The sequence below is a fragment of the Bombina bombina genome, chromosome 6 (genome assembly GCF_027579735.1).
Source record: "Bombina bombina isolate aBomBom1 chromosome 6, aBomBom1.pri, whole genome shotgun sequence".
Taxonomy (NCBI): Eukaryota; Metazoa; Chordata; class Amphibia; order Anura; family Bombinatoridae; genus Bombina; species Bombina bombina.
The window spans coordinates 354,683,269-354,827,447 of NC_069504.1; the positions used below are offsets into that span (position 1 = coordinate 354,683,269).

General features: G+C 41.1%; 1 protein-coding gene across 1 annotated transcript; it reads left to right on the plus strand.

Annotated features, from left to right (window-relative positions):
• Nucleotides 1-6,127: 6,127 nt before the first annotated feature.
• On the plus strand, nt 6,128-115,993 carry CDC23 (cell division cycle 23). The gene is made up of 16 exons (XM_053717023.1): nt 6,128-6,273; nt 8,609-8,681; nt 9,935-10,072; nt 24,987-25,029; nt 25,458-25,563; nt 25,647-25,779; nt 29,051-29,228; nt 29,320-29,417; nt 42,642-42,723; nt 42,848-43,001; nt 43,253-43,372; nt 43,445-43,520; nt 44,628-44,689; nt 87,302-87,380; nt 87,460-87,579; nt 115,529-115,993. Exons 1-16 carry the CDS (start codon nt 6,167-6,169, stop codon nt 115,703-115,705), a joined length of 1,746 nt encoding a protein of 581 aa, XP_053572998.1. The 5' UTR covers nt 6,128-6,166; the 3' UTR covers nt 115,706-115,993.
• The last annotated feature ends 28,186 nt before the right edge of the window (nt 115,994-144,179 follow it).

The window sequence follows — 144,179 nt, forward strand, 5'->3', positions numbered from 1 at the left end:
CTCGGCCGCCTATGGGCAATCCTGTCTCGTCCTCAAGTGGGCAACTCAAGTCTTGGTCTTAGAGTGGGCATTCCTGTCTTCGGCCCTTAAGTGGGCACTCCAGGCTCGGCATCACAGTGGGCAACTCCTGTCTCGGCCTCCAGTGAGCATTCCTGTCTTCAACCTAAGCTGGCACTCCTGTTCTTGGCCCTATTGTGGGCATTACCTCAGACTCCAGTTCTGGTGTGGGCGTTCCTGCCCGCCTATCCTGTTTCAAGTCTCCAGTTCCAGTACAATAAACTTGCTTGCTTGTCTATTACTAAACCATGCCTAAAAGGGGTAATTCCATAACAAAGCACATACTGCTGGCCGCATTAAGTATTCAAGGCAGTCCTATGCCTCCTACTACCTCAAATATGCTCCTTACCCCAAAGCCCACTCTGCAGAACATGACATATAGTGAAGACTTGAGGTAGAGATTGACGTTCTGTGGGAGTTAGCTGGGCGTTCCAGGAGAGTAACCTGCATTTTAATTGGGATATATCACCAATAGTGTAGGGCAGCCCTGCAGGTTAGGTATAGGGTTTCAGCCATATTTCTCTTGCCACCTTTTCAGTGGCGAGATTTTCTAGTGTGAGGCAAGAAGTGTAGGTTTAGTCAGTTAGGTTAGGTGTGTATTATTTAAAGTGTTCTAACTGTTTTTTGTTTCAGTGAGCGCAATGTCTGTGCTGTGTAGGAAGACTTCAAATACACCCCAGAACACCTCCACTCCCCCCGGCGCGCCTGATAGTACAGATGAGTGTCGATATCAGCAGTTTGGCAGAAGCCACAATCCTTATCATTTCCTATGGGAGAAACATCACTACTCAACAGCACTTTGCAGGTCAGCCACCTTTTATTGAATTTGAATATCAGGGCTTTAGTGAATACGTATATATATATATATATACTAGTCAGGGGGGCAATATGTGAACTAGATGAAGTCTCAAGCTCTGTAAGAGTGTACACATATATTTAATATAATATATGGCTAATAGGTGCTTCAAAATGTTAGAGTTACAGACATCCCAACATGTGAAAACTAATTTCAGGGAGGTGGCTTTACCCGCTACTGCAAAGCCCCCGCCCCCCCCCCTCCCAGTTATATATTGGACAACTTGAAACCCTAAATAAGTTAGAGACTTATCATTAAAGTAGCTTCCCACTAAAGTCATATTTAAAAAAGTAGCTTTATTGCACAACCACATACAACAAACCTATTTTCCAGTGATCGTACGCTTGTTGAATGCTTAAATATTTTAGAATACGAAGTTTAATCACGTGCAGTAAATAAGGTAGTATTTGTGTTTTTATTTTATTAGAATCAGTGGGGCTTTTTGGTTACTGATGCTTTGAGGGTTCTATAATGTCCCAGCAACTAAAGGCATTCCTTAAAGAAACACTTTTCCAGATTTGGGCCACATGGATCATGGTACTTGGAATTTCAGGGAGATTGCATTCTATTTGCTGGCATCAGGGAGCCGCTATTAAAATCAGGGAGACTCCCTGAACTTCAGGGAGAGTTGGGATGTCTGGAGTTATAACAGAACATGGATCAGACCATGTTTTCTAATATGATGTTGCGGTGCCTTACAGACAAAAGTTTAGTACAGTACTTATCAGTTTTTTATGCTTATTTTCATATTCATCATTTATATCTTGAAGAGCAATTATGTGACTTTCTCTAGTAATTTTATGACTTTAATATATTCCATCATCCACTTTTTTTGCTCCATGCAATATCCTAACCGGCTTTTTGCGCGCATAGGGTTTAGCGTGCACGAAAACTTTTACTTTCAACTTGTAATACGAGTGTTATCCGATGCGCGCAAAAAGCTTACTTCTTACGGAGTTAGGGCGGAGCAGCAGCGTTAAATACCGCTCCACTTGCAATCTGGCCCTTAGGCCTAGAGTTGGGCGGTAGCCGTCAAAACCAGCGTTAGAGGCTCCTAACGCTGGTTTTTACCGCCCTCTGGTATTTGGAGTCAGTCAGGAAAGGGTCTAACGCTCACTTTTCAGCCGCGACTTTTCCATACCGCAGATACCCTTACGTCAATTGCGTATCTTATCTTTTCAATGGGATCTTTCTAACTCCGGTATTTAGAGTTGTGGCTGAAGTGAGCGTTAGAAATCTAACGACAAAACTCCAGCCGCAGAAAAAAGTCAGTAGTTAAGAGCTTTCTGGGCTAACGCCGGTTTATAAAGCTCTTAACTACTGTGCTCTAAAGTACACTAACACCTATAAACTACCTATGTACCCCTAAACCTTGGTCCCCCCACATCGCCGCCACTCGATTAAATTTCTTTAACCCCTAATCTGCTGACCGCCACCTACGTTATACTTATGTACCCCTAATCTGCTGCCCCTAACACCGCCGACCCCTATATTATATTTATTAACCCCTAACCTGCCCCCCACAACGTCGCCACCAGCTACCTACAATAATTAACCCCTAATCTGCCGCTCCGTAAACCGCCGCTACCTACATTATCCCTATGTACCCCTAATCTGCTGCCCCTAACACCGCCGACCCCTATATTATATTTATTAACCTCTAATCTGCCCCCTCAACGTCGCCTCCACCTGCCTACACTTATTAACCCCTAATCTGCCGAGCGGACCGCACCGCTACTATAATAAAGTTATTAACCCCTAATCCGCCTCACCCCCGCCTCAATAACCCTATAATAAATAGTATTAACCCCTAATCTGCCCTCCCTAACATCGCCGACACCTACCTTCAATTATTAACCCCTAATCTGCCAACCTAATCTCGCCGCTACTGTAATAAATGTATTAACCCCTAAAGCTAAGTCTAACCCTAACACTAACACCCCCCTAAATTAAATATAATTTAAATCTAACGAAATAAATTAACTCTTATTAAATAAATTATTCCTATTTAAAGCTAAATACTTACCTGTAAAATAAATCCTAATATAGCTACAATATAAATTATAATTATATTATAGCTATTTTAGGATTTATATTTATTTTACAGGTAACTTTGTATTTATTTTAACCAGGTACAATAGCTATTAAATAGTTAAGAACTATTTAATAGCTAAAATAGTTAAAATAATTACAAAATTACCTGTAAAATAAATCCTAACCTAAGTTACAATTAAACCTAACACTACACTATCAATAAATAAATTAAATAAAATACCTACAATTATCTACAATTAAACCTAACACTACACTATCAATAAATTAATTAAATACAATATCTACAAATAAATACAATGAAATAAACTAACTAAAGTACAAAAAATAAAAAAGAACTAAGTTACAAAAAATAATAAAACATTTACAAACATTAGAAAAATATTACAACAATTTTAAACTAATTACACCTACTCTAAGTCCCCTAATAAAATAACAAAGACCCCCAAAATAAAAAAAATGCCCTACCCTATTCTAAATTACAAAAGTTCAAAGCTCTTTTACCTTACCAGCCCTGAACAGGGCCCTTTGCGGGGCATGCCCCAAAGAATTCAGCTCTTTTGCCTGTAAAAAAACACATACAATACCCCCCCCCAACATTACAACCCACCACCCACATACCCCTAATCTAACCCAAACCCCCCTTAAATAAACCTAACACTAAGCCCCTGAAGATCTTCCTACCTTATCTTCACCTCACCGGGTATCACCGATCGGTCCTGGCTCCAAAATCTTCATCCAACCCAAGCGGGGGCTGGCGATCCATAATCCTGCGGCTGAAGAGGTCCAGAAGAGGCTCCAAAGTCTTCATCCTATCCGGGAAGAAGAGGCGATCCAGACCGGCAACCATCTTGATCCAAGCGTCATCTTCTATCTTCATCCGATGAGGAACGACTCCATCGTGAAGACCTCCAGCGCGGACCAATCTTCTTCCGACGACGTCCAACTGAAGAATGACGGTTCCTTTAAGGGACGTCATCCAAGATGGCGTCCCTCGAATTCCGATTGGCTTATAGGATTCTATCAGCCAATCGGAATTAAGGTAGGAAAATTCTGATTGGCTGATGGAATCAGCCAATCAGAATCAAGTTCAATCCGATTGGCTGATCCGATCAGCCAATCAGATTGAGCTCGCATTCTATTGGCTGTTCCGATCAGCCAATAGAATGCGAGCTCAATCTGATTGGCTGATCGGATCAGCCAATCGGATTGAACTTGATTCTGATTGGCTGATTCCATCAGCCAATCAGAATATTCCTACCTTAATTCCGATTGGCTGATAGAATCCTATCAGCCAATCGGAATTCGAGGGACGCCATCTTGGATGACGTCCCTTAAAGGAACCTTCATTCGTCGGGAAGTCGTCGGTGAAGATGGATGTTCCGCGTCGGCGGGATGAACATGGATCCGGAAGAAAGAAGATTGAAGATGCCGTTGATAGAAGACTTCAGCCGGATCATGGACCTCTTCAGCTCCCGCTTGGATAAAGACTTAGGTTAGGATTTATTTTACAGGTAAATTTGTAATTATTTTAACTATTTTAGCTATTAAATAGTAATAGCTATTGTACCTGGTTAAAATAAATACAAAGTTACCTGTAAAATAAATATAAATCCTAAAATAGCTATAATATAATTATAATTTATATTGTAGCTATATTAGGATTTATTTTACAGGTAAGTATTTAGCTTTAAATAGGAATAATTCATTTAATAAGAGTTAATTTATTTCGTTAGATTTAAATTATATTTAATTTAGGAGGGGGTGTTAGTGTTAGGGTTAGACTTAGCTTTAGGGGTTAATAAATTTATTAGAATAGTGGTGAGCTCCAGTCGGCAGATTAGGGGTTAATGTTTGAAGTTAGGTGTTAGGGAGGGCAGATTAGGGGTTAATACTATTTATTATAGGGTTAGTGAGGCGGATTAGGGGTTAATAACTTTATTATAATAGCGGTGCGGTCCGCTCGGCAGATTAGGGGTTAATAAGTGTAGGCAGGTGGAGGCGACGTTGTGGGGGGCAGATTAGGGGTTAATAAATATAATATAGGGGTCGGCGGTGTTAGGGGCAGCAGATTAGGGGTACATAGGGATAATGTAAGTAGCGGCGGTTTACGGAGCGGCAGATTAGGGGTTAATAATAATATGCAGGGGCGGCAGAATAGGGGTTAATAAGTGTAAGGTTAGGGGTGTTTAGACTCTGGGTACATGTTAGAGTGTTAGGTGCAGACGTAGGAAGTGTTTCCCCATAGCAAACAATGGGGCTGCGTTAGGAGCTGAACGCGGCTTTTTTGCAGGTGCTGGCCGCGTCCGTAAGCACCGCTGGTATCGAGAGTTGAAGTTGCGTTAAATATGCTCTACGCTCCTTTTTTGGAGCCTAACGCAGCCATTCTGTGAACTCTCAATACCAGCGGTATTTAAAAGGTGCGACCAGAAAAAAGCATGCGTAGCTAACGCACCCCTTTGGCCGCAGAACTCTAAATCTAGGCGTTAGTGAGGTATTTTTAAAATTTTAATTTATTCTCTAAAAGTGATAAAGTGATAGCTCTGCTAAAAAAAAAGTATAATTTGTGTTTGCACTAGTCAATTGAGTGTAAATGACGAAAACCTACTTTACTGCAGAAGTATAAAATGGCTCTGCACTCAGAGGGTTAAAAAGAAAGCTGAAAGCCCTAAGGAAAAAAAAATAGCACAAGTCACCAGGATTGTGGACCGAATGCGAACATTTTAAAGAAATGGTAAATGTATGGTGTAACGTAATTTATTTATTTTTATGTGTGCGTGCGCACGCACGTGATAAATACGTTTATTAGATGCATTATCTCAGAATAAGTCGTCTGGGCCGTTACCCTTACACATAGACTATTATTATCATACGCGTTTTAATACAGACATTTAGCTGATATTGAATCAATATATTTCAATTCGTTTGAAACATTCGAATACATTTTGTAAAGTAAACAATATGCAGCAGCTGGACATAATCCAAAAAGGCATGAGTTTTATACCCCAAAAACAGCGGTGGTTTCTACCGCCTAAATCCGTAAATATATAAGCCAATCACGATCCTCCTACCATGAGTCTGACAGGGAGCTGTAATGTTGTGAACAACAGCTTTATAGCAAGTGAGTCATCGGCGAGTCATCAGTAAACTGTTTTCTGATTGGTTACTGTTACTGAGTGGGCTGTATGGTTTCTGAGGAAGATGGCGGTTGTTGGTGGACAGTTCTCTGATTTACGTGAGATTAAAAAGCAGTTGCTGAGTGTAAGCTGGCTGTGTAGGGAACGCGGGTTGATGCACAGTGTTAAATGGTGAGAGGACCTGGCAAATATATATATATATATGTGTCACATCCTGCGGTAGATCTTTGTGCATGATACATATGTTCCTTTTTGCAGAATACTGAAAAATGTAAAAAAATACAGGGACACCCGCAAAACATGAGCTATACAGTAATAGCACATTTATGTGTCATCCTGATTGTAACGCATAGAAGAGCAGGGCTGTGTAGCAAATCCATGGTTAAAGACCATTATGCAAATCTTTATACCTACATACTCAAACAAAACTTAAAGTTCAAAGAAACATTCATGTAACTGTAAGAAATATTAAATAAAAGTGCGGAAAGAAAATGCTGTGATGTTTGGTTGGTAATTGTGGCACAAGTACCGAAGGTGGCACTTACACCTCTAGGCTACCACTGTGCTTTGTAGTTTTATTGGCTGCATTTGTAGTGCTAAATATTTTTGTCATTAATATATTCTATAAATCGTTAATTAAAAGTTAAATGGATTGGATAGAGCAAGACATTTTATACAACTGTCCATTTTACTTTTATAATCACATTTTGCTCAGTTCTCGTGGTATTTGTTAAAAGGATAAACTAGTCAAAATTAAACGTTCGTGATTCAGATAGAGCATGCAATTTTAAGCAACTTTCTAAGTTACTCCCAATTATTAAATTTTCTTCGTTCTCTTGGTATCTTTATTTGAAAAAGCAAGGATGTAAGCTTAGGAGCCAGGTCATTTTTGGTTCAGTACCTAGGTATCACTCGCTTATTGGTGGCTACATTTAGCCACCAATCAGCAAGCGCTACCTAGGGTGCTGAACCAAAAATGGGCTGACTCCTAAGCTTACATTCCTGCATTTCACATAAAGCTAGAGAGAGAACGAAGAAGAAAAACGATAATAGGAGTAAATTAGAAAGTTGCTTAAGATTGCATGCTCTATCTGAATATTGAAAGAAAAAAAATGGGTTTCATATCCCTTTAAATAGTAGTCTAAGGAGAGTTTGTGAATTTGTCTTTAACCATCTGGCACCAGTGCTTGCAACAATGTTTATAGCAATGTTATGCATATTTGCAAACACTGCTGCCATAGAGTGCTAAAGACATTCCTAAAATTCTATCAACCTACCTAGGTTTAGTCTTCAACAAGGGATACCAAGAGAAAAAAGCAAATTTAATAGTAAAAGTTAATTTGAAAGTTGCTTAAAATTGCTTGCTCTGTCTGAATCATGAAAGCTTAGTGTTGACTGTAATGATTTTGATTTATAGAACACTTACTCTGGTGAGCTGAGGAAAATTTGAGGTAAAACATCTTTCTTCTTTACACAGAGATGCTCCGGTGATATTTTCTTGTCAGCTTTTTACAGTTATTCTGCATCACTTTCAAGTGATTTAGCATATGAGTATTATGTCCCTTTAAGTTACCACAAGCATTGATAAAATACTTTTAAATCAGGGCTCAACAAACACAGGTACCAGGGAGCCACTGGTGCCTTAAAATTAAAGGGACATTCCAGCCATAATTGGAATTCACATGGATGTAATTCAGTTTTGAATATAAGCATTTTTGTAATATACATGTATTAGCAAAAATGCTTCTAATAAAAGTTATAGCCATTTCAAAAGTGTATTTAAGTATGCACCGTGCACCAGCATTTTAAACACAGCACTTGCTGAGAGAGCCTAAGATGCTGGTACCATCTGGTAATGACTCAGTTTATTAATTGCTGACTGACATAATACAACTCCCACTGGTACTCTGAGCAGCAGCAGTATTTAAAATGCTTGTGCACTGAGAATATCTAGTTATGCCTCACGTGCAGACAAAAATGTTAACACTAAAACAGTGATAACTTTTACTAGTAGCACATGTATATTGCAAATATTTTTATTTTCAAAGATGTAATTCATCTATGTGTATTTAATTTTTGACTGTAATGTCCCTTTAAGCCCTGGCATCCTGGTTTAGAGTCTCAAAGACATCCATGCGTTCCCTTCGCTGTCTGCCACCAGCTGCACCTAAACTTTAGTTTGATGAGGCTTCATCCTTTCTACAACTCACAGATGAGAAATACAAATACATCTTCATGTATTGGTTTGCTAAATAATGTGTGTCTTTATAATATTTACACACGCACACTTCTTGTTTTATATTATGATGTTGTCATAGGGATGGCCAAACGTTTCTGGCTCCTAAATTTATGTTGAGCTCTGCTTTAAATGGGAAGTTGTTGAACTGCACATACAGATTGTATTAGGTCAAAAAGCATTGTGGTGTCCAAACAATTAGAGAATTTAGAGCTGCTATATGAAAAATATACATGTGTTACATGGAGCATGTGATTTATTTTTGTTCAGGGCATCAGAACTTGCTTTCTCTTTGGAGTCTATCCCTTTAAATGAACTGCCTCCCACTCCAGAGCTTACTGAGGTATGTTAAGAGCAAGTGGAGTAATGCAAGTTGTTGTAATTCTTTTATTTTTCTTTGGGGGGGGGGGGGGCAGGGTACTGTTTTACATTTTACTATTAAATATATAGCTTTGTTTCATTGGTTGGTTTATTATGCTAATTAAATGGATGCTGAACCCAATTTTTTTTTCTTCCAGGATTCAGATAGAGCATGCAATTTTTTTTCTTTGTTCTCTTGCTATCTTTATTTGAAAAATAAGGCATCTAAGCTAAGGAGCCAGCAATTTTTTGGTTCATACCATGGACAGCACTTGTTTATTGGTGCTGTCCAGTCAGCAAGGACAACCCAGGTTGTTCACCAAAAATGAGCCGGCATCTAAACTTACATTCTTGCTTTTCAAATAAACATACCAAGAGAATGAAGAAAATTTCCTGTTGTGTAATGCTTCAGGCATGTGCACGCTACTTACCTAGGTATCTCTTCAACAAAGAATAACATGAGTGAAAAAAATTGATAATAGAAGTAAATTGGAAACCTTTTAAAAATTGTATCCTCTATCTGAATCATGAACTACATTTTTGGGGTTTAATGTCCCTTTAAGTGCCTTTTTACAACACGAATGAAGTCCCTGTGTGCTAAAATTTAAAATGTTACTAGACTTAAAGGGACATGAAAACCAATGTTTGTTCTTTAATTATTTAGATAGGACATATACTTTTAAAACAACTTTCCAAGTTACTTCTATTATAGATTTTGATTCATTCTCTTGATATCCTTTATTGAAAAAGCAGCAATGCACAACTGGGAGCTAGCTAAGCACAAATGTAAACCAATGACAAGGCATATATGTGCAACCACCAATCAGCAGCTTGCTCCCAACTCTTGAGTCTACTTAAGTATCCTTTTCAACAAAGAATACCAAAAGAACAAAGCAAATTAGATAATAGAAGCAAGTTGGAAAGTTGCTTAAAATTGCATGATCTAAATCATGAAAGGAAAAAATTGTGTTGCATGTCTCTTTAAACTATAGTGCAACATGGAGAAATGGAGTTTCACTACTTTGTTTACAAGACAAGACTGCATTGCTGGCCTTTATTATAATTTTAAAAGTACTTCTCTTTGCTCTTGGGGTAACAACCAATTTAACATTTTTGGGGGTATTAGGTTGAATTTAAATGTATCTGGTATGTTGCAAAAAGATTGATAGTTCCCAGTGCAGATGTTTTTTATGTTGATTGAAAATCCTTCTTATATATATCTATATTTTGTCGCAGGAAGATGCACACGATCTGGATGCCTATACGCTCGCTAAATCTTACTTTGATTTGAAGGAGTATGATAGAGCTGCATACTTTTTGCGAGGTTGCAAAAGCCAGAAAGCCTACTTCCTCTATATGTACTCCAGGTATTTGGTAAGAACATAAAAAGATTTTAATATTTGTTTCACTATAGCAAAAGCATCCCTTTGACTTCTTTTTTAAATAACCCTTTAAGGGTCAGATTACAAGTGGAGCTCCACTTTGTAATACGAGTTAGGTGAGGCGCGCAGCAAATGTAAATATGAGTATGTATATGATTATGCACATCATATATACACAGCTAACAACTTTAGCCCCCAAAAACTGCTTAGTGCGTTTTTTTTGTTTTGTTTGGTTTTTAAATGCTCTTTTTTTTTTTTTTTTAATTTAAAAAAAAAAAAAAAGGAAAATTATCCAGAGGTGTGACCTCTGGTTAATTTTCAGAGCACTAATTGCTACCACAAGCTTGGGGTAGCAATATATACTGTGTATTGGGGGCACATAGTTTATCTAAATCCTGAAAAAAAATATACAAAATATATTCTGTAGAACTGACAGAATAATTTAGCAGGTACTTTATACAAATAACTGCTGAATCTGTTTATAGGGACACTGAACCCAAATTTTTTCTTTCGTGATTTAGATAGTGCATGCAACTTTCTAATTTACTACTATTATCAATTTTTCTTCATTCTCTTGCTATCTTTATTTGAAAAAGAAGGCATCTCTAAGCCAAGCAGCCAGCCGATTTTTTGTTCAGTACCCTGGACAGCACTTGTTTATTGGTGGGCGAATTTATCCACCAATCATCAAGAACAAACCAGGTTGTTCAACAAAAATGGGCCGGCATCTAAACTTAGATTCTTGCTTATCAAATAAAGATACCAAGAGAATGAAGACAATTTAATAATAGGAGTAAATTAGAAAGTTGCTTAAAATTGCATGGTCTATCTGAATCACAAAATAAAAAATTGGGTTCATTGTCCCTTAAAGCTTTATGGTCTTTCTGCAAATGTAAGTTTTAACTGTAGTACAAGAGAAGTGTAGAGATGTGATTGTAAACAGCATGAGCCCATGGGATTGCAAAACAAGCCGATAACTGACTAGCCAGCTTAACACATTTATTAAAAATATGGGAGCATAAACTTTGTGTGTGTATACACAATCCATAACATTTTCACATCTGTTGGCATTATGAAGCAGTGGGTGGGGGCAGTGTCATACTTAACAATATTACAGCATTTATAATTGTTACTTGAGCTATCCAAAGCACACATTAATTGCATAATGTAATATAAATGGACTTAATAATAATTAGTGCAAGAAATATTAAAATTATCTAATTTTAGCTTATTTTGGCTAAATGTTAGTTATTTTATTGTCTTGAAGTGATGGTAAATCTGAGCGTTTAAAAAAAACCTAGGATTTACCATCACTAAAAATGAAGGAGACTTTCAGTGATCACCTAGTAAAAAAAAAAAAGTGCTAAAGTCAGCACCTCCGGCTGCCCACGGCACAGCGCTCTTTACCAATTAGGTGATGTTTCCACCTCTAAACCAATAGCCGTGCTAGCATACAGAACACTGTCAAATGACTAGACCGGCTATTTGTTTAGAGGTGGAAACGTCACCTTGTTGAGAGAAGAGCTGTGGGCTAGGAGCCGCAGCATACAGAGGGTGAGTTTAGCACTCTTTTTTTTCTTTTTCTTTATTTTCTAAGTGATCATTGAAAGTCCACTTTATTTTTAGTGATGGTAAATCCTAAACACTTTGATTTACCATAATTTTAAATGTTAGGGGGGGGGGGGGGGGGTCAGTAAAATAAGGTTGGTGGTGTGCCCATTTAATAGGTTCTGGGGAGAAAACTGCACATTGTGTTTTAAATGGGAGGGTTTCATGGATAATTAAATTGACATGATTCCCTTATACAGCATTATTTTAACTCCTACTTTTCACTGTGCAAATTACATCACTCTGTCTGGCATCCAAAAGGGTTAAAGTAATGTGGGAAAAGCTACATAGACAGTGAAAAGGATTTTTATAGGCAGGGTAATATGGGGCGCTATAGCTGACTTGCACAGCACACTGATGAGGCTCTACACAGCAACCGTTTGTTATTACACAGTTCCTGCAGCACAAAAGCAGAGTGCTTTTGGCAGTAGTAAATCTCGGCAGATATGGGGGAAGAGCAGGGTCTAGCTGGGGGTTGTGTTGTCTTTCCAACCGTCCTGCTTTTAGAGCCATTACTGGGAGTAATAGAATGTGCATGCTGCAGGGGAGGTCAGATGGAGTGCACACTGCTCTCACCGAGCACCAGAGCACTTGTAATGTTGCAAGTTTTTGTAACCTTTTCCCTCCTAGCAGCAGTAATACAGGGAACAGTGAAACTACTTCCACACAACTGGTGTACACTGTGCTGCAAACACCATATATGACAAGGCTCTCCCAGAAGTATACATAGCCCTGCACCTCTCACATTGTAAGTAACAGTCAAAGCACTTTTTGGTGTGCCAGGGCTAGTTTTAGAAGTGTCACTAGTACCTGGAATAATTAAGCACGGACTTACAATTTTAAGTAGTAACAATCCACTACCTCGGACAGCTGCTCCAGCTTAAAGCTCTCAACCCATTCATCCTCCTCTTACTATTGATTACTTTGTGACCTGTTCAAATCTCATTCCCAGCTCAATACTTCTCCCAGCAAGTGATATAAGCCATCCACACCCCCTTTTGCTTTCCCTGCAGCATAGCACCAGCCACAAGCCTGTCACAGCCAGACAGCAGACTATAGGGCAAATGAACCACACTGTATCTGATAGATATAGAATAGTAACTGCAGAGACGCAACCCAATCTAGAGCTACAAGAGGGGAAAGTGAAGAATCTATAGTTCTAGTCAGCAACATTAGTGCGCCAAGGGATTTGATTTGGAAGTCAGCCAGGCTTTTTAGGATTTAGCCAAACATAGCCCAAAGGCAGAACTTTTCCGCACTATCTGATATATATATATATATATATATATATATATATATAAAATTTTATTTTTTTTAATGATTTTTATTGAGGTAATAAAAAGTAACAACAAAACAGGAAATATGTCCAGACATATGTCTAGGTTAATAACAGTCATAATACAATTCTCATACTATTAATAGAGCTAAGACATGGAAATACAATTGCTGTTATTGTAAACACAGTATCTAAACCGCCACAATGTCATGAAGAAGTATATGCAGATTTTTATTATACAGAATATGCTGTACAAAGAAAAATAGGGCAACTCTTAAGGTGGGCAGTGACACTGTGTCCAAAATTAGCAGTGAATGCCTGGGACATACGAAAATTAAACCTCATTTTTTTTTTTTTTTTTTTAAATTTCTTTTTATTGAGAGCCAAGTTGTGGAGACATCAAATAACATTTCCAGATAATACTATGAGAATTACATTCACAAATACAATAAAGATTTAACCTATACAGAGGTAACATTGTGTATAACATAGCAGTAGTCCATGAAAGCAATATATGACAAATGTCAGTACACAAGAGGCACTTTACATCTTTCCAATGCCGCTTACAGTCTTGCTGTCCCCACATACTCCGCTCTTCCATTTTACCTTTTAACAGTATCCCCAACTAATCCCCTACCCACCCCCCCAACTGTCTAATAAATTAAAACCACCGGTACAGAGATCCCTAGTCTGGGGGTCAAGCAGATTGAGGTGTATTGTCATTTAAGGATGTCTCTCTTAATGTAACAGCAGTTTGAATTTCTAAACCTATGTCTCTTGCCCCACTGAACAGTCGCCTATCACTACATAAAGTGAGAGTGAAGGAAAATGTTTGTATGGATATAACCCAAGCAATTAAAACAGTAAACAGTATGTTAAAGGTCAACATGCACATGCCTTTCGAATTGAAGGTGAGGGTGTTGCGGCCCAAATTAAGCGTGTATAATGGTGTGAGTAGCAATTGTGATAGAAAAGGCAAAACCCCCCGCTATAACACAGCGCAAAAAAAACTTTCAGTAAGGATATGATAAAATGTGTTTCTACATCTGATATAGCGAACAAGTAAAACAAAGATCTATTGTGAACTATTTACCATGGTCTATGTGAGCATTAAGGAGTAAACCTGTGACAGCCGTTCAACAGTATCTACGTGGAGGATTCTAAAAGAACTATTCCAAAAACTTGGGCGGCTGCATGTGGTCCTGACATTCATAGCCTAAGGAGACCATGAGCTAATCAATAAGGTATAGGTAGGAACAGCATTATTACATGCAGGCATATCTTATTTGTATATATGTTTGTTTTTTTTGTTTGTTTTTTGTCTGGATGAGCAACATAGCAACATGAATGCATAACCCATACTGTAGGTGGCATTATCTCTTGTTTGCACAACAAAATTCAAGTTCACAACAAGTCGTAAGCTTCCTCTCCAGCAGACAAACACATTGTTAATATGGGGCTAGGAACAATAAAGATAGGTTCCATTATTGCTAAGCCTACCTAGTAAACTTACCCCAGACTAGGGTTGATGGGAGTTAACATGATTTAGTTAGAGATTAAAGCAGTAACAACAATGACAGTTAATATGCTCAGTTCCAAGTGAATATATGGCTACGATGAGAAACTAGTGGTTCATCGGTGTATTCCCTTAAACTGATAAATAAACAAACTAAAACAATATAACCAGAACATTAACAAAAACAGAACAATAGTAAACATAAAGAGAGATGTGAACTCTCAGGAGACAGCCTCGCAATCACTCGCTACCGGCTGCTCTGCCTATACTAGCACAACGAAAACTGGTATGTGGGAGCAGGGTCAGACACCTTTAAGAAACGTTGCTTAAAATTTTATAACAGAAGTATGTCCAGTTGTATTCATGAAAATAAACCTGTATGTCCCAATACCGTGCAACCAGCGTCACCTCCAGAAGTTCATATATTAACCAACTCCGGTAGGACAGCAGGGATACAGCAGCTTCTCCTCAATAATTATCTGCCCGGTCTCACGGTAGAAATGTTCATAAAAAGAGGTCAGGGTGTTGACTAAAGGAATCTGTATGTAAGCAAGGCTGTTTGTTCTCGGAGTACCGGCTTGTTGGGTGGGCTTTTGTCTAGATCCGGATATGGGACGCTCATGTCTGTCACTGTATGCAGCGTTAGATCCGCCTGGAGTATTGAAGGACTCACAGAATGAGGTAAGCTGATAATATGGGAGTCTCATGTGCGGAGAAGGTGAGGCCGTGTCCGTTTCTTGTTGGTCACCATCTCCATGCCAGAGACGCCGTTCTCCATGTAGAGTCGCAGCCCCACAGCGTAAGCTTTCAGTTGCTTGCTTACCAGAGGCCATATATAGTCCCATTTGTTCAAAGGACCCCGCGGCAACTTCCACTTCTAGCTTGTCCTGCTCCAGGTTCACAAGTGTCTGTAACTCAGCTGGATTAGCAGCTTCGCAAAGTCGAACATCTGGGAGAAGGTGGCGGTCAGCCAACAAAGATGGCGGCTTAAGAGCCTGCGTCTCAGTCAATAGGCTCAGCATGGTTGCTTCCAGTTTAATGAAAGTTGGAAGAAGAAGGGCTTTTAGAGTGGTGAGTACGTCCTGTACCTGTCTATCTGCAGTTGATATAGCGATAGTCATTGGAACCGTATCAAAGAGTCTGTGCATAGTTGCAATCCCTTATGGATTTTTTCTTTTAAACTGACTTCCAGGGGAGAAGCGTTTGAGAGGCTTCTATCTGCTGAGGGTTCCCGGACAGCTTGCCTGTCAAGGGAGATGCAGATGGCTTAGAGAAAAAGGCAAATTTTCAGGTATTGAATCAGGGTTTCTGCAGAGCTAAAAGTTCTTGCTGCCTTCTTCTAGGTCCGCCCACCGGAAGTCTAAACCTCATTTTTTAACTTTTTGTTTTGGGAGGGAAAAAGGAGTTCAGCGGGCAAGAGCCGCTCGGAGATAAGAAGGGGGAGGGGAGGGGGCGGAGCTATTTAGGGTAGCTGTCTAGTTAAGCTTTGTGTCCCCAAGCTTTTGAATGTTATTCTAAATCAGCAAGAAAACTAATATGCTTGCTATGTAAGTAGGAAGGCATATATCATGCTAGAGTTAACTAGGCCCAGAGTACAATCTAGGTTTGCAAAACAATCCTTAATAAATAGAGGAAGACAACACAGTAAGAGCACATAGGCTTAAGCCTCATATAACATAACTGTTGCTTATAGCTAGGCTTATTCACATTAGAAATGTTACTGGACAACATAGGAAGTGCAGTATCTATTGATAAGTGGTCAAAACTCAACGGACACTGCAAACTAACATAAGAGAGCACACAACCAGGGCCAACATGGGTAGGAATATTTTGTGTATAACATGTGCTTTCTTCCGGTTCCAAAAACAATACAGGTAACTTACACCCAGTAGTTAGCATCCATAAAACTAAGCTATTAAATATGTTATGTTCTCCAGGCATTGGTAATGTATAAAATATCCTAACCATTAAAGTCATACACGTCCCCTCTCTGTGTAGATGGCAAAGTTAAATAATTATATATCTCGAGTTACATAACAAAGCACAATCCAATTCAAAACGAGATAACAAGCTATAAAGGTCTATGTAGCATTACAGATACACATTTGTAATAACCTCATGATTATGATATGTTAAGGGCATAGAATATGTATTTGTCTGTGTGCAATATATCTGTGCATAAACAAAAAGAATCAAAGAGTATGTCCTATTATTGGGAAGTACTGTAGGAGCTATAAGATATATTGGGAAACAATAGAATATGGGCATAAATTACATGAATTGGATGTATATCATGGAGATATCTTAACTTATTTTGCGGAATCCATGAGTAGTTTTGAGCTCATAGTGATATATGGGATAAAAAGTGAGCTTAGTAACTCTCTGTAGGGGGTTGTAACTAGCTAGCCTAAATAAAATGAACGTGTAAAACCTAGCAAAGTGGGTGTATAATGAGTATAAATAGACGAAGCGTACAGAAGGTTTATATATAAGGACCCCAATCACCAGTTCAGAGCATAAGAAGTATCCTGCTCCTTATTAGGGAAACCTATATATATTAATGTGGGAGATATTTAATGTGCTTATGGTAGAACACAGGAGGGTCAGCTTTTCCTATTCTCAGTAGGGGGTGCGGTATAACAACATATTAACAAATAGGAGGTGTGAGATCAGTTGTAGGTGAAATTTCACTGAGAAGTAGAAAATTAGTAAATGCTAGCAAAACTGTTAAATTGGGCTACTCTGTATGTGAAAAAATACTAAGCTATCTAGCTCATGTGGAGATTGTGGGGGATAATAGCATCCTTAAGTTATCCAGCTAACTGAAGGCCCCAAGGAAAAAAAGACAATTTCACAATATTTAGGGAATGCGGGCTATCTACAGAGGGTTAACTATGAGCTTGGACGTTGCTAGTGGGTACTTGCAGGTTTAAATTATAGATAGAGAGTCAAGCATGGAACAAGGTATAACTATGCCCGCTAAAAGGAGAACCTTGTCCCAATTCACAGCACAAATCTAGACATCCACCATTACAATAACTGTATCATATATATATGTGAGGCTTACTAGGGAAACATAAATAATGATGGGCTAATCCTCTTTAACATGTGCACTAAAGAGTCCAACATACCATGCAAACTGTTCTACAAACTTTTCTCTGGAAAGTGATATAACAGTGCACATGGGAGTGTGTATGTACTGTAGAAGTTAACCAATATCAGAAAATTAAAACTGAACCTTCCGTATTCACCACACTGCAGCAATATAAAACTTTAGCTCTAATGAAGAACAATAAAAAAAAAAAACGTGTAACTCTAGTATTAATAGCTTGCAAACTGACGCCATTATGTGAATATGTGAAGTCCTTAGCACATAACTGAAATAATAGGACTATTTTGACTTATTTACTCTCATAAAAGTATTAGTCCAGAGTTCTAATAGTAGTCAAGCCAGAGTCACCATTGGAAGGAACTAGTGCACGTAAAGGGTGGGATTCCAAGGCAAACTAACCGGCATTAATATATCAAGAAAACAAGCCATGTGAGTAAGCTTAAGTGAAATGCCCTCTGTCTCTCCGTAAACATGCTTTCGCTTGAGTCTTTGCAGTTCAGTCTGCCTAAGTCAAAAACTTACAATCCCGTTACTCTAACTGCCACGGCATCTAAATCATCCAAGGCTCTTGCGATATTGACTACGACGTCCGGGACCTCTGCCAAATGTGCTATCAGAACCTTTAGCTAGCATCCATTCCCTTCTGGAGAGTTGAACAATGCTGAGAGTGCGCACAGAGAACCTGCAACACCTTTTATCATCGAGACATTGCCTCTAGGATCCCAAGCATGTGGAAAATATGCTCTCTTCAAATAACTGCAAGAGAAAGGATTCCAACGGTCGTTCTGAGCAAAAGATTGTGAGGCTCCAAATATTATATTGCAGGTTGGGGAGAGGTCCTTGACAGGGCTCTTATTAATGAGAGAGGTAGCCGTATGTAGAGGGAGATATAGTGAGGGTCCTGGGTGGTTATTGGGACTCATTAAATTATGCGTAAGCTCCGTTGGAGATAAAGTCCCCAAAGCTGGAACTGCTGCGTTTAGACCTTCCACCAGGTGACCAGCCGCAAAGTACCAGGTTGGGGAAATGTATGTTGGCTTTTGCGCTTGCAATGAAATCTCCCCCTCACGTTTTCCAGAAGCGGCCTGCGTTGTTCCAAGTTTTCTTGTTCCCCTACTCTACTGTCAAGGGGTAGATTTTCACTTGTCTGCGTGGTGCAATCTCTACCCGAGTTGCGACAGAGGACGGAAACATCTGCAAAGATGTTGTCCATCTTAGTCTCCAGGTTTGCGAGTAGACGTTTGATGGTGGTGTGAAACTCCTCCATAATTGAGCCTATGCAGTTTCGTGTCAGTAAATCTCAATTAGCTCAACACGGAGGACTTAGATGGGTGTCGTAATTACCAATGTAGGCCACAGCTTAGCTTCACATGGGTCTAGAGAATGACATAAGCAAACCTGGTGTCGTTTGATGCAGAATGAGCTGGAGAATGTGGATCTGATAGTTAAAATGTGGAATGATATATTTGCTCTTGTATAATCAGCTTATTATTATAAAGCTGAGAGCTCCATATTTTTGCGTCTGGTCCTGGTTGCCTCCTAGCCACGCCCCCCTGCAATATATTTTTAGTGAAAAAATTCTTGGAGGTCATTTAGATATAAAATTCAATTGTAAATTAGACAGTTACACTAAAGCACCAGTTCAATTGCATTGCAAATTAGCTGCAGACAAAAAAAGACATATTAAAATGTTTCTTGAATATATTTGTTTCATTTTTCTCTTGGTCTATGACATCACAAGGTAGAAATATAGTCACAGCTTTGCAGACCGGGAAAGGCTAGGTGGCAGGGTTGAAAAATCCCTGAGAGCCAATCAACAATTAGTGCGCTGCCACTTTGCAGCAATGCTCCATATTTAACTGTTCCCTTCAAACAGCATTTTACGCTGGATGCACTGTGTTAAGGACAACTTGCACAGTGCAGCTAGAGCAAAGCTCTGTTTGAAGAGAACAGTCTAATGTGGAGTAGTGCTGCAAAGTGTAAGCGCTAACAGTTCCTGCATGTGTCCTATTCTTTCTGCAGACATGCTGCATTTTCTGCGATGACATTTCAGATCACAGCATGTTCTACCTTAGGGCATATGAGTAAATCATCCATGTACTATAATAATAAAAATGTTAAATTGTATATCATGTTTTTGAACCTGTCCCTTTTTCCTAACCCCCAGTTTACGAGCTTTGCTGGCAGGTTCTTAACTGGTGAATCTAGATCTGATATCTAGATACATTTTAATTTCAGTATTGAGCACTCTCTTTATTTTTGATGTGAGACTTCTTTCTGTGAACAGATATACAGCATAGATATCACCTTCATTGAGTATATGTTCACTAGGTGCTTATGCACTGTTACATATGAGTGACAGAAATGTGGTGTGCACAAGGATTTTTGCTGTGTGCAAGGACACTGTTGGGCAGCAAGTTTATCTGGAGAAAATAGGAAAAGAAACTGCTGTGTGACTGCTCTAGCTTAGATCCAATAACATTTAGAAACATATGGCTAGATTTAGAGTTTTGTCGGTAACGACCCGAAAATCTAACGTCGGCTTTTTTCTGGCCGCACCATAAAAATAACTCTGGTATTGAGAGTCCACATAAAGGCTGCTTTAGGCTCCAAAAAAGGAGCGTAGAGCATATTTAACGCAGCTTTAACTCTCGATACCAGAGTTGCTTACGCAAGCAGCCAGCCTTAAAAACGTGCTCGTGCACAATTCCCCCATAGAAAACAATGGGGCTGTTTGAGCTGAAAAAAAACCTAACACCTGCAAAAAAGCCGCGTTCAGCTCCTAACGCAGCCCCATTGTTTGCTATGCGGAAACACTTCCTACGTCTGCACCTAACATGTACCCCGAGTCTAAACACCCCTAACCTTACACTTATTAACCCCTAATCTGCCGCCCCCGCTATCGCTGACCCCTGCATATTATTATTAACCCCTAATCTGCCGCTCCGTAAACCGCCGCTACTTACATTATCCCTATGTACCCCTAATCTGCTGCCCTAACATCGCCGACCCCTATATTATATTTATTAACCCCTAATCTGCCCCCCACAACGTCGCCTCCACCTGCCTACACTTATTAACCCCTAATCTGCCGAGCGCTACTATAATAAAGTTATTAACCCCTAATCCGCCTCACTAACCCTATAATAAATAGTATTAACCCCTAATCTGCCCTCCCTAACATCGCCGACACCTAACTTCAATTATTAATCCCTAATCTGCCGACTGGAGCTCACCACTATTCTAATAAATGTATTAACCCCTAAAGCTAAGTCTAACCCTAACACTAACACCCCCCTAAATTAAATATAATTTACATCTAACGAAATTAATTATCTCTTATTAAATAAATTATTCCTATTTAAAGCTAAATACTTACCTGTAAAATAAATCCTAATATAGCTACAATATAAATTATAATTATATTGTAGCTATTTTAGGATTAATATTTATTTTACAGGCAACTTTGTAATTATTTTAACCATGTACAATAGCTATTAAATAGTTAAGAACGATTTAATAGTTACCTAGTTAAAATAATTACAAAATTACCTGTAAAATAAATCCTAACCTAAGTTACAATTAAACCTAACACTATACTATCATTAAATTAATTAAATAAAATACCTACAATTAAACCTAACACTACACTATCAATAAATAAATTAAATACAATTCCTACAAATAACTACAATGAAATAAACTAACTAAAGTACAAAAAATAAAAAAGAACTAAGTTACAAAAAATAAAAAAATATTTACAAACATAAGAAAAATATTACAACAATTAACTAATTACACCTACTCTAAGCCCCCTAATAAAATAACAAAGACCCCCAAAATAAAAAATGCCCTACCCTATTCTAAATGACTAAAGTTCAAAGCTCTTTTACCTTACCAGCCCTGAACAGGGCCCTTTGCGGGGCATGCCCCAAGAAGTTCAGCTCTTTTGCCTGTAAAAAAAAACATACAATACCCCCCCCCCCCAACATTACAACCCACCACCCACATACCCCTAATCTAACCCAAACCCCCCTTAAATAAACTTAACACTAAGCCCCTGAAGATCATCCTACCTTGTCTTCACCTCACCAGGTATCACCGATCCGTCCTGGCTCCAAAATCTTCATCCAACCCAAGCGGGGGCTGGCGATCCATCATCCGGTGGCTGAAGAGGTCCAGAAGAAGCTCCAAAGTCTTCATCCTATCCGGGAAGAAGAGGCGATCCGGACCGGCAACCATCTTGATCCAAGCGGCATCTTCTATCTTCATCCGATGACGACCGGCTCCATCCTGAAGACCTCCACCGCGGATCCATCTTCTTCCGGCGACGTCCAACTGAAGAATGACGTTTCCTTTAAGGGACGTCATCCAAGATGGCGTCCCTCGAATTCCGATTGGCTGATAGGATTCTATCAGCCAATCGGAATTAAGGTAGGAATATTCTGATTGGCTGATGGAATCAGCCAATCAGAATCAAGTTCAATCCGATTGGCTGATCCAATCAGCCAATCAGATTGAGCTCGCATTCTATTGGCTGATCGGAACAGCCAATAGAATGCAAGCTCAATCTGATTGGCTGATTGGATCAGCCAATCGGATTGAACTTGATTCTGATTGGCTGATTCCATCAGCCAATCAGAATATTCCTACCTTAATTCCGATTGGCTGATAGAATCCTATCAGCCAATCGGAATTCGAGGGACGCCATCTTGGATGACGTCATTTAAAGGAACCGTCATTCTTCAGTTGGACGTCCTCGGTGGAGGTCTTCAGGATGGAGCCGGTCGTCATCGGATGAAGATAGAAGATGCCGCTTGGATCAAGATGGTTGCCGGTCCGGATTGCCTCTTCTTCCCGGATAGGATGAAGACTTTGGAGCCTCTTCTGGACCTCTTCAGCCACCGGATGATGGATCGCCAGCCCCCGCTTGGGTTGGGTGAAGATTTTGGAGCCAGGACGGATCGGTGATACCTGGTGAGGTGAAGACAAGGTAGGATGATCTTCAGGGGCTTAGTGTTAGGTTTATTTAAGGGGGGTTTGGGTTAGATTAGGGGTATGTGGGTGGTGGGTTGTAATGTTGGGGGGGGGGTATTGTATGTTTTTTTTTACAGGCAAAAGAGCTGAACTTCTTGGGGCATGCCCCACAAAGGGCCCTGTTCAGGGCTGGTAAGGTAAAAGAGCTTTGAACTTTAGTAATTTAGAATAGGGTAGGGCATTTTTTATTTTGGGGGTCTTTGTTATTTTATTAGGGGGCTTAGAGTAGGTGTAATTAGTTTAAAATTGTTGTAATATTTTTCTTATGTTTGTAAATATTTTTTTATTTTTTGTAACTTAGTTCTTTTTTATTTTTTTGTACTTTAGTTAGTTTATTTCATTGTAGTTATTTGTAGGAATTGTATTTAATATATTTATTGATAGTGTAGTGTTAGGTTTAATTGTAACTTAGGTTAGGATTTATTTTACAGGTAATTTTGTAATTATTTTAACTAGGTAACTATTAAATAGTTCTTAACTATTTAATAGCTATTGTACATGGTTAAAATAATTACAAAGTTGCCTGTAAAATAAATATTAATCCTAAAATGGCTATAATATAATTATAATTTATATTGTAGCTATATTAGGATTTATTTTACAGGTAAGTATTTAGCTTTAAATAGGAATAATTTATTTAATAAGAGAGAATTTCGTTAGATGTTAATTATATTTAAGTTAGGGGGGTGTTAGGGTTAGACTTAGCTTTAGGGGTTAATACATTTATTAGAATAGCGGTGAGCTCCATTCGGCAGATTTGGGGTTAATAATTGAAGTTAGGTGTCGGCAATGTTAGGGAGGGCAGATTAGGGGTTAATACTATTTATTATAGGGTTAGTGAGGCGGATTAGGGGTTAATAACTTTATTATAGTAGTGGTGCGGTCCGCTCGGCAGATAAGGGGTTAATAAGTGTAGGCAGGTGGAGGCGACGTTGAGGGGGGCAGATTAGGGGTTAATAAATATAATATAGGGGTCGGCGGTGTTAGGGGCAGCAGATTAGGGGTACATAAGGATAACGTAGTTGGCGGTCGGCAGATTAGGGGTTAAAAAAATTAATCGAGTTGCAGCGATGTGGGGGGACCTCGGTTTAGGGGTACATAGGTAGTTTATGGGTGTTAGTGTACTTTAGAGTACAGTAGTTAAGAGCTTTATAAACCGGCGTTAGCCCAGAAAGCTCTTAACTACTGACTTTTTTCCTGCGGCTGGAGTTTTGTCGTTAGATTTCTAACGCTCACTTCAGACACGACTCTAAATACCGGAGTTAGAAAAATCCCATTGAAAAGATAGGATACTCAATTTATGTAAGGGGATCTGCGGTATGGAAAAGTCGCGGCTGAAAAGTGAGCGTTAGACCCTTTTTTGAGTGACTCCAAATACCGGAGGTAGCCTAAAACCAGCGTTAGGAGCCTCTAACGCTGGTTTTCACGGCTAACGCCAAACTCTAAATCTAGGCCATAGAATTTGACGGTAGATAAGAACCAAAAAGGCCAATCAATTCTACCCATATTACACGTTACTTTTTCCTTAGGATAGCCTTATGCATGTCCCAGGCATTTTTAAATTCCTTTAGTCTTTGTGTTTACCACCTCAAATAGAAGTTTATTCCATGAATCCACCACCCTTTCTGTAAAAAAATGCTTCCTTAAATTTCTCCTGAATCTGCTACCCTCTAACTTTAGATTGTGACCCCTTGTTTTGGCATTCATTTTTTTGTGAAAAATGCTTTCAGCTTCTATTTTATTAAATCCCTTCATATATTTGAAGGTTTCTATCATGTCACCTCTTTCCCTTCTATCCTCTAAACTATACATATTTAGATCATAGAGTCTTTCTTTGTGCATTTTTATATTTTAGACCATGTACCATTTTAGTAGCCCTCCTTTGGACAGCTTCTAGTTTATTTATATATTTCTGGAAATATGGTCTCCAGAACTGTACACAGTATTCCAGATTTAGTCTAACTAATCTGTAAAGTGGCATAAGAACATTGCTATTTCTGATACTAATACCTCTTCCAATGCAACCAAGTATTCGACTGGCCTTACATTTACATAAGCTGTATGGTATATAAGTTTTGTGTAACTAAGGAGTTAAATTATTGCTGTGTGCTTCATGATATATATCATGTGGCACATGAAACATTCTGGCTCCTATGATTTTGGGCAGTCTCCTAGATTTTGAATAAATATGTCACGCCCTGAGAGTTTTGCTTTAGAACTGTCAGAATATTCTATTTCCATAGTTTTTATTTTTTTAAATGACTGCTGATAAAGCATGTAAACTCCTTTCTACCCATGTCACTATTACAATTTTTACAATTATTCTAACTGCATTATGTGTGTTTTTTTTTTTATAGTCTGGTGAAAAGAAGAAAGATGACGAGACTGTTGATAGTTTGGGTAAGTCGTTCTGAATTCTTACAGGGACATTTAACACTGAGATGGTGATATAAAATGATAAAGTGTGTGTGTGTGTGTGTGTATATATATATATAATATAAACTTTTTGCTGTATTGACACAAAAACTTTACACTTATTTTGTCAACAATTAAACAACTGATTAAACTTTAAAAAATCCATCTACATGTTCTCAGATTATTTTTTATTTTTTTAATGCTTTGTTCCATCTAGCATTTATTTAGTGTTTAATGTCCCTTTAAGAGTGTTTGCAATATTTGCAGTAACAATTGTTCAATGAGCACTAACTAAAAATAATCACAGAAGTAGATGGTATAGAATGATACATTTGAGGGCACAATTTACTGAATATATGTATGTATAAATATTTTTTCATTTGTATGTACTGTAGTTTGGTCTTCCTTTTCAGGTCCACTAGAAAAAGGACAGGTGAAGAATGAGGCTCTGAGGGAGCTACGTGTAGAGCTGAGTAAGAAGCATAAAGCCAGGGAGTTGGATGGTTTTGGCCTCTACCTGTGAGTCAAAATGAATGCATCATACTTCTAACATACAATGGTTGTTCTTTTTGTGGTCTTAGCAGGTGATTTGTTTTGTTCAGGTATGGAGTGGTTTTGAGGAAGCTGGATTTAGTAAAAGAAGCCCTGGATGTGTTTGTTGAAGCAGCAAATGTTTTGCCCTTGCACTGGGGGACCTGGCTGGAGCTGTGTAATTTAATTACAGACAAAGAGATGGTAAATTTCTTACACTTTGAGCAATAGTTCTAGTAAAATGATTTGTTTAGTTCTGTTATTTGTGATTTCTTCCTGTGCCTGCTATGCTTTAGAGCTACTCGGGGTAGAGCTGCACTTGTGTGACAGTCTGTGATTAAAATGACAATGATAGTAAAAAAGGGAGGCATAGTAGAACTCTCTTGCATATCTTTGCTATAGTGAAAACACTCATAACTGAAGTTTTCCATGGTAAAATGTGCAGATGCTATACAATGTTCTGTTGTGTATTTATTTTACATTTATATATTGAGTTGACCAAGCCTTGCATTTACACATATTTGGCTAGATTATGAGTGGAGTGGAAGCTTGCACTCCCGCTCGCACAATAACTCCACACAACTTTGGCTTTTTGCAAGCGTATTACAAGTTGAAAGTAAAAAATTTTTGCTTGTGCGCATAAAGCAAACATTAGAATATCGCGACCACTTTAACGTCTTCCCCCATATACTTCAGTGGAGTAGGGGGAACTAACACCCAACAAGTCGTGCAAACATGGCCACGTTTTCTTAAGTTCGTTAGCCCGGCATGATGTGTATGTGTATATATATATATATATATATATATATATATATATTTCACATTCCAATTTTCTTCACATAGCAGAATATGTTCTATTTATTCATAAATACATTTTTCTATGATTTTATCTGGGGTTTTTTTTGGTAATATACACACACCCACTCACCGGCCACTTTATTAGGTACACCTGTTCAATTGCTTGGTAACACAAATTGCTAATCAGCCAATCATATGGCAGCAACTCCATGCATTTAGGCATCTAGACGTGGTGAAGACATCTTGCTGAAGTTCAATCCGAGCATCAGAATGGGGAAGAAATTTGATTTAAGTGATTTTGAACATGGCATGGTTTGTGCCAGACAGGCTGGCTTGAGTATTTTAAAAAAAAATTGGTGATATACTGTGATTTTCACGCACAACCATCTCTAGGGTTTACAGAGAATGGTCCGAAAAAGAGAAAATATTCAGTGAGCGGCAGTTCAAGATGATAGAAAGGCAACAGTAACTTAAATAACCACTCGTTACAACCAAGGTATGCAGAATACCATCTCTGAATGTACAACACGTCGAACCTTGAAGCAGATGGGCTACCGCAGCAGAAGACCACACTGGGTGCCACTCCTGTCAGCTAAGAACAGGAAACTGAAGCTTCAACTCACACAGGCTCACCAAAATTAGACAATAGAAGATTTGAAAAACGTTGCCTGGTCTGATTAGTCTCAATATTAGCTGTGAAATTTAGATAGTAGGGTCAGAATTTAGCGTAAACAACATGAAAGCATGGATCCATCCTGCATTGCATCAACGGTTCAGGCTGGTGGTGGTGTAATGTTGTGGGGGATATTTTCTTGGCACACTTTAAGCCCCTTAGTACCAATTGAGCATCGTTTAAACGCCACGGCCTACCTGAGTATTGTTACTGACCATGTCCATCCCTTTATGACTACAGTGTACCCATCTTCTGATGGCTATTTCCATGAGGATAATGCACCATGTCACAAAGCTCAAATAATCTCAAACTGGTTTCTTGAACATGACAATGAGTTCACTGTACTTTAATGGCCTCCACAGTCACCAGATCTCAATCCAATAGAGCACCTTTGGGATTTGGTGGAACGGGAGATTTGCATCATGGATGTGCAGCAACGGCGGATGCTATCATGTTAATATGGACCAAAATGTCTTAAGGAATGTTTCCAATATCTTGTTGCATCTGTGCCACAAATAATTAAGCCTGTTCTGAAGGCAAAAGGGGGTTCAATCCGGTACTAGCAAGGTGTACTTCATATATATATATATAATTAATGTGTGTATATATATATATATATATATGTGTGTGTGTGTATGTATTAGGGATGCACGATTAACCGCATATGCAGTTTTAAACCGCAATTAACTGCCGCAATTTTAAAAACCACGAGTGTGCGACTTTTAGCCCCGCCCAGAAGTGACATCACTCGCCCCATGTGAACAGGCTTAGCGGCTACTGAAGAGAAGATTCTAAACGCACACATGACGGGTCTCTCCCTCTGAGCAGTCAGCGTTCCTGGGATGGTCCCGGGCAGGAGGGACGGGACATAGACTGGGAAGGAGGTTTGTAGCATCAGAGTGGCCCATCGAAATTTAGCACCGACACAAAACTGGCTTTTTCATTACAGGCGGTACTGAGGGATCATGATACTTCCTGTTCTGTCACATCAGAGGGAATATATATATATCTGCACCCAGGTGGTAAATCACCATAGAACAGGCTAACAATGGTATTGAGCCAGTTGTTGATCCTGTGAGTGCACTTCTCTCTGTATGTATTTAGTCTCCCTTTGAGAAAAAGGAGCAACCAGATGTGGACTCCTTGCTCAGTGTGCTTAGAGGAATATGGCTACACCTCACTGACGAGGCCCAATGAGGGCCAAAACAATCGTCTGGGTTTGCTGTGTTCATTATTCAGAGAGGAATTGCCTGGTATTTCGGCGCTGGACTGACCGTAATAGGCGGGATCAGACTGATATACTACAGGAAAGTTCTACTCTGTGAAAAGCTGTGGTAAATCACCATAGAACAGGCTAACAATGGTATTGAGTCAGTTATTCATTCCTGTGAGTGCACTTCTTTCTGTGTGTGTGCGTGTGTATGTTTTTTTTTTTTATATATATATATATATATATATATATATATTCATATGTGTTTGTGTATATATGTCTCTAAATACATACATATTTAGACATGTATATGTATGTATCTCTATGTTAAAGCCCTTTGCTGCATTTTAGTTTCTGACACCTGAGACCTCATAATTAAAAAAAAAAAAAAAAAAAATCATTAGTGTTATGAGTGTAACTGTACTTTTTAAATGTATTTTTGATGTGTCGAGCGTACAGTTAACCAGAGCTCTGAGGAGGCGCTATCCTGACGCGTAAAAATCAATTGCGCTCAAGTGAATGCGTTTATATTCAACTTGTAATATGTGCGCAAAGAGCCGCAATAAACCTCTCCATTGTGTGAAATATACTGGCTGTATTACTGTATAAAGAGCAATGGAGTTAAGATATTTTTACTAGAATTACTGTGGTTAACAAGAACTTGTAAGCAAAACCTATAATAGATTTTCACTGACTAAGCTAGTTCTGTTTTTTATGCACAACACCATGATCCTTAAGAAATTTTGACAGCATCATAGATTTATAATCTATTGTGATTTTTTTTTCCCCCCCAGCTGAAATTCCTGTCCTTACCAGACTCCTGGATAAAGGAATTCTTTCTGGCTCACATTTACACTGAGCTGCAGTTGATTGAAGAGGCTCTGCAAAAGTACCAGAGTCTCATTGATGCTGGATTCTCCAAGAGCACTTACATTATATCTCAAATTGCTGTTGCGTATCATAACATCAGAGGTAGGGGCAGATATAAATCTGGGTAACGTTTACTTTTTTTGGTTGACTTCTTATAGACTGACACATATCTCTTTTTTTCTTTTTTTTAAAGATATTGACAAGGCTTTATCTATCTTCAATGAGTTGCGTAAACAAGATCCTTACAGGATTGAAAATATGGACACATTTTCTAACCTCTTATATGTCAGGGTGAGATTAGCTTTGAAATGTATTGATCTCACATATAACTAATACAATGAAATGCAATTGTTTAGTTCCATACATACAGTGGTCCCTCACATCTGTTTTTTAATGCAGCATATCAGAAATGAATCTGGGCACCATTATAAAAACTTGCACATATACTTAAAGGGACAGTCTACACCATAATTTGTATTGTTTTAAAAGATAGATAATCCCTTTATTACCCATTCCCCAGTTTTGCATAACCAACACAGTTATAATAATATACTTTTAACCTCTGTGATTATCTTGTATCTAAGCCTGCAAACTGCCCCTTTTTTCAGTTGTTTTGACAGACTTGCAGTCTAGCCAATCAGTGCCTGCTCCCAGATAACTTCATGTGCACAAGCACAGTGTTATCTATATGAAATACGTGAACTAACACCCTCTAGTGGTGAAAAACTGTTAAAATGCAATCTGAAAGAGGTGGGCTTCAAGGTCTAAGAAATTAGCATATGAACCTCCTAGGTTAAGCTAAGAATACCAAGAGAACAAAGCAAAATTGGTGATAAAAGTAAATTGGAAAATTGTTTAAAATTACATGCTCTATCTGAATCATGAACGTTTATTTTGGCCTAGACTGTCCCTTTAATGAAATTCACATATAATGTTATTACTTATGTGCATCTCTTTCTTTAGCACCACTGTCTCTTTATGGGTATATGGTTATTATTACTCAGAAAGCATGATAGAACAAGCAATCTATTTAATTCAAGGCAGTGGGATTTTTTTCATTCATACTATTAATGTGGCTAATTATAAAATATATTTGCAAACTTAAACATCATTGCAGCATAACGGGTTCACCTTCATTACTAATGATACTGAAGAGATATTCAAATAAAAAAAAATCCATGTTTCATCTAATAGGCCATTTTAAAATGTTCTTAAGTGTGTATATAATAAAAATACTGTTTTATATATGTTGTTGTTGGGTTTAGTTTTTTATGTGGGTTTCTGTATTAAATAAAATGTATTTCTTATTAGTTTCAAATTAAATTTAAACAGCATCACAGTCTGCAAAGCTGTGACTCCTGAATGTAAGATGTTCTTCTGAGCAATGCACCTTTTTTTATGACTACATTTTTACCTTATGATTATGTGATGTTTAGACCAAGAGCAAAGGAAACAGTTATTCGAGACATTTTAAAAACGTAACTTTTTTTTTTTTTTTTTCTCTGCAGCTAATTTGCAATCATATTTTCAACCGCTGCAATATATTGTACAACTTTAAAAATTGCTTTATAGTCCAGTTAATTAACACATTGCAGTTGAACTGGTGCTTTAGTGTAACTGCCTAATGTAAATTGAATTTCTCCAACATTGGTGTGTCCGGTCCACGGCGTCATCCTTACTTGTGGGATATTCTCTTCCCCAACAGGAAATGGCAAAGAGTCCCAGCAAAGCTGGCCATATAGTCCCTCCTAGGCTCCGCCCACCCCAGTCATTCTCTTTGCCGTTGCACAGGCAACATCTCCACGGAGATGGTTAAGAGTTTTTTGGTGTTTAAATGTAGTTTCTCCAACATAGGTGTGTCCGGTCCACGGCGTCATCCTTACTTGTGGGATATTCTCTTCCCCAACAGGAAATGGCAAAGAGCCCAGCAAAGCTGGTCACATGATCCCTCCTAGGCTCCGCCTACCCCAGTCATTCTCTTTGCCGTTGTACAGGCAACATCTCCACGGAGATGGCTTAGAGTTTTTTAGTGTTTAACTGTAGTTTTTATTATTCAATCAAGAGTTTGTTATTTTAAAATAGTGCTGGTATGTACTATTTACTCAGAAACAGAAAAGAGATGAAGATTTCTGTTTGTATGAGGAAAATGATTTTAGCACCGTAACTAAAATCCATGGCTGTTCCACACAGGACTGTTGAGAGCAATTAACTTCAGTTGGGGGAACAGTGTGCAGTCTCTTACTGCTTGAGGTATGACACATTCTAACAAGACGATGTAATGCTGGAAGCTGTCATTTTCCCTATGGGATCCGGTAAGCCATGTTTATTAAGATAGTAAATAAGGGCTTCACAAGGGCTTATTAAGACTGTAGACTTTTTCTGGGCTAAATCGATTCATTATTAACACATATTTAGCCTTGAGGAATCATTTAATCTGGGTATTTTGATAAGATTATATCGGCAGGCACTGTTTTAGACACCTTATTCTTTAGGGACTTTCCCTAATCATTGTCAGAGCCTCATTTTCGCGCCGGTATGGCGCACTTGTTTTTGAGAACAATGGCATGCAGCTGCATGTGTGTGGAGCTCTGATACATAGAAAAGTCTTTCTGAAGGCATCATTTGGTATCGTATTCCCCTTTGGGCTTGGTTGGGTCTCAGCAAAGCAGATTCCAGGGACTGTAAAGGGGTTAAATATAAAAACGGCTCCGGTTCCGTTATTTTAAGGGTTAAAGCTTCCAAATTTGGTGTGCAATACTTTTAAGGCTTTAAGACACTGTGGTGAAATTTTGGTGAATTTTGAACAATTCCTTCATACTTTTTCGCAATTGCAGTAATAAAGTGTGTTTAGTTTAAAATTTAAAGTGACAGTAACGGTTTTATTTTAAAACGTTTTTTGTGCTTTGTTATCAAGTTTATGCCTGTTTAACATGTCTGAACTACCAGATAGATTGTGTTCTGACTGTGGGGAAACCAAGGTTCCTTCTCATTTAACTATATGTATTTTATGTCATAAAAAATTTTAGTAAAAATGATGCCCAAGATGATTCCTCAAGTGAGGGGAGTAAGCATGGTACTGCATCATCCCCTCCTTCGTCTACACCAGTCTTGCCCATACAGGAGGCCCCTAGTACATCTAGTGCGCCAATACTCCTTACTATGCAACATTTAACGGCTGTAATGGATAATTCTATCAAAAACATTTTAGCCAATATGCCCACTTATCAGCGAAAGCGCGACTGCTCTGTTTTAGAAAATTCTGTAGAGCATGAGAACGCTGATGATATGGTTTCTGAAGGGCCCCTACACCAGTCTGAGGGGGCCAGGGAGGTTTTGTCTGAGGGAGAAATTTCAGATTCAGGAAACATTTCTCAACAAGCTGAACCTGATGTGATTACTTTTAAATTTAAGTTGGAACATCTCCGCGCTCTGCTTAAGGAGGTGTTATCCAATTTGGATGATTGTGATTATCTGGTCATTCCAGAACCACTATGTAAAATGGAAAAGTTCTTAGAGGCCCCGGGGCCCCCCGAAGCTTTTCCTATATCCAAGCGGGTGGCGTACATTGTTAGTAAAGAATGGGACAGGCCCGGTATACCTTTAGTACCTCCCCCCATATTTATAAAATTGTTTTCCTATAGTCGACCCCAGAAAGGACTGATGGCAGACAGTCCCCAAGGTCGAGGGGGCGGTTTCTACTCTACACAAGCGCGCCACTATACCCATAGAAGATAGTTGTGCTTTCCAAGATCCTATGGATAAAAAATTAGAAGGTCTGCTAAAGATGTTTGTTCAGCAAGGTTCCCTTCTACAACCAATTGCATGCATTGTCCCTGTCACTGCAGCCGCGTGTTTCTAGTTTGATGAGCTAGGAAAGGCGATTATTAGTAATTCTTCTTCTTATGAGGAGATTATGGACAGAATTCGTGCTCTTAAATTGGCTAATTCTTTCACCCTAGACGCCACCTTGCAATTGGCTAGGTTAGCGGCGAAAAAATTCTGGGTTTGCTATTGTGGCGCAGAGCGCTTTGGTTAAAATCTTGGGCAGCGGATGCGTCTTCCAAGAACAAATTGCTTGACATTCCTTTCAAGGGGAAAACACTCTTTGGCCCTGACTTGAAAGAGATTATCTCTGATATCACTGGGGGCAAGGGCCACGCCCTTCCTCAGGATAGGTCTTTTCAAGACCAAAAATAAACCTAAGTTTCGTCCCTTTCGCAGAAACGGATCAGCCCCAAGGGCTACGTCCTCTAAGCAGGAAGGTAATACTTCTCAAGCCAATCCAGCCTGGAGACCTATGCAAGGCTGGAACAAAGGAAAGCAGGCCAGGAAACCTGCCACTGCTACCAAGACAGCATGAAATGCGGGCCCCCGATCCGGGACCGGATCTGGTGGGGGGCAGACTCTCTCTCTTCGCTCAGGCTGGGGCAAGAGATGTTCTGGATCCTTGGGCGCTAGAAATAGTCTCCCAAGGTTATTCTCTGGAGTTCAAGGGGCTTCCTCCAAGGGGGAGGTTCCACAGGTCTCAGTTGTCTTCAGACCACATAAGAAGACAGGCATTCTTACATTGGGTAGAAGACCTGCTAAAAATGGGAGTGATTCATCCTGTTCCATTAGGAGAACAAGGGATGGGGTTCTACTCCAATCTGTTCATAGTTCCCAAAAAAGAGGGAACGTTCAGACCAATCTTAGATCTCAAGATCTTGAACAAGTTTCTCAAGGTTCCATCGTTCAAGATGGAAACCATTCGAACACTTCTTCCTTCCATCCAGGAAGGTCAATTCATGACCAAGGTGGATTTTAAGGATGCGTATCTACATATTCCTATCCACAAGGAACATCATCGGTTCCTAAGGTTTGCATTCCTGGACAAGCATTTCCAGTTTGTGGCGTTTTCTTTCGGATTAGCCACTGCTCCTAGGATTTTCTCATAGGTACTAGGGTCCCTTCTGGCGGTGCTAAGACCAAGGGGCATTGCTGTAGTACCTTACTTGGACGACATTCTGATTCGAGCGTCGTCCCTTCCTCAAGTAAAGGCTCACACGGACATTGTCCTGGCCTTTCTCAGATCTCACGGATGGAAAGTGAACGTGGAAAAGAGTTCTCTATCTCCGTCAACGAGGGTTCCCTTCTTGGGAACTATAATAGACTCCTTAGAAATGAGGATTTTTCTGACAGAAGCCAGAAAAACAAAACTTCTAGACTCTTGTCGGATACTTCATTCCGTTCCTCTTCCTTCCATAGCGCAGTGCATGGAAGTGATAGGTTTGATGGTAGCGGCAATGGACATAGTTCCTTTTGTGCGCATTCATCTAAGACCATTACAACTGTTCATGCTCAGTCAGTGGAATGGGGACTATTCAGACTTGTCTCCGAAGATACAAGTAAATCAGAGGACCAGAGACTCATTCCGTTGGTGGCTGTCCCTGGACAACCTGTCACAAGGGATGACCTTCCGCAGACCAGAGTGGGTCATTGTCACGACCGACGCCAGTCTGATGGGCTGGGGCGCGGTCTGGGGATCCCTGACAGCTCAGGGTCTTTGGTCTCGGGTAGAATCTCTTCTACCGATAAATATTCTGGAACTGAGAGCGATATTCAATGCTCTCAAAGCTTGGCCTCAGCTAGCGAGGGCCAAGTTCATACATCAACCATCAGGGGGGAACAAGGAGTTCCCTAGCGATGGAAGAAGTGACCAAAATCATTCTATGGGCGGAGTCTCACTCCTGCCACCTGTCTGCTATCCACATCCCAGGAGTGGAAAATTGGGAAGCGGATTTGCTGAGTCGTCAGACATTGCATCCGGGGGAGTGGGAACTCCATCCGGAAATCTTTGCCCAAGTCACTCAACCGTGGGGCATTCCAGACATGGATCTGATGGCCTCTCGTCAGAACTTCAGAGTTCCTTACTACGGGTACAGATCCAGGGATCCCAAGGCGGCTCTAGTGGATGCACTAGTAGCACCTTGGACCTTCAAACTAGCTTATGTGTTCCCGCCGTTTCCTCTCATCCCCAGGCTGGTAGCCAGGATCAATCAGGAGAGGGCGTCGGTGATTTTGATAGCTCCTGCGTGGCCACGCAGGACTTGGTATGCAGATCTGGTGAATATGTCATCGGCTCCACCATGGAAGCTACCTTTGAGACGAGACCTTCTTGTTCTAGGTCCGTTCGACCCACTCCAGCTGACTGCTTGGAGATTGAACGCTTGATCTTATCAAAGCGAGGGTTCTCAGATTCTGTTATTAATACTCTTGTTCAGGCCTGAAAGCCTGTAACCAGAAAAATTACCACATAATTTGGTATATCTGTTGGTGTGAATCTGCAGGATTCCCTTGGGACAAGGTTAAGATTCCTAAGAGTCTATCCTTCCTTCGAGAAGGATTGGAAAAAGGATTATCTGCAAGTTCCTTGATGGGACAGATTTCTGCCTTGTCTGTGTTACTTCACAAAAAGCTGGCAGCTGTGCCAGATGTTCTAGCCTTTGTTCAGGCTCTGGTTAGAATCAAGCCTGTTTACAAAATTTTGACTCCTCCTTGGAGTCTCAACCTAGTTCTTTCAGTTCTTCAGGGGGTTCCGTTTGAACCCTTACATTCCGTTGATATTAAGTTATTATCTTGGAAAGTTTTGTTTTTGGTTGCAATTTCTTCTGCTAGAAGAGTTTCAGAATTATCTGCTCTGCAGTGTTCTTCTCCTTATCTGGTGTTCCATGCAGATAAGGTGGTTTTGCGTACTAAACCTGGTTTTCTTCCAAAAGTTGTTTCTAACAAAAACATTAACCAGGAGATAGTTGTGCCTTCTTTGTGTCCTAATCCAGTTTCAAAGAAGGAACGTTTGTTGCACAACTTGGATGTAGTTCGTGCTCTCAAATTTTACTTAGCAGCTACTAAGGATTTCAGACAAACTTTGTCTTTGTTTGTTGTTTATTCTGGTAAACGGAGAGGTCAAAAAGCAACTTCTACCTCTCTCTCCTTCTGGATTAAAAGCATTATCCGATTGGCTTATGAGACTGCCGGACGGCAGCCTCCTGAAAGAATCACAGCTCACTCCACTAGGGCTGTGGCTTCCACATGGGCCTTCAAGAACAAGGCTTCTGTTGATCAGATATGTAAGGCAGCGACTTGGTCTTCACTGCACACTTTTTCTAAATTTTACAAATTTGATACTTTTGCTTCTTCTGAGGCTATTTTTGGGAGAAAGGTTTTGCAAGCCGTGGTGCCTTCCATTTAGGTGACCTGATTTGCTCCCTCCCTTCATCCGTGTCCTAAAGCTTTGGTATTGGTTCCCACAAGTAAGGATGACGCCGTGGACCGGACACACCTATGTTGGAGAAAACAGAATTTATGTTTACCTGATAAATTACTTTCTCCAACGGTGTGTCCGGTCCACGGCCCGCCCTGGTTTTTTTTAATCAGGTCTGATAATTTATTTTCTTTAACTACAGTCACCACGGTAACATATGGTTTCTCCTATGCAAATATTCCTCCTTAACGTCGGTCGAATGACTGGGGTAGGCGGAGCCTAGGAGGGATCATGTGACCAGCTTTGCTGGGCTCTTTGCCATTTCCTGTTGGGGAAGAGAATATCCCACAAGTAAGGATGACGCCGTGGACCGGACACACCGTTGGAGAAAGTAATTTATCAGGTAAACATAAATTCTGTTTTTTATTCTTCTATCAAGTGTTTGTTATTTTAAAATAGTGCTGGTATGTACTATTTACTCTGAAACAGAAAAGGATGAAGATTTCTGTTTGTGAGAGGAAGATGATTTTAGCAGACAGTAACTAAAATCGATTGCTGTTTCCACATAGGACTGTTGAGATGAAGTAACTTCAGTTGGGGGAAACAGTTAGCAGACTTTTCTGCTTAAGGTATGACTAGCCATATTTCTAACAAGACTGTGTAATGCTGGAAGGCTGTCATTTCCCCTCATGGGGACCGGTAAGCCATTTTCTTAGTTAAACAAACAGAATAAAGGGCTTAATATGGGCTAAAAAAACTGGTAGACATTTTTATGGGCTAAATCGATTGCTTTATTTGGGCATATTATTCAGATTTAGGCTAACAATTGGCATTTATAATCTTGGGGAACGTTTATAAAACGGCAGGCACTGTGTTAGACACCTTTTTCAGTCAGGGGGCCTTTCTAGTTATAGACTGAGCCTCATTTTCGCGCCATTACTGCGCAGTTGTTTTTTGAGAGCAGGGCATGCAGATGCATGTGTGAGGATCTAAAAATCACTGAAAAAGCTTCTAGAAGGCGTCATTTGGTATCGTATTCCCCTCTGGGCTTGGTTGGGTCTCAGCAAAGACTATAGCTGGGACTGTATAGGGGTTAAATTTAAAAACGGCTCTGGTTCCGTTATTTTAAGGGTTAAAGCTCTGAAATTTGGTGTGCAATACTTTTAATGCTTTAAGACACTGTGGTGAAATTTTGGTAATTTTTGAACGATTCCTTCATACTTTTTCACATATTCAGTAATAAAGTGTTTTCTGTTTGAAATTTAAAGAGACAGTAACGGCTTTATTTTAAAACGTTTTTTGTGCTTTGTTGACAAGTTTAAGCCTGTTTAACATGTCTGTACCTTCAGATAAGCTATGTTCTATATGTATGAAAGCCAATGTGTCTCCCCATTTAAATTTATGTGATAATTGTGCCATAGCGTCCAAACAAAGTAAGGACAGTACTGCCACAGATAATGATATTGCCCAAGATGATTCCTCAAATGAGGGGAGTAAACATGATACTACATCATCTCCTACTGTGTCTACACCAGTTTTGCCCATGCAGGAGGCCCCTAGTACATCTAGTGCGCCAATACTTATTACCATGCAACAATTAACGGCTGTAATGGATAACTCCATAGCAAATCTTTTATCCAAAATGCCTACTTATCAGAGAAAGCGCGATTGCTCTGTTTTAAACACTGAAGAGCAAGAGGGCGCTGATGATAATTGTTCTGTCATACTCTCACACCAATCTGAAGGGGCCATGAGGGAGGTTTTGTCTGATGGAGAAATCTCAGATTCAGGAAAAATTTCTCATCAAGCTGAACCTGATGTTGTGACATTTAAATTTAAATTAGAACATCTCCGCGCACTGCTTAAGGAGGTGTTATCTACTCTGGATGATTGTGACAACTTGGTCATTCCAGAGAAATTATGCAAGATGGACAAGTTCCTAGAGGTTCCGGTGCCCCCCGACGCTTTTCCTATACCCAAGCGGGTGGCGGACATAGTAAATAAGGAGTGGGAAAAGCCCGGCATACCTTTTGTCCCCCCCCCCCCCTATATTTAAGAAATTATTTCCTATGGTCGACCTCAGAAAGGACTTATGGCAGACGGTCCCCAAGGTCAAGGGGGCAGTTTCTACTGTAAACAAACGCACTACTATTCCTATCGAAGATAGTTGTGCTTTCAAAGATCCTATGGATAAAAAATTGGAAGGTTTGCTTAAAAAGATTTTTGTATAGCAAGGCTACCTTCTAAAACCAATTTCATGCATTGTTCCTGTCACTACGGCAGCGTGGTTCTGGTTCGAGGAACTAGAAAAGTCGCTCAGTAGAGAAACTCCATATGAGGAGGTTATGGACAGAGTTCACGCACTTAAATTGGCTAACTCTTTTATTTTAGATGCCGCTTTGCAATTAGCTAGATTAGCGGCGAAAAATTCAGGGTTTGCTATCGTGGCGCGCAGAGCGCTTTGGCTAAAGTCTTGGTCAGCGGATGTGTCATCCAAGACAAAATTGCTTAACATCCCTTTCAAAGGTAAAACTTTATTTGGACCAGATTTGAAAGAGATTATTTCAGACATCACTGGGGGAAAGGGCCACGCCCTTCCACAGGATAGGTCTTTTAAGGCTAAAAATAAGCCTAATTTTCGTCCCTTTCGCAGAAACGGACCGCCCTCTAATTCTGCATCCTCTAAGCAAGAGGGTAATGCCTCACAACCCAAACCAGCCTGGAAACCAATGCAAGGCTGGAACAAGGGTAAGCAGGCCAAGAAGCCTGCCACTGCTAACAAAACAGCATGAAGGAGTAGCCCCCGATCCGGGACCGGATCTAGTGGGGGGCAGACTCTCTCTCTCTTTGCTCAGGCTTGGGCAAGAGATGTTCAGGATCCTTGGGCGCTAGAAATAGTTTCTCAAGGTTATCTCCTGGAATTCAAGGAACTACCCCCAAGGGGAAGGTTCCACAGGTCTCACTTATCCTCAAACCAAATAAAGAGACAGGCATTCTTACATTGTGTAGAAGACCTGTTAAAGATGGGAGTGATACACCCAGTTCCAATAAAGGAACAAGGAATGGGATTTTATTCCAATCTGTTCGTAGTTCCCAAAAAAGAGGGAACGTTCAGACCAATTTTGGATTTGAAGATCCTAAACAAATTTCTCAGGGTACCATCGTTCAAAATGGAAACTATTCGAACGATTCTACCCACCATCCAGGAAAGTCAATTTATGACTACCGTGGATCTAAAGGATGCGTACCTACATATTCCTATCCACAAAGAACATCATCAGTTCCTAAGGTTCGTTTTTCTGGACAAGCATTACCAGTTTGTGGCCCTCCCATTCGGATTAGCCACTGCTCCAAGGATTTTCACAAAGGTGCTAGGGTCCCTTCTAGCGGTTCTAAGACCAAGGGGCATTGCAGTAGTACCTTACTTGGACGACATTCTAATACAAGCGTCGTCCCTGTCAAAAGCAAAGGCTCATACGGACATCGTTCTAGCCTTTCTCAGATCTCACGGATGGAAGGTGAACAAAGAAAAAAGTTCTCTGTCCCCGTCGACAAGAGTTCCCTTCTTGGGAACAATAATAGATTCCTTAGAAATGAGGATTTTTCTGACAGAGGTCAGAAAATCAAAACTTCTAAGCTCTTGTCAAGTGCTTCATTCTGTTCCTCGTCCTTCCATAGCGCAGTGCATGGAAGTAGTAGGATTAATGGTTGCAACAATGGACATAGTTCCTTTTGCACAAATTCATCTAAGACCATTACAACTGTGCATGCTCAAACAGTGGAATGGGGATTATACAGACTTGTCTCCAATGATTCAAGTAGATCAAAAGACCAGAGATTCACTCAGTTGGTGGCTGACCCTGGACCATCTGTCCCAGGGAATGAGCTTCCGCAGACCAGAGTGGGTCATTGTCACGACCGACGCCAGTCTAGTGGGCTGGGGCGCGGTCTGGGAATCCCTGAAAGCTCAGGGTCTATGGTCTCGGGAAGAGTCTCTTCTCCCGATAAACATTCTGGAACTGAGAGCGATATTCAATGCTCTCAGAGCTTGGCCTCAACTAGCAAAGGCCAAATTCATAAGGTTCCAATCAGACAACATGACGACCGTTGCATATATCAATCATCAGGGGGGAACAAGGAGTTCCCTGGCGATGAAAGAAGTGACCAAAATAATTCAATGGGCGGAGGATCACTCCTGCCACTTGTCTGCGATCCACATCCCAGGAGTGGAAAATTGGGAAGCGGATTTTCTGAGTCGTCAGACATTCCATCCGGGGGAGTGGGAACTCCATCCGGAAATCTTTGCCCAAATAACTCAATTATGGGGCATTCCAGACATGGATCTGATGGCGTCTCGTCAGAACTTCATGGTTCCTTGCTACGGGTCCAGATCCAGGGATCCCAAGGCGACTCTAGTAGATGCACTAGTAGCACCTTGGACCTTCAACCTAGCTTATGTATTCCCACCGTTTCCTCTCATTCCCAGGCTGGTAGCCAGGATCAATCAGGAGAGGGCCTCGGTGATCTTGATAGCTCCTGCGTGGCCACGCAGGACTTGGTATGCAGACCTGGTGAATATGTCATCGGCTCCACCATGGAAGCTACCTTTGAGACAGGACCTTCTTGTTCAGGGTCCATTCGAACATCCAAATCTGGTCTCCCTCCAACTGACGGCTTGGAGATTGAACGCTTGATTCTATCGAAGCGTGGGTTTTCAGATTCTGTTATAGATACTCTGGTTAAGGCCAGAAAACCTGTAACTAGAAAAATTTACCATAAAATATGGAAAAAATATATCTGTTGGTGTGAATCCAAAGGATTCCCATGGAATAAGATAAAAATTCCTAAGATTCTCTCCTTTCTACAAGAAGGTTTGGAGAAAGGATTATCTGCAAGTTCTCTAAAGGGACAGATCTCTGCTTTATCTGTCTTACTACACAAAAGACTGGCAGCTGTGCCAGATGTTCAAGCATTTGTTCAGGCTCTGGTTAGGATCAAGCCTGTTTACAGACCTTTGACTCCTCCCTGGAGTCTAAATCTAGTTCTTTCAGTTCTTCAAGGGGTTCCGTTTGAACCTTTACATTCCATAGATATTAAGTTACTATCTTGGAAAGTTTTGTTTTTAGTTGCAATTTCTTCTGCTAGAAGAGTTTCAGAGTTATCTGCTCTGCAGTGTTCTCCGCCCTATCTGGTGTTCCATGCAGATAAGGTGGTTTTGCGTACTAAGCCTGGTTTTCTTCCTAAAGTTGTTTCTAACAAAAATATTAACCAGGAGATAGTTGTACCTTCTTTGTGTCCGAATCCAGTTTCAAAGAAGGAACGTTTGTTACACAATTTGGACGTTGTCCGTGCTCTAAAGTTCTATTTAGAGGCTACTAAAGATTTCAGACAAACATCTTCCTTGTTTGTTGTTTGTTCTGGTAAAAGGAGAGGTCAAAAAGCGACTTCTACCTCTCTTTCCTTTTGGCTTAAAAGCATTATCCGATTGGCTTATGAGACTGCCGGACGGCAGCCTCCTGAAAGAATCACAGCTCACTCCACTAGGGCTGTGGCTTCCACATGGGCCTTCAAGAACGAGGCTTCTGTTGACCAGATATGTAAGGCAGCGACTTGGTCTTCACTGCACACTTTTGCCAAATTTTACAAATTTGATACTTTTGCTTCTTCGGAGGCTATTTTTGGGAGAAAGGTTTTGCAAGCTGTGGTGCCTTCCGTTTAGGTAACCTGATTTGCTCCCTCCCTTCATCCGTGTCCTAAAGCTTTGGTATTGGTTCCCACAAGTAAGGATGACGCCGTGGACCGGACACACCAATGTTGGAGAAAACAGAATTTATGCTTACCTGATAAATTACTTTCTCCAACGGTGTGTCCGGTCCACGGCCCGCCCTGGTTTTTTAATCAGGTCTGATGAATTATTTTCTCTAACTACAGTCACCACGGTACCATATGGTTTCTCCTATATATATTTCCTCCTGTCCGTCGGTCGAATGACTGGGGTGGGCGGAGCCTAGGAGGGACTATATGGCCAGCTTTGCTGGGACTCTTTGCCATTTCCTGTTGGGGAAGAGAATATCCCACAAGTAAGGATGACGCCGTGGACCGGACACACCGTTGGAGAAAGTAATTTATCAGGTAAGCATAAATTCTGTTTTCATTTCAAAATGACCTGCAGAAAATGTTTTAATTAAAAAAAAAAATTAATTGCAGAAAGTGAAAAAAGTTCTGCCTCTGGAGCAGAAGTCTGTAATGGGGTGTCCTTTTGTATTTATTCATAGGGTTTAAAGCCAGAGCTGAGTTATTTGGCACATAATCTATGTGATATTGACAAGTATCGTGTGGAAACTTGCTGTGTAATTGGTAAGTGTTAATGCTGACATTCACTTGAAACATTCATCTATACTACTAGTGATAAGGCAGCAGCAACTTGGATTGCCTATCTGAGTTTTTAATTTCTCTGTTTTTCTTTTTTTTCTTTAATTAGGGAATTATTATAGTCTCCGTTCTCAGCATGAAAAAGCTGCTTTATATTTCCAAAGAGCTTTAAAACTTAACCCACGTTATCTTGGTGCTTGGACTCTTATGGGGCATGAGTACATGGAAATGAAAAATACATCTGCTGCAATACAAGCTTATAGGTATGGAGTGCATCATTTTGTAAATGTATATCTTTTTCTAAATGATTTTCACATATAAATAAAGTCTATAATATGTCCTCTGTATGTATAACATCAGAATGTGTATGAATTAATCCCATTAACATTTGAATATATATATTAATTCAAAGGCAGCCTGATAATGAATTGTCTTTTTTTAATTAAATGAACTAATAAGGTTAATGGTGTTGTCTTTGTATTTGTTTTAAAAATACCTGTGGTTTTTTTGACAGACATGCTATTGAAGTAAACAAGAGGGATTATCGAGCTTGGTATGGATTAGGGCAAACATATGAGATCTTAAAGATGCCATTTTACTGTCTCTATTACTATAGACGTGCTCACCAACTCAGGTAATGTTATGTTTTTTTGCACTTTTGCCAGTAATGATGTGAGTTTCCTGAGTGACACTTCTCTTCTTGTAGACCAAATGATTCCCGAATGCTTGTTGCTTTGGGGGAGTGCTATGAGAAACTAAACCAGCTTGTGGAGGCTACAAAAGTATGTATTTTTTAATTACACTTTATTTTAGTTTATGCAAATGTTGTGTTGTTTCAAATATGAAAGTTAACATTATTTATTTAACTTGGTTACTACTGTTTTTTTAATGTCATTTAAAATATGCAGATTTATTTTTGTAAATAGATAGATATACAGTATGTAGAATAATCTAAAAATGTAAAGGGAAAGTCTACACCTTTAGTCATCTTAAAGTCTTACCTTGGATCAATGGTTTTCAAACCTGTCCTCAGGCCTCCCTAACAGGCCACATTTTGAGGAAATCTGAACTGGAGCACATGTGAAATAATCAGCTGATTAGTAAACATGGTTTATTTTACCTGCTCTCAACCAAGGTAATCCAGAAAACCTGGCCTGTTGGGGAGGTTTGAGGACAGGTTTGAAAACCAATACCTTAGATTAAGCTGAAACTAGCCTCCTGCACATGAAGCATGAACAGTAAACAGTTATTTTAAAATTAACAGTGTTTCTGGCCACTTTGAAATGGCTGCCAAGCTCATCCCACTGATGACATCATGATCTGGGATGCATCTAGGCACTCTGCTGAATAGCATTGACAGTCTGTTGAATCCAACTAGTGAGCCTTTTGTGATTGGATGCCATATGCAGCACAGATCATGGTGTCATCAGTGGCAGCCATTTCAAACTGGCCAGAAACACTATTCATTTTAAAATAACGTTGTTACTGTCCCTGCTGCATGATATAATAGGGTGCAGGACGCTATTTGCAGCTTAATCTAAGGTAAAATGTTAAGATGACTGACATCCTAGCTCTTGCAATTGCGATCTCACTGGCTTTGTAGTCAAACAATAAAATGTTAAAACAATTGAACAGTTTATTTCTCTTAAATCGCTAATACGATTCTTACTATTTGAAAGATAAACCTTGTAATTTTATAATACTACAAAGCTGCCATTGGTAGCAAAATGCTTATATGCAAACCATTGGCTGTAATGGGGGGGGGGGTTAATACTTGTAACACTTTAGTCATAAAAAACATGGATGAATTGTGAGAATTTCAAATCTAGGTTTAATATCTGAAGACTAAGAATTTGACTTTATTGAATTATATTTCACAATTTTTTTAGTGTTATTGGAGAGCATATGCTGTTGGTGATGTTGAGAAAATGGCTTTAGTTAAGCTGGCTAAGTGAGTATTTTCTATGCTTGAATTATTTTTATTGTGGGTGATTCTTATTTACCTATAATTATAAATGTCAAGTAGCCCATGGAAATACAATCTAAATCAAAGTGCACAGTTAATTATATGTTAGATGCAAGCATTGATAGATTAATATCAATCTAGAAGTCAGACTTTTCTGTATATACATAATACCTGTAGTAAAATTCTAGTAGCCATGGCTACCAGGCTTTTTCAAACTTTTTTTTATATATATAATCTCCTTTATGGGCTCTGTATTTAAATGACATGCACTAAAAGCTACTTTATTAGGTACGCCTGCTTGTTGTTGCAAATATATATAAAGCATCTTGAAACAGTCACTAACTTGTTATAGTTGACTAAATATTAGAAAGTAGAAGGTGTGATTTAAAGGGATATAAAGGTCTGTTTCATTGTTGTAATAAAAAAGCACTAAGCAGTGGGTTATACTTAATTGAAATCATTGCAATTTTACCTTCTATTTATTTTTTAAACTTCATTTGTGCAATTGTCAATTACTTTCTGTCACAGCCCTACAAAGAGGCTGGGATCTCAACAGGAAGGCTTATCTAGCTTGATGTCATAAATCTTCTAGAATATCTTGAGCTGACTTAGTGTTTAGAGAAAGCAAGAGAAACGGTTAGTCTCTTTCTTTAATACACGATGAGTCCACGGATCATCTTAATTACTAATGGTATATTTACCTCCTGGTCAGCAGAGCTGTTAAATAGCTCCTCCCTTCACTCCCACTCCAGTCATTCTCTTTGCCTATGTTAGTTATAGGAAGAGGTAAAGTGAGGTGTTGGATTAGATTATTCTATCAAGAGTTTATTATTTTTAAAGTAGTGCCAGAGTGTGCTGCTTTGTTCTAGGGTGTAGCCGTATTCCATATCAGTCTCTACAGTAGAGCTTTGGTGGCTTTAGAGCAATGGGAACTTGTGGGGCATAATTCTCACTGTGCCTCCCATAATTTACTTGCTGCCCTGATCCTTCAGTCTGAGGTAATCTTTAACTCAGCATTTTATTCTCCTCAGCTCCTTAGATGTGAGGGATAGGACCTCTCAAGCCTGAGAGCTGCCTTTGCTGCCAGTCAAAAGTCAAGGTAAGTGCTACCTTAAGTTTCTGGGGATAAGGACTCAGAATTCTTTTTTATGAAGCACATACAAGAACATAAGGGGCTCTTTAAGGCAAGTAGTTCTTTATGTGGGGACATTATACGTTTTTCCTGGGGGAAAGATAATGGGGCAGTGTAGGTATCAGGGCACTGGGGCAGGAGGAAGCTGATTTTTACAATAATAGGAATGTACATATAACTCCGGTGGTTCCACTTCACATACTGTATGGTCGGCTAGGTCACGCCCACGATTGACGGCCTTTCCGTTTTTTTTGCACCATTCCGTAGCGCTTCAGTTCAAAGACAGTGCGCTTAGAGGGCCGGTCTGTTCTAAAGTCGCATGAGAGAAATTCATGCGTGGCTAGTACAGACACAGTGTTTTGCCTGTTTCATTGTGTCCTCAGACATTGTCAAGTAGAGTTGCTCTGGAGAATCAAAAGGACAGTTTTTGGGCCCAACGATCTTCTGTCAGGTAGGAGCACTTCAGCAGAGGTTTTTTTTGTTTTGTTTAGACAAATTTATCGTTTTTAGCAGTACAAAGGGAAACCGTTTAACTGACAGTTTGCAGCAAAAGATAAAAAGTCCGGTTTAAATTTAAAGAGTCCGTACCGTTTTTTTATTATTATTTTGTCCATATAAATTTGATAATTTTTGTTTGTAATTTGGAAAATTATGTGAAGGCATGGAACAAGGAAGACTGCAAGATGTCACCTGTGCTTTATGCTTTGACACTAATGTGGAACCACCAATCCCTTTTTGTCCTTCATGTATTCAAAGGACTTTAAGTTATAGGGAAAAAAAAATTCAGAGCCAATTTCCTCCAAGACAACCATTGTCTAAGAGTCTAATGATGAGTGTCAATATATGCCGCAGCTTTCTCCCCAATCGTCCCAAAATTTACCGCCCGCACAAGCAGTGCCCTGCACTTCTGCTATAGCTCCCACTGGAGTTACTTTAAAAGACATTGCTTCTCTTATGTCTTCTACAATTTCTGATGCATTGTCTGCTTTCCCAATGTTGCAGGGCAAACTTAAGAGGAAAACCAGACATTCAGTAAATTGTGATTCAATTGTTGCAGTTTCGGAGGTACCCTCCCAAGGCCATGAAGAGGAGGGTACTGCTGTTTCACCTGAGGGTGAAATTTCAGATTCAGAAGGTTCATTGCCTCTGACGGACTCAGAGGTTGTAACTTTTAGGTTTAAGCTAGAACACCTCTGCCTGCTACTCAGGGAGGTTTTGGTTACTTTAGAAGATTGACTCCACGGTTGGGGTTGCCCCTGCGAAGTCTAGTAAATTAGACAGATATTTTGAAGTTCCTTCTTGTATTTCCGGTTCCAAAGCGAGCTTCAGAGATCGTTACTAAGGAGTGAGAGAGACCAGGCATTTCCTTTACTCCCTCCCCTATTTTTAAGAAGATTTTTCCGATAGTGGACTCTTTTAAGGAGGCTTGGCAAACAGTTCCTAAGGTAGAAGGAGCTATTTCCACTTTAGCCAAGAGAACCGCTATTCCCATAGAGGATAGTTGTGCTTTCAAAGACCCTATGGACAAGAAGTTAGAGGGTTTACTTAAAAAGATTTATGTTCACTAGGGTCTACTATTACAGCCTGCGTCGGGCATCGCTACAGTCACTAGTGCAGCAGCATATTGGTTTGATGCTTTGTCCAAGTCTCTTAGAACTGAGACTTCTTTGGAGGAGATCCAAGACAAGATAAACGCTCTGAAGCTAGCTAATGCTTTTATTACGGACGCTTCCCTTCAGATTATCAAACTGGCAGCTAAGAGTTCGAGTTTCTCTGTCCTAGCCCGCAGAGCCTTATGGTTAAAACCTTGGTCTGCAGACGTGTCATCCAAGTCTAAGCTTCTAGCGATTCCTTACAAGGGGAAGACTTTGTTTGGACCTGGCCTGACGGAAAATTATCTCTGATATTACGGGAGGTAAGGGTCATCTCCTTCCTCAGGATAAGGGAAACAGACAAAAGGGACGACAACAGAGTCATTTTCGTTCCTTTTGAAATTTCAAGGGAAATTCTTCCTCTTCCTCCTCTAAGCAGGAGCAATCTAAGCCTACATGGAGACACAACCAGTCTTGGAACAAAGGTAAACAATCCAAGAAGCCTGCTATTGAATCCAAAACAGCATGAAGGGCATGCCCCCGACCCGGGACCGGATCTGGTAGGGGGCAGACTTTCCTTCTTCAGGCTTGGGTTCGGGACGTTCAGGATCCCTGGGCAATAGAAATAGTGTCTCAGGGATACAAATTGGAGTTCAAGAGTTTTCCTCCCATAGGCAGGTTTCTTCTTTCAAGATTATCTGCAGACCAGACAAAAATAGAGGCGTTCTTACATTGTGTAAGAGACCTCCGCCCTGGGAGTGATTGTTCCCGTCCCAGTACAGGAACAGGGTCAGGGTTTTTATTCCAATCTGTTCGTGGTTCCCAAAAAGGAGGGAACCTTTTAGACCAATTTTAGATATAACAGGTCTAAACAAATTTCTCAGGGTTCCGTCCTTCAAGATGGATGGACTATTCGTTCCATCCTTCCCTTAATCCACGAGGGTCAATTCATGACAGCTGTGTATTTAAAGGACGTGTACCTACATGTCCCTATTCACAGGGATCATCGCAGGTTTCTAAGATTTGCCTTCCAGGACAAACACTTCCAGTTCGTGGCTCTTCCTTTCGGCTTGGCCACCGCACCCAGAATCTTCACAAAGGTTCTGGAGTCTCTGTTGGCGGTACTTCGTTCACGGGGCATTGGGGTGGCTCCTTATCTGGACAACATTCTAGTCCAGGCGCAATCTTTTCATCAAGCAAGATCTCACGGATGGAAGGTAAATTTGAGCAAGAGTTCCCTAGTTCCAGACACAAGAGTCGTTTTCTTGGGAACCATAATAGACTCCTTGTCCATGAAGATTTTTCTGACAGAAGTCAGGAGATCAAAGATTATAGATAGTTGTCTAGTCCTTCAGTCCACTCCTCGGTAGTCAGTGGCTCAGTGCATGGAGTTAATCGGGCTGATGGTGGCGGCGATGCACATCATTCCGTTTGCTCGTTTCCATCTCAGACCTCTGCAGTTAAACATGCTCAGGAAATGGAACGGAGATTATGCAGACTTGTCTCCTCGAATAACTCTGGAGCAGGAGATAAGGTGGTTGTCGTTGGATCATCTCTCCCAGGGGGACCTACTTTCGCAGACCATCTTGGGTGATTGTGACAACAGACACCTGCCTTCTGCCTTCTGGGGTGGGGAGCAGTCTGGGGCTCCCTAAAGGCTCAGGGAGTTTGGACTCACTTGGAGTCTGTTCTCCCCATAAACATTCTGGAACTGAGAGCGATCTATAATGCTCTTCTGGCCTGGCCTCATTTCGCCAAGGTCCAGTTTCAGGTTCCAGTCAGACAACATAACTTCAGTGGCTTACATCAATCATCAGGGAGGAACGATGAGTTCCTTAGCGATGGAGGTATCCAAGATAATTCAGTGGGCGGAGGCTCATTCTTGCTATCTGTCGGCGATCCATATCCCAGGGGTGGACAACTGGGAAGCGGACTTTCTGAGCAGGCAGACATTTCATCCGGGGGAGTGGGAACTCCATCCGGAAGTGTACTCTGACCTGATTCTCAAGTGGGGTCAGCCGGAGTTGGATCTCATGGCATCTCGTCAGAATGCCAAGCTCCCGAGATACGGGTCAAGGTCCAGGGACCTCCAGGCGGCACTGATAGATGCCCTGGCGGTTCCTTGGACCTTCCATTCTAGCATACATATTTCCTCCGTTTGCTCTTCTTCCTCGGGTAATTGCTCGAATCAAACAGGAGAGAGTTTCGGTGATTCTCATAGCACTGGCCTGGCCTCGGAGGATTTGGTATGCGGACCTGGTGGAGATGGCATCTCTGCCACCTTGGAGACTACCGTTGAGGAAGGACCTTCTGATTCAGGGGCCCTTCCTTCACCCAAATCTAGTTTCTCTGAAACTAACTGCTTGGAGATTGAACGCTTAATTTTATCCAAGCGGGGTTTTTCTGAAACGGTCATAGAGACCATGATTCAGCCTCGTAATCCTGTAACTAGGAGGATTTACCATAACATTTGGCGTAAATATCTCTATTAGTGTGAATCCAAGGGCTACTCATGGAGTAGAGTTAGGATTCCTAGAATTTTGTCTTTTCTCCAAGAGGGTTTGGAGAAAGGTTCATCGACGAGCTCCCTGAAGGGTCAAATCTCGGCCTTATCTATTTTGTTACACAAACGTCTGGCTGATGTTCCAGATGTACAATCACTTTGTCAGGCCTTGGTCAGGATCAGGCCTGTGTTCAAACCAGTTACTCCCCCATGGAGTCTTAATTTAGTTCTCACAGTTCTTCAAGGGGCTCTGTTTGAGCCTAGGCATTCTTTAGATATTAAGCTGTTATCTTGGAAAGTTTTATTTCTTGTTGCTATTTCTTTGGCTCGTAGAGTGTCAGAGCTCTCAGCATTGCAGTACGAATCTCCTTACTTTATTTTCAATTCAGATAAGGTAGTTTTACGTACTAAATTAGGATTTCTTCCTAAGGTTGTTTCTGATCGGAACATTAAAGTGAAGGTAAAGTCAAAGGCTCTATTACAAACAATTATAGATATGAAGGCAAATAAATATAAGTTTCATTCATCAATATTTTAAAAACATATATTACCTGAGATATCTAATTTTATTGACATGTAATCGGCTTTCCGAAAAACAACCCGTTCCCTTTTTTTTATTTTTTATAAATAACGATCACGTGCTTGAGACATCCAATTGATTCTCTGGCCGTTAGGCGGCCGTCAAATTTCGTCATCAACATAGTGGTCTGGATGCGCATGCGTAACCTTTTCTCCTCCTCAATTTCCAAGCGTGCGTATCCTCGTTTCGCGCATGCGCGGTATAAACTTTCGGTTGTAGTTATAGTAGGAGCTGCCGAGGAACTCGGACTGCAACAAATCGTAAACATTTGTCTCGCTCCGATTACCTACATCAACTTCTGTTATTTTGGTAAGTTAAAAACTATCGCATTATCTGCATGTCCAAAAAGCATGCGCAGTTACTCCATGCTCGATGTGCACAAGCTTACTAGACACGTATAGAGCGGGTGGGACCGCTCTATACGTCACAGTATCATAAACCAGGAAATTGAGGATGGGAGGAGATTCTGCAGGGAACGGCATGAAAAATAAAGATAAAAATATACCTAAATAAATACATTTTTTTTTTAAAAAAAACCTAGCGACTGTATTTGACTTAGTAAACGGAACATAAATACAATTGCTAGTTAAGAAAACTTTACCTTCACTTTAATCAGGAGATTGTTTGTTCCTTCTTTGTGTCCTAATCCTTCCTTCCTTCTCAGAAAGAACGACTTCTGCACAATTTAGACGTGGTCCGTGCTTTAAAGTTTTACTTACAGGCGACTAAGGACTTTCGTCAGTCTTCTTCTTTGTTTGTTATTTTCTCTGGAAAACGTAAGGGACAGAAAGCTACGGCTACTTCTCTTTCTTTTTGGCTGAAGTGTATCATACGTTTCGCATACGAGACTGCTGGACAGCAGCCTCCCGAGAGGGATTACGGCCCATTCCACGAGGGCGGTTGCTTCCTCATGGGCTTTCAAAAATGAAGCTTCTGTGGAACAGATTTGCAAGGCTGCAACTTGGTCCTCTCTTCACACTTTTTCGAAATTTTACAAATTTGACACACTTGCCTCGGCTGAGGCCGCTTTTGGGAAAAAGGTTCTTCAAGCAGTGGTGCCTTCTGTTTAGGTTCCCTGTCTTGTCCCTCCCGTATCATCTGTGTACTCTAGCTTGGGTATTGGATCCCATTAGTAATTAAGATGATCCGTGGACTCATCATGTCTTAAAAAAGAAAAGAAAATTTATGCTTACCTGATAAATGTATTTCTTTTTTGACACGATGAGTCCACGGCCCGCCCTGTTCTTGTAAGACAGGTTTTGGGTTATTGTAAACTTCAGACACACCTGCACCTTGGCTTTTCCTCTCTCTTCCTAACTTCGGTCGAATGACTGGAGTGGGAGGGAAGGGAGGAGGTATTTAACAGCTCTGCTGTGGTGCTCTTTGCCTCCTCCTGCTGACCAGGAGGTGAATATCCCATTAGTAATTAAGATGATCCGTGGACTCATTGTTTCAAAAAAGAAATACATTTATCAGGTAAGCATAAATGTTCTTTTTGCTCATGCTCAGAAGAGACCAAATGCAATTTAAGTTTAAAATATTTCTACTCTGATCCACTTTAGGGCAATGGCTACAGTGCTCATTTTGCAAGAAAATAAGTAGATTGAATTGAATACAATCTGTTTCTTTTTATGTTTACTTTTTAAAGGGACAGTCTCTCTAGACCCAATACATAATTTTGATTACTTATTGTTACAAACAAGAGAAGCATCCTGCAACTGGTCCCACATCTATAAGCTTGCAAAAAGTACATGAAACATTTAAATATTCATAATTTCTTAGGAGCCAAAAATGACTGCCAAGCTACACCCACCTATTGCGTGTATATTTTGGTATGTTAATATTCTTTAATTACGATCATCGACTCTTAAATAAGTTTTCCTACTCCCACATGCTGATTTGTGCATGTGCATTTTGAAATAGCTAACTAAAAAATATTAAACCACACTTCTAATCTGTTATACACGTTTTTACTAAAGATAAACAGTTTCATGATACTTTAACTATATGGTATGATTGATAATAGCCAGGTGTGAATGTTACAGCATCTCAGAAACATCTAACTACCTAGGATTTTATTTAGGGAAGTCTGCAGGGTTTACAGAGAGGTGTTCAATAAACAAGGTAACAGCCATTCAGTGGATGAAAGCTATAGACCAGTTAGTCTGACATCAATAGTGGGGAAGATACTTGAAGGGATTATATTGATAAGTATATTAAAGTGAAAGTCAATCCTAGCGTTGTACAAACGCTAGGATTGACTATTGAAACAAATAAAGGGGGCCTTCATTTATGAAGTATAAGATACTTCATGTCGAAAGCTCCTTTATTTGTTTCAACCGATCGCCGTTCTTAGCTGCTACAGCAGCCCATGACTAAAAAAATTTTTTTGCTAAGAGGTGACGTTTTCACCCCTTAGCCAATAGCCGTGTGGTAAATCCGGCTTGGCGCCCATGGGAGCCGTATTTACAGCACGGCTATTTGCTAAGAGGTGAAAACATCACCTCTTGGCAAAATATGTTGTTTCAATAGTCAATCCTAGCGTTTGTACAACGCTAGGATTGACTTTCACTTTAAGATTATGAGTTCAAATCAGCATGGTTTTATTAGATATAGATCATGTCAAACAATCTACGAGGAAGTAAGTAAAAATATAAAGGTGAATCTGTTGATGTGATAAACTTGGATTTTGCAAAGGCATTTGCAAACTGTGCCACATGAGAGATTAATGTGCAAAATGAAGGGACTGGGAATAGTTGAAAATGTTAGCTCATGGATAAATAACTTGATAAGACAGATTGGACAAAGGTAATCAGTGGAGGCCCCCAGGGATCAGTACTGGGCCCTGTACATTTTAAAGGATACCGAACCCAAGTTTTTTCTTTTGCGATTCAGATAGAGCATGCCATTTTAAGCAACTTTCTAATTTACTGCTATTAATTTTCTTTCTAATGACACGATGAGTCGACGGATCATCTAATTACTATTGGGAATATCACTCCTGCCCAGCAGGAGGCGGCAAAGAGCACCACAGCAAAGCTGTTAAATATCACCTCCCTTCCCTCTAACCCCCAGTCATTCTCTTTGCCTACGTTAGAGCAAGGACGTGGTAAAATTAGGTGTTAGGGAAAGATTCTTCAAGCAAGATTTTATTATTTTTTAAGCAGTCAAGATTGTTCTGCTTTTGCTCTTGGGTGTAGCCATAGTCCATATCAGTCTCTTCAGTAGAGCTGTGGTGGCTTTAAAGCAATGGGAACTTGTGGGACATCATTCTCACTGCGCCTCTCATATATTTATGCTGCCCTACCCATGCAAGCCTGAGTAAGATTACTCAGGCTTTGTTTCTATCCACAGGTCCATGTGAGGGAACTGGACTCCCAAACCTAGCGAGCTGCAGTGCTGCCTGGCAGAAGTATTAAGGTAAGTGCTAACTTTATATTTCTTTTACAAGATATGACGAGTCCACGGATTTCATTCTTATGGGATTATGCCTCCTGTTTAGCAGGAAGTGGCAAAGCGCACCACAGCAGAGCTGTATATATAGCTCATCCCTTCCCTCCCACTCCAGTCATTCTCTTTGCCTGTGTTAGTGATAGGAAGAGGTAAAGTGAGGTGTTAGTTTAGATTCTTCAATCAAGAAGTTTTTTATTTTAAAATGGTGCCAGTGAGTACTATTTTTCTCAGGGAGAAATTGTCAATCACTTATTCCTATGAGGAGTGGAGACATCTTATTTTTCTGCCCTGATGATGACCTTAGCAAACATTATCTAAGATCCTGCTGGTTTCCACAGAGCAGTTGAAGGTAGTGTAAAGAAATATCTTCAGTGTGGAGAACCGTGTCATGCTACAAGCAGCATTGAGGTATGTTCAGTCATTTGTTTCTGGGGAGATATGATACATCAGAACAGGCTGACATTATTCCCTATCTGGGGAGGGGTAATCAGTATGCACTATACAGGTGGCCCTCGGTTTACGCCGGTTCAATTTGCGCCATTTCAGAATAACAACCTTTTTTTCAGTCATGTGACTGCTATTGAAAAGGTTTTGAAAGCAATGCACTAATAAAAAATAGCCAGTAGGTGGAGCTGTCCGCTTGTTTTGCAGCAAAGGTTTGCAACTTAACAGACTTAAATTGATCTGTGTACACATAGCAGACATTAATTAACTATTGAGCAAAACAAGATCTAGCAGGCACTTTCCTATTATCTTCCTGTCCAGCTGCTTGAGGTGAGGGAACCTAACTGCTTATTAATCACTGCAGATTGAAATGCATAGAATAGGTGCAGACCCAATATTATCTAACATGCTAACAATGCAGAGAACTGATTGCAGAAAAATGCAAGTAAAAACACGTTTTTGTTCATTAAACTTAGTTTGATGATGATGCAGTCTGTTGTGTGATTATTTTATTAGGTGATGTTAGCAAATGTTTTGTTAATTAAACTTAGTTTGATGATGATGCAGTCTGTTGTTTTATTATTTAATTAGGTGCTGTTAGCAAATGTTTTTGTTAATTAAACTTAGTTTAATGATGATACAATCTATATTATTAGGTTTATAATGCTGTTTAGCATTTAAAGTCTTCATTTCAAAGCTTTAAAAATAATGTATTAGGTGTTACTTTTGACAATTTTGAGAGGGGCCTGGAACCTAACCCCCTCACTTCCCATTGACTTACATTATAAACTGGGTTTCAATTTACAACGGTTTCGATTTACAACCATTCCTCCTGGAACCTTACCCCGTCGTAAACTGAGGGCTACCTGTATTATGGAAATGGTGTACTTGGAATTCCCTTTTGTATTAATTACTTATCAGTATGTTTCACGAGAGAGTGCAATTTTTAATGAAGTTGAGCTTTATTATTCAAGTGTATGTATAGAGGAGCACATGGCTTTTAACATTTTATGTTGGAAAACCGACATGTTGTTTTACTTCACATGCGGGTCTCGTTACGGCTCGAGTTACGCCCACGGTGGGAGGGGCCTAATTTTGCGCGCTCAGCCGCGCAGTACTCATCCGGAGCGGCAGTACGGTCCTGGGCTCCGGTGGGGCCTAAGTTATTTTTGTACATGAAGAGACTTAGGAGCGCCTCTTAAACAGAATCAGTGTAATCTGGGGGCAAGTAGGCGCCGCAGCAGAGCTGTGGCCTGCATTGATAAAGATTGATAAAACTGATGAATTTGATATATAACATTACCAAACAAGCGGTGCAATATTGTTAAGCTAATTTGGGCACATAAGGGCATTTTTTATTGCCGCAGATGTTGTTTTGACTAATAACAGAAACATTGTTGCGCTTTTATTATTTAAAGGCGCAGTACGCTTTTTAGTTCAAAGTTTTTGAGTATATGTTTTGACTTCAGAGTTCAATATATCAAGTAAAGAACGACTATTATTGCTATTGCTAGTCTGTTTAACATGTCTGAACTTGAGGAAACTACTTGTTCTATGTGTTTAGATGCCATTGTTGAACCCCCTCTTACTTTTTGTCCCTCATGTACTGAAAGGGCCTTGCAATGTAAAGAGCAGATTTTCTTTAAGGAAAGTGTGTCTAAGGATGCTTCTCAGTCTGATGAGAATCAGGGTATGCCGCTACTTTCTCCCCAAGCGTCACAACCTTTAACTCCCACCCAAGCGACACCGGGTTCTTCAACCGTGTCTACTTCATTTACTCTGCAGGATATAGCTGCAGTTATGTCCTCTACCCTCACAGATGTTTTATCCAAGTTGCCAGTGTTACAGGGCAAACGCAGCAGGACAGAAGTCAATTTGAATACTGCGACCTCTGATGCTTTGTTGGCTATTTCCAATGTACCCTCACCGGGATCTGAATTGGGGGTCAGGGAACTTCTGTCTGAGGGGGAACTTTCCAATTCGGGAAGTGTGTTACCTCCAACGGATTTGGACGTCATGTCCTTTTAGATTTAAGCTTGAACACCTCCGCCTGTTACTTCGGGAGGTTTTAGCGACTCTGGATGACTGTGACTCTATTGTGGTACCACCAGAGAAATTGTGTAAGATGGACAAATACTTAGAGGTGCCTGCTTACTCTGATGTTTTTCCAGTTCCTAAGAGAATCTTGGAAATTATTACGCGGGAATGGGAAAGACTGGGTATCCCATTCTCACCTTCTCCTAATTTTAAGAAAATGTATCCCATATCTGACACTGTTCAGGACTCTTAGCACAGTCCCTAAGGTGGAGGGAGCTATATCGACCCTGGCTAAGCGTACAACTATTCCTATTGAGGACAGTTGTGCTTTCAAAGACCCTATGGATAAGAAATTGGAGGGTCTTCTAAAAAAGTTATTTATTCATCAGGGTTTCCTTTTACAACCGACGGCCTGCATCGTACCAGTTACTACTGCGGCAGCCTTCTGGTTTGAGACTGAGACTCCTTTAGAGGAAATTTTAGATAGAATTAAGGCTCTTAAGCTGGCTAATTCTTTTATTACGGATGCCGCCTTTCAAATTGCCAAATTAGCGGCTAAGAATGCCGGATTTGCCATTTTAGCGAGTAGAGCATTATGGTTAAAATCTTGGTCTGCTGATGTGTCATCTAAGTCAAAGCTTTTGGCTTTTCCTTTCAAAGGAAAACCCCTATTCGGGCCTGACTTGAAAGAAATCATTTGACATTACGGGAGGTAAGGGTCATCTCCTACCTCAGGATAGAACATCTAAACTAAGGGGTAAACAAAATAATTTTCGTTCCTTTCGGAACTTCAAAGGAGTCCCTACTTCTTCCTCTTCTTCCGCTAAACAGGAAGGGAATTTTGCTCAGGCCAAGTCAGTCTGGAGACCCAACCAGGCTTGGAACAAGGGTAAACAACCCAAGAAGCCTGCTGCTGCTACCAAGACAGCATGAAGGGGCGGCCCCCGATCCGGGACCGGATCTAGTAGGGTGCAGACTTTCTCTCTTTGCCCAGGCTTGGGTAAGAGATGTTCAGGACCCCTGGAAACTGGAAATCGTGTCCCAAGGGTATCAACTGGAATTCAAAAATTCTCTCCCAAGGGGGAGCTTTCTTCTTTCACAATTGTCTGTAGACCAGATAAAAAGAGAGGCGTTCTTACGTTGTGTAAAAGACCTCTCTACTATGGGAGTAATTTGTCCCGTTCCAATACTGGAACAAGGGCAGGGGTTTTACTCAAATCTTTTCGTGGTCCCCCAAAAAGAGGGCACGTTTCGACCTATTTTAGATCTAAAAAGTCTAAACAAGTTTCTCAGAGTCCCATCCTTCAAGATGGAGATTATTCAAACAATTCTGCCATTGATCCAGGAGGGTCAATATATGACTACCGTGGACTTGAAGCATACATATCTTCATATTCCTATCCACAAGGATCATCACCAGTTCCTAAGGTTTGCCTTCCTGGACAAACATTTTCAGTTTGTGGCTCTTCCCGTCGGGTTGGCCACAGCACCCAGGATCTTCACGAAGGTTTTAGGGTCACTTCTGGCGGTTCTCAGGCCGCGGGAAATTGCATTGGCGCCTTATCTGGACGATATTCTGATCCAGGCGTCGTCTTACCATCTGACAAAATCTCATACAGACATGGTTCTGTCCTTTCTGAGGACTCACGGGTGGAAGGTGAATCTAGAAAAGAATTCATTACTTCCACAGACAAGGGTTCCCTTCTTGGGAACTCTAATAGATTCCTTATCCATGAAAATTTTCTTGACGGAGGTCAGAAAGTTAAAGATTCTAAATACATGCCAAGCCCTTCAGTCTAATCCTCGGCCATCAGTTGCTCAGTGCATGGAGGTAATTGGATTAATGGAGGCGGCAATGGACATCATTCCGTTTGCTCCTTTTCATCTCGGACCGCTACAACTGAGCATGCTCAGGCAGTGGAATGGAAATTATGCAAATTTGTCTCCTCAGATCTGGATCAGGAGACAAGAGACTCTCTTCTTTGGTGGTTGTCGCCGGATCATCTGACAACGGACGCCAGTCTACTAGGTTGGGGTGCAGTCTGGAATTCCCTGAAGGCTCAGGGTGTGTGGACTCAGTCGGAGTCTTTACTTCCAATCAATATTCTGGAATTGAGAGCAATATTCAATGCGCTTCAGGCTTGGCCTCAGTTGGCTTCGGCCAAATTAATCTAGTTTTCAGTCGGACAACATCACGACTGTGGCTTACATCAATCATCAGGGAGGAACAAGGAGTTCCTTAGTGATGACAGAAGTATCCAAGATAATTTAATGGGCGGAGGCTCACTCTTGTTATCTGTCAGCAATCTACATCCCAGGAGTGGACAACTAGGAAGCGGACTTTTTAAGCAGACAGACGTTTCATCCGGGGGAGTGGGAACTCCATCCAGATGTCTTTGCCACTCTGATTCTCAGATGGGGCAGACCGGAATTGGATCTGATGGCGTCTCGTCAGAATGCCAAGCTCCCAAGATACGGATCCAGGTCAAGGGATCCTCAGGCCGAACTGATATATGCCATGGTCGTTCAACCTAGCTTATGTGTTTCCACCGTTTGCTCTCCTTTCCCGGGTGATTGCACGGATCAAACAGGAGAGGGCTTCGGTAATTCGAATCGCTCCTGCGTGGCCTCGCAGGACTTGGTATGCCGATCTAGTGGACATGTCCTCTCTGCCGCCGTGGAAGCTTCCATTGAGGGACCCTTCCAACATCCGAATCTAGTTTCTCTGCAGCTGACTGCTTGGAGATTGAACGCTTAATTTTATCTAAGCGGGAGTTCTCTGATTCGGTCATTGATACTTTGATTCAGGCACATAAGCCTGTCACTAGAAAGATCTACCATAAGATATGGCATAAATATCTTTATTGGTGCGAATCCAAGGGCTACTCATGGAGTAGAGTTGGGATTCCCAGGATTTTATCTTTTCTACAAGAAGGATTGGAGAAGGGTTTATCAGCAAGTTCCTTAAAGGTACAAATTTCTGCTTTGTCGACTTTACTTCACAAGCGTTTGGCAGATGTTCCAGACGTTCAAGTCTTTTTGTCAGGCCTGTGTTTAGACTGATTGCTCCACCCTGGAGTTTGAATTTAGTTCTTAATGTTCTTCAAGGGGTTCCGTTTGAACCCATGCATTCCATAGATATTAAGTTGTTATCTTGGAAGGTTTTATTTTTGGTTGCTATTTCTTCTGCTCGTAGAGTTTCCGAGCTTTCAGCGTTACAATGTGACTCTCCTTATCTTACTTTTCATTCTGATAAGGTGGTTTTTACGTACCAAACCTGGTTTTCTTCCTAAGGTTGTTGCTAATAAGAATATTAATCAGGAAATTGTTGTTCCTTCATTGTGTTCTAATCCTACTTCTAAGAAGGAGCGTTTGTTGCCTAACTTGGATGTGGTCCGTGCCCTGAAGTTGTACTTGCAGGCGACTAATGAATTTTGTCAATCATCTTCTTTATTTACTGTGTTTTCTGGAAAGCGTAGGGGTCAGAAAGCTACGGCTACCTCTCTTTCTTTTTGGCTGAAGAGTATCATCCGTCTGGCATATGAGACTGCTAAGCAGCCTCCTGAAAGAATTACGGCTCGTTCCACTAGGGCTGTGGCTTCCTCATGGGCATTTAAAAACAATGCTTCTGTTGAACAGATTTGCAAGGCTGCAACTTGGCCGTCACTTCACACCTTTTAAAAATTTTACAAATTTGACACTTTTCCTTCATCTGAGTCATCTTTTGGGAGAAAGGTTCTTCAAGCAGTGGTGCCTTCTGTTTAGGTTCCTGTCTTGTCCCTCCCTTTCATCCGTGTCCTATAGCTTTGGTATTGTATCCCATAAGTAAGGATGAAATCCGTGGACTCGTCATATCTTGTAAAAGAAAAGGAAATGTATGCTTACCTGATAAATTTATTTCTTTTACGATATGATGAGTCCACGGCCCACCCTGTCATTTCTAAGACAGTATTTATTTTTGTTAAACTTCAGTCACCTCTGCACCTTTGGCTTTTCCTTTCTCTTCCTAACTTCGGTCGAATGACTTGAGTGGGAGGGAAGGGAGGAGTTATACATATACAGCTCTGCTGTGGTGCTCTTTGCCACTTCCTGCTAAACAGGAGGCGTAATCCCATAAGTAAGGATGAAATCCATGGACTCGTCATATCGTAAAAGAAATAAATTTATTAGGTAAGCATAAATTTCCTTTTTTCTGGGACATGCAGAGATAAAGGATAGCACTTTTACTTTCATTGGGACAAATTACATTCCTATGACAGGGGAATATTTATTAGGTGCAGCAGAGCAGGCACTGGGGACGAGGAGAATCTGGCTCTTGGTGGTGTATGTTTTTTTATACAACGGCTATGTTAATTGATTTAGCCGATCAGGAGTTTTAAGGTTACACCCACGATGGGCGGAGTTAGACACAGCGGCAGTCCCTATTGCGCGCCTTTGTTTCTAGCCCTGTTTGTCACTTCCTGTGTCTCCGGAGGGAAATTCAGCTGCGTCATAGATTCAGCAGCGTTGCGATTACGGATCGCAGTGTTTACAGTTGAGTCCGGATCAGTCACAAAGTAGTTCACTTCGTTGGAGGCAGGCAGGTAAGCACCTCAGCAACGCTAAGCTGAGGTGTAGAGTTGTCTGAATGTCATTTTGAGGGCTAAGGTGTAATTTTAATAGTTGAAAAATAAAGCAGCTATTTTGTTCGTTTAAAATTTAAAGGAACAGTAACAAAAAAATGTTTGCCTTTGTTGGGGGATATTTTCTGAGTTAAATATCAGTTTATTGGTGAATAAAGATGGACCAAGAAACCCTGCAAGATATTACATGTTCTTTATGTTTTGATGCTAATGTAGAACCAACAATCCCTTTCTGTTCCTCATGTATTGAGAGATCTATACATTATAGGGATAGACTTTTTTCTGAGCCAACATTTTCTAAGGCGGATACTGTTCAGGAGTCTTCTGACAATGTTCAAGATATGCCGCAGCTTTCTCCTCTCGCATCCCAAAGTTTAGCGTCCATACAGCCAGTGCCCTGCGCTTCCTCTATTACTCCACCTGGAGTTACCTTGCAAGACATCGCTTCCCTAATGTCATCAGCGGTATCTGATGCGTTGTCTGCTTTTCCCATGCTGCAGGGAAAGCGCAAGTGGAAATGTAATCAATCTGTGAATAAGGTTGCTGACACAGTAGTGGCGATTCCGAATGTTTCTTCCCACAAACCTGAAGAGGAAGATACTTTGGTAGCATCTGAGGGTGAAATCTCAGACTCACACAGTGTTATACCTTTAACTGATACTGACGTTGTTTCTTTCAGGTTCAAGCTTGAACACCTCCGTTTGTTACTTAAGGATGTTTTAGCTACCCTGGACGACTCCGACACTACTGTCGTAGTCAATCCTAAGAGGTCTAGCAAACTAAACAAGTATTTTGACGTAGCCTCCATGGTGGAGGTATTTCCTGTACCAGATAGGGCTACAGAGATTATTGCTAAGGAATGGGAGAGACTGGGTATCCCTTTTTCTCCATCCCCTATATTTAAAAATATGTTTCCTATCGCAGACTCTATCAAGGAGTCTTGGCAGACGGTACCCAAAGTGGAAGGAGCAATTTCCACGCTAGCCAAGAGAACTACTATTCCCATAGAGCAGTGCTTTCCAAACTGTGTGTCGTGACACATTAGTGTGTCGGCGGCAGTGTGTAGGTGTGTCCCTGCTTCAGCACAAAAATTTTTTAATTTAAAATTATTTTTAATTTTTTTTTGGTTTCCGACTTTCTGCCTGCCTGCTATGCATATCACATGGTTGACACGTGATTGATACCTAGTGGGTCATCTTAACCTATTGGCACAGCTTAGTGAAAACTGAAACTATTCCCATTGGCGGCACATTGGCTCCTGACTGCACGTGTAGACTCCTCAATCAGCTCATGACTGCATGTGCAGTCACTGAGTGGGACAGCAGTGTGTTTGCAGCGCGGGCAGTAGTCAGTCGGAGTCGCAGAGCTCTGAAAGCAGCAGCTTAAAAGCTGAGCTGAAGTCAGAAGTCAAAGTATTGGGGTTTTTTTTAAGCTAGTTCCCAGTAGTGCATTGCTGCTCCTGCTCTTGATATATGGAGAAGGAAGTAGAAGCTTTAAAATGCTTGATGATAAAATGCGAGTGTCTTTATCTAATATTGCACTAAATATTCAGAAACCGTGTTCATCCCATCAACCTCATACATCCCATTAAAACAGTAAGTAGCTATTGGTGTTATTAATTCTTGCACATTCTTACATACTGTTACTTGTAAACACATTTTGTTATTATTTATTTTATGTATGTGTCTGTATCTCTTAAAACAAATTAGTTTAACCTCCTGTTTGCTAGTACAACTGAATTACTGTGTTGCAAAATGATGCAGGTCTAAAAAGTGTGTCACCAACATGAAAAGTTTGGAAAGCTCTGCCATAGAGGATAGTTGTTCCTTTAAGGATCCTATGGATAAGAAGTTGGAGGGGTTGCTCAAGAAGATGTATGTACACCAGGGTTTGCAATGGCAACCTTCGGTTTGTATTGCTACTGTCACTAGTGCGGCAGCATACTGGTTTGATGCATTGTGCGATTCTATTCGGACAGATACTCCCCTCGAAGAAATCGATGATAGGATAAAGGCCCTTAAATTGGCCAACTCTATCATGGATGCTTCCCTTCAGGTTATTAAGCTGAGAGCTAAGAATTCTGGTTTTGCCATCCTGGCCCGCAGAGCCTTATGGTTAAAGTCTTGGTCTGGGGATGTGTCATCTAAGTCTAAACTTTTGGCGATTCCTTACAAGGGAAAGACCTTGTTTGGACTGGGTTTGACAGAAATAATTTCTGACCTTATGGGAGGAAAGGACCATTTCCTTCCTCAGGATAAGAGAAACAAACAAAAGGGACGTCAGAGTAATTTTCGTTCCTTTTGAAATTTCAAGAGAAATCCTTCCACTCCCTCTTCCGAGCAGGAGCAATCCAAGCCTTCCTGGAGGCCCAATCAGTCTTGGAACAAGGGAAAACAATCCAAGAAGCCTGCTATTGAATCAAAAGCAACATGAACGGTCTGCCCCCCGATCCTTCTTCACTCAGGCTTGGGTTTGAGATGTTCAGGATCCCTGGGCGGTGGACATAGTGTCCCAGGGATACAAACTAGAGTTCAAGACATTATCTCCTAGGGGCAGGTTTTTGCTTTCAAGATTATCTGTAGACCAGACATAAAGAGAGGCGTTCTTACACTGTGTTCAGGACCTCTCCGACCTGGGAGGGATTGTTCCTGTTCCGATACAGGAACGGGGGCTGGGGTTTTATTCCAATCTGTTTGTGGTTCCCAAAAAGGAGGGAACCTTCAGACTAATTTTAGATCTCAAAAGTCTAAACAAATTCCTCAGAGTGCCGTCCTTCAAAATGGAAACTATTTGTTCCATTCTTCCTTTGGTCCAAGAGAGTCAATTTATGACAACGGTGGATTTAAAGGACACGTACCTGCATGTCCCCATCCACAGGGACCATCACAAGTTTCTAAGGTTTGCATGTCTAGACAAACACTTTCAGTTTGTGGCTCTTCCATTCGGCCTTGCCATAGCTCCCAGAATTTTTTCAGAGGTTCTGGGATCTCTGTTGGCGGTGCTCCGATTGCCGGGCATTGCAGTGGCGCCTTATCTGGACGACATTCTGGTTCAGGCACCATCCTTTTAACAAGCAAGATCCCACACAGAAATGTTGTTATCTTTCCTACGATCTCAAGGATGGAAGGTAAATTTGGAGAAGAGTTTCCTAGTTCCAAATACAAGGGTAATTTTCTTGGGAACCATAATAGATTCCGTATCAATAAAGATTTTTCTGACAGAAATCAGGAAATCAAAGATTTTCAATTCTTGCCTAGCGCTTCAGTCCTCCCCGCGGCCATCAGTGGCTCAGTGCATGGAGGTAATCGGTCTGATGGTAGCGGCAATTGACAGCATCCCGTTCGCTCGTTTCCACCTCAGGCCTCTGCAGTTAAGCATGTTCAGTCAGTGGAATAGAGATTATGCGAATCTGTCTCAGGGCTCAGGGAACATGGACTCGGTCGGAGTCTGTTCTACCCATAAACATTCTGGAGCTGAGAGCAATCTTCAATGCTCTTCTGACCTGGCCTCAGTTATCCTCGGCCCGGTTCATCAGGGTCCAGTCTGAGAACATAACTTCAGTGGCTTACATAAATCATCAGGGAGGAACTCTGAGTTCCTTGGCCATTACAGAGGTAGCCAAGATCATTCAGTGGGCGGAGACCCACAATTGCTGTCTTTCGGCAATCTACATCCCAGGAGTGGACAACTGGGAGGCGGACTTCCTGAGCAGGCAGACCTTTCACCCGGGGGAGTGGGAACTCCATCCGGAAGTGTTTTCCAGCCTGATTCTCAAATGGGGACAGCCGGATCTGGACCTCATGGCATCGCGGCAGAGGTCAAGGGTCCCTGTCGGTACCTTGGAATTTCAGTCTTGCATACCTATTTCCTCTGTTCACTCTGCTTTCTCTGGTCATTGCTCGAATCAAGCAGGAAAGGACGTTGATGATCCTCATTGCACCGACGTGGCCTTGCAGGATTTGGTATGCAGACCTGGTGGGCATGTCATCTCTTCCACCTTGGAGACTTCCGTTGAGGAAGGGCCTTCTACTTCAAGGGCCCTTCCTTCATCCAAATCTAGTTTCTCTGAAGCTGACTGCTTGGAGATTGAACGCTTAATTTTATCCAAGCGTGGATTCTCGGAATTGGTCATTAAGACCATGATTCAGGCTCGTAAACCTATGACTAGAAAGATTTACCACAAGATATGGCGTAAATATCTACATTGGTGTGAATCCAAGGGCTACTCTTGGAGTAGAGTTAGGATTCCTAGAATTTTGTCCTTTCTCCAAGAAGATTTGGAGAAGGGTTTATCGGCAAGTTCCCTAAAGGGTCAAATATCTGCCTCGTCTATTTTGTTAAATAAACGTCTGGCGGACGTCCCAGACGTGCAATCGTTTCTCCAACATAGGTGTGTCCGGTCCACGGCGTCATCCTTACTTGTGGGATATTCTCCTCCCCAACAGGAAATGGCAAAGAGCCCAGCAAAGCTGGCCATATAGTCCCTCCCAGGCTCCGCCTACCCCAGTCATTCTCTTTGCCGTTGCACAGGCAACATCTCCACGGAGATGGCTAAGAGTTTTTTTGGTGTTTAAATGTAGTTTTATTCTTCAATCAAGAGTTTGTTATTTTAAAATAGTGCTGGTATGTACTATTTACTCTGAAACAGAAAAGAGATGAAGATTTCTGTTTGTAAGAGGAAAATGATTTTAGCAACCGTTACTAAAATCGATGGCTGTTTCCACACAGGACTGTTGAGATGAATTAACTTCAGTTGGGGGAAACAGTGAGCAGACTTTTGCTGCTTGAGGTATGACACATTTCTAACAAGACTTGGTAATGCTGGAAGCTGTCATTTTCCCTATGGGAACCGGTAAGCCATTTTCTTAGTTTAGTATAAGAATAAAGGGCTTCATTAGAGCTTAAAAAACTGGTAGACATTTTTCTGGGCTAAAACGATTACTTTACTAAGCATATTTGGCAGATTATAACTATTAATAGTTATTATAATCTTGGGGATTGTTTTAAAAAAAACGGCAGGCACTGTATTGGACACCTTTTTCACTGGGGGCCTTTTCTAGTCATAGGCAGAGCCTCATTTTCGCGCCACTAATGCGCAGTTGTTTTTGGAAAGCAAGGCATGCAGATGCATGTGTGAGGAGCTAAGAACCACTGAAAAAGCTTATAGAAGGCATCATTTGGTATCGTATTCCCCTCTGGGCTTGGTTGGGTCTCAGCAAAGCAGATACCTGGGACTGTATAGGGGTTAAATGTAAAAACGGCTCCGGTTCCGTTATTTTAAGGGTTAAAGCTTTCAAATTTGGTGTGCAATACTTTTAAGGCTTTAAGATACTGTGGTGAAATTTTGGTGAATTTTGAACAATTCCTTCATACTTTTTCACATATTCAGTAATAAAGTGTGTTCAGTTTAAAATTTAAAGTGACAGTAACGGTTTTATTGTAAAACGTTTTTTGTGCTTTGTTGACAAGTTTAAGCCTGTTTAACATGTCTGAACCATCAGATAACGATGTTCTATATGTATGAAAGCCAAGGTTTCTCCCCATTTAAATATATGTGATAATTGTGTCATAGTGTCCAAACAAAGTAGGGACAATAATGCCATAGATAATGATATTGCCCATGATGATTCCTCAAATGAGGGGAGTAAGCATGGTACTGCATCATCCCCTTCTGTGTCTACACCAGTTTTGCCCACACAAGAGGCCCCTAGTACATCTAGTGCGCCAATACTTATTACCATGCAACAATTAACGGCTGTAATGGATAATTCTATTGCAAACATTTTATCCAAAATGCCTACTTATCAGAGAAAGCGCGATTGCTCTGTTTTAAACACTGAAGAGCAAGAGGACGCTGATGATAACTGTTCTGACATGCCCTCACACCAATCTGAAGGGGCCAGGAGGGAGGTTTTGTCTGAGGGAGAAATTTCAGATTCAGGGAAAATTTCTCAACAAGCTGAACCTGATGTTGTAACATTTAAATTTAAATTAGAACATCTCCACGCACTACTTAAGGAGGTATTATCTACTCTGGATGATTGTGACAATTTGGTCATTCCAAAGAAATTATGTAAGATGGACAAGTTCCTAGAGGTTCTGGTGTCCCCTGATGCTTTTCCTATACCCAAGCGGGTGGCGGACATAGTAAATAAGGAGTGGGAAAGGCCCGGCATACCTTTTTGTTCCTCCCCCTATATTTAAGAAATTATTTCCTATAGTCGACCCCAGAAAGGACTTATGGCAGACAGTCCCCAAGGTCGAGGGGGAGGTTTCTACTCTAAACAAACGCACTACTATTCCTATAGAAGATAGTTGTGCTTTCAAGATCCTATGGATAAAAAGTTAGAGGGTTTGCTTAAAAAGATGTTTGTTCAGCAAGGTTACCTTCTACAACCAATTTCATGCATTGTTCCTGTCACTACAGCTGCGTGTTTCTGGTTCGAAGAACTAGAAAAGTCGCTCAATAAAGAATCTTCGTATGAGGAGGTTATGGACAGAGTTCAAGCACTTAAATTGGCTAACTCTTTTATTTTAGATGCCGCTTTGCAATTAGCTAGATTAGTGGCGAATAATTCAGGGTTTGCTATCGTGGCGCGCAGAGCGCTTTGGCTAAAGTCTTGGTCAGCGGATGTGTCCTCCAAGACCAAATTGCTTAACATCCCTTTCAAGGGTAAAACACTGTTTGGCCCTGACTTGAAAGAGATTATTTCAGACATCACTGGGGGAAAGGGCCACGCCCTTCCTCAGGATAGGTCTTTTAAGGCTAAAAATAAGCCAAATTTTCGTCCCTTTCGCAGAAACGGACCAGCCTCAAATTCTACACCCTCTAAGTAAGAGGGTAATACTTCTCAAACCAAGCCAGCCTGGAGACCGATGCAAGGCTGGAACAAGGGTAAGCAGGCCAAGAAACCTGCCACTGCTACCAAAACAGCATGAAGTGTTGGCCCCCGATCCGGGACCGGATCTGGTGGGGGGCAGACTTTCTCTCTTTGCTCAGGCTTGGGCAAGAGATATTCAGGATCCTTGGGCGCTAGAAATAGTTTCTCAAGGTTATCTCCTGGAATTCAGGGAACTACCCCCAAGGGGAAGGTTCCACAGGTCTCAATTATCTTCGAACCAAATAAAAAGACAGGCATTCTTACATTGTGTAGAAGACCTGTCAAGAATGGGAGTGATTCATCCTGTTCCATTAGGAGAACAAGGGATGGGGTTTTACCCCAACCTGTTCATAGTTCCCAAAAAAGAGGGAACATTCAGACCAATTTTAGATCTCAAGATTCTAAACAAGTTTCTAAGGGTTTCATCGTTCAAAATGGAAACCATTCGAACGATCCTTCCTACCATCCAGGAAGGTCAATTCATGACCACGGTGGATTTAAAGGATGCGTACCTACATATTCCTATCCACAAGGAACATCTTCGGTTCCTAAGGTTCGCCTTTCTGGACAAGCATTACCAGTTTGTGGCACTTCCATTCGGATTAGCCACTGCTCCAAGGATTTTCACAAAGGTACTAGGGTCCCTTCTAGCGGTGCTAAGACCAAGGGGCATTGCAGTAGTACCTTACTTGGACGACATCCTGATTCAAGTGTCGTCTCTGTCAAAAGCAAGGGCTCATACGGACATTGTCCTAGCCTTTCTCAGATTTCACAGGTGGAAAGTGAACATAGAAAAAAGTTCTCTGTCCCCGTCAACAAGAGTTCCCTTCTTGGGAACAATAATAGTTTCCTTAGAAATGAAGATTTTTCTGACAGAGGCCAGAAAATCAAACTTCTAAGCTCTTGTCAGGTACTTCATTCTGTTCTTCTTCCTTCCATAGCGCAGTGCATGGAAGTAATAGGTTTGATGGTTGCGGCAATGGACATAGTTCCTTTTGCACGAATTCATCTAAGACCATTACAACTGTGCATGCTCAGACAGTGGAATGGGGATTATACAGACTTGTCTCTGACGATCCAAGTAGATCAAAGGACCAGAGATTCACTCCGTTGGAGGCTGACCCTGGACAACCTGTCACAGGGAATGAGCTTCCGCAGACCAGAGTGGGTCATTGTCACGACCGACGCCAGTCTGGTGGGCTGGGACGCGGTCTGGGAACCCCTGAAAGCTCAGGGTCTATGGTCTCGGGAAGACTCTCTTCTCCCGATAAACATTCTGGAACTGAGAGCGATATTCAATGCTCTCAAGGCTTGGCCTCGACTAGCAAAGGCCAAATTCATAAGGTGTCAATCAGACAACATGACGACTGTTGCATATATCAACCATCAGGGGGGAACAAGGAGTTCCCTGGTGATGGAGGAGCATCCGGGGGAGTGGGAACTCCATCCGGAAATCTTTGCCCAAATAACTAAATTATGGGGCATTCCAGACATGGATCTGATGGCCTCTCGTCAGAACTTCAAGGTCCCTTGTTACGGGTCCAAATCCAGGGATCCCAAGGCGACTCTAGTGGATACAATAGTAGCACCTTGGATCTTCAACCTAGCTTATGTATTCCCACCGTTTCCTCTCATTCCCAGGCTGGTAGCCAGGATCAATCAGGAGAGGGCTTCGGTGATCTTGATAGTTCCTGCGTGGCCACGCAGGACTTGGTATGCAGACCTGGTGAATATGTCATCGGCTCCACCATGGAAGCTACCTTTGAGACAGGACCTTCTTGTTCAGGGTCCATTCGAACATCCGAATCTGGTTTCCCTCCAACTGACTGCTTGGAGATTGAACGCTTGATTCTATCAAAGCGTGGGTTTTCAGATTCTGTAATAGATACTCTTATTCAGGCTAGAAAGCCTGTAACTAGAAAAATTTACCATAAAATATGGAAAAAATATATCTGTTGGTGTGAATCTAAAGGATTCCCATGGAACAAGATAAAAATTCCTAAGATTCTTTCCTTTCTACAAGAAGGTTTGGAGAAAGGATTATCTGCAAGTTCTCTGAAGGGACAGATCTCTGCTTTATCTGTTTTACTTCACAAAAGGCTGGCAGCTGTGCCAGACGTTTAAGCGTTTGTTCAGGCTCTGGTTAGAATCAAGCCTGTTTACAGACCTTTGACTCCTCCCTGGAGTCTTAATCTAGTTCTTTCAGTTCTTCAAGGGGTTCTGTTTGAACCCTTACATTCCGTAGATATTAAGTTATTATTGTGGAAAGTTTTGTTTTTTGGTTGCAATTTCTTCTGCTAGAAGAGTTTCTGAGTTATCTGCTCTGCAGTGTTCTCCACCCTATCTGGTCCATGCAGATAAGGTGGTTTTGCGTACTGAGCCTGGTTTTCTTCCGAAGGTTGTTTCCAACAAAAATATTAACCAGGAGATAGTTGTACCTTCTTTGTGTCCGAATCCAGTTTCAGAGAAGGAACGTTTGTTACACAATTTGGACGTAGTCCGTGCTCTAAAATTCTATTTAGAGGTTTCTGAAGGTTTCAGACAAACATCTTCTTCGTTTGTTGTTTATTCTGGTAAAAGGAGAGGTAAAAAAGCAACTTCTACCTCTCTTTCCTTTTGGCTTAAAAGTATTATCAGATTGGCTTTTGAGACTGCCGGACGGCAGCCTCCTGAAAGTATCACAGCTCACTCCACTAGGGCTGTGGCTTCCACATGGGCCTTCAAGAACGAGGCTCCTGTTGACCAGATATGTAAGGCAGCGACTTGGTCTTCACTGCACTCTTTTGCCAAATTTTACAAATTTTATACTTTTGCTTCTTCGGAGGCTATTTTTGGGAGAAAGGTTATGCAAGCCGTGGTGCCTTCCGTTTAGGTGACCTGATTTGCTCCCTCCCTTCATCCGTGTCCTAAAGCTTTGGTATTGGTTCCCACAAGTAAGGATGACGCCGTGGACCGGACACACCTATGTTGGAGAAAACAGAATTTATGCTTACCTGATAAATTACTTTCTCCAACGGTGTGTCCGGTCCACGGCCCGCCCTGGTTTTTTAATCAGGTCTGATTAATTATTTTCTCTAACTACAGTCACCACGTTACCATATGGTTTCTCCTATATATATTTCCTCCTGTCCGTCGGTCGAATGACTGGGGTAGGCGGAGCCTGGGAGGGACTATATGGCCAGCTTTGCTGGGCTCTTTGCCATTTCCTGTTGGGGAGGAGAATATCCCACAAGTAAGGATGACGCCGTGGACCGGACACACCGTTGGAGAAAGTAATTTATCAGGTAAGCATAAATTCTGTTTTTGTCAGGCCTTCGTCAGGATCAGGCCTGTGTTCAAGCCAGTTACTTCTCCCTGGAGTCTTAATTTAGTTCTTAAGGTTCTTCAAGGGGCTCCGTTTGAGTCTATGCATTCCTTAGATATTAAGTTATCTTGGAAAGTTTTGTTTCTTGTTGCTATTTCATCTGCTCGTAGAGTGTCAGAGCTCTCGGCTTTACAGTATGAGTCTGCTTACCTTTTTTTTTTCATTCAGATAAGGTGGTTTTGCGTACTAAGTTAGGGTTCCTCCCTAAAGTAGTTTCAGACCGTAACATTAATTAGGAGATTGTTGTTCCTTCCTTGTGTCCTAATCCTTCTTCTCAAAAGGAACGGCTTTTGCACAACCTGGACGTGGTGCGTGCATTCAAATTCTATTTACAGGGGACTAAGGATTTTCTTCAGTCTTCTGCTCTGTTTGTAGTATTCTCTGGGAAACGTAAGGGTCAGAAAGCTACGGCTACTTCTCTTTCTTTGTGGCTGAAGAGTATCATTCGCTTTGCTTATGAAACTGCTGGACAGCAGCCTCCTGAGAAAGTTACGGCTCTTTCTACGAGGGCTGTTTCCTCTTCCTGGGCATTCAAAAATGAAGCTTCTGGGGAACAGATTTGCAAGGCTGCAACTTGGTCCTCTCTCCACACTTTTTCAAAATTCTATAAATTTGACACTTTTTCCTCGGCCGAGGCCGCTTTTTGGAGAAAGGTTCTTCAAGCAGTGGTGCCTTCCGTTTAGGTTGCCTGTCTTGTCCCTCCCTTATCATCTGTGTACTCTAGCTTGGGTATTGATTCCCAATAGTAATTAGATGATCCGTGGACTCGTGTCATTAGAGAGAGAACCAAAATTTATGCTTACCTGATACATTTTATTTATTTCTTGACACGATGAGTCCACGGTCCGCCCTGTTCTTTAGACAGGTTGTATATTATAAACTTCAGACACCTCTGCACCTTGTTGCTTCCTGTCTCTCCTTTGCTTCGGTCGAATGACTGGGATTGGAGGGAAGGGAGGTGATATTTAACAGCTTTGTTGTGGTGCTCTTTGCCACCTCCTGCTGGGCAGGAGTGATATTCCCAATAGTAATTAGATGATCCGTGGACTCATTGTGTCAAGAAATAAATACATTTATCAGGTAAGCATAAATTTTGTTTTTCTTTGTTCTCTTGGTATCTTTATTTGAAAAAGCAGCACCTGGGTAGCGCTCACTGATTGGTGTCTAAATGCAGCCACCAATCAGCAAGCACTATTCAGGGTTCTGAACCAAAAATGGGCCGGCTTTTAAACTTACATTCAAATAAAAATACCAATAGAACAAAGAAAAATTGTTAATAGGAGTAAATTAGAAAGTTGCTGAAAATCGTATGCTCTATCTGAATCATGAAAGAAAAATTTTGGGTTCAGTATCCCTTTAATATTTTTGTTAATGACTTGGAGCAAGGATTAAATAGCAACATCTCTATTTGTGCAGATGATTCAAAGTTGTGTAAGGTTGTTAGGTCAGGGCAGGACAAACTGGCTTTACAAGGGATATACAAAAATTAGAAGAATGGGCAGGTAAATGGAAAATGAGATTTAATACTGGAAAATGCAAGGTTCTACATTTTGGAAATAAAAAGCAGGTAATCTATTATTTAAATGGTACTATACTTAGCCAAACAGAGGAGGAAAGGGATTTGGGAGTAGTAATAGATAGTATGCAAAGATGGATGCACAATGCAAGGCTAATAACATACTAGCATGTATTAAGATGTATTGATGCAAGAGAATAAAGCATAATTCTGTCACTATATATAAAGACCTCACCTTGAGTATCGAGTGCAGTTCTGGGGACCAATCTCAAAAAAAGACATTGCAGACTTAGAAAAAGTTCAGAGAAGGGCCACAAAGCTAATAAGGGGAATGGAGAATTTAAGCTATGAGTAAAGGTTATCCATACTGGGTCTGTTTTCGCTAGAAAAGATGTGCTTGAGAGGTGACATGATTACTTTATATAAATATATTCAAGGCCCATATACATAGATGACAGAAGCTCTGTTTATTCCAAGAAAATTGTTTGTGACAAGAGGACACAATTTAAAGGGATACTAACCCCATTTTTTTTCTTTCATGATTCAGATAGAGCATGCAATTTTAAGCAACTTTCTCATTTACTCCTATTATCAATTTTTCTTCGGTCTCTTGCTATGTGGGTTGCGCTTAAGTGTAACTTCCCTTACCCATAACCCCCAGTCATTCTTTTTGCCCTTGTCAATGGAGGATGTGCAAAGTCGGTGTCTTTAGATATTTAATCCTTTAATGGGTACTTTTCCCTGCAAGCAAGGATTTGGGGCTATGCTGTGTCCCTGTCAATTTTTTTTTAGTAAGAGTAATGGTGGCTTTTAGTAGTTAGAAAGTGGCGAGGTTGTCTTTGCTTTATTTCTAACATTATTGCTACCCCTTTGATAGAAAGCCAGGGTTGGTTACTCTGCTCTTTCTCTGTCTACAGGTCCCTGTTGGCGGTCAAGTGAGGCTTTCGGCCCTGCAGCTGCTGTGCCTGCTCCACAGCAGAATTTTCCTGAGGGCAAGTCCTTTCATTTATGTTTCTTAAGAGGAGGAAGATTCAGTAACATAATAGGACCTGATAACTACTACCCTCAGAAGGTAATTCATTTTATTTATATATCCACTGTGGGATATTTGTGGCTGAGCAGCTGTGGCTTTATGACTGTAAGAAGGGAATTTGCTGCTTCCATTGCCGGGCAGATCTAGCTAAGCCCAGGCTTAATGGGTGTGAGATATGGCTTTTGTGGATAAGCTATTATTCCCCTTCTCTTTCCCCTTACGGTCCATTTTTCATGGATGTTTAATGTGTTCCCTCCTTTGTCTAAGGGGCACAATATGTACTGCCTGATTCCCTCCTTTGATTAGAGGCTTTGAGTATTGTTATGGCACAGTAAGTTAGCGCCTGTTTGCCGTATAGGCTATGGCCGTTGGTGCCTGTTACATGTCATCAGGCTGTTATGCCTGTCAGACTTTCTCCTCATTGTGACGGGTATTTTTTTCACATCCCGTTCCAGAGATGTCCGCCATTGCTGGCAGATGCTTCCCGCAGCTTTTGTGCTGTGGGATGCTTAGTAGCTTTTGACTAGTTTGAGTTTTGTATGTGTTATAACTTTTTTTTTTTTTTGCCCCTCTCAGGATCCACTGACGGCATATAGGATGCCATTTTTGATCTGATTGCAATGTGTAGTCTTTTTGCCTCATTTCAGCAGTCTTTAACAGTAATGGCGTCTCCCGCTGCTAGATGTTCTGCAGTTTACGCAGTATTTCCTAGGAGGTAATCTTTCCTTAGAAGTTTATGAAGGTCCCCTTGTAATTGTTACTCATTGGCTTGTTACAGTATGGGAGGGTTAATGTCCCTTCAACGGCGCTACTAACTTTATATTTTTAATTCTTAGCGCCTATGAATTGGCCCTAATGGGTTTCAGGGAGGTGGCAATTCGGCAGTGAATCTGTTAATTCACCATTTTGCCGGTCTCTTCTCTAAATAGAAGAATCCTCCCCCTTTTAGTGTTTTAAGAGTGCGTACTTATATTTTCCCTATTTCTATGTATGTTAGGAGAACAATGTGCTTTCAATGTATACATTGCCGGTAGTGACTTTATGTGAACAGGAATACTGTTATTTTATTATTATCGGTTATTTGTAGACCGCCAACAGATTCCGCAGCTATCCTATATTTCTATGTACAATTTTATGTCGCATTTTATTGGGGAGTATTCTCTCTGAACATTCCTACTGGCTGTATAGGCTGATCCTAATTTCATAAACAAATTAGGTCTTATGAAGCTTAGGTGAGCTCTGGTCATGTGGCGTTACTGCGGACTTCAGGGTCCTTTGTTTACTCCTAGTTTTGCTTAAAAATGTAAGCAAGAGAGTTAAAATTAAAATTTCTTCCTTTCAAGACATTTATTCCCCTGTTCTAAGAATATCCGTTTTACAATTATTCCTTGGTATTTGGCGCCATCTTGTGGTGCTTTGATGTTAATACATCTATGATTAATTTTCAACATCTGGGAGGAATTTGTTTGTCCATTTTTTTCCTTGTTTACTATGGAATATATAAAGGCGATACTTTCTAGATCTCTGCCCTCTAGTGGCTTAGTGGACAGTCTCTGGAATACAACATGAGAGACCAGAGTTTTAAGACCACATAGGAGCATGACAAATTCCTGGAGTTAAGACACATTATCTGAGTCTATTAGGGTTAAAAAGACCTTTTAAAATGCGTCTTTGATGGGCCCTTAAAGGGACACTAAACCCAAATTTTTTCTTTCATGATTCAGATAGAGCATGCAATTTTAAGCAACTTTCTAATTAACTCCTATTATGAATTTTTCTTTGTTCTCTTGCTGTCTTTATTTAAAAAGCAGGAATGTAAAGCTCAAGAGCTGGGTTATGCTTGCTTATTGGTTTGCTAAATGTATCTACGAATAAGCGTGCTATCCGTGGTGCTGAACCTGAAATGGGCCGGCTCCTAAGCTTTAAATTCTTGCTTTTTAGATAGAAATAGCAAGAGAACGATGAAAAATCAATAGTAGGAGTAAATTAGAAAGTTTCTTACAATTGCATGCTCTATCTGAATCATGAAAGAGAAAAATTGGGTTTAGTGTCCCTTTAATGAATTCGGGCAGACGTTCTTTGGAATATGTTGTATGCCACCTTGTGGTGTCTGTTTTCTGTACCTTTTTATTTTACTGCTTCTACATTGCAGTAAGTAGGTTGCTCTTACAAGGCCCTTCCGAGGGCTAGATGTGATTTCTGTATAATTTTTCTCTTCTACAGGGAAAAATTTCTAAAATTTGGGACATGTATCTCCAAATTATTTCATGTTTCTTGAACACATATATAATTTTTCCCTTCACGGGGAAGGAATTGTTAATATTTGTGACATGTATTGTTCATGTCCCATTCCAGATACTTTAGTGTTTTTTTTGAACACTAATATATTTTTTATTTTCTTAGGGAAAGAATCTCAGGATTTGTGACAGGTATTGTTCAGGTACAATTCTGAATCTTTAATGTGCTTTGAACACTAATATTTTTTTCCCGTCACAGGGAAGGAATTTTGAATATTGTGACATATTATTCATGTAACATATCAAATTCTTTAGTGTTCTTTGATCAATAATTTATTTTTTCCCTTATCAGGGAAGGAATTTCTTCTATTTATGACATGTGTTGTTCATGAACCATGTCAAATTCTTTCTTGGAACACTAATACTTTTTCCTTTCTCTGATTTGAAGGATATAAGATATAATTTTATATGTATGTCTGTGTGTGTGTGTGTGTATATGTGTACGAATGCTTTTAAACATTTCTGTGAATCTGCTGGCGAGTGCCAGGTTTTCTGTGTGTTGTGTTGATAATGTTTGTAATGCTTCCCTGCGGGCCTGTCACCTAGGCTGCTCTGGGGTTAACTGCCTGGGTTGCTGGGAACTTTGCAGCTGTCTGTCAGTGTTCAGGGCTGTTGAGTTTGCTGTGGCTTAAGATGTGTACCCAGTCCAGTCTGTGAGTGCGGTCCATTCCTGTGTTTTTTGTATGTGTGTGTATATACTGTGTGTGTGTGTGTGTGTATGTATATATACTGTGTGTGTATGTATGTGTGTGTGTATGTGTATATATATATATATATATATATATATATATATATATATATATATATATATCCCTCAGTGTACGCCGGGGTTAGGTTCCAGAAGGAATGGTTGTAAATCGAAACCGTTGTAAATTGGGGAGTTAGGTTCCAGGCCCCTCTAAAAATTGTCATAAGTAACACCTAATACATTATTTTTAAAGCTTTGAAATGAAGACTTTAAATGCTAAACAGCATTATAAACCTAATAAAATAATCACACAACACAGACTTCACTTGCATTTTTCTGCAAACAGTTTTTTCTATGCATTCCAATCTGGACTGATTTATAGACAGGAAGATCGTGTAGTTTTGAAATCTGCTCGATAGCTCAGGTCTGGTTAAACTTATTTATTTCAGCTTGCTTGGCTTTGCTGCAACACAAGCGGACAGCTCCACCTACTGGCTATTTTAATTAATGCACTGCTTCTCAATGCTTTTCAATAGCAGTCACATGACTGGAAAAAAAGGTTGTTATTCTGAAACGGTGCAAATTGAACCGTTGTAAACCGAGGGCCACCTGTATATATATAATTTGATAATAATAATAATTTAATCAAGCATGACGTTTCGGGGACACACTCCCCTTCCTCAGAGGAAGGGGAGTGTGTCCCCGAAACGTCATGCTTGATTAAATTATTATTTGATTAAAAGACCAGTGAGTGCCTTCCTTATCTCTTATACTTACCCGCTGGCACCCTTGCATGTATGGATTTTGAAATTATAATTTATTTTTTCCCTGGAACGTTCTTTGGGTTAGGCCATTCAGGCCAATGTGGCCTATTGGTTGCCTTTGTGGTTCTACAAGGTTGTTGGTTTGAACCAACTACCTACTCTGGTTATCCTGTTATCAAGGTTAGCCCTACCTTTTCGGTTCAGTCTCTGTACCCCGAATCTTTTGAAAGTTCTAGGGGCTCTTCTGGCAGTAACTGGATTTCAGGAATTTTCATTTAGCGGGATCCTTGCGGATCCATGTTCTTTCCTAGCTTCTTGGGTGGAAAGTGATTCAGGAATAGAGTTCTTTGGTGCCAGATAGCTTGATAATTTTTTCAGTTCTCTGGTTGTCCATTTGTGGGTCAGTATTGGTTTTATGAACAAAAAGTAGAAGGCTACCAAGCAACAGTTAACTGTTGCTTGGTAGCCTTCTATATTTTGTTCATTTGACTATGTGCGGTCGTCAACACCTCTGTTTGTTTGCTCCACACACCCCTGTACCTGGTCTGGTCTGGTCCGTTCATCTGCCACTCGCTCACTACATTCGGAAGTTCTCTGGTAGCAGCACTTCCCCTCTACAGTAATGGTTTAATGACTGCTTCCATGGACATTATTTTTTCTCGTCTACATCTGAGACATCTTTAATTTAGCTTTCTCAGACTATGGGACAGAGACCTCTCAGATCTCTCACAGAGGATAGATCTGGATCACCTAAAGGAGCCTCTCTCTTGTGATGGATTTTCAGGACCATCTGTCTCAGGGCACATGCTTCCTGAGACCTTTCTTGGTGATTAGACCACGGTCGCCAGCTGTCTAGACTGGGGAGCAGTTTGGGGCTCATTTAAAAGCTCAGGGTCTGTGGACTCGGTATAATCTTCTCTTCCAGATAATCATCTTAGAGTTGAGGACAATCTTCAATGTCTTGACTACTTGGCCTCAATTATCTTTCGTCCAGTTTCTTTTTTTATCGGTCATCATCACCTCAGTAGTTTTCATCATCCTCTAGGGAGGAACTCGAAGTTCCTTGGCTATGAAGGAAGTGACTTGCTTTCTGCGGTGGGCGGTAGCTCACTTTTGTCTCCTATCTGCTATCTACCTTCTAGGGGTGGACAACTGGGAGATGGAATTTTTGAGCAGACAGACCTTTCTTTCCATGGAGTGGGCTTTCCATCTGGAAGTGTTCTCAATGATAACCCTCAGGTGGGGGGTTTCGGACTTGAATCTGATGGTGTCTCGTCAAAACTCCAGGTTTTCAAGGTATAGTTCTAGATCAGGAGATCCTGAGGCCGCTCTGATAGATTGTCTATCGGTTCCTTGGACTTTCTGGCTTACCGGTTTTCTCAGTTTGCTCTCCTTCCACAAGTCATTGCTCGTATCTAGATAGAGAGAGCATTAGTAATTCTAATAGCTCCTGCATGGCTTCGCAGGATCTGGTAAGAATGTCATCTCTTCCTCCTTGGAGATTATCTCTGAGGAAGGACCTTCTAATTGGGGTCCTTTCCTCCATCCTAATCTGGATTCTCTGAAGCTGACTGCTTGGAGATTGAACGCCTAGTTCTGTCTGGGCATGGTTTTTCTGAAGCGGTCATTGATCTATGCTTCAGGCTCACAAGCCTGTTACTCGCAAGATTTTCCATAAGGTATGACGTAAATATCTTTATTGGTGCCAATCTAGGGTTTCTCCAGGAGCCGGGTGAGGATTACCAGTATTTTATCTTTTCTTCAGGATGGCCTGCAGAAAGGTTTGTCAGTCATTACTCTGAAGGGTCAGATTTATGCACTGTCTGTTCTTTCTCTTGTTAAGTGTATCCAGTCCACGGATCATCCATTACTTATGGAATATATTCTCCTTCCCAACAGGAAGCTGCAAGAGTCCACCCACAGCAAAGCTGCTATATAGCTCCTCCCCTAACTGCCATATTCAGTCATTCTCTTGCAAGCCTCAACATAGATAGGTCGTGAGAGTCTGTGGTGCTTTCTACTTAGTTTATTCTTCAATCAAAAGTTTCTTTTTAAATGGCACCGGAGTGTGCTGTTTATCTCAGGCAGTATTTGGAAGAAGAATCTGCCTGCGTTTTTCTATGATCTTAGCAGACGTAACTAAGATCCATTTGCTGTTCTCACACATTCTGAGGAGTGAGGTACTTCAGAGGGGGAATGGCGTGCAGGTTTTCCTGCAGATAAGGTATGTGCAGTAAAATATTTTTCTAGGAATGGAATTGACTAAGAAAATACTGCTGATACCGAAGTAATGTAAGTAAAGCCTTAAATGCAGCGATAGCGACTGGTATCAGGCTTATTAATAGAGATACATACTCTTGTAAAAATGTGTTTTAAAACGTTTGCTGGCATGTTTAATCGTTTTTTAACATATGTTTGGTGATAAAACTTATTGGGGCCTAAGTTTTTTCCACATGGCTGGCTTAAATTTTGCATAGAAACAGTTAACTGAAGCTTCCCACTGTTGGCTGTGGCAGTTTGTTGTGTCTGTTTTTAAAAACGTCTGTCATTTTTTTTATTTTTTTTTATCTGTTTTTTGCATTAAGGGGTTAATCATCCATTTGCAAGTGGGTGCAATGCTCTGTTACCTTATTACATGTACTGTCAAAATTTCGTTTGTTTTACTGCCTTTTTTTCACTGTTTTTCAAATTTTGACAAAATTTGTTTCTCTTAAAGGCACAGTAACGTTTTATATATTTGCTTGTTAACTTGATTTAAAGTGTTTTCCAAGCTTACTAGTCTCATTATTAGTCTGTTCTAACATGTCTGACATAGAGGAAGCTCTGTGTTCATTATGTTTTAAAGCCATGGTGGAACCCCATCTTAGAATGTGTACCAGATGTACTGATTTCATGTTAAACAATAAAGATCATTTTTTGTCTTTAAAAACATTATCACCAGAGGATTCTGTCGTGGGGGTAGTTATGCCGACTAACTCTCCCCACGTGTCAGACCTTTTGACTCCCGCTTTAGGGACTCACGCTCAAATGGCGCCAAGTACATCAAGGGCACCCATAGCGTTTCTTTTACCAGGGGATTCTGTCGAGGGGAAAGTTATGCCGACTAACTCTCCCCACGTGTCAGACCCTTCGACTCCCGCTTCAGGGACTCACGCTCAAATGGCGCCAAGTACATCAAGGGCGCCCATAGCGTTTATTTTACAAGACATGGCAAAGGTGGTGAATAATATTCTGGCAGCAGTATTAGTCAGACTACCTGAAATTAAAGGAAAGCAGTTAGCTCTGGGGGTAGATACAGAGCATACAGACGCTTTAAGAACCATGTATGATACTACCTCACAATATGCTTAGTCTGTGGGTGATTTTTTTTTTTGACTCAGGGAAGATGATTTAACCTGATTCTGATATTTCTACATTTAAAATTTATGCTTGAGAACCTCCACTTGTTGCTCAGGGAGGCTTTGGCTGCTCTGAATGAATGTGTACAATCGCAGGGCCAGAGAAATTGTGTAGACTGGATAAATAATATGCAGTGCCGGTGTGTACTGATGTTTTTCCTATACCTAAAGAGGTTTACTAAAAATTTTTTAATAAGGAATGGGATAGACCAGGTGTGCCGTTCTCTTCCCCTCCTATTTTTTAGAAGAATGTTTTCTAATAGTTACCACCACACAGGACTTCTGGCAGACAGTTCCTAAGGTGGAGAGAAGAGTTTCTACTCTAGCTAAGCGTACCACTACCTCTGACGAGGACAGTTGTGCTTTTTAGATCCAATGGATAAAAAATGTTTATTCAACAGGGTTTTATCCTGCAGCCCCTTGCATACATTGCTTCTGTCACTGCTGCTGCGGCGTTCTGGGTTGAGTCTCTTGATGAGGCTTTACAGTTAAGCGACTCCATTGGATGAATATATTTGACAAGCTTATGCTAGCCAATTCCTTTGTTTTCTGATGCCTTGTTCATTTGACTAGACTCACGGCTAAGAATTCTGTTTTTTACTATTCTGGCGCGCAGAGCGCTATGGCTTATATCATGGTCAGCTGTCGTGACTTTAATAAATAAGCTACTTAACTTCCCTTCAAGGGGCAGACCCTATTCGGGCCTGGTTTGAAGGAGATTATTGCTTATATCACTGGAGGAAAAGGTCATGCCCTTCCTCAGGATAGGTCTAAATCAAGGGCAAAAAAAAAAAAAAAAGTCTAATTTTCGTACCTTTTAAAAACTTCAGGGCAGGTGTGGCATCCTCTTCCTCTAAGGCAAAACAAGAGGGAATTTTTGCTCAGTCCAAGGCGGTCTGGAGACAATCGGACCTGGAACAAAGATAAGCAGGCCAAGGAGCCTGCTGCTGCCTCTAAGGCAGCATGAAGGAACGGACCCCTATCCGGTAACGGATCCTATAGGGGGCAGACTTTCATTCTTTGCCCAGGCGTGGGCAAGAGATGCCCAGGATCCCTAGGCATTGGAATTTATATCCCAGAGATATCTTCTTGATTTCAAAGATTCCCCCCCCAAAAAAGGGGAGATTTCGCCTTTCACAATTATCTGCAAACCAGATAAAGAAGGAGGCATTCTTACATTGTGTACGAGATCTATCCAGTTCCAAGAGAGGAACAGGGACAGAGTTTTTACTCAAATCTGTTTGTGGTTCCCAAGGAGAGGGAACCTTCAGACCTATTTTGGATCTAAAGATCTTAAACAAATTCCTCAGAATTCCGTCATTTAAGATGGAAACTATTCGTACCATCTTAACTATGATCCAGGAGAGTCAATAGAGGACTACAATGGATTTGAAGGATGCTTATCCTCACATTGTGATGCATAAAGATCACCATCGTTTTTCAGGTTTGCCTTTCTAGATAGGCATTACCAGTTTGTAGCTCTTTCCTTTGGGATATCTACAGCCCCAAGAATCTTTATGGAGGTTCTGGGGTCGCTTTGGCGGTCCTTAGACCGCGGGGCATAGAAGTGGCCCCTTATTTAGACGACATCCTGATACAGGCGTCAAACATCCAAATTGCCCAGTCTCATACGGACGTAGTACTGGCATTTCTGAGATCACATGGGTGGAAAGTGAACAAGGAAAGAGTTCTCTATCCCCAATCTCAAGGGTTTCCCTCCTAGGGACTCTGATAGATTCTGTAGAAATGAAAATTTACCTGACGGAGTCCAGGTTGTCAAAGTTTCTAAATTTCTGCCGTGTTTTTTTCATCCCATCCGCGCCCTTCGGTGGCTCAGTACATGAATGAAATCGGCTTAATGGTAGCGGCAAGGGACATAGTACCGTTTGCACGTCTACATTTCAGACCGCTGCAACTATGCATGCTCAGTCAGAGGAACGGGGATTACACAGATTTGTCCCCCTGTTAAACCTGGACCAAGAGACCAGAGATTCTCTTCTCTGGTGACTATGTCGGGTCCATCTGTCCAAGGGTATGACCTTCCGCAGGTCAGATGGGACAATTGTTACAATAGATGCCAGCCTTTTAGGTTGGGATGCAGTCTGGAACTCCCTGAAGGCTCAGGGATAGTGGACTTAGGAGGAGACCCTCCTTCTAATAAATATTCTGGAACTGGGAGTGATATTCCATGCTCTTCAGACTTGGCCTCAGTTAGCAACTCTGAGGTACATCATACTCAGTCGGACAATATACACGACTGTGGCTTACATCAGCCATCAAGGGGGAACAGAAGTTCCCTAGCGATGTTAGAAGTCTTACAATAATTCACTGGACAGAGACTCACTCTTGTCTATCAGCTATCCATATCCCAGGTGTTGAGAACTGGGAGGTGGATTTTCTAAGTCGTCAGACTTTTCTTCCGGGGGAGTGGGATTTCCTCCGGAGGTCAAGACCAAGCAGGAGAGGGCTTTGGTGTTTTTGACAGCGCCTGCGTAGCCACGCAGGACCTGGTATGCAGATCTGGTGGACATGTCATCCTTTCCATCACGGTCTCTGCTTCTGAGACAGGTCCCTCTACCTCAGGGTCCTTTCAACCATCTAAATAGAATCAATCTGAGATGGACTGCCTGGAGACTGAACGCTTGATGTTATCAAAGCATGGCTTCTCCGAGTCAGTCATTGATACCTTAATACAGACATGAAAGCCTGTCTCTAGGAAAATTGAACATAGATATGGTGTAAATATCTGATTGTTATGAATCCAAGGGTTACTCATGGAGTAAAGTCTGGATTCCCAGGATATTATCTTTTCTCCAAGATGTTTTTGAGAAAAGGGTTGTCAGCTAATTCCTTAAAAGGGGACAGATTTTTACTCTGTCTATTTTTTTGCACAAGCGTCTGGCAGGTATTCTAGACGTTCAGGCATTTGGTCAGGCTTTGGTTAGATCCAAGCCTGTGTTTAAAACTGTTGCTCCGCCATGGAGCTTAAACCTGATTCTTAAGGTTCTTCAAGAAGTTAACGTTTGAACCTTTTTTGTTCCATAGATATCAATCTTTATCTTGGAAAGTTCGTTTTGGGTAGCTAATTCCTCGACTCGTAGAGTCTCCAAGTTATCTGTGTTACAATGTGATTCTCCTTATCTGGTCCTTCGTACGGATAAGGTAGTCCTGCGTACCAACCTGGGTTTTTTCCTAAGGTGGTATCTAACAAGTACATCACTCAAGAGATAGTTGTTCCATGCTTGTATCCTAATCCTTCCTCAAAGAAGGAACGTCTATTACACAATATTGGACGTGGTTTGTGCTTTAAAGTTTTACTTACAAGCTACTACAGTTTTCATCAAACGTTCACCTTGTTTGTTGTCTATTCTGGACAGAGGAGAGGTCAAAAGTCTTCAGCAGCCTCTCTGTCTTTTTGGTTAAAAAGCATAATTCATTTAGCTTATGAGACTGCTGGACAGCAGCCTCCTGAAGGGATTACAGCTCATTCTACTAGAGCTGTGGTTTTCACTTGGGCCTTTTTTAAATGTGGCTTCTGTTGAACAGATTTACAAGACGGAGTCTTGGTCTGCGCTTCATACTTTTCATATTTAACAAATTTGATACCTTGCTTCTTCGGAGGCTATTTTTGGGAGAAAGGGTTTTTTACAGGCAGTGGTAACTTCCGTTTAAGTACCTGCCTTGTCCCTCCCATCATCCGTGTACTTTAGCTTTGGTATTGGTATTCCATAAGTAATGGATGATCCGTGGACTGGATACACTTAACAAGAGAAAACATAATTTATGCTTACCTGATAAATTTATTTCTCTTGTAGTGTATCCAGTCCACGGCCCGCCCTGTCACTTTAAGGCAGGTAATTTTTTCATTTGAACTACAGTCACCACTGCACCCTATGGTTTTTCCTTTCTCTGCATGTTTTCGGTCGAATGACTGAATATGGCAGTTAGGGGAGGAGCTATATAGCAGCTTTGCTGTGGGTGGACTCTTGCAGCTTCCTGTTGGGAAGGAGAATATATTCCATAAGTAATGGATGATCCGTGGACTGGATACACTACAAGAGAAATAAATTTATCAGGTAAGCATAAATTATGTTTTTGCTCAGACGTCTGACAGATTTATCAGATGTTTAAGCTCTGGTTCAGGCCATTGTTTAGAATCAGACCTGTGTTTAAACCTGTTACTCCTCCTTGGAGTCTTAACTTAGTTCTTTAAGTTTTTCAACAGGCTCTGTTTGAGCCGATGCATGTTGTTGCTATAACTTGTTATCTTAGAAAGTTTTGTTTCTCCTTTCTATTTCTTCTGCTTGCAGAGTTTCTGTGATTTCGGCTCTGCAGTGTGATTCCCCGTTTCTTTTCTTTCACACAGAAGATGGTGTTGGATCGAAACATTAATCAGGAAATTGTTGTTCCTTCTTTTTGGCCTAATCCTTCTTCTCATAAGGAATGTCTTTTGTATACCTTGGATGTTGTCCGTGCTCTAAATTTTTACCTGCAGGCTACTAAAGATTTTTGGCTCTCTTCTGCCCTGTTTGTTGTTTTCTCTGGAGTGTAAGGGTCAGAAGGCCACTTCTACAACTCTTTCCCTCTGGTTAAGAAGTATGATTTGTTTTGCTTTTGAGACTGCTGGACAGCCGCCTCCTGAGAGAATTACGGATCATTCCACTAGGGCTGTCTCCTCTTCTTGGGCTTTCAAAGATGAAGCTTCTGTGGAATAGATTTGCAAGGCGGCCACATGGTCCTCTTTGCATACTCTTTCCAAATTCTACAAATTTGATATTTATTTTTTTTTCTTCGGCTGAGGCCTCTTTTGGGAGAAAGGTTCTTCAAGCGGTGGTGCCTGCTGTTTAGGTCCTCCTGCCTTGTTCTCCCTGTTCATTCAGTGTCCTCTAGCTTGGGTATTGGTTCTCACTAGTAATTGGAATGACGTTGTGGACTCTCCATGTCATAGAAAAGAAAACAAAATTTATGCTTACCTGATAAATTTCTTTCTTTGTGGACATGGAGAGTCCACGACCCCACCCTCTTTTTAATTATAATTCAGCATGTTTTTTTTGAGTAAACCTCAGGCACCTTTTTCACCCTTGTGTTTCTTCTTTTCCATTTTCTTCGGCTGAATGACTGGGGGTTATGGCCGGGTAAGGTAAGTTACACTTAACAGTTTTGCTGGGGTGCTCTTTGCCTCCTGCTGGCCAGGAGTTGAATATCCCACTAGTAATTGGAATGACGTTGTGTACTCTCCATGTCCGGAAAGAGAGAAATTTATCAGGTAAGCATAAATTTTGTTTTTAAATCTTCATTTTCTGCATGCTATTACTTGAGGTGAGGGTTTGGGCTAAAAGTGATAGTAAATCCAAGCGTTAAAAGGGACAGTCTAGTCCAAAATAAAGTTTCATGATTCAGATAGGGCATGTAATTTTAAACAATTTTCCAATTTACTTTTATCGCCAATTTTGCTTTGTTCTCTTGGTATTCTTAGTTGAAAGGGAAACCTAGGAGGTTCATATGCTAATTTTTAAGCCCTTGAAGGCCGCCTCTTCTCTCAGGGCATTTTGACAGTTTTTTACCACTAGAGGGTGTTAGTTCATGTGTGTCATATAGATAACACTGTGCACATACACGTGGAGTTCATATGAGCCAGCACTGATTGGCTAGACTGCAAGTCTGTCAAAAGAACTGTAATAAGTGGGCAGTTTGCAGAGGCTTAGATACAAGATAGTCACAGAGGTAAAAAGTGTATTTATATAACTGTGTTGGTTATGTAAAATTAGGGAATGGGTAATAAAGGGATTATCTATCTTTTAACTCAGCTGGTTTATTCGCCCACAGCACATCAATCTCCTTCAATGCACCTCTGAACTAATAGCCATGCGTGTCAACTGATAGTGACTGTTAAAGAGATACCTAGGTAGGCATCTGGAGCACTACATGGCAGGAAATAGTGCTGCTATCTAGTGCCCTTGCAAATAGATAACTCTTCCAAAACTGCTGCTATGTAGTGCTCCAGAAATGGCCCGGATCCTAAGCATATGTCCCTGCTTTTCTACAAAAGATGCAAAAAGTACAAAGAAAACTTGATAATAGAAGTAAATAAGAAAGTTGGTTAACATCACATGCTCTCTTGAATAATTAAAGAAAAATGTTGGGTTTCATATCCCTTTAAAGAGATGTACAGGTATTAGGGAGTCATTAGACTCCATGTCTTAGTTTAAATGTATGTATTTATGTTGTATACGTTTTTTTAAATTGATGTCTAATAAAGTGTTTTTATTTGTTTGTTTTTTTAACCCATGCAGACTTCATGAACAATTAAATGAGTCAGAACAAGCTGCACAATGCTATATCAAATATATACAGGATATTTACTCCTGTGGGGTAAGGCTTTTCTTGTTCTATGAACCACCCATATGTCTCAGCCTATGGATTTCCCTAAGTTTCTTCTTTTATTTTTCAGGAGATAGTGGAGCACCAGGAAGTGAGCACAGCCTTTCGCTATCTAGCTCAGTATTACTTCAAGTGTAAATTATGGGATCAGGCTTCCGCATGTGCCCAAAAATGCTTTAATTTTAATGATGTAAGTGCTAAGATTTAGCAGGTTTTTTTATATGTACTGTTTCCTTAAATGGAATAGTATTGTTAACATGTATTGACTGAAAGTTACTTTGATGCAATGCTTTTCAACTACTTTTGCTTTAATTTGAAGATGACGTGGTTTAAGGCTCAAATTAGGTCAATCATTCTACAAGTGTAACTGTGTGCAATTAGGCAAACTTTTATACTGCCTTCATTTTGAATGATGGGAGGGAGAAAATGTACTGCTAAAGGCAGCTTTTGTCTATAAGATGCCCAAAGCAATGGACTGTGACAGTAAAGTCAAAATTAAATTTGCCTGCTCTATCTGAATCATGAAATTTTTTAAACTACTTTCCAATTTATTTCCATTATCTAATTTGCTTTGTTTTGTTGAAAAGTATACCTAGGTGCAGCAGTGCATTATTGGAGCTAGCTGCTGATTGGTAGCTTGCACATATGTCTCTTGTGATAGTCTCACCCAATTTGTTCAACTGGGTCCCAGTAGTGCATTACTGCTCCTTCAACAAAGGATACCAAGAGAATGAAGCTGATTGAAAATAGAAGCAGATAGGAAAGTTGTTTAAAATTGTGAGCTGTATCTAAATCATAAAAAATTGTTGTTTTTGGGAGGTTTCATATCCCTTTAACTATAAACACATACATTATGCTTTATATATAGATTACTGGGCAAAGAAAAACATGAAACTGTATAATGTATGTATTACTCGGGTAGTTTTCTCCTTGCCTACAATTTGAGGAGCAGTCTCTCATTCTAGCATTGTGACTTGTGATTCTCCTGTTTTGCTTTCCTCTGACCAGATTCTACCTCTTTTCAGGAGACCGATTTCAGACAAAACAACTTAAAGCATGATTTTTATCATTCTTTTCTCCATGCTTAATTCACAAGCCATTGGCACTGATTTTTTTTTAGCCTCAGACTTATTGAGGGTAGGACCCCACCTAAAAAATACAATAAGTTCATTCACAAACATCATTAATATCAGTTACTAATGTATGGAATCCTCTCTTTGCTTTGAAAGCAGAGCTCCTGGACCATCTCTGCAGTTAAAGGGCCACTAAACCCAAAATCTTTCTTTCATGATTCAGATAGAACATGCAAATTTAAACAACATTACAATTTACTTCTATTATTTATTTTGCTTCATTTTTTAGATATCCTTATTTGAAGAAAAAGCAATGCACATGGGTGAGCCAATCACATGAGGCTTCTATGTGCAGCAACCAATCAGCAGCTACTGAGCATATCTAGATATGCTTTTCAGCAATGAATATCAAGAGAATAAAACAAATTAGATAATAGAAGTAAATTAGAAAGATGTTTAAAAATGCATTCTCTTTCTAAATCATGAAAGAAAAAATTTGGGTATCATGGCCCTTTAAGCAAATTCTGGTTCTTGGCCTCCCAGGAGGATGAGTCAGTGGCTTAGTCTGTCCTTTAAATTACACTTCTGCCTGTTTTGTCTTGTTTTAGTCTCTCTCGCACTGATTATTCCTGTAAGCTCCTGAAGTACATTCTGCACACATCGGAAGTCAACAAGTACATCCAAGCATTAAATACAATGCCCAGATCAAAGTTTGGAATTTTTCAATACACAATGTTATTGAAGACTTTATTAAAGAGAGGTTGTTGAAACCTTAATGCAATTCCAAATGAGGTGAACGAGTGCTTGGTAGAGCAATTGTAAACACTTCCTTCTGTGAATGCTTCCTTTTCACTTCTAGCATAGATAGTGACCATATCTCGGGATGAAGGTACCTTATTCAGTAAATCTATAATGAGAAAGCTGAAGTCAGCTGTGCTCTGATTTTCTTATAGTGCCCTTAATTATATTTGTCAAAGCAATTGCAGTTACCGTTTTCAATTTACTCTCACATGAGGCAAAGAGCATGTATGGAGCTGTCACAAAGGAAGCATATGTATCCTCCATTCAGGTCAGGAAAGCACAGTGTTTAAAACATTAGCAGATATTCGCTCTAATTATAAGCTTGATTACCCTATAAAACCAAACTCTACTTTGGCTACAATTTTAGAATCAATTATCAAAAAAAGATGATAAAAGGGAGGAAAATGTCTACACCAGGAGAGAAAGGATTATGAATATTCACATCAAAGGTATGGCCCGAAGTGTTAGCCGTGATTTAAGTTGAAACGCTTGTGTTTCTTTCAAGTGATTTGGTTGCACCCTCTCCCCACCTTGTAGATATATTCTTTATCCAGAAATGTATACAGGTACTGTTTACAAACAAAACTTTCTAAGCATGCTTCTGATTCTTTACAGGGGTCATTTAGCCTTCTTCACTTTTAGAATAGTAGCGGCTTTTATACCAAACCTAACCTTTACAAAAAGGGAAAGATCCTAAAATGCTTTGCACAAAATACTTCAAGATGTAGTTCGTGAAATTAGTTATTCAAGAGGAGAAGCATGGTCTTTACATGGACTATAGGTTTGATTGGTGTATATTTTCAAGTTTTAATCATCTTTTTCTCCAACATAGGTGTGTCCGGTCCACGGCGTCATCCTTACTTGTAGGATATTCTCTTCCCCAACAGGAAATGGCAAAGAGCCCAGCAAAGCTGGTCACATGATCCCTCCTAGGCTCCGCCTACCCCAGTCATTCTCTTTGCCGTTGTACAGGCAACATCTCCACGGAGATGGCTTAGAGTTTTTTAGTGTTTAACTGTAGTTTTTCATTATTCAATCAAGAGTTTGTTATTTTCAAATAGTGCTGGTACGTACTATTTACTCAGAAACAGAAAAGAGATGAAGAATTCTGTTTGTATGAGGAAAATGATTTTAGCAACCGTAACTAAAATCCATGGCTGTTCCACACAGGACTGTTGAGAGCAATTAACTTCAGTTGGGGGAACAGTTTGCAGTCTCTTGCTGCTTGAGGTATGACACATTCTAACAAGACGATGTAATGCTGGAAGCTGTCATTTTCCCTATGGGATCCGGTAAGCCATGTTTATTACGATTGTAAATAAGGGCTTCACAAGGGCTTATTTAAACTGTAGACTTTTTTTGGGCTAAATCGATTGATATTAACACTTATTTAGCCTTGAGGAATCATTTATTCTGGGTATTTTGATTTAATAATATCGGCAGGCACTGTTTTAGACACCTTATTCTTTAGGGGCTTTCCCAAAGCATAGGCAGAGTCTCATTTTCGCGCCGGTGTTGCGCACTTGTTTTTGAGAGGCATGGCATGCAGTCGCATGTGAGAGGAGCTCTGATACTTATAAAAGACTTCTGAAGGCGTCATTTGGTATCGTATTCCCCTTTGGGTTTGGTTGGGTCTCAGCAAAGCAGATACCAGGGACTGTAAAGGGGTTTAAAGCTTAAAACGGCTCCGGTTCCGTTATTTTAAGGGTTAAAGCTTCCAAAATTGGTGTGCAATATTTTCAAGGCTTTAAGACGCTGTGGTGAAAATTTGGTGAATTTTGAACAATTCCTTCATGTTTTTTCGCAATTGCAGTAATAAAGTGTGTTCAGTTTAAAATTTAAAGTGACAGTAACGGTTTTATTTTAAAACGTTTTTTGTACTTTCTGATCAAGTTTATGCCTGTTTAACATGTCTGAACTACCAGATAGACTGTGTTCTGAATGTGGGGAAGCCAGAATTCCTATTCATTTAAATAAATGTGATTTATGTGATAATGACAATGATGCCCAAGATGATTCCTCAAGTGAGGGGAGTAAGCATGGTACTGCATCATTCCCTCCTTCGTCTACACGAGTCTTGCCCACTCAGGAGGCCCCTAGTACATCTAGCGCGCCAATACTCCTTACTATGCAACAATTAACGGCTGTAATGGATAATTCTGTCAAAAACATTTTAGCCAAAATGAACCCTTGTCAGCGTAAGCGTGGCTGCTCTGTTTTAGTTACTGAAGAGCATGACGACGCTGATATTAATATCTCTGAAGGGCCCCTAACCCAATCTGAGGGGGCCAGGGAGGTTTTGTCTGAGGGAGAAATTACTGATTTAGGGAACATTTCTCAGCAGGCTGAATCTGATGTGATTACATTTAAATTTAAATTGGAACATCTCCGCATTTTGCTTAAGGAGGTATTATCCACTCTGGATGATTGTGAAAATTTAGTCATCCCAGAGAAACTATGTAAAATGGACAAGTTCCTAGAGGTGCCGGGGCTCCCAGAAGCTTTTCCTATACCCAAGCGGGTGGCGGACATTGTTAATAAAGAATGGGAAAGGCCCGGTATTCCTTTCGTCCCTCCCCCCATATTTAAAAAATTGTTTCCTATGGTCGACCCCAGAAAGGACTTATGGCAGTCAGTCCCCAAGGTCGAGGGAGCGGTTTCTACTTTAAACAAACGCACCACTATTCCCATAGAGGATAGTTGTGCTTTCAAAGATCCTATGGATAAAAAATTAGAAGGTTTGCTTAAAAAGATGTTTGTTCAGCAGGGTTACCTTCTACAACCCATTTCATGCATTGTCCCTGTCACTACAGCCGCATATTTCTGGTTTGATGAACTGCTTAAGGTGCTCGATAGTGACTCTCCTCCTTATGAGGAGATTATGGACAGAATCAATGCTCTCAAATTGGCTAATTCTTTCACTCTAGACGCCTCTTTGCAATTGGCTAAGTTAGCGGCTAAGAACTCTGGGTTTGCTATTGTGGCGCGCAGAGCGCTTTGGTTGAAATCTTGGTCGGCTGATGCGTCTTCCAAGAACAAGCTACTAAACATTCCTTTCAAGGGGAAAACGCTGTTTGGTCCTGACTTGAAAGAGATTATCTCTGATATCACTGGGGGTAAGGGCCACGCCCTTCCTCAGGATCGGCCCTTCAAGGCAAAAAATAGACCTAATTTTCGTCCCTTTCGTAAAAACGGACCAGCCCAAGGTGTTACGTCCTCTAAGCAAGAGGGTAATACTTCTCAGGCCAAGCCAGCTTGGAGACCAATGCAAGGCTGGAACAAGGGAAAGCAGGCCAAGAAACCTGCCACTGCTACCAAGACAGCATGAAATATTGGCCCCCGATCCGGGACCGGATCTGGTGGGGGGCAGACTCTCTCTCTTCGCTCAGGCTTGGGCAAGAGATGTTCTGGATCCTTGGGCGCTAGAAATAGTCTCCCAGGGTTATCTTCTGGAATTCAAGGGACTTCCCCCAAGGGGGAGGTTCCACAAGTCGCAGTTGTCTTCAGACCACATAAAAAGACAGGCGTTCTTACATTGTGTAGAAGACCTGTTAAAAATGGGAGTGATTCATCCTGTTCCATTAAGAGAACAAGGGATGGGGTTCTACTCCAATCTGTTCATAGTTCCCAAAAAAGAGGGAACGTTCAGACCAATCCTAGATCTCAAGATCTTAAACAAATTTCTCAAGGTCCCATCGTTCAAGATGGAAACCATTCGAACTATCCTTCCTTCCATCCAGGAAGGTCAATTTATGACCACGGTGGATTTAAAGGATGCATATCTACATATTCCTATCCACAAGGAACATCATCGGTTCCTAAGGTTTGCATTCCTGGACAAACATTACCAGTTCGTGGCGCTTCCTTTCGGATTAGCCACTGCTCCAAGGATTTTCACAAAGGTACTAGGGTCCCTTCTAGCGGTGCTAAGACCAAGGGGCATTGCAGTAGTACCTTACCTGGACGACATTCTGATTCAAGCGTCGTCCCTTCCTCAAGCAAAGGCTCACACGGACATTGTCCTGGCCTTTCTCAGATCTCACGGCTGGAAAGTGAACGTGGAAAAGAGTTCTCTATCCCCGTCAACAAGGGTTCCCTTCTTGGGAACAATTATAGACTCCTTAGAAATGAGGATCTTTCTAACAGAGGCCAGAAAAACAAAGCTTCTGGACTCTTGTCGGATACTTCATTCCGTTCCTCTTCCTTCCATAGCTCAGTGCATGGAAGTGATCGGGTTGATGGTGGCGGCGATGGACATAGTTCCTTTTGCGCGCATTCATCTAAGACCATTACAACTGTGCATGCTCAGTCAGTGGAATGGGGACTATACAGACTTGTCTCCGAAGATACAAGTAAATCAGAGGACCAGAGACTCACTCCGTTGGTGGCTGTCCCTGGACAATCTGTCTCAAGGGATGATGTTCCACAGACCAGAGTGGGTCATTGTCACGACCGACGCCAGTCTGATAGGCTGGGGCGCGGTCTGGGGATCCCTGAAAGCTCAGGGTCTTTGGTCTCGGGAAGAATCTCTTCTACCGATAAATATTCTGGAACTGAGAGCGATATTCAATGCGCTCCAGGCCTGGCCCCAGCTTGCGAGGACCAGGTTCATACGGTTTCAATCAGACAACATGACGACTGTTGCGTACATCAACCATCAGGGGGGAACAAGGAGTTCCTTAGCGATGGAAGAAGTAACCAAAATTATTCTTTGGGCGGAGTCTCACTCCTGCCACCTGTCTGCTATCCACATCCCAGGAGTGGAAAATTGGGAAGCGGATTTTCTGAGTCGTCAGACATTGCATCCGGGGGAGTGGGAACTCCATCCGGAAATCTTTGCCCAAGTCACTCACCTGTGGGGCATTCCAGACATGGATCTGATGGCCTCTCGTCAGAACTTCAAAGTTCCTTGCTACGGGGCCAGATCCAGGGATCCCAAGGCGGCTCTAGTGGATGCACTAGTAGCACCTTGGACCTTCAAACTAGCTTATGTGTTCCCGCCATTTCCTCTCATCCCCAGGCTGATAGCCAGGATCAAGCAGGAGAGGGCGTCGGTGATCTTGATAGCTCCTGCGTGGCCACGCAGGACTTGGTATGCAGATCTGGTGAATATGTCATCGGCTCCACCTTGGAAGCTACCTTTGAGACGAGACCTTCTTGTTCAGGGTCCGTTCGAACTTCCGAATCTGGTTTCACTCCAGCTGACTGCTTGGAGATTGAACGCTTGATTTTATCGAAGCGAGGATTCTCAGATTCTGTGATCGATACTCTTGTTCAGGCCAGAAAGCCTGTGACTAGAAAGATTTACCACAAAATTTGGAAAAAATATATCTGTTGGTGTGAATCTAAAGGATTCCCTTGGGACAAGGTTAAGATTCCTAGGATTCTTTCCTTCCTTCAAGAAGGATTGGAAAAAGGATTATCTGCAAGTTCCCTGAAGGGACAGATTTCTGCCTTGTCGGTATTACTTCACAAAAAGCTGGCAGCTGTGCCAGATGTTCAAGCCTTTGTTCAGGCTCTGGTTAGAATCAAGCCTGTTTACAAACCTTTGACTCCTCCTTGGAGTCTCAATTTAGTTCTTTCAGTTCTTCAGGGGGTTCCGTTTGAACCCTTACATTCCGTTGATATTAAGTTATTATCTTGGAAAGTTTTGTTTTTAGTTGCGATTTCTTCTGCTAGAAGAGTCTCAGAATTATCTGCTCTGCAGTGTTCTCCTCCTTATCTGGTGTTCCATGCAGATAAGGTGGTTTTACGTACTAAACCTGGTTTTCTTCCAAAAGTTGTTTCTAACAAAAACATTAACCAGGAGATTATCGTACCTTCTCTGTGTCCAAAACCAGTTTCAAAGAAGGAACGTTTGTTGCACAATTTGGATGTTGTTCGCGCTCTAAAATTCTATTTAGATGCTACAAAGGATTTTAGACAAACATCTTCCTTGTTTGTTGTTTATTCAGGTAAAAGGAGAGGTCAAAAAGCAACTTCTACCTCTCTCTCTTTTTGGATTAAAAGCATCATCAGATTGGCTTACGAGACTGCCGGACGGCAGCCTCCCGAAAGAATCACAGCTCATTCCACTAGGGCTGTGGCTTCCACATGGGCCTTCAAGAACGGGGCTTCTGTTGATCAGATATGTAGGGCAGCGACTTGGTCTTCACTGCACACTTTTACCAAATTTTACAAGTTTGATACTTTTGCTTCTTCTGAGGCTATTTTTGGGAGAAAGGTTTTGCAAGCCGTGGTGCCTTCCATTTAGGTGACCTGATTTGCTCCCTCCCTTCATCCGTGTCCTAAAGCTTTGGTATTGGTTCCCACAAGTAAGGATGACGCCGTGGACCGGACACACCTATGTTGGAGAAAACAGAATTTATGTTTACCTGATAAATTTCTTTCTCCAACGGTGTGTCCGGTCCACGGCCCGCCCTGGTTTTTTTAATCAGGTCTGATATTTTATTTTCTTTAACTACAGTCACCACGGTACCATATGGTTTCTCCTATGCAAATATTCCTCCTTAACGTCGGTCGAATGACTGGGGTAGGCGGAGCCTAGGAGGGATCATGTGACCAGCTTTGCTGGGCTCTTTGCCATTTCCTGTTGGGGAAGAGAATATCCTACAAGTAAGGATGACGCCGTGGACCGGACACACCGTTGGAGAAAGAAATTTATCAGGTAAACATAAATTCTGTTTTTTTTTTTTCATGTTTATTTGGCTAGTTCAAGGTCTGACAGAATCAATTTGATCAGAAAGGATTTTACTTATTTGCTATGTGAACATCCATCTATGTGCTCCTTTCCTTCTCCTTTCTAGTGATCACACAGAACACATATTCCACAGGTTTTTTTTAACCCCACAAACTCTACTTCTGTCTTTTGAGCCTTTCAACACCTGCACTTCTGTCATCTTCCTTGCTACTGAAGATTTTCCTTAAGTGGTAGAAGTGGTTCTTTTTGTCCATTTTAATTTGTGGCCGCAGCTCAAATTTCTACTTATACTAATCAGGTACTGTGGTGGTGGATGGTCTTCTTTACAGTGGTCGCTGCTTAAAGGTCCCAAAGTGGTTCATGATTACTATTGATTCTAGCTGGATGCAATTAGGAACTGTGGCCTCTCAAGGAGCAGTCAAACTTTTAGAGCTTGGATTTGCAATCTTAACCTAACTTGACCTCACCAGGAAAGGTGTTTTTTATTTTTTTAACCATCTACAGTGTAAGACCTACATTAAAGGGACATTAAACACTTTGAGATGGTAATATAAAAAGATAAATTGTATATTTAAAAAAAAACCTCTACAATATACTTTCATTATTTATTTTGTACTTGTGTCCTGTAATTCCATTCTGAAATTGTGAGCATTTCAGTTAATGTTAGAAATGGAAGTGCAGAAAACTGTTATATTCTGCACAGCCATTGGCTGCACACACTAGTGAGCTATTTATAACTGACCCTAATTGGCAACCACAGAGAAGTTAACCTAAGTTGCAACATAGCAGCTCCCATTGTTTTATAAATATTAAGGGCCAGATTACAAGTGGAGCGATTCTTTAAAACTTGAGCATTAACTGCACTAGAAGTAAGCTCTTTGCATTTGTTAGGTTGCGATTGTATTAGTTGAAAGTTAACTATTTTCTTTCCTAAGACATGGAGAGTCCACAATGTCATTCCCAATACTAGTGGGATATTCACTCCTGGCCAACAGGAGGAGGTAAAGAGCACCCCAGCAAAACTGTTAAGTGTCACTTCCCTTACCCATAACCCCCAGTCATTCTCTTTGCCTTTGTCAATGGAGGTGAATCTCTGTGTCTGAAGATTTATTTTCCTTTTTTGGGTACTTTTCCCTGCAAGCAAGGATTTGGGTTTAGCTGTGTCCACATCAATCTCTTGAGTAAGAGTAGTGGTGGCTTTTAAGCAGTTAGGAAGTGGTGAGGTGGTCCTTACTTTGTTTTCCTAACATATTTGCTGCCCTAGTGACAGAAAGCCAGAGTTGGTTACTCTGTTCTTTCTTGTTCCTTAGGTCTCTTTAAGGAATATGTGTCCTTTCACGCCTGGTGGGCTGTCTTCCTGCCGGACAGCTAGATTACAGGTAGGTGTTTGAAGACACTTTAGGAAAATAGTTAACTCTGCAGAATATTGGGACAGGATAATCCTTTATGCATAGGATTTGCTGAGGCAGTGAGCAGGCACATATGTATGTGGAGGCTGGGGGTTAAATCTTTCTTTTATTTGGGGAAGTTTTTCCTCTCTGGCTCTTATTTGTTCACTTTATAATGTGGCAAATTTTATTTGGGGCATGTTGTGAGTAGGATGTATAGTGGGACACTTTTTATAAGTTTTTCTTCTATATTGGACCGGGAGCTATATTTCTCCTTTACTCGGCAGAGAACACACACTTTTAGTTACTGCGCAGTTCCTGTTTGCCAGTCATGTGATTTTTCCACTATTCTGACTCTGAGCCGAGTGGCGTCACTTAATTGCTGTTTTTCTGAGTCGGCTGTTGAGGCGGTTGGAAAGTGAAATCGCTAGCAAGCAGTCTCTGTACTTCCAACAAATTGTGAATCCTCTGGAATTGCGGTAGGGCACCTCAGACTGTCTGAGGTGTAGAGGTCCTGAAATCTTTTCTTTGGGGCAGTTTTATTATTTTTTTTATATATTTTTTTAGCGTGTTAACGCTTGAGGAAATAAAAACTATTCTTAAAGTGACTTTATTTTCAAACTTTAAATTACTCTCTTAAAGGGACATTGTACCCAAAAAATTTCTGACATGATTCAGATAGAGCATGCAATTTTAAGCAACTTTCTAATTTACTCTTATTATCAAATCTTCTATATTCTCTTGGTATCTTTATTTGAAATGCAAGAATGTAACTTTAGATGCCGGCCCATTTTTGGTGAACAACCTAGGTTGTCCTTGCTGATTGGTGGATAAATTCATCCACCAATCAAAAACTGCTGTCCAGAGTGCTGAACCAAGAAAAAAGCTTAGATGCCTTCTTTTTCATATAAAGATAGCAAGAGAACAAAGAAAAATTGATAATAGGAGTAAATTAGAAAGTTGCTTAAAATTGCATGCTCTATCTGAATCACAAAATAATTTTTTTGGGTACAGTGTCCCTTTAATTTTGGGGTATTTTTTTTATTTTGCAAGCTATGGACATGGAACAAGAATCTTTTTCTTTTGATAAATGCTTATGTCTAGAGGCCAAAATTATTTTGCCTATACAAAATATACTTCAAAACTTGTCCTCCCAGGGGCAGATTCCACCTATCAAGGTTATCTGCAGACTAGGTAAAAAGAGAGGCATTCTTGAACTGCGTTCAGGATCTTTTCTCCCTGGGAGTGATTGTTCCTGTTCCTCTAAGGGAACAGGGTATAGGATTTTATTCAAATCTGTTTGTGGTTCCAAAAAAAGAGGGAACTTTTCTTCCCATTTTGGATCTGAAGTGTCTCAACAAATTTCTCAGGGTACCGTCCTTCAAAATGGAAACCATTTGTTCCATTCTTCCTTTAGTCCAAGAGGGTCAGTTCATGACGACCATAGACCAGAACGACGCGTATCTTCATGTTCTGATCCACAGGGATCATCACAAATTCCTGAGATTCGCTTTCCTGGACAAGCACTTTCAGTTTTTAGCTCTTCCGTTTGGCCTTGCCACAGCTCCCAGAATGTTTTCAAAGGTTCTGGGGGCTCTCTTGGCAGTTGTCAAGTCTCAGGGAATCGCAGTGCGGCTGTGAGAATACAGGTCTGTATATCTTTAACATATAACTTGAAGGACTGAATAATTAATAAAAAGGTAATTGTTTGTATTCATTATCACCAATAATACCACAGCTTAGGTATCAGGCACCTGTATGAATACAATGTTAATAAAGATTTGTGTGAATAGTCTCATCTTACATGACTCTGTAGATGTGACTGACTCTTTTTATATGGTGATATAACAGATAAAGAAATAGCAATGAAAACATACTATATACTGTTATCCAGAAATGAGAAAACTGAATCGGTGGTTCAGAGATTACAAGCAAAAAATGATAAGACAGAATGATAATGAGGTGAAGTTGAAAAATGTTCAATAAACATTTGATATGATAAATGATATGAAATGATGTGAGAAAGGTATTTGTAATCCAGTGAATAATGATTCAAATGTACGCAATGAAGTTATTATTTCCCATAAACGTTCTTCAGTAATGCATTACTAACTTATGAATTCCTAGCATGCTATCAAGATAACCGTTGGTGCACATACCTTTAACTGAATTTGAAAACAGAATATGAGAGGCAGCTTGTCTTACTTGACAGAGAGATCCCCAGCGTCTAATGCGGAAGCAGGAGAGCAGCGTCTGATGCGAACAGCACGGCTGATCAGAGTGAACAGCGCGGTGAAACAGCTGAAGCGGTGATTACGTCACCAGCAGCCCAAGCGTCTGTGAGCAGGCTGATTCAGTGGGAGCGGTTGTTTCACACTGCTTTCACTAAACAAAGAAAAAGTTCACTCCTAATTGTCAAGGAGTTAAATTAATAAAAATACACAGAAGGTCCCAAAGATATTTAGATCTTGAGGTTAGTTCCACAATATATGAAGCTTTAGATAAGGACTGTAAAAAGGCTTAATAAACAGAAGTTACTAGAGAGACAATTGACTGTCCTCTATTTCTCTTTAATAATCAAGCAATGAATCTAAGATAAGGTGGTGTTTAAATAGGGTTAGGTTAGGGGAGGAGTACTTGTCTTAAAGGCATATTGAGCAACCAAATGCTGACAGATCCCCCCATTCAAGAGCCCCCTCCAGCAGACTAAAAACCTGGTTTGGAAGGGAAACGAACATGAAAATCCCTCAATAAATCAGGTGCGTTCAAGTCACGTAATGGAACCCATGAGTTCTCATCATCACCATAACCCTTCCAGTGAACTAGGTATTCCAGCCTCCTCCTATACATCCTAGAGTCCAGAATGCCATCCACTTCATAATCCTGAGGATCAGGTAAAGTGAGATCAGGAGCGCAAGCAGATGGAACCGTGGTTCCCACATATGGTTTTAATAAAGACACATGGAAAGAAGGGTGGATTCTCAAAATGGGAGGTAATTTTAATGTCACAGCATTCTCATTTATTACCTTAAGTATTGGAAAAGGTCCAATGTATTGATCTGCTAGTTTTTTGCTAGGCACAGATAATTTGATATTTTTCGTGGATAACCAAACCATATCTTGGGGTTTATAGTTGGGTGAAGGCATTCTCTTTTTGTCGTAATATTTTTTCTGTGTTTCTTTGGCAGTAACCAAATGGTTCTGTAAAGATTCCATAATGTCTTTTATAGACTCAGTATAATTGGAAACTGAGGGAGACTGAGAAGATGTAAGTGTATTTGGATAAGACCGTGGATGAAAGCCATAGGTGGCATAAAAAGGGGTGACTTTAGTCGAAGCATTACTTGAATTGTTGTACGCGAATTCAGCGCTTGGCAGCCAATCATACCAATCATCTTGTTGAGATGAAATAAAACATCTCAAATACTGTTCTAGAATTTGGTTCAGGCGTTCCGTTTGACCATTTGACTGCGGATGAAAAGCAGTTGTTAGTCTGAGAGAGATGTGTAAGGTCTTACATAAAAATTTCCAAAATTTCGAAGTGAATTGACTTCCACGATCTGTTACTATAGATGCTGGTAAACCATGTAGTCTAACTACATGACTATGAAAGTATTTTGCAGTAGTGAATGCAGATGGTGTTCTCTTTAATGGAATAAAATGTGCCATTTTGGTTAGATGGTCTACTACTACCATTATAGTGTTGTGTCCGTTTGAGATAGGTAGGTCTACAATAAAATCAATAGCTATCATATCCCATGGCCTCATGGGTATAGGTAGAGGTGTTAAAAGACCATAGGGTTTATGATGTTCTTTCTTTTTCTTTGTACAAGTCTGACAATTTAGAACATAGGTTTGAATTGTTGTTTTCATCTGGGGCCACCAATAATCCCTACTGACAAGTTCAGTAGTTTTTTCAATACCTGGGTGTCCAGCTAAAGGGGAATCATGATGTTGTTGAATTATTTGGTTTCTTAGTGTTAAAGGAACATATATGAGACCATTATTCATGTATAACCCAGATTCAGAATCTGGAGTACAAATTGGTGGTATATCCGGATCATTATTTTGTGCTTGGTAAATGTCAGATGTAACTAAATCAATTGCAGCAATGATTTTAGTTGGTGGAATGATATATGTAAGGTTTTGAATGTCTTCAGTATTTTCAAAAGACCGTGATAAAGCATCAGCTTTGGTGTTATTTGTTCCTGGTATATGAGTAAGTATGAAATTAAACCTATCTAAGAATAAAGCCCACCGTACCTGTCTTGAGGACAGAGTTTTATTCTTCTTCAAATATTGAAGATTTTTATGATCTGTAAAAACCTGGAAAGGGATTGTAGTTCCCTCCAATAGATGTCGCCAATGTTCCATTGCTGACTTCATGGCTAGTAATTCTTTATCGCCTATCGAATAATTAGTCTCGGCTGGAGTTAATCTTCGAGAATAGTAGGCGATAGGATGAAGCTGGTTATCATGTTTTCCAGGTTGTAAAAGTATTGCGCCAATTCCAACATTTGAGGCATCGACCTCTAAAGTGTATGGCAAATCTGGATCAGGTATTCTCAAAATCGGAGCTGTTATAAATTTCTCCTTTAAATTGTGAAAAGCTTGTTCAGTCTTGGAGTCCCAAACAAATTTTTGTTTTCCAGTAAGACGGGTTAAAGGTTGAACTATAGTGGAATAATGATTAATGAATTTTCTGTAAAAGTTAGAGAATCCTAGAAATCTTTGTAAGGATTTCAATGTTGTGGGTGTTTGCCAATTAATAATGGCTGTTACCTTTTCTTGATCCATTTGAATGCCATTCGGTGAAATAATGTATCCCAAAAATTTAATGGTGTCTTTGTGGAATTGACACTTTTCCATCTTAGCGAATAACTGATGATCACGAAGAGTAGAGAGTACCCATCTGACATGTTTTCTATGGTCCTCAAGAGTTTTAGAATAAATAAGAATATCATCTAAATAGACAATTACGCACACATCCATAAGTTCTTTGAAGATTTCATTTATGAAGAACTGGAATGTGGCGGGGGCGTTCGTCAGACCAAAGGGCATAACATTATATTGGAATAACCCATATCTAGTTTTGAAAGCTGTCTTCCACTCATCTCCGGATCTCATACGTATTAAATTGTATGCACCCTTAAGGTCTAACTTGGTGAATATGGTTGCACCAGTAAGACGTTCAATTATCTCCGGGATGAGTGGTAATGGGTATCTATTTTTTATGGTGACAGCGTTAAGTGCTCTGTAATCTATTATTGGTCTGAGTGTGCCATCCTTATTTGTAACAAAAAAAATAGCAGAGGCTACTGGTGAAGAGGATGGGGAGATAAAACCCTTTCTAAGGTTTTCATCTAAATATTCCCGTAGATGTTGTAATTCTTTTTGTGAGAGAGGAAATATTTTTCCTGATGGTATCTCTACCCCTGGTTTTGTGTCAATCGGACAATCAAAATGCCTATGTGGAGGAAGTGATTCAGCATTTTTTAAATTAAAAACATCATTGAAATCATGATATTCATGTGGTAAAGCAGATTCTATATGTGCAATGTTAACATAAGGGTAACATGTCTTTTGACAATAATGTGAACTGAAGGTAATTTTATTTTGGGACCAATCTATGGATGGATTATGTTTTTGTAACCAAGGTAATCCAAGTACTATGGGATGTATTGAACTAGGTATAATATCATATGACAGATACTCTTTATGTCCGTCTGGTGAAATGGTTAACAAAGGAATTGTGTGGTGAGTGATAGGTCCCTTTAAGATCTGGGTACCATCTATTACCCTAACAAAGACAGGAGAGGATTTCTGCAGAATAGGAATTTTATTTTGTTTTACTATTGATTCAACTAGGAATATACCATCAGCTCCGGAATCAATAATGGCTTCGTTCTGAAGTTGAAGATTGTCCCACTGTAAAGATAATGTTAGTGACAAATGTAATGGTTGTTTAAATTTTTTAAAAGCACAATTAAGCAACAACTTACCCTTCTTTTGACGAGAAAGGATTGGACATGTTGCTACGTCGTGATCTTTATTTGCGCAATAAAGACAGAGATTAGCTGATCTCCTTCTTTGTTTTTCTTCCATACTTAGAGGCCCACGAATCGTACCTATGTCCATTGGTGTTGGTACTGTATAGGTTTTCTCTTGGTATGTATGATAAGATCTTTTGGGCGTTGTTTCATAAGTTTGTTTTTCAGTCTTCCTTTCACGATACCTTCTGTCCATTGATATGCATAATTTAATTAATGCATCTAAGGTTTCTGGGAAATCCACTCTAGACAGTTCATCTTTTAAATGCTCAGATAAACCTAGGCGGAACTGATTTTTTAGGCTAATTGAATTCCATTCTGAATCCGTGGCCCACAGCTGGAAGTCTGCTATGTAATCTTCCACTGGTCTTTTTCCCTGTTTAAGGGATCTTAATCTATGTTCAGCGGTTTGCTGTTTATTTATGTCATCATAGAGTATGGCCATAGTTTGAAAAAAGTTTTCAAGAGAGTTTAGAATTGGATCTTCTGTCTCTAGAAATCTGTCTGCCCATGCTCTGGGCTCTCCAGTGAGATAAGATATGGCTGTAAAAACTTTGATCTTTTCAGTTCGATATGTCCGTGGTTTCAGTGTGAATAAAAGAGTACATGCATTCTTGTATTCACGAAATTTCGTGCGTTCACCAGCGAATGGGGTTGGAGAATTAACCTGTGGTTCTGGTGTCTCATTAGTTTTTTGGGTCACAATTTCATTCATTATTTGTTTTAAAGCACTGTTCTCATTTTTTAATTCGGTTAACCCTTGAGCCAAAATTTCCACCTTTTGATTTAGAGAGGAGATTTGGTTGGCCATTTCTATAGGATCCATTTTGTACCTGGAATAAATTAATTTTATTTCTTTTTAAGGCTTGATTATTCTGTGAGAATACAGGTCTGTATATCTTTAACATATAAATTGAAGGACTGAATAATTAATAAAAAGGTAATTGTTTGTATTCATTATCACCAATAATACCACAGCTTAGGTATCAGGCACCTGTATGAATACAATGTTAATAAAGATTTGTGTGAATAGTCTCATCTTACATGACTCTGTAGATGTGACTGACTCTTTTTATATGGTGATATAACAGATAAAGAAATAGCAATGAAAACATACTATATACTGTTATCCAGAAATGAGGAAACTGAATCGGTGGTTCAGAGATTACAAGCAAAAAATGATAAGACAGAATGATAATGAGGTGAAGTTGAAAAATGTTCAATAAACATTTGATATGATAAATGATATGAAATGATGTGAGAAAGGTATTTGTAATCCAGTGAATAATGATTCAAATGTACGCAATGAAGTTATTATTTCCCATAAACGTTCTTCAGTAATGCATTACTAACTTATGAATTCCTAGCATGCTATCAAGATAACCGTTGGTGCACATACCTTTAACTGAATTTGAAAACAGAATATGAGAGGCAGCTTGTCTTACTTGACAGAGAGATCCCCAGCGTCTAATGCGGAAGCAGGAGAGCAGCGTCTGATGCGAACAGCACGGCTGATCAGAGTGAACAGCGCGGTGAAACAGCTGAAGCGGTGATGACGTCACCAGCAGCCCAAGCGTCTGTGAGCAGGCTGATTCAGTGGGAGCGGTTGTTTCACACTGCTTTCACTAAACAAAGAAAAAGTTCACTCCTAATTGTCAAGGAGTTAAATTAATAAAAATACACAGAAGGTCCCAAAGATATTTAGATCTTGAGGTTAGTTCCACAATATATGAAGCTTTAGATAAGGACTGTAAAAAGGCTTAATAAACAGAAGTTACTAGAGAGACAATTGACTGTCCTCTATTTCTCTTTAATAATCAAGCAATGAATCTAAGATAAGGTGGTGTTTAAATAGGGTTAGGTTAGGGGAGGAGTACTTGTCTTAAAGGCATATTGAGCAACCAAATGCTGACAGCGGCATCTTTTCAACTAGCAAAATATCATACAGAGATCTTGTTGTTTTTTTCTTTGTTCCCACGGATGGAAAGGGAATCTGGAAAAGAATTCCCTTGTTCCAGCTACAAGGTTGGTTTTCTTAGGGACCATCATAGATTCCCTATCTATGAAGATATTTCTGACGGAGGTCAGAAAAACAAAAATTAACTCTTCTTGCCTCTCTCTACAGTCTATGGTCCGGCCGTCAGTAGCTCAATGCATGGAGGTAATTGGTCTGATGGTCGCTTCCATGGACATCGTTCCCTTTGCTCTATTCTATTTGAGAGGTCTGCCATTATGCATGCTCAGACAATGGAATGGAGACCATTCGGATCTGTCCCAGAGGATAGATCTGGACCAGTTGACAATAGACTCTCTTTCGTGGGGAATTTCTCAGGATCCTCTGTCTCAGGGAACATGCTTCCGAAGACCCTCCTGGGTGATTGTGCCCAGGGACGCCAGCCTGCTAGGCTGGGGAGCAGTCTGGGACTCGCTAAAGGCTCATGGCTTACGGACTCGAGACGAATAGTCTCTTCCGATAAATATTTTGGAGTTGAGAGAGATCTTCAATGCTCTAGTGGCCTGGCCTCAGTTATCTTTCGCCCGATTTATCAGATTCCATTCAGACAAAATCACCTCAGTGGCCTACATCAACCACCAGGGAGGAACTCCTGAGTTCCTTGGCCATGAAGGAGGTGACTCGGATTATTCAGTGGGCGGAAACTCACAATTGTCTTCTAGCTGCCATCCACATTCCAGGAGTAGATAACTGGGAGGCGGATTTTCTGAGCAGACAGACATTTCATCCCGGGGAGTGGGCTCTCCATCCGGAGGTGTTCTCCAGCTTAACCCTCAAGTGGGGGGTGCCGGAGTTGGATCTGATGGCGTCTCGTCAGAACGCCAAGCTTTCAAGGTACGGTTCAAGGTCAAGAGATCCTCAGGCCGCCCTGATAGATGCTCTGGCGGTTCCTTGGGATTTCGGTCTAGCATACCTGTTTCCTCCGTTTACTCTCCTTCCACTAGTCATTTCTCATATCAAGCAGGAGAGAGCGTCTGTAATTCTAATAGCTCCTGCATAGCCTCGCATGATCTGGTTTGCAGACCTAGTGAAGATGTCATCTCTTCCTCCTTGGAGGCTACCTCTGAGGAAGGACCTTCTGACTCAGGGTCCTTTCCTACATTCAAATCTCGTTTCTCTGAAGCTGACTGTATGGAGATTAAGCGCTTAGTTCTGGCTAAGCGTGGTTTTTTGAGTCAGTCATTGATACCATGCTTCTGGCTCGCATGCCTATTATTCGTAAAATTTACCAGATGTTCAATCTTTCTGTCAGGTCCTGGTCAGAATCAGGTCTGTGTTTAAATCTGTTGCTCCTCTTTGGAGCTTGAACCTTGTTCTTAAAGTTTTGCAGCAGGCTCCGTTTGAGCCAATGCATTCTGAAGATATTAAGTTATTATCTTGGAAAGTTTTGTTCCTTATTGCTATTCAGTTTCTGAATTCTCGGCTTTACAGTGTGATTCCCCTTACCTTGTTTTTCATGCAGATAAGGCGGTTCTTCATACTAAATTGGGGTCTCTCCCTAAGGTGTTTTCGGATAGAAATATTAATCAGGAAATTGTTTTTCCTTCTCTCTGTCCTAATTCTTCTTCTCAAAAGCAACGTCTTTTGCATAACTTGGATGTTGTGCATGCTCTAAAATTCTACCTACAGGCTACTAAGGATTTTCGCCAGTCTTCTGCCCTGTTTGTTTGTTTGTTTCTCAGGACAGCGTAGTGGTCAGAAGGTAACTTCTACTTCTCTTTCCCTCTGATTGAAAAGTATTATTCGTTTTGCTTATGAGACTGCTGGTCAGCAGCCTCCTGAGAGAATTACGGCCCATTACACTAGGGCTGGGTTTTCAAGAATGAAGCTTCTGTGGAACAGATTTGCAAGGCTGCAACTTGGTGTCCTCTGCATACTTTTTCCAAATTCTACAAATTTTATACTTTTGCCTTGGCTGAGGCTTCTTTTGGGAGAAAGGTTCTTCAAGCGGTGGTGCCTTCAATTTAGGCCTGCTGTCTTGTTCTCCCTCCCTGTTAATTTTGTGTCCTCTAGCTTGGGTACTGGTTCCCACTAGTAATCAGAATGATGTTGTGGACTCTCCATGTCTTAGGAAAGAAAACAAAATGTATGCTTACCGGATACATTTCTTTCTTTTCGGACATGGAGAGTCCACGACCCCACACTTAATTAAGACCGTTGTTTTGTTTTTTGTTAAACCTCAGGCACCTCTACACCTTTGTGTTATCATCTTTTTCCATTTCCCTTTGGCTGAATGACTGGGGGTTATGGGTAAGGGAAGTGACACTTAACAGATTTGCTGTGGTGCTCTTTGCCGCCTCCTGCTGGCCAGGAGGGAATATCCCACTAGTATTTGGAATGACGTTGTGGACTCTCCATGTCCGGAAAGAAAGACATTTATCAGGTAAGCATAAATTTTGTTTTCGCTCTCAAGCTAACTCGAGTGCAAAAAGCCGAACTTAGAATTTTGTATGTGTGTTCACTTCACATATTCCCCCATAGAAGTCAACAGAGCAAAAAAAGTGGGGGGAAACTAACACCCAACTCACGCGCAAACCTGATTACTTACATATGCTCATGTGCGCTAACCCAACATGAATATTTCAAATTCTTATGTTCTCCATGTAACAGAATATTTTCTAATTATTCTTAAATACATATTTATATATATATATATATATATATATATATATATATATATCTGATGGTATTTTTTTTTTTTTTTTTTAAATACTAAGAACATATTCTGATAATGGCAGAACATAAGAATGTGACGTAAACAGTAAATACACAGTATAACACTTTATTAAAAATGAATATGGCATAGCTATGTTTTCATATTCTTAACTGCATCAAGCTCCAATGCACTTCTAAATATGGTTACATATGTATTAATCTGTTTATATATGTGTGTATATATGTCTGTAAATACATATATACACATATAAATACATACAGTATGTACACGCATATAAACATATATATATACATGCATATCCATCTTTAGACATGTATATGTATGTCTGTTAAAGCTGAGACTTCATACCTTTTGAGCACATATAACGTTTGTGTGCAATATTTTTTATTAATATTTTTATTAGATGGTGTTATTAATGTGTAATTGTACATTGTAATGTATTTTTGATGTGTTTTGTGAGGCTTTTTTGTTTTGCAAAACAGTTAACCAGAGCTCTGAGGACGCAGTAATCATTCTAGCGTAAATCCTGATTAGCAGTAAACCCGACGAGTGCAAACACACTCTTTTCTTTGAATGCATCATTCTATCTAGCATTTATTTAGTGTTTAATGTACCTTTTAACTTGTTACAACTGAATTACTTTGTTTGGAGCCTTGTAAATTGCTAGTGTTGGGAAGCTGCTTTGTATTTGCACAGTGGTGTCTATGCACTTAAGTTTCACCTCCATGTGACTGGGTATCTGATTACTTATTTGTTTTGCATCAGTGACCTTAGAGTGGTCTACCAGCTATTAGTTTGCAGGGAATTTGTGACAGCTGTTCTTTGCTGTTGTTTTGACCTATAAGCCCCTTCCCAGGATATGGACCATATTAGCCACCTTACTACCTTATGGTCTACTTATCATAAGACTTTGCTGGTGCAGCAAACTTGGCTTTCATTACAAATCTTCACCAAATCATTTATAGCTGAGACTGTTTTGTTTGCAAAATAATTTTGTCTTTTTCCTTCCATCTAGGGATTTTTGTTAATTAATAATTTCTTCTGTTATGTGTGATCAGTCCACGGGTCATCATTACTTCTGGAATATAACTCCTCCCCAACAGGAAATGCAAGAGGATTCACCCAGCAGAGCTGCATATAGCTCCTCCCCTCTACGTCAGTCCCAGTCATTCTCTTGCACCCAACGACTAGATAGGATGTGTGAGAGGACTATGGTGATTATACTTAGTTTTTATGACTTCAATCAAAAGTTTGTTATTTTAAAATAGCACCGGAGCGTGTTATTACTTCTCTGGCAGAGTTTGAGGAAGAATCTGACAGAGATTTTTTTACTATGATTTTAACCGGAGTCGTTAAGATCATATTGCTGTTCTCGACCATCTGAGGGAGGTAAAGGCTTCAGATCAGGGGACAGCGGGCAGATGAATCTGCATTGAGGTATGTGGCAGTTTTTATTTTCTGAATGGAATTGATGAGAAAAGCCTGCCATACCGTTAAAATGACATGTATGTATACACTTCAGTATTCTGGGGATGGTATTTCACCGGAACTACTGTGTTAAAGGTCACTAATCCTTTTTAATAACTATTCTCATGTTAAACGTTTTTGCTGGAATGTAGAATCGTTTACATTGCTGAGGTACTGTGTGAATAAATGTTTGGGCATTATTTTCCACTTGGCAGTTTTTTGCTTTAATTGTGACAGTTTCGTTTCTCTTCACTGCTGTGTGGGAGAGGGAGGGGCCGTTTTTGGCGCTCTTTGCTACGCATCAAAAAATTCCAGTCAGCTACTTTTATATTTCCTGCATGATCCGGTTCAGACAGATCTCAGGGGTCTTCAAACTTCTTTGAAGGGAGGTAAATTCTCTCAGCAGAGCTGTGAGAATTCTTATAGTGACTGTGTATAAAAAACGTTGTTTTGTTTTCTTATGTACAAATTTAATTAGTGTTGTTTTTTACTAATGGGAACAAACCTTTGCTAAAAGTTGTGTTGTTTTAAAGTTTGATGCAATAACTGTTTTTCAGTTCATTATTTCAACTGTCATTTAATCGTTAGTACCTCTTTGAGGCACAGTGCGTTTTTTTGCTAAAAAAGGATTATAACCAAGTTGTAAGTTTTTTTGCTAGTGTGTTAAACATGTCTGACTCAGAGGAAGATATCTGTGTCATTTGTTCCAATGCCAAGGTGGAGCCCAATAGAAATTTATGTACTAACTGTATTGATGCTACTTTAAATAAAAGTCAATCTGTACAATGTGAACAAATTTCACCAAACAGCGAGGGGAGAGTTATGCCGACTAACTCGCCTCACGCGACAGTACCTGCATCTCCCGCCCGGGAGGTGCGTGATATTTTGGCGCCTAGTACATCTGGGCGGCCATTACAGATAACATTACAAGATATGGCTACTGTTATGACTGAAGTTTTGTCTAAATTACCTGAACTAAGAGGCAAGCGTGATCACTCTGGGGTGAGAACAGAGTGCGCTGACAATGCTAGGGCCATGTCTGATACTGCGTCACAGCTCGCAGAGCATGAGGACGGAGAGCTTCATTCTGTGGGTGACGGTTCTGATCCAAACAGATTGGACTCAGATATTTCAAATTTTAAATTTAAATTGGAACCTCCGTGTACTACTAGGGGAGGTCTTAGCAGCTCTCAACGATTGTAACACTGTTGCAATACCAGAGAAACTGTGTAGGTTGGATAAATACTTTGCGGTACCGGCGAGTACTGACGTTTTTCCTATACCTAAGAGACTAACTGAAATTGTTACTAAGGAGTGGGATAGACCCGGTGTGCCGTTCTCACCCCCTCCAATATTTAGAAAGATGTTTCCAATAGACGCCACCACTCGGGACTTATGGCAAACGGTCCCCAAGGTGGAGGGAGCAGTTTCTACTTTAGCTAAGCGTACCACTATCCCGGTGGAGGATAGCTGTGCTTTCTCAGATCCAATGGATAAAAAATTAGAGGGTTACCTTAAGAAAATGTTTGTTCAACAAGGTTTTATATTACAACCCCTTGCTTGTATCGCGCCGATTACGGCTGCGGCAGCATTTTGGATTGAGTCGCTTGAAGAGAACCTTAGTTCCTCTACGCTAGACGACATTACGGACAGGCTTAGAGTCCTTAAACTAGCTAATTCTTTCATTTCGGAGGCCGTAGTACATTTAACCAAACTTACGGCTAAGAACTCAGGATTCGCCATACAGGCACGCAGGGCACTGTGGCTAAAATCCTGGTCAGCTGATGTTACTTCTAAGTCCAAATTACTTAATATACCTTTCAAGGGGCAGTCCTTATTCGGGCCCGGTTTGAAAGAAATTATCGCTGACATTACGGGAGGTAAGGGCCACGCCCTACCTCAAGACAAGGCCAAAGCTAAGGCTAGACAGTCTAATTTTCGTCCCTTTCGGAATTTCAAAACAGGAGCAGCATCAACCTCCACTGCACCAAAACAGGAAGGAGCTGTTGCTCGTTACAGGCAAGGCTGGAAGCCTAACCAGTCCTGGAACAAAAGCAAGCAGGCCAGGAAACCTGCTGCTGCCCCAAAGACAGCATGAACCGAGAGCCCCCGATCCGGGACCGGATCTAGTAGGGGGCAGACTCTCTCTCTTCGCCCAGGCCTGGGCAAGAGATGTTCAGGATCCCTGGGCACTAGAGATCATATCTCAGGGATACCTTCTAGACTTCAAATTATCTCCCCCAAGAGGGAGATTTCATCTGTCAAGGTTGTCAACAAACCAGATAAAGAAAGAAGCGTTTCTACGCTGCGTACAAGATCTGTTAACAATGGGAGTGATCCATCCGGTTCCGTGGTCGGAACAAGGACAAGGGTTCTACTCAAACCTGTTTGTGGTTCCCAAAAAAGAGGGAACTTTCAGGCCAATCTTAGATTTAAAGACTCTAAACAAATTCCTAAGAGTTCCATCGTTCAAAATGGAAACTATTCGGACAATCTTACCCATGATCCAAGAGGGTCAGTACATGACCACAGTGGATTTAAAGGATGCTTACCTTCACATACCGATCCACAAAGATCATCACCGGTATCTAAGGTTTGCCTTCTTAGACAGGCACTACCAGTTTGTAGCTCTTCCATTCGGATTGGCTACGGCTCCAAGAATCTTCACAAAGGTTCTGGGTGCCCTTCTAGCGGTACTAAGACCGCGAGGGATTTCGGTAGCTCCGTACCTAGACGACATTCTAATACAAGCTTCAAGCTTTCAAACTGCCAAGTCTCATACAGAGTTAGTTCTGGCATTTCTAAGGTCGCATGGATGGAAAGTGAACGAAAAGAAGAGTTCTCTCTTTCCTCTCACAAGAGTTCCATTCTTGGGGACTCTTATAGATTCTGTAGAAATGAAGATTTACCTGACAGAAGACAGGTTAACAAAACTTCAAAATGCATGCCGCGTCCTTCATTCCATTCAACACCCGTCAGTAGCTCAATGCATGGAGGTGATCGGCTTAATGGTAGCGGCAATGGACATAGTACCTTTTGCACGCCTACACCTCAGACCGCTGCAATTATGCATGCTGAGTCAGTGGAATGGGGATTACTCAGATTTGTCCCCTACTCTGAATCTGAATCAAGAGACCAGAAATTCTCTTCTATGGTGGCTTCATCGGCCACACCTGTCCAGGGGGATGCCATTCAGCAGGCCAGACTGGACAATTGTAACAACAGACGCCAGCCTACTAGGTTGGGGCGCTGTCTGGAATTCTCTGAAGGCTCAGGGACTATGGAATCAGGAGGAGAGTCTCCTTCCAATAAACATTCTGGAATTGAGAGCAGTTCTCAATGCCCTTCTGGCTTGGCCCCAGTTAATAACTCGGGGGTTCATCAGGTTTCAGTCGGACAACATCACGACTGTAGCTTACATCAACCATCAGGGAGGGACAAGAAGCTCCCTAGCAATGATGGAAGTATCAAAGATAATTCGCTGGGCAGAGTCTCACTCTTGCCACCTGTCAGCAATCCACATCCCGGGAGTGGAGAACTGGGAGGCGGATTTCTTGAGTCGCCAGACTCTTCATCCGGGGGAGTGGGAACTTCATCCGGAGGTCTTTGCCCAAATACTTCGACGTTGGGGCAAACCAGAGATAGATCTCATGGCGTCTCGCCAGAACGCCAAACTTCCTCGCTACGGGTCCAGATCCAGGGATCCGGGAGCAGTTCTGATAGATGCTTTGACAGCACCTTGGAACTTCAGGATGGCTTATGTGTTTCCACCCTTCCCGCTGCTTCCTCGATTGATTGCCAAAATCAAACAGGAGAGAGCATCAGTAATTCTAATAGCACCTGCTTGGCCACGCAGGACTTGGTATGCAGATCTAGTGGACATGTCATCCTGTCCGCCTTGGTCTCTACCTCTAAGACAGGACCTTCTGATACAGGGTCCATTCAAACATCAAAATCTAACTTCTCTGAAGCTGACTGCTTGGAAATTGAACGCTTGATTTTATCAAAACGTGGTTTTTCTGAGTCGGTTATTGATACCCTGATTCAGGCTAGGAAGCCTGTTACCAGAAGGATTTACCATAAAATATGGCGGAAATACCTATACTGGTGCGAATCCAAAGGTTACTCCTGGAGTAAGGTTAGGATCGCTAGGATATTGTCTTTTCTACAAGAAGGTTTAGAAAAGGGTTTATCAGCTAGTTCATTAAAGGGACAGATTTCAGCTCTGTCCATCTTGTTACACAGACGTCTGTCAGAAAATCCAGACGTCCAGTCCTTTTGTCAGGCTTTAGCTAGGATCAAGCCTGTGTTTAAAGCTGTTGCTCCACCATGGAGTTTAAACTTAGTTCTTAACGTTTTACAGGGTGTTCCGTTTGAACCCCTTCATTCCATTGATATAAAAATGTTATCTTGGAAAGTTCTGTTTTTAATGGCTATTTCCTCGGCTCGAAGAGTCTCTGAGTTATCAGCCTTACATTGTGATTCCCCTTATCTGATTTTTCACTCAGACAAGGTAGTTCTGCGTACTAAACCTGGGTTCTTACCTAAGGTAGTCACTAACAGGAACATCAATCAAGAGATTGTTGTCCCATCCTTGTGTCCAAATCCTTCTTCAAAGAAGGAACGTCTTTTACACAATCTGGATGTAGTTCGTGCCCTCAAGTTCTACTTGCAGGCAACTAAAGATTTTCGCCAAACTTCTTCCTTGTTTGTCGTTTACTCTGGACAGAGGAGAGGTCAAAAAGCTTCTGCTACCTCTCTCTCTTTTTGGCTTCGTAGCATAATACGTTTAGCCTATGAGACTGCTGGACAGCAGCCTCCTGAAAGAATTACAGCTCACTCCACTAGAGCTGTGGCTTCCACTTGGGCCTTTAAGAAGGAGGCCTCTGTTGAACAGATTTGCAAGGCTGCAACTTGGTCTTCGCTTCATACTTTTTCCAAATTTTACAAATTTGACACTTTTGCTTCTTCGGAGGCTATTTTTGGGAGAAAGGTTCTTCAGGCAGTGGTTCCTTCTGTATAATGAGCCTGCCTATCCCTCCCGTCATCCGTGTACTTTTGCTTTGGTATTGGTATCCCAGAAGTAATGATGACCCGTGGACTGATCACACATAACAGAAGAAAACATAATTTATGCTTACCTGATAAATTCCTTTCTTCTGTTGTGTGATCAGTCCACGGCCCGCCCTGTTTTAAGGCAGGTAAATATCTTTTAAATTATACTCCAGTCACCACTTCACCCTTGGTTACTCCTTTCTCGTTGTTTCTTGGTCGAATGACTGGGACTGACGTAGAGGGGAGGAGCTATATGCAGCTCTGCTGGGTGAATCCTCTTGCATTTCCTGTTGGGGAGGAGTTATATTCCAGAAGTAATGATGACCCGTGGACTGATCACACAACAGAAGAAAGGAATTTATCAGGTAAGCATAAATTATGTTTTTAGTTCTTCATGTCACAGAAGTTTAAGTAAATATTATTAAAACTAATGGTTGATAAAGGAGATGGGGTGAGAGAGGGGCTGTGAAATCTGTGTCAGTTTCTGCTTTTATGGCAAGTGATTGTTTGTTGTCTGCTACGGCATAGCCTTTTGTGCAGTCATTCCTGGACATAAAGAAAAAAAAAAAACATTTTAACAGCAATTAAAATTAGATTTTGTTAAAAGTACACTGAATAAACAAGGTTACAATTTTTTTTAATGAAATGTCCCATTGAGCATGGCTTGTGTGAGTCCACAGCATATCCTTAACATTTGAAGCTAGATAAAACCACTGATCTATCCAAATTTTGGCTCTCCCTATCAAGCACAGGACTGCTTAGCTCTTTACTACTCTCCACATACTTGATTATTAGTTATGATCTTTTAATATTCTGTTCAGGGTATGATGGTCGGCTCTTCTATGCTCTTATTACGGTTTGAAATACTGTTGAATTTATATGTTCTCTAAGTCACAAATTGTTTCATTCTTCAGACTAGAGAAGAAGGCAAAGCACTTCTACGACAGATCATGCAGCTGCGCAATCAGAATGAAAGCCCATCAGCTGATCCTACTACTAATCCTCCCTTCTTCTTGCCACAATCCCTTTCTGCCAGCAACACTCCCACTAGAAGAGTTTCTCCACTTAATCTTTCCTCAGTCACACCTTAACACCCACACATCTTGCGGTGACCTTCTACAAGTATGTATTGTGGTTTGAGAATGTAATAAAATGTATGGACTGTTATATGTTGTTGCTTCTGTTGAAGCAGAAAATTTCACCATGGAAATCTAATGTGAAGTGGGAATAAATTACGATACCACACTGTTAAAGGACTTGTCAAGTTTGTGCTGGCACAGACACTGCTCCTGTGTGATGTGAATAGTAGAGCAAATGTATTTCTTTAAAATTATCAGCTTTGATTCTGTATTGTCAATAAAGCTTTTTTATACTGTGTACTTAAGCACTATTAATATTTAAAAAAAAAACACACACACAAAGTCCAGCATCTTAAATCTATTTCCATGATTGGATGTCTGAAAATAAAGGTAAGTAGTTATGGAAGGTATTTCATTCAGTCTTTGGATATTACTTTTGCAAAATATCACTTTCATCATATTCTAGATAAGCAGCCATTAACTATTAAAAAAAAAAAATCTGTACTGCTTTGCAAACTTCACATTATTGTTACAGGAATTTCCCAGACACAGAAAGATATTATTTCCTTATGTAGAGCAAGTAACATATTTTGATAAAATCTGCAGAGGGTTATATAGACTGTTCCTGCAAGATTTATAATGTATATATTTCTCCTGTTAAGTGTGGTCAGTCCACGGGTCATCATTACTTCTGGGATATTAACTCCTCCCCAACAGGAAGTGCAAGAGGATCACCCAAGCAGAGCTGCTATATAGCTCCTCCCCTCTACGTCACACCCAGTCATTCTCTTGCACCCAACTAATAGATAGGATGTGTGAGAGGACTGTGGTGATTATACTTAGTTTTTATATCTTCAATCAAAAGTTTGTTATTTTAAAACAGCACCGGAGTGTGTTGTTCCTTCTCAGGTAGAATTTGAAGAAGAATCTACCTGAGTTTTTGGATGATTTTAGCCGGCGTAGCTAAAATTCATTTTGATGTTCTCGGCCATTCTGAGGAGTGAGGTAAACTTCAGATCAGGGGACAGCGGGCAGGTTCACCTGCAAAGAGGTATGTTGCAGTATATTATTTTCTGAGGAATGGAATTGACTGAGAAAATACTGCCAATACCAATATAATGTAAGTTCAGCCTTAAATGCAGTAGTAGCAACTGGTATCAGGCTGTTTATGTATATATATGTACACTTCTGTATTCTGGGGAATGGCACTTCTCTGGGTAATACTATATGCATATAATCTTTAGCCTTACTTGCAGTGGGAACGTCTAGCAACAGGCTGTTTAATGGCATTTCATGATATTTGATTTTAAACGTTTTTTGCTGGCATGCTAAATTGTTTAAATATCTGAGGTACTGGGTGAAAAATTGTTTTTGGGCACTGTTTTTCCACTTGGCTATCGTTTATTTTAATCTGAGACAGTTTACTGAACTTCCCTCACTGCTGTGAGTGAGGGGGAGGGGCCTATTTTGGCGCTTTTGCTACGCATCAAAAATTCAGTCAAAGGTCTGTTTCTCTTCCTGCATGATCCGGATCGTCTCTACAGAGCTCAAGGGTCTTCAAAAATTATTTTGAGGGAGGTAATCACTCACAGCAGACCTGTGAGATTGTGCTTTGACTGTGATAAAAAACGTTTATATTTTGTACATTTTTTTCTGCCATTAAGGGTTAGTTATCCATTGCTAATGGGGGCAATCCTTTGCTAAATTTATGCCTTTACTGGGAAAAATCTGATTGTTATAATTTTTCCAGTTCCTTATTATTAAACTGTCATAATTTTTTTCTGTGCTTCTTAAAGGCACAGTGCGTTTTTCACATTACTTGTAATTTGAGTGAAAAGTATTTCCAAGCTTGCTAGTTTAATTGCTAGTTTGTTAAACATGTCTGACTCAGAGGAATATCTCTGTGCTATATGTGCAAAAGCCAAGGTGGAGCCCAATAGAAATTTATGTACTAATTGCATTGATGCTACTTTGAATAAGAGTCATTCTGTACAAATTGAACATCATTCTCCAAACAACGAGGGGGAAGTTATGCCGACTAACTTGCCTCACGTGTCAGTACCTGCATCTCCCGCTCGGGAGGTGCGTGATATTGTAACGCCGAGTACTTCAGGGCGGCCATTACAAATCACACTACAGGACATGGCTAATGTTATGACTGAAGTTTTGTCTAAATTACCAGAACTTAGAGGTAAGCGAGATCACTCTGGGGTGAGAACAGAGTGCGCTGATAATATTAGGGCCATGTCAGATACTGCGTCACAATTTGCAGAACATGAGGACGGAGAGCTTCATTTTGCAGGTGACGGATCTGATCCAAATAAACTGGATTCAGACATTTCAAATTTTAAGTTTAAGCTGGAAAACCTCTGTGTATTACTAGGGGAGGTCTTAGCGGCTCTGAATGATTGTAACACAGTTGCAATACCAGAGAAAATGTGTAGGTTGGATAAATATTTTGCGGTACCGTCGAGTACTGACGTTTTTCCAATACCTAAGAGACTTACTGAAATTGTTATTAAGGAGTGGGACAGACCCGGTGTGCCTTTCTCACCCCCTCCTATATTCAGAAAGATGTTTCCAATAGACGCCACCACACGGGACTTATGGCAAACGGTCCCTAAGGTGGAGGGAGCAGTTTCTACTTTAGCTAAGCGTACCACTATCCCGGTGGAGGATAGCTGCGCCTTTTCAGATCCAATGGATACAAAATTAGAGGGTTACCTTAAGAAAATGTTTGTTCAACAAGGTTTTATATTGCAACCCCTTGCATGCAATGCGCCTGTCACGGCTGCAGCAGCATTTTGGTTTGAGTCTCTGGAAGAGACCCTTGAATCGGCTCCATTAGATGAGATTACACACAAGCTTAAAACCCTTAAGCTAGCTAATTCATTTATTTCTGATGCCGTAGTACACTTAACTAAACTTACGGCTAAGAATTCCGGATTCGCCATTCAGGCACGCAGAGCACTGTGGCTAAAATCCTGGTCAGCTGATGTTACTTCTAAATCTAAACTACTTAACATACCTTTCAAAGGGCAGACCTTATTCGGGCCCGGTTTGAAGGAAATTATTGCTGACATTACAGGAGGTAAAGGCCATGCCCTGCCTCAAGACAGAGCCAAACCTAGGGCTAGACAGTCTAATTTTCGTGCCTTTCGTAACTTCAAGGCAGGAGCGGCATCAACTTCCTCTGCACCAAAACAGGAAGGAGCTGTTGCTCGATACAGACAAGGCTGGAAACCTAACCAGTCCTGGAACAAGGGCAAACAGGCCAGAAAGCCTGCTGCTGCCCCTAAGACAGCATGAAGTGAGGGCCCCCGATCCGGGAACGGATCTAGGGGGCAGACTCTCTCTCTTCGCCCAGGCTTGGGCAAGAGATGTCCAGGATCCCTGGGCTTTAGAGATCATATCTCAGGGATATCTTCTGGACTTCAAAGCCTCTCCCCCAAAAGGGAGATTTCATCTTTCAAGGTTGTCAACAAACCAGATAAAGAAAGAGGCGTTTCTACGCTGTGTACAAGATCTTTTACTAATGGGAGTGATCCATCCGGTTCCGCGGTCGGAACACGGACAAGGTTTTTACTCAAATCTGTTTGTGGTTAGACTCTGTAGTAATGAAGATTTACCTGACAGAAGACAGGTTAACAAAGCTTCAAAATGCTTGCCGTGTCCTTCATTCCATTCAACACCCGTCAGTGGCTCAATGCATGGAGGTAATCGGCTTAATGGTAGCGGCAATGGACATAGTACCCTTTGCACGCCTACATCTCAGACCGCTGCAATTGTGCATGCTAAGTCAGTGGAATGGGGATTACTCAGATTTGTCCCCTACTCTGAATCTGGATCAAGAGACCAGAAATTCTCTTCTATGGTGGCTTTCTCAGCCACATCTGTCCAGGGGGATGCCATTCAGCAGACCAGATTGGACAATTGTAACAACAGACGCCACCCTACTAGGTTGGGGCGCTGTCTGGAATTCCCTGAAGGCTCAGGGATCATGGACTCAGGAGGAAAGTCTCCTTCCAATAAACATTCTGGAATTGAGAGCAGTTCTCAATGCCCTTCTGGCTTGGCCTCAGTTAACAACTCGGGGGTTCATCAGGTTTCAGTCGGACAACATCACGACTGTAGCTTACATCAACCATCAAGGAGGGACAAGAAGCTCCCTAGCGATGATGGAAGTATCAAAGATAATTCGCTGGGCAGAGTCTCACTCTTGCCACCTGTCAGTGATCCACATTCCTGGAGTGGAAAACTGGGAGGCGGATTTCCTAAGTCGTCAGACTTTTCATCCGGGGGAGTGGGAACTTCATCCGGAGATCTTTGCCCAAATACTTCGACTTTGGGGCAAAACAGAGATAGATCTCATGGCGTCTCGCCAGAACGCCAAGCTTCCTTGTTACGGGTCCAGGTCCAGGGACCCGGGAGCAGTCCTGGTAGATGCTTTGACAGCACCTTGGACATTCGGGATGGCCTATGTGTTTCCACCCTTCCCGATGCTTCCTCGATTGATTGCCAGGATCAAACAGGAGAGAGCATCAGTGATTCTGATAGCGCCTGCGTGGCCACGCAGGACCTGGTATGCAGATCTAGTGGACATGTCATCCTGTCCACCTTGGTCTCTGCCTCTGAGACAGGACCTTCTAATTCAGGGTCCTTTCAAACATCAAAATCTAATTTCTCTGAAGCTGACTGCTTGGAAATTGAACGCTTGATTTTATCAAAGCGTGGTTTTTCGGAGTCAGTTATTGATACCTTAATACAGGCTAGGAAGCCTGTTACCAGAAAGATTTACCATAAAATATGGCGTAAATACTTACATTGGTGCGAATCCAAGAGTTACTCATGGAGTAAAGTTAGGATTCCTAGGATATTGTCCTTTCTACAAGAAGGTTTAGAAAAGGGTTTATCTGCTAGTTCCTTAAAGGGACAGATCTCAGCTCTGTCCATTCTTTTACACAAGCGTCTGTCAGAAGTTCCAGACGTTCAGGCTTTTTGCCAGGCTTTGGCCAGGATTAAGCCTGTGTTTAAAACTGTTGCTCCACCATGGAGCTTAAATTTAGTTCTTAACGTTTTACAGGGTGTTCCGTTTGAACCCCTTCATTCCATTGATATCAAGCTGTTATCTTGGAAAGTTCTGTTTTTAATGGCTATTTCCTCGGCTCGTAGAGTCTCTGAGTTATCAGCCTTACATTGTGATTCTCCGTATCTGATTTTTCATTCAGATAAGGTAGTTCTGCGTACTAAACCTGGGTTCTTACCTAAGGTTGTCACTAATAAGAATATCAATCAAGAGATTGTTGTGCCATCATTGTGTCCGAATCCTTCTTCAAAGAAGGAACGACTTCTGCACAATCTAGATGTAGTCCGTGCCCTGAAATTTTATTTACAGGCAACTAAAGATTTTCGCCAAACTTCTTCCCTGTTTGTCGTTTATTCTGGACAGAGGAGAGGTCAAAAAGCTTCTGCTACCTCTCTCTCTTTTTGGCTTCGTAGCATAATACGTTTAGCCTATGAGACTGCTGGACAGCAGCCTCCTGAAAGAATTACAGCTCATTCCACTAGAGCTGTGGCTTCCACTTGGGCCTTTAAGAATGAGGCCTCTGTTGAACAGATTTGCAAGGCTGCAACTTGGTCTTCTCGTCATACTTTTTCCAAATTTTACAAATTTGACACTTTTGCTTCTTCGGAGGCTGTTTTTGGGAGAAAGGTTCTTCAGGCAGTGGTTCCTTCCGTATAAAGATCCTGCCTGTCCCTCCCGTCATCCGTGTATTTTAGCTTTGGTATTGGTATCCCAGAAGTAATGATGACCCGTGGACTGACCACACTTAACAGGAGAAAACATAATTTATGCTTACCTGATAAATTCCTTTCTCCTGTAGTGTGGTCAGTCCACGGCCCGCCCTGTTTTTTATGGCAGGTCTAAATTTTTTAAATTATACTCCAGTCACCACTGCACCCTATAGTTTCTCCTTTCTCGTTTGGTTCTTGGTCGAATGACTGGGTGTGACGTAGAGGGGAAGAGCTATATAGCAGCTCTGCTTGGGTGATCCTCTTGCACTTCCTGTTGGGGAGGAGTTAATATCCCAGAAGTAATGATGACCCGTGGACTGACCACACTACAGGAGAAAGGAATTTATCAGGTAAGCATAAATTATGTTTTTTTTAATCCGAATATTCCATTTGAATGAAACAAAACAAGCATATTGTAGGAAGAAGTAGGTGTGTATTCGCTACTGTGAAGTCATTAGAGTTACACACAGACTGGTACACTAGAAGAGGTTGTGCAAATATAATTTGCTAGAATCCCTAGAAATTGAATACAGCCCTGTTGTGGTGGGAAATAGTCTTAGGGGCCCATTTATCAAGCTCCTTAGACTCGCCAAAAACACCAGTTATGAAGAAGCGGGCTAAAGACCGCTGCTCCATAACCTGTCCGTCTGCTCCGAGGCCGCGGACAGAGATTGCGTGAAATCAACCCGATCCAATACGATTGGGTTGATTGACACCCCCTGCTAGCGGCCGGCAGGGGGGCAGCGTTGCACCAGCAGTTCACAAGAGCTGCTGGTGCAGTGCTGAATGTGGAGATCATAGTATTGCTCTCCGCATTCAGCGATGTCTGTCGGACATCATCCGCTGATCAGATCATGTCGGACAGACATTAGTTAAATAGGCCCCTTAGAGTTACTTTTCTTTTACAAAGATATGACGAGTCCACAGATTTCATCCCTACGTGTGGGATTTATCCTCCTGCTGACAAGAAGTGGCAAAGAGCACCACAGCAGAGCTGTATATATAGCTCCTCCCTTCCCTCCCAATCCAGTCATTCTCTTTGCCTATGTTAGTACTAGGAAGAGGTAAAGTGAGGTGTTAGTTTCATTTTCTTCAATCAAGAATTTTTTATTTTAAAATGGTGCCAGTGAGTACTATTTTTCTCAGGGAGAAATCATCGGTCAGTTCCTTCCAAGAAAGGAATGGAGACATATTATTTTTCTGCCCTGATGTTAATGATCTTAGCATGCAGTATCTAAGATCCATTTGGTTCCCACAGCACAGCTGAAGATAGTGTAAGGAAATCTTCAGTGTGGAGAACGGTGTCTTGCTTCAAGCAACATTGAGGTATGTTCAGTCTTTTGTTTTCTGGGGAGACTTGTTATATCAGAACAGGCTAACATTTGCTCCTATATGGAGAAGGGTAAGCAGAATGCACTAAGTGAAATAGATTGTGTACCTGAAATCCCTTTATTATTTTATTTTGTGTTATGGCCAAAAGTGAAAGGTACTTGGTGGCTTATATTGGGCTGGACGCTGGGAGACTTAAAGGGACATTATACACTCATTTTTTTTCTTTGCATAAATGTTTTGTAGTTGATCTATTTATATAGCTCATAAAGTTTTGCTTATTTTTAAATTGCTCTGATTTTCAGACTCCTAACCAAGCCCCAAAGTTTTATGTGAATACCGTCAGCTACCTTCTCTAGCTTGCTCCTGTTTGTGTAAAGTGTCTTTTCATATGCAAAAGAAGGTGGAGGGGGGAGTGTCTTATTTCCCACTTGCAGTGGGCTTTCCAGTTACCTTTTCAACAGAGCTAAACTAAGAACTTCTAAGTAAGTTTTTAAACAGTTTTATACTGGATTTTTATATCAGTATCTGTGCATCTTATTCTTTATAGTAGTGTCTATTAAATGCAGTTATATAAAAATGAGTGTATACTGTCCCTTTAAAGCGGTTCACAGTAGGCTGGATGCAGTATACGTTTTGTCTGCATTCAAACTCTTAGCATAGAATTGTTTTATCAGACATGTTTTTGTTTGCACAGGCGACCCATGCGGGTCCTAGTCAAGATTCAGTATGCCCGCGATGGGCGGGGCTTAAGTTTGCACGCTTCGTCGCGCTGTTTACATAGACATTGCATAAGCTAGCAGAGGCTGGAGGCTTAAGTTGTCTGCATTCGATAGGTCTTTTCACAATATATCCGGCAACACATTCATTCCGGAGGCAGGTAGGCGCCACAGCAGAGCTGTGGCGTGTTGCAGGGGCCAATAATTTTATATCAATAAAAAATTATTTTTATGAGTAATAATATTGTATTTTGGCATTCTTGCAAGTGGATACAGTATTGTGTTTTAGGCACGTTAAAATAGTTTTTCTCCTACATTGGTGTATCCGGTCCACGGCTTCATCCTTACTTGTGGGATATTCTCAATCCCTACAGGAAGTGGCAAAGAGAGCACACAGCAAAGCTGTCCATATAGCTCCCCTCAGGCTCCGCCCCCCCCCAGTCATTCTCTTTGCCGCTCTAACTAGTAGCATCTCCACGGGGGTGGTAAAGAGTATGTGGTGTTTAGTTGTAGATTTTTATTCTATCAAGAGTTTGTTATTTTAAAATAGTGCCGGCTTGTACTATTTACTCTGCAGCAGAAAGTGATGAAGATTTCTGCCGAGAGGAATATGATTTTAGCACCAGTAACCAAAATCCATTGCTGTTCCCACGCAGGACTGTTGAAACCAGAGAACTTCAGTTGGGGGGAACAGTTTGCAGGCTTAACTGCTTCAGGTATGATCCGTCATTTTTCTTACAAGACCTAGTAATGCTAGAAGACTGTCAGCAATCCCCTCTGTGATAGGTAAGCCATTTTTCTTAGACTCTGTATAAGATTAGGGCTTATATTAAGGGCTCTATGCTGGTTGACACTTTTGTGGGCATAATCGATTGCTTTTTAGCATGTTTTTCACTATAATTAAGGTGTTTTTTCAGACTTTAAAACACTTTTGGGGTTTAATTTGCACCTGGCACTTATTTGGACACCTAATCTAGTCAGAAAGGCCCCTCCACTCTGGAATGAAGAGGGAGGAGGCCTCATTTTCGCGCCTCAATTGCGCAGTTGTTTTGCCTAGGCAGTTCATGCAGCTTCACGTGGGTAGTCCAGAGGCATCAGAAAAGACTCCAGAGAGGCTTATTTCCTACTAAAATAATCCCTAAGGAAGGTAAAGGCCACAGTGGAAGCTGTGGCATAGTACTGTAGTGTGTTTAACCGGTTAATTGCTGTTATTAGCTCCGGTTTGTGCATTAAAGGGTTAATTGGTCTGAAAATTTGTGTGCAATCTTTTCAAAGCATTAAGACACTGTGGTGAAAATTTCATTAAAATAGGATGTTTATTTGATGGTTTTTTGATGTTTCAATAATAAAGTGTGCACTTTTATTATTTAAAGACACAGTAACGGTTTTGTAAAAAATAATTTTTATTGCATTGAAGATCTGTTTAAGTCTGTCAAACATGTCTGACCCTTCAGATAACCTATGTTCTGTATGTTCAAAGGCCAAGGTGGTTCCCCCATTAAATTTATGTGTGAAGTGTGCCATAGCGTCCAAACAGCTTAAGGACCGTACAATCACACTTAAAGATATAGCCCAAGATGATTCTTTAGCTGAAGGTAGTGAGGATAGCTCACTATCCTCTCCTTCTGTGTCAACACCAGTTATGCCCGCGCAAGCGATGCCCAGTACATCTAGCGCACCAATTGCTATTACTATGCAGCAGTAATGGATAATTCTCTCGCAGCATTTTTATCCAAACTGCCAGCTTTTCCTAGGAAGCGTGATTGCTCAGTTTTAAATACAGAAAATGAGCAAGCAGACACAGAGGATAATTTATCTGTAGTGCCCTCACATCAATCTGACTTGGCGGTGAGGGAGGGCCTGTCTGAGGGAGAAATTTCTGACACAGGAAAAGTTTCTCAGCAGGCAGAGCCTGATTCCATAGCATTTAAATTTAAGCTAGAACACCTCCACGCCCTACTTAAGGAGGTCCTAGCTACGCTTGATGATTGTGAACCTTTGGTGGTCCCAGAAAAATTGTGTAAAATGGATAAATTCTTAAGGTCCCAGTACACACTGATGCGTTTCCGATACCTAAGAGGGTGGCGGATAAAGTGAATAAGGAGTGGGAGAAGCCAGGTGTACCTTTTGTTCCCCCTCCTATATTTAAGAAAATGTTCCCCATTGTTGACCCCAGAAGGGACGCGTGGCAGACGGTCCCTAAGGTAGAGGGGGCAGTTTCAACGCTAGCTAAGCGCACAACTATACCAATAGAAGACAGTTGCTCTTTCAAAGATCCTATGGATAAAAAATTAGAAGGTTTACTTAAGAAAATTTTTGTTCAACAAGGTTTTCTTCTTCAACCAATTTCTTGCATTATTCCTGTAACCACTGCAGCTGCTTTTTGGTTTGAGGAATTAGAAAACTCGCTCCAGAAGGAGACTTCTTATGATGAAGTCATGGATAGAATTCACGCCCTGAAGTTGGCTAATTCTTTCATTACAGATGCCGCTTTTCAGTTAGCTAAATTAGCGGCGAAAATTTATGGTTTCGCAATAGTGGCGCGTAGAGCGCTTTGGCTAAAATCATGGTCGGCGGATGTGTCGTCCAAAACAAAATTGCTTAATATTCCTTTTAAGGGTAAGACCCTATTTGGGCCAGAGTTGAAAGAAATTATTTCAGATATCACTGGGGGAAAGGGACATGCCCTTCCACAGGATAGGCCTCTCAAAGCTAAAAATAAGTCTAATTTTCGTTCCTTTGCAATTTCAGGAACGGACCGGCTTCTACCTCTACAGCCTCTAGGCAAGAGGGTAACGCATCCCAACCCAAACCAGCATGGAAACCATTGCAAGGCTGGAACAAGGGTAAACAGGCCAAAAAGCCTGCTGCTGCTACCAAGACAGCATGAAGGGGTAGCCCCCGATCCGGGACCGGATCTAGTAGGGGGCAGACTTTCTTTGCTCAGGCCTGGGCAAGAGATGTTCCGGACCCCTGGGCACTAGAAATTGTCTCAGGGGTATCTTCTAGAATTCAAGGATTTTCCTCCAAGGGGAAGGTTCCACATGTCTCGCTTATCTTTAGACCAGATAAAGAGACAGGCATTCTTACATTGCGTAGAAGACCTTTTAAAAATGGGAGTGATAGAAAGTTTCAATGGCAAACCTGCTCAAGGAATGGTCCCTAGGCGAGTACTACGAGATCCTTAGAATACAACTATGAGTAAGGTACTAGCTACTCTGCTGCTGAAAGCTCTTTATATTCTTTTTTATGAATCTTATGCTTTTTCTTTTGTCTTTCTCATTGTATGTCACATGTAATGTATCAGTTGTATATGGAGGAGGTTTGTGGTTTAATAAAAAATATTTTATCTAAAAATGGGAGTGATACACCCAGTTCCAACAGCAGAACAAGGACTGGGATTTTACTCAAACCTGTTTGTAGTTCTCAAAAAGGAAGGAACTTTCAGGCCAATTCTGGATTTAAAGATCCTAAACAAATTCCTCAGAGTTCCATCATTCAAAATGGAAACCATTCGGACAATTTTACCAATGATCCAGGAGGGTCAATATATGACTACCGTGGACTTAAAGGATGCGTACCTGCATATTCCTATCCACAAAGATCACCATCAGTTTCTGAGGTTCGCCTTTCTGGACAAGCATTACCAGTTCGTGGCTCTTCCCTTCGGATTGGCCACTGCTCCCAGAATTTTCACAAAGGTGCTAGGGTCCCTTCTAGCGGTGCTAAGGCCAAGGGGCATTGCAGTAGCACCTTACCTAGACGACATTTTAATACAGGCGTCGTCCTTTCACAAAGCAAGGGCTCATACGGACATTGTTCTAGCCTTTCTAAGGTCTCACGGGTGGAAGGTGAACATAGAAAAAAGTTCTCTGTCCCCATTCACAAGGGTTCCCTTCCTGGGAACAATAATAGACTCGGTAGAAATGAAAATCTTTCTGACGGAGGTCAGGAAATTAAAACTTTTGAACACTTGTCGAGTTCTTCAATCCATTCCTCAACCCTCCAGTGTATGGAGGTAATAGGACTAATGGTTGCGGCAATGGACGTGGTTCCCTTTGCTCGAATTCATTTAAGACCATTGCAACTGTGCATGCTCAAACAATGGAATGGGGATTATGCAGATTTGTCTCCCCAGATTCAGATGGACCAGAAAACCAGAGACTCACTCCTCTGGTGGTTGTCTCAGGATCACCTGTCTCAGGGAATGAGTTTCCGAAGACCGGAGTGGATCATTGTCACGACCAACGCCAGCCTCTTAGGCTGGGGCACGGTCTGGGAGTCCCTGAAGGCTCAGGGTCTATGGTCTCGGGAAGAATCTCTTCTCCCGATAAACATTTTGGAATTGAGTTATATTCAATGCGCTCCAGGCATGGCCTCAACTAGCGGAGGCCAAATTCATCAGATTTCAGTCGGACAACATGACGACTGTAGCTTACATCAATCATCAGGGGGGAACAAAGAGTTCCCTGGCGATGAGGGAGGTATCCAAGATCATCAAATGGGCAGAGGATCACTCCTGCCATCTATCAGCAATTCACATCCCAGGAGTGGACAACTGGGAAGCGGATTATCTGAGTCGTCAGACTTTCCATCCGGGGGAGTGGCAACTCCACCCGTAGTTTTTTGCTCAGCTGACCCAGCTATGGGGCATTCCAGATCTGGATCTGATGGCGTCACGTCAGAACTCCAAAGTTCCATGTTATGGGTCCAGGTCCAGGGATCCCAAGGCGACATTGGTAGATGCCTTAGTAGCGCCTTGGTCGTTCAATCTAGCTTATGTCTTTCCACCGTTTCCCCTTCTCCCCCGGCTAGTAGCCAGGATCAAACAGGAGAAGGCTTCGGTAATTCTGATAGCTCCTGCGTGGCCACGCAGGACTTGGTATGCAGACCTGGTGAATATGTCATTGGTTCCACCATGGAAGCTGCCTTTGAGACAGGACCTTCTAATTCAAGGTCCATTTGAACATCCAAACCTAGTTTCTCTGCAACTGACTGCTTGGAGATTGAACGCTTGATTCTATCTAAGCGTGGGTTTTCGTAATCAGTTATAGATACTCTGATCCAGGCTAGAAAACCTGTCACCAGGAAAATTTACCATAAGATATGGCGGAAATATCTTTGCTGGTGCGAATCCAAGGGTTACTCATGGAGTAAGATTAGGATTCCAAGGATACTATCTTTTCTCCAAGAAGGATTGGAGAAAGGTCTATCATCTAGTTCCTTAAAAGGACAGATATCTGCTCTGTCTGTTTTGTTACACAAGCGCCTGGCAGCCATGCCAGATATTCAGATGTTTTTACAGGCTTTAGTCAGAATCAAGCCTGTCTACAGACCTGTGGCTCCTCCATGGAGTTTAAATTTAGTTCTTTCAGTTCTTCAAGGGGTTCCGTTTGAACCTCTACATTCCATAGATATTAAGTTACTATCTTGGAAAGTTTTGTTTTTAGTAGCTATTTCTTATGCTAGAAGAGTTTCTGAATTGTCTGCTTTGCAGTGTAATTCACCCTATCTGGTGTTCCATACAGATAAGGTTGTTTTACGTACCAAACCTGGTTTTCTTCAAAAAGTGTTTTCCAATAAGAATATCAACCAGGAAATAGTTGTTCCTTCTCTGTGTCCTAATCCAGTTTCTAACAAGGAACGTCTGTTACACAATCTTGAAGTGGTTCGTGCTTTATGCTTTAAAGTTTTATCTAAAAGCAACTAAAGACTTCAGACAAACATCGTCCTTGTTTGTCGTCTATTCTGGCAAGAGGAGAGGTCAAAAGGCGACTGCGACCTCTCTGTCCTTCTGGCTAAAAAGCATCATCCGGTTGGCTTATGAGACTGCTGAAAGGCAGCCTCCTGAACGAATTACAGCTCACTCTACTAGAGCTGTGGCTTCCACATGGGCTTTCAAGAATGAGGCTTCTGTTGAACAGATTTGTAAGGCAGCGACTTGGTCTTCACTGCATATGTTTGCCAAATTTTACAAATTCGATACTTTTGCTTCTTCTGAGGCTATTTTTGGGAGAAAGGTTTTGCAAGCAGTGGTGCCTTCCGTTTAGGTTACCTGACTTGTTCCCTCCCTTCATCTGTGTCCTAAAGCTTTGGAATTGGTTCCCACAAGTAAGGATGAAGCCGTGGACCGGATACACCAATGTAGGAGAAAACAGAATTTATGTTTACCTGATAAATTTCTTTCTCCTACGGTGTATCCGGTCCACGGCCCGCCCTGGCATTTTGGTCAGGTTTAAATTATTTTTTTGTAAACTACAGTCACCACTGCACCCTATGGTTCTCCTTTTTCTCCTAACCGTCGGTCAAATGACTGGGGGGGCGGAGCCTGAGGGGAGCTATATGGACAGCTTTGCTGTGTGCTCTCTTTGCCACTTCCTGTAGGGATTGAGAATATCCCACAAGTAAGGATGAAGCCGTGGACTGGATACACCGTAGGAGAAAGAAATTTATCAGGTAAACATAAATTCTGTTTTTTCTGGCTAAAAAGCGTTTTTTGCAGTTTTCAGTAAAAGTTGCGCTTTTAAAGATTTAAAGGTGCAGTACAGTTTTTTAGTATAATCACTTTTTCATATTATCAGTACTGCTAGTCTGTTCAACATGTCAGATTGTTCTATGTGTTTAAATGCCACTGTGGAACCCCCTTTGACTTTTTGTCCCTCGTGTACTGAGAGGGCCTTACAATGCAAAGCACAAATTTTATGTAAAGAAGATATGTGTTAAGATGGTTCTCAAGCTGAAGGGAATCTGGGTGTACCGCAAGTTTCTCCTCAAGCATCACAACCTTTTTTTTAAGCCCACCCAAGCGATACCTGGTTCTTTAACCGCGTCTAATTCATTTACTCTACAGGATATGGCTACAGTTATGTCAAATACCCTTACAGAGGTTTTATCTAAGCTGCCGGTGTTACAGGGTAAACGTATCAGGACAGAGGTCCATGAGAATGCTACAACCTCTGATGCTTTAGTAGCTATTTCCGATGTACCCTCACAGGGATCTGATTTGGGGGTCAGGGAACTTATGTCTAAGGGGGTACTTTCTGACTCAGGAAGTATGTTACCTCAGAAAGATGTGGACAATATGTCCTTTAGATTTAAGCTTGAACACCTCCGTCTATTACTTCGGGAGGTTTTAGCGACTCTGGATGACTGTGACTCTATTGTGGTTCCACCAGAGAAATTATGTAAGATGGACAAATACCTAGAGGTTCCTACTTTCTCTGTTTTTCGGTGCCTAAAAGAATTTCGGAAATTATTACGCGGGAATGGGAAAGGCCGGTATTCCTTTCTCTCCTTCCCCTAATTTTAAGAAAATGTTTCCCATACCGGATACCGTGCGGGACTCTTGGCAAACGGTCCCTAAGGTGGAGAGAGCTATATCTACTCTGGCTAAGCGTACAACTATTCCAATTGAAGACAGTTGTGCTTTCAAAGACCCTATGGATAAGAAATTGGAGGGTCTTCTAAAGAAAATGTTTATTCAACAGGGTTTCCTTTTACAGCCTACGGCCTGCATTGTACCAGTTACTACTGCGGCGGCCTTATGGTTTGATGCATTAGAGGAGTCTCTTAAGACAGACTCCCTTAGAGGATATCTTAGATTGAATTAAAGCCCTTAGGTTGGCTAATTCCTTTATTACAGATACCGCCTTTCAAATTGCCAAATTGGCGGCTAAGAATGCTGGATTTGCCATTTTAGCATGCAGAGCGTTATGGTTAAAATCTTGGTCTGCGGATGTCTCATCTAAGTCAAAGCTTTTGGCTATTCCTTTTAAGGGCAAACCCCTATTCGGACCTGATTTAAAAGAAATAATTTCTGACATTACGGGAGGTAAGGGTCATCTCCTACCTCAGGATAAGACTTCTAAAATGAGGGGTAAACAAAATAATTTTCGTTCCGTTCTGAACTTTAGAGGAGTCCCCACTTCTTCCTCTTCTTCCACCAAGCAGAAAGGGAATTCTGCTCAGGCCAAGTCCGTCTGGAGACCCAACCAGGCTTGGAATAAGGGTAAACAACCCAAAAAGCCCGCTGCTGCTACCAAAACAGCATGAAGGGGCGGCCCCCGATCCGGGACCGGATCTGGTAGGGGGCAGACTTTCTCTCTTTGCCCAGGCTTGGGTAAGAGATGTTCAGGATCCTTGGACACTGGAAATCGTATCCCAAGGGTATCAGATGGAATTTAAAAGTTCTCCTCCAAGGGGGATGTTTCTTCTTTCACGATTGTCTGCAGACCAGACAAAAAGAGAGGCGTTCTTACGTTGTGTAAAAGACCTCTAATAGATTCCTTATCTATGAGGATCTTCTTGACAGAGGTCAGAAAGCTAAAGATTCTGAATACATGCCGAGCCTTTCAGTCCACTCCTCGGCCATCAGTGGCCCAGTGCATGGAGGTAATTGGATTGATGGTGCCGGGAATGGACATCGTTCCGTTTGCTCGTTTTCATCTCAGACCTCTACAGCTGAGCATGCTCAGACAGTGGAACGGAGATTATTCAAATTTGTCTCCTCAGATAGATCTGGATCAGGAGACAAGAGACTCTCTACTTTGGTGGTTGTCTCAGGATCATCTGTCCCAAGAGACATACTTTCGCAGACCTTCATGGGTGATAGTGACGACAGACGCCAGCCTTCTAGGTTGGAGTGCATTCTGGAATTCCCTTAAGGTTCAGGGTGTGTGGACCCAGTCGTAGTCCCTTCTTCCTATCAATATTCTGGAATTGAGAGCAATATTGAATGCGCTTCAGGCATGGCCTCAGTTGGCTTCGGCCAAGTTCATTCGCTTTCAGTCGGACAACATTACGACTGTGGCTTACATCAATCATCAAGGGGGAACAAAAAGTCCCTTGGCGATGACAGAAGTATCCAAGATAATTCGATGGGCGGAGGCTCACTCTTGTTATCTGTCAGCAATATACATCCCAGGAGTGGACAACTGGGAAGCGAACTTTCTAAGCAGACAAACGTTCCATCCGGGGGAATAGGAACTCCATCCGGAGGTCTTTGCCACTCTGATTCTCAGATGGGGCAGACCAGAATTGGATCTGATGGCGTCTCGTCAGAATGCCAAGCTCCCGAGATACGGATCCAGGTCGAGGGATCCCTAGGCCGAACTGATAGATGCCTTGGCAGTGCCTTGGTCGTTCAACCTAGCTTATGTGTTTCCACCGTTTGCCCTTCTTCCCCGGGTAATTGCTCGGATTAAACAGGAGAAGGCTTCAGTGATTCTAATCGCGCCTGCGTGGCCTCGCTGGACTTGGTATGCCGATCTAGTGGACATGTCCTCTCTGCTACCGTGGAAGCTTCCATTGAGGCAGGACCTTCTCATTCAGGGACCCTTTCAACACCCAAATCTAGTTTCTCTGCAACTGACCGCTTGGAGATTGAACGCTTGATTTTATCTAAGCGGGGGTTCTCTGATGCGGTTATTCATACTTTGATTCAGGCACGTAAGACTGTTACTAGAAAGATCTACCAGAAGATATGGCGAAAATATCTTTATTGGTGTGAATCCAAGAGCTACTCATGGAGTAGAATTAGGATTCCTAGAATTCTATTCTGTCTTTTCTCCAAGAAGGATTGGAGAAAGGGTTATCAGCTAGTTCCTTAAAGGGACAAATTTCTGCTTTGTCGATTTTACTGCACAAGCGTTTGGCAGATGTTCCAGACGTTCAGTCTTTTTGTCAGGCTTTGACCAGAATCAAGCCTGTGTTCAGACCAATCACTCCACCCTGGAGTTTGAATTTAGTTCTTAATGTTCTTCAAGGGATTCCGTTTGAACCCATGCATTCCATAGATATTAAATTATTATTTTGGAAAGTTTTGTTTTTGGTTGCTATTTCTTCTGCTCCTAGAGTTTCTGAGCTTTCAGCGTTACAATGTGACTCGCCTTATCTTATCTTCCATTCTGATAAGGTGGTTTTACGTACTAAACCTGGATTTCTTCCTAAGGTTGTTTCTAATAAGAATATTAATCAGGAAATTGTTGTTCCTTCATTATTTCCTAAACCTTCTAAGAAGGGAGCGTATGTTGCACAACTTGGACGTGGTCCGTGCCCTGAAGTTTTACTTGCAGGCGACTAAGGATTTCTGTCAATCTTCTTCACTATTCATTGTTTTTTTCTGGAAAGCGTAGGGGTCAGAAAGCTACGGCTACCTCTCTTTCTTTTTGCCTGAAGAGTATCATCCGTCTGGCATATGAGACTGCTGGACAGCAGCCTCCTGAAAGAATTACGGCTCATTCTACTAGGGCTGGGGCTTCCTCATGGGCATTTAAGAACGATGCTTCTGTTGAACAGATTTGCAAGGCTGCAACTTGGTTGTCTCTTCATACTTTTTACAAATTTGATACTTTTGCTTCTTCTGAGTCTGGTTTTGGGAGAAAGGTTCTTCAAGCAGTGGTGCCTTCCGTTTAGGTTCCTGTCTTGTCCATCCCTTTCATCCGTGTCCTATAGCTTTGGTATTGGTATCCCACAAGTAAGGATGAAATCCGTGGACTTGTTATATCTTTGTAAAAGAAAAGGAAATTTTATACTTACCTGATAAATTTATTTCTTTTACGATAAGACGAGTCCACAGCCCACCCTGTCATTTTTAAGACAGGTATATATTTTATTTTATTAAACTTCAGTCACCTCTGCACCTTTGGCTTTTCCTTTCTCTTCCTAACTTCGGTCGAATGACTGGATTGGGAGGGAAGGGAGGAGTTATATATACAGCTCTGCTGTGGTGCTCTTTGCCACTTCCTGTCAGCAGGAGGATAAATCCCACAAGTAAGGATGAAATCCGTGGACTCGTCCTATCGTAAAAGAAATAAATTTATCAGATAAGCATAAATTTCCTTTTCTTCCTAAACCACAGTGGACATGATTGTCATTAGCTCACCCAATGTTTCTAGCTAGTTCCCAGTTGTGCTGCTCCTTCAACCAAGGATACCAAGAGAATGAAGCATATTTGATAATAGACGTACATGGGAACGTTGTTTAAAAGTGTATTCTCTATCTGAATCATGAAAGAAAGCATTTGGGTTTCATGTCCTTTAACTTTCTATGTAAAATGTACAGTTGCATATACCAGTAGCTACTGCACAGTATCACTTTCTCAGGTTTTCCTGAGAAAAAATGTAATTTACAACTCATGTGTCTGCCCACAACACTATATGAACATTTTAATAAGGTCCTAATCACACTTGATGCATAGCTCAGGAATATAGACATTCAAGTGTATAGGTATTTGAATGTTATATGCTTCACATGCGAACACTTTCACATTTTGTTAGGCCAGTATTCTATTCCCAGCCAATTTTGTGTTTTTCTGAGAACAACCATTTCTGACATTTAAAAATGCTTTTCCAACTAGTAAAAAAAAGTGGTTCAGGGCATAGCTTATCAGATGGGAGGAGTGTTATAGGAAAGTTGTCCTTTATAACTGATATCAATGGTACATTCTATACACTACAAACATTTTTCTATGTAGATCAGTGGTACATTGAGTCATTTCTAGGTGTTTGTCATCCAGACATGAGCTTTTTTCAATTTTTTGTGCTCTTCCTCGGTTAAGTGCGTTTCTTGTAAGCACATTATATCGGCTTTGCTCATTTTAAGATGGTTCAAAATGGCCAAGTTATAATTTTTACCATTTTTAATACCATCTTCCAAATAAACCAAACCTTGACTTTCTGCGAGATTTAATTCACCAATATTGCAAATACAAAAATAGTGAAGAAAATATAAAGTAGTGAAAGAAAAAGTTAAATTGTTATAATATACAGTACTTGTGAGCCTTTAGTATTGCATATAGTGTCATTTTCATTCTCAAATCTCACCTTTTATATCACATTTCTGCTTTCTTTAACCATTAACTTATTTGCTATTTAAAAATTTACATCTTTTTTTAAAGGGGTAGCTATCCTTATTTGCAGTTTTACACAAATTAACCCCATTCACCCTTAGTATGTTAATTTTTTTTATGCTCTTCAAATAAAAGCCTTTCTTGTAAATACATTAACTTTATATTTCTCCAACATAGGTGTGTCCGGTCCACGGCGTCATCCTTACTTGTGGGATATTCTCTTCCCCAACAGGAAATGGCAAAGAGCCCAGCAAAGCTGGCCACATGATCCCTCCTAGGCTCCGCCTACCCCAGTCATTCTCTTTGCCGTTGTACAGGCAACATCTCCACGGAGATGGCTTAGAGTTTTTTAGTGTTTAACTGTAGTTTTTATTATTCAATCAAGAGTTTGTTATTTTAAAATAGTGCTGGTATGTACTATTTACTCTGAAACAGAAAAGAGATGAAGATTTCTGTTTGTATGAGGAAAATGATTTTAGCAACCGTTACTAAAATCCATGGCTGTTCCACACAGGACTGTTGAGAGGAATTAACTTCAGTTGGGGGAACAGTGAGCAGTCTTTTGCTGCTTGAGGTATGACACATTCTAACAAGACGATGTAATGCTGGACGCTGTCATTTTCCCTATGGGATCCGGTAAGCCATTTTTATTCACACAGTAAATAAGGGCTTCACAAGGGCTTATTAAGACTGTAGACATTTTCTGGGCTAAATCGATCATATTTACACATATTTAGCCTTGAGGAATCATTTAATCTGGGTATTTTTTGTAAAATAATATCGGCAGGCACTGTTTTAGACACTTTATTCTATTGGGGCTTTCCCTAATCATAGTCAGAGCCTCATTTCTCCAACATAGGTGTGTCCGGTCCACGGCGTCATCCTTACTTGTGGGATATTCTCTTCCCCAACAGGAAATGGCAAAGAGCCCAGCAAAGCTGGTCACATGATCCCTCCTAGGCTCCGCCTACCCCAGTCATTCTCTTTGCCGTTGTACAGGCAACATCTCCACGGAGATGGCTTAGAGTTTTTTAGTGTTTAACTGTAGTTTTTATTATTCAATCAAGAGTTTGTTATTTTGAAATAGTGCTGGTATGTACTATTTACTCAGAAACAGAAAAGAGATGAAGATTTCTGTTTGTATGAGGAAAATGATTTTAGCAACCGTCACTAAAATCCATGGCTGTTCCACACAGGACTGTTGAGAGCAATTAACTTCAGTTGGGGGAACAGTGTGCAGTCTCTTGCTGCTTGAGGTATGACACATTCTAACAAGACGATGTAATGCTGGAAGCTGTCATTTTCCCTATGGGATCCGGTAAGCCATGTTTATTCAGCAAGTAAATAAGGGCTTCACAAGGGCTTATTAAGACTGTAGACTTTTTCTGGGCTAAATCGATTCATTATTAACACATATTTAGCCTTGAGGAATCATTTTATCTGGGTATTTTGATATAATAATATCGGCAGGCACTGTATTAGACACCTTATTCTTTAGGGGCTTTCCCAAAGCATAAGCAGAGCCTCATTTTCGCGCCGGTGTTGCGCACTTGTTTTTGAGAGGCATGGCATGCAGTCGCATGTGAGAGGAGCTCTGATACTTAGAAAAGACTTTCTGAAGGCGTCATTTGGTATCGTATTCCCCTTTGGGCTTGGTTGGGTCTCAGCAAAGCAAATACCAGGGACTGTAAAGGGGTTAAAGTTCAAAACGGCTCCGGTTCCGTTATTTTAAGGGTTAAAGCTTCCAAATTTGGTGTGCAATACTTTTAAGGCTTTAAGACACTGTGGTGAAAATTTGGTGAATTTTGAACAATTCCTTCATGTTTTTTCGCAATTGCAGTAATAAAGTGTGTTCAGTTTAAAATTTAAAGTGACAGTAACGGTTTTATTTTAAAACGTTTTTTGTACTTGTTATCAAGTTTATGCCTGTTTAACATGTCTGAACTTCCAGATAGACTGTGTTCTGAATGTGGGGAAGCCAGAATTCCTATTCATTTAAATAAATGTGATTTATGTGATAATGACAATGATGCCCAAGATGATTCCTCAAGTGAGGGGAGTAAGCATGGTACTGCATCATTCCCTCCTTCGTCTACACGAGTCTTGCCCACTCAGGAGGCCCCTAGTACATCTAGCGCGCCAATACTCCTTACTATGCAACAATTAACGGCTGTAATGGATAATTCTGTCAAAAACATTTTAGCCAAAATGAACACTTATCAGCGTAAGCGCGGCTGCTCTGTTTTAGATACTGAAGAGCATGACGACGCTGATAATAATATTTCCGAAGGGCCCCTAACCCAGTCTGATGGGGCCAGGGAGGTTTTGTCTGAGGGAGAAATTACTGATTCAGGGAACATTTCTCAACAGGCTGAACCTGATGTGATTGCATTTAAATTTAAGTTGGAACATCTCCGCATTCTGCTTAAGGAGGTATTATCCACTTTGGATGATTGTGACAAGTTGGTCATCCCAGAGAAACTATGTAAAATGGACAAGTTCCTAGAGGTGCCGGGGCTCCCAGAAGCTTTTCCTATACCCAAGCGGGTGGCGGACATTGTTAACAAGGAATGGGAAAGGCCCGGTATTCCTTTCGTCCCTCCCCCCATATTTAAAAAATTGTTTCCTATGGTCGACCCCAGAAAGGACTTATGGCAGACAGTCCCCAAGGTCGAGGGAGCGGTTTCCACTTTAAACAAACGCACCACTATACCCATAGAGGATAGTTGTGCTTTCAAAGATCCTATGGATAAAAAATTAGAAGGTTTGCTTAAAAAGATGTTTGTTCAGCAAGGTTACCTTCTACAACCAATTTCATGCATTGTCCCTGTCGCTACAGCCGCATGTTTCTGGTTCGATGATCTGATAAAGGCGGTCGATAGTGAGTCTCCTCCTTTTGAGGAGATTATGGACAGAATCAATGCTCTCAAATTGGCTAATTCTTTCACCCTAGACGCCACTTTGCAATTGGCTAGGTTAGCGGCTAAGAATTCTGGGTTTGCTATTGTGGCGCGCAGAGCGCTTTGGTTGAAATCTTGGTCGGCTGATGCGTCTTCCAAGAACAAGCTACTTAACATTCCTTTCAAGGGGAAAACGCTGTTTGGCCCTGACTTGGAAGAGATTATCTCTGATATCACTGGGGGTAAGGGCCACGCCCTTCCTCAGGATCGGCCTTTCAAGGCAAAAAATAAACCTAATTTTCGTCCCTTTCGTAGAAACGGACCAGCCCAAGGTGCTACGTCCTCTAAGCAAGAGGGTAATACTTCTCAAGCCAAGCCAGCTTGGAGACCAATGCAAGGCTGGAACAAGGGAAAGCAGGCCAAGAAACCTGCCACTGCTACCAAGACAGCATGAAATGTTGGCCCCCGATCCGGGACCGGATCTGGTGGGGGGCAGACTCTCTCTCTTCGCTCAGGCTTGGGCAAGAGATTTTCTGGATCCTTGGGCGCTAGAAATAGTCTCCCAAGGTTATCTTCTGGAATTCAAGGGACTTCCCCCAAGGGGGAGGTTCCACAGGTCTCAGTTGTCTTCAGACCACATAAAAAGACAGGCATTCTTACATTGTGTAGAAGACCTGTTAAAAATGGGAGTGATTCATCCTGTTCCATTAAGAGAACAAGGGATGGGGTTCTACTCCAATCTGTTCATAGTTCCCAAAAAAGAGGGAACGTTCAGACCAATCTTAGATCTCAAGATCTTAAACAAGTTTCTCAAGGTTCCATCGTTCAAGATGGAAACCATTCGAACTATTCTTCCTTCCATCCAGGAAGGTCAATTCATGACCACGGTGGATTTAAAGGATGCGTATCTACATATTCCTATCCACAAGGAACATCATCGGTTCCTAAGGTTCGCATTCCTGGACAAACATTACCAGTTCGTGGCGCTTCCTTTCGGATTAGCCACTGCTCCAAGGATTTTCACAAAAGTACTAGGGTCCCTTCTAGCTGTGCTAAGACCAAGGGGCATTGCTGTAGTACCTTACTTGGACGACATTCTGATTCAAGCGTCGTCCCTTCCTCAAGCAAAGGCTCACACGGACATTGTCCTGGCCTTTCTCAGATCTCACGGATGGAAAGTGAACGTGGAAAAGAGTTCTCTATCCCCGTCAACAAGGGTTCCCTTCTTGGGAACAATAATAGACTCCTTAGAAATGAGGATTTTTCTGACAGAGGCCAGAAAAACAAAACTTCTAGACTCTTGTTGGATACTTCATTCCGTTCCTCTTCCTTCCATAGCTCAGTGCATGGAAGTGATCGGGTTGATGGTAGCGGCAATGGACATAGTTCCTTTTGCGCGCATTCATCTAAGACCATTACAACTGTGCATGCTCAGTCAGTGGAATGGGGACTATACAGACTTGTCTCCGAAGATACAAGTAAATCAGAGGACCAGAGACTCACTCCGTTGGTGGCTGTCCCTGGACAACCTGTCACAAGGGATGACATTCCGCAGACCAGAGTGGGTCATTGTCACGACCGACGCCAGTCTGATGGGCTGGGGCGCGGTCTGGGGAGCCCTGAAAGCTCAGGGTCTTTGGTCTCGGGAAGAATCTCTTCTACCGATAAATATTCTGGAACTGAGAGCGATATTCAATGCTCTCAAGGCTTGGCCTCAGCTAGCGAGGGCCAAGTTCATACGGTTTCAATCAGACAACATGACGACTGTTGCGTACATCAACCATCAGGGGGGAACAAGGAGTTCCCTGGCGATGGAAGAAGTGACCAAAATCATTCAATGGGCGGAGACTCGCTCCTGCCACCTGTCTGCAATCCACATCCCAGGAGTGGAAACTTGGGAAGCGGATTTTCTGATTCGTCAGACATTGCATCCGGGGGTGTGGGAACTCCATCCGGAAATCTTTGCCCAAATCACTCAACTGTGGGGCATTCCAGACATGGATCTGATGGCCTCTCGTCAGAACTTCAAGGTTCCTTGCTACGGGTCCAGATCCAGGGATCCCAAGGCGACTCTAGTAGATGCACTAGTAGCACCTTGGACCTTCAACCTAGCTTATGTATTCCCGCCGTTTCCTCTCATCCCCAGGCTGGTAGCCAGGATCAATCAGGAGAGGGCGTAGGTGTTCTTGATAGCTCCTGCGTAACCACGCAGGACTTGGTAGGCAGATCTGGTGAATATGTCATCGGCTCCACCATGGAAGCTACCTTTGAGACGAGACCTTCTTGTTCAAGGTCCGTTCGAACATCCGAATCTGGTCCTACTCCAGCTGACTGCTTGGAGATTGAACGCTTGATCTTATCAAAGCGAGGGTTCTCAGATTCTGTTATTGATACTCTTGTTCAGGCCAGAAAGCCTGTAACTAGAAAAATTTACCACAAAATATGGATAAAATATATCTGTTGGTGTGAATCTAAAGGATTCCCTTGGGACAAGGTAAAGATTCCTAGGATTCTATCCTTTCTTCAAGAAGGATTGGAGAAAGGATTATCTGCAAGTTCCTTGAAGGGACAGATTTCTGCCTTGTCTGTGTTACTTCACAAAGAGCTGGCAGCTGTGCCAGATGTTCAAGCCTTTGTTCAGGCTCTGGTTAGAATCAAGCCTGTTTACAAACCTTTGACTCCTCTTTGGAGTCTCAACTTAGTTCTTTCAGTTCTTCAGGGGGTTCCGTAGAACCCTTACATTCCGTTGATATTAAGTTATTATCTTGGAAAGTTTTGTTTTTGGCTGCAATTTCTTCCGCTAGAAGAGTTTCAGAATTATCTGCTCTGCAGTGTTCTCCTCCTTATCTGGTGTTCCATGCAGATAAGGTGGTTTTACGTACTAAACCTGGTTTTCTTCCAAAAGTTGTTTCTAACAAAAACATTAACCAGGAGATAGTCGTGCCTTCTTTGTGTCCGAAACCAGTTTCGAAGAAGGAACGTTTGTTGCACAATTTGGATGTTGTTCGCGCTCTAAAATTCTATTTAGATGCTACAAAGGATTTTAGACAAACATCTTCCTTGTTTGTTGTTTATTCTGGTAACAGGAGAGGTCAAAAAGCAACTTCTACCTCTCTCTCTTTTTGGATTAAAAGCATCATCAGATTGGCTTACGAGACTGCCGGACGGCAGCCTCCTGAAAGAATCACAGCTCATTCCACTAGGGCTGTGGCTTCCACATGGGCCTTCAAGAACGAGGCTTCTGTTGATCAGATATGTAGGGCAGCGACTTGGTCTTCACTGCTCACTTTTACCAAATTTTACAAGTTTGATACTTTTGCTTCTTCTGAGGCTATTTTTTGGGAGAAAGGTTTTGCAAGCCGTGGTGCCTTCCATTTAGGTGACCTGATTTGCTCCCTCCCTTCATCCGTGTCCTAAAGCTTTGGTATTGGTTCCCACAAGTAAGGATGACGCCGTGGACCGGACACACCTATGTTGGAGAAAACAGAATTTATGTTTACCTGATAAATTACTTTCTCCAACGGTGTGTCCGGCCCACGGCCCGCCCTGGTTTTTTAATCAGGTCTGATAATTTATTTTCTTTAACTACAGTCACCACGGTATCATATGGTTTCTCCTATGCAAATATTCCTCCTTAACGTCGGTCGAATGACTGGGGTAGGCGGAGCCTAGGAGGGATCATGTGGCCAGCTTTGCTGGGCTCTTTGCCATTTCCTGTTGGGGAAGAGAATATCCCACAAGTAAGGATGACGCCGTGGACCGGACACACCGTTGGAGAAAGTAATTTATCAGGTAAACATAAATTCTGTTTTTATTATATCGGGCCTGCTACTTCCAAGGTGACTAAATCAGACTTTTTCTTTACTAGGGGGCTTCATGCTACCTCGATTCCAAAAAATAATTTTAACCATTAAAACCCTCTTCCTGACAGGGCCATATCTTCCTACATATCTTAACTTGCAAATGTTGCAGGCAACAAAGAAATAGCAAAGTATATGAAACAAAAAGCAGAGAGAAGAGAAAAGGAGGGAGGAAAATCAAAGCAAGAAAAAGGCCAAAGGCAAAAAAAAAAGTAAACAGCAAACATAATTAGATGGATTATGCTTGTCATTATATAATAAATAGTTTTTAGCTTTCTGAAGTATCGAATATTATTTTCTCATTTCCCACTTTCACCTTTAATTTTGCTAGAAATAGCAGTGCCAGGATAGAACAAATTGGGGAGAAAAGTCTTCTTTTCCTAGCTATTTTTGCTGAATAATCTTTAAAAATAATTTATTTATTTTACCCTCGAAGGATATGCTTCCCATCTTTCTGTATGCTTTCATCATCTCAGTTTCTGCTTGCAAGCTTAAAGGTACAGTCTACACCAGAATTCTTATTGTTTTAGAATATAATCCCTTTATTACCCATTCCCTAGTTTTGCATAACCAACACAGTTATATTAATACACTTTTTACCTCTGTGACTATCCTGTATCTAAGCCTCTGCAAACTGCCCCCTTATTTCAGTTCTTTTCACAGACTTGCATTTTAGCTAATCAGTGCTGACTCCTAGGTAACTCCACGTGCGTGAGCACAGTGTTATCTACATGACACATATGAAGTAAAACACCCTCTAGTGGTGAAAACTGTCAAAATTCCTTTAGATAAGAGGCTGCCTTCAAGGTCTAAGAAATTAGCATATGAACCTCATAGGTTTAGCTTTCAACTAAGAATACCAAGAGAACAAAGCAAAATTGGTGATAAAAGTACATTGGAAAGTTGATTAAAATGACATGCCCTATCTGAATGATGAAACTTTATTTTGGACTAGACTGTCCCTTTTAAGTATTTTTCACTGGTCTAGGACTGGTTTCTTTCCCTTGGTCTCCTTGGTTTGGTCCAAGTCTATGAGCCCTTTCCGCTTCAAATGTCTGCAGCAAATTCTAGGACTCCAGAATATTAAGCAAAGATTTTTCTGCAAATTCCAACAAGTCCTGCCATTTCATTGACTTTGGGAGGCCTATCACTCTCATATTGTTTCTCCTGCTTCGGTTCTCAAGATCTATCTTTTGCTGTAAAAAATCATTCTGTTTTAAGCAGTCGTTCATTTTTTTTCTTTATCATTTAATTGGTCTTCAATATTTGAAATCCTTTTTCAGCTTCTGATATTATTTCCATTGACACTTAACGCTAATTCAGGACACATTCAAGTTTAGGTGTGACTTCTACTTATGGAAAAATGAGAGCTGGAATTTAATAGACTATGGATTGCTGATCCACTTCTTCAGACACTGTTTCACCTATTTGTTTAGTTGAAGAGGAATTTCCTGTTTTGGAGCTCCTCTTTTATAGATTTCTAGACGTTCACATTTTTTTTAGATTGAAAACAAATTTTTCCTTACTTTTAGGATTATATTTAAGTAATTAGGCGAGTGTGTACACTTTTAATCAGTATGACATATTTCTTGCAATTCTTCTGCTCACCCTCTCAGAGGTTGTTATCACTTTTCCATTTGCTAGTTTAAAGTGTATGCCACAGTGAAATAAGCTGCTAAATTCCTTTATTTGGATAGAGGGTAAGCTGTTGTTTTCCTTAAAATTTGAATTGCCTTATTTCCATCTTAATATGGGAAGAGTTTACAGCTGCATTCCTTACTTGTGGGAAATACTGAACCTAGCCACCAGGAGGAGGCAAAGACACCCCAGCCAAAGTCTTAAATGCCTCCCCCACTTCCTCATAACCCCAGTCATTCTTTGCCTTTCGTCACAGGAGGTTGGCAGAGAAGTGTTAGAAGATTTCGGAGTAGTCTCTTATGGAGAGTAGTACTCTTCGAGATTGGACTGGAGTTTTAAGCAGTCCTGTCAGCCTCTCAGTGAGAGCATGGATGAAAATTAGAGTCCGGAGATGCA

Bases quoted from the DNA above. Each gene is read 5' to 3' on its own strand.
- CDC23 (XM_053717023.1), top strand. From the start codon at position 6,167: ATGGCGGTTGTTGGTGGACAGTTCTCTGATTTACGTGAGATTAAAAAG. The intron at 25,780-29,050 runs GTAAATTTCTTA...TTTCCCCCCCAG, and splicing joins TAATTACAGACAAAGAGATG to CTGAAATTCCTGTCCTTACC. The intron at 43,002-43,252 runs GTATGGAGTGCA...TTTTTTTGACAG, and splicing joins GCTGCAATACAAGCTTATAG to ACATGCTATTGAAGTAAACA.